Source organism: Podarcis liolepis (genome assembly GCF_965112155.1).
Source record: "Podarcis liolepis genome assembly, chromosome: 5".
NCBI lineage: Eukaryota > Metazoa > Chordata > Lepidosauria > Squamata > Lacertidae > Podarcis > Podarcis liolepis.
This window is the reverse complement of record NC_139556.1, coordinates 18342911-18485170: the sequence shown is the minus strand read 5'-3', so window position 1 is coordinate 18485170 and position 142260 is coordinate 18342911. Positions and strand designations below refer to the sequence as shown.

Sequence of the window (142260 nt, the reverse complement as noted above, 5' to 3'; positions counted from 1 at the left end):
GAAGCTTGCTAATGCTCCCGAGAAAGCTTTGGCGATGGAAACAGAAGTCTTTTTATCACAGGACAAGAAATCAGCCCTCGAAAACTTAACCTGCGGAAAAGACTTTTTTGAAAAAATCCCTAAGCCCCGGGGTCACAATTTCAGCAAAAATCTGACTTTTGGCAATTCACTCAAAAATGGTGCCAGAAGCTTGCTAATGCTCCCGAGAAAGCTTTGGTGATGGAAACAGGTGTCTTTTTTATCAGAGGACAAGAAATCAGCCCTCAACAACTTAACCGGCGGAAAAGACTTTTTTGAAAAAATCCCTAAGCCCCGGGGTCACAATTTCAGCAAAAATTTGACTTTTGGCAATTCACTCAAAAATGGTGCCAGAAGCTTGATAATGCTCCCGAGAAAGCTTTGGCGATGGAAACAGAAGTCTTTTTCTCACAGGGCAAGAATTCAGTCCTCAACAACTTTACCGGCGGAAAAGACTTTTTTGAAAAAATCCCTAAGCCCCGGGGTCACAATTTCAGCAAAAATCTGACTTTTGGCAATTCACTCAAAAATGGTGCCAGAAGCTTGCAAATGCTCCCCTGAAAGCTTTGGCAATGGAAACAGAAGTCTTTTATATCAAAGGACAAGAAATCAGCCCAAGAAAACTTAACCTGCGGAAAAGACTTTTTTCAAAAAATCCCTAAGCCCCGGGGTCACAATTTCAGCAAAAATCTGACTTTTGGCAATTCACTCAAAAATGGTGCCAGAAGCTTGCAAATGCTCCCCTGAAAGCTTTGGCGATGGAAACAGAAGTCTTTTTATCACAGAACAAGAAATCAGCCCTAGAAAACTTAACCGGCGGAAAAGACTTTTTTGAAAAAATCCGTAAGCCCCGGGGTCACAATTTCAGCAAAAATCTGACTTTTGGCAATTCACTCAAAAATGGTGCCAGAAGCTTGCAAATGATCCCCTGAAAGCTTTGGTGATGGAAACAGGTGTCTTTTTTATCAGAGGACAAGAAATCAGCCCTCAACAACTTAACCGGCGGAAAAGACTTTTTTGAAAAAATCCCTAAGCCCCGGGGTCACAATTTCAGCAAAAATCTGACTTTTGGCAATTCACTCAAAAATGGTGCCCGAGGCTTGATAATGCTCCCGAGAAAGCTTTGGCGATGGAAACAGAAGTCTTTTTATCACAGGACAAGAAATCAGCCCTAGAAAACTTAACCGGCGGAAAAGACTTTTTTGAAAAAATCCCTAAGCCCCGGGGTCACAATTTCAGCAAAAATCTGACTTTTGGCAATTCACTCAAAAATGGTGCCCGAAGCTTGCTAATGCTCCCGAGAAAGCTTTGGCGATGGAAACAGAAGTCTTTTTATCACAGGACAAGAAATCAGCCCTCAACAACTTAACCGGCGGAAAAGACTTTTTTGAAAAAATCCGTAAGCCCCGGGGTCACAATTTCAGCAAAAATCTGACTTTTGGCAATTCACTCAAAAATGGTGCCAGAAGCTTGCAAATGATCCCCTGAAAGCTTTGGTGATGGAAACAGGTGTCTTTTTTATCAGAGGACAAGAAATCAGCCCTCAACAACTTAACCGGCGGAAAAGACTTTTTTGAAAATATCCCTAAGCCCCGGGGTCACAATTTCAGCAAAAATCTGACTTTTGGCAATTCACTCAAAAATGGTGCCAGAGGCTTGATAATGCTCCCGAGAAAGCTTTGGCGATGGAAACAGAAGTCTTTTTATCACAGGACAAGAAATCAGCCCTAGAAAACTTAACCTGCGGAAAAGACTTTTTTGAAAAAATCCGTAAGCCCCGGGGTCACAATTTCAGCAAAAATCTGACTTTTGGCAATTCACTCAAAAATGGTGCCAGAAGCTTGCAAATGATCCCCTGAAAGCTTTGGTGATGGAAACAGGTGTCTTTTTTATCAGAGGACAAGAAATCAGCCCTCAACAACTTAACCGGCGGAAAAGACTTTTTTGAAAAAATCCCTAAGCCCCGGGGTCACAATTTCAGCAAAAATTTGACTTTTGGCAATTCACTCAAAAATGGTGCCAGAAGCTTGATAATGCTCCCGAGAAAGCTTTGGCGATGGAAACAGAAGTCTTTTTCTCACAGGGCAAGAATTCAGTCCTCAACAACTTTACCGGCGGAAAAGACTTTTTTGAAAAAATCCCTAAGCCCCGGGGTCACAATTTCAGCAAAAATCTGACTTTTGGCAATTCACTCAAAAATGGTGCCAGAAGCTTGCAAATGCTCCCCTGAAAGCTTTGGCAATGGAAACAGAAGTCTTTTATATCAAAGGACAAGAAATCAGCCCAAGAAAACTTAACCTGCGGAAAAGACTTTTTTCAAAAAATCCCTAAGCCCCGGGGTCACAATTTCAGCAAAAATCTGACTTTTGGCAATTCACTCAAAAATGGTGCCAGAAGCTTGCAAATGCTCCCCTGAAAGCTTTGGCGATGGAAACAGAAGTCTTTTTATCACAGAACAAGAAATCAGCCCTAGAAAACTTAACCGGCGGAAAAGACTTTTTTGAAAAAATCCGTAAGCCCCGGGGTCACAATTTCAGCAAAAATCTGACTTTTGGCAATTCACTCAAAAATGGTGCCAGAAGCTTGCAAATGCTCCCGAGAAAGCTTTGGCGATGGAAACAGAAGTCTTTTTCTCACAGGGCAAGAATTCAGTCCTCAACAACTTTACCGGCGGAAAAGACTTTTTTGAAAAAATCCCTAAGCCCCGGGGTCACAATTTCAGCAAAAATCTGACTTTTGGCAATTCACTCAAAAATGGTGCCAGAAGCTTGCAAATGCTCCCCTGAAAGCTTTGGCAATGGAAACAGAAGTCTTTTTATCACAGGACAAGAAATCAGCCCTCAAAAAATTAACCTGCGGAAAAGACTTTTTTGAAAAAATCCCTAAGCCCCGGGGTCACAATTTCAGCAAAAATCTGACTTTTGGCAATTCACTCAAAAATGGTGCCAGAAGCTTGCAAATGCTCCCCTGAAAGCTTTGGCGATGGAAACAGGAGTCTTTTTATCACAGGACAAGAAATCAGCCCTCGAAAACTTAACCTGCGGAAAAGACTTTTTTGAAAAAATCCCTAAGCCCCGGGGTCACAATTAAAGCAAAAATCTGACTTTTGGCAATTTACCCAAAAATGGTGCCAGAAGATTGCTAATGCTCCCGAGAAAGCTTTGGCGATGGAAACAGAAGTCTTTTTATCACAGGACAAGAAATCAGCCCTCAAAAACTTAACCGGCGGAAAAGACTTTTTTGAAAAAATCCCTAAGCCCCGGGGTCACAATTTCAGCAAAAATCTGACTTTTGGCAATTCACTCAAAAATGGTGCCAGAAGCTTGCAAATGCTCCCCTGAAAGCTTTGGCGATGGAAACAGAAGTCTTTTTATCACAGGACAAGTAATCAGCCCTAGAAAACTTAACCTGCGGAAAAGACTTTTTTGAAAAAATCCCTAAGCCCCGGGGTCACAATTTCAGCAAAAATCTGACTTTTGGCAATTCACTCAAAAATGGTGCCAGAAGCTTGCAAATGCTCCCCTGAAAGCTTTGGCGATGGAAACAGAAGTCTTTTTATCACAGGACAAGAAATCAGCCCTAGAAAACTTAACCTGCAGAAAAGACTTTTTTGAAAAAATCCCTAAGCCCCGGGGTCACAATTTCAGCAAAAATCTGACTTTTGGCAATTCACTCAAAAATGGTGTCAGAAGCTTGCAAATGCTCCCCTGAAAGCTTTGGTGATGGAAACAGAAATCTTTTTTATCACAGGACAAGAAATCAGCCCTAGAAAACTTAACCGGCGGAAAAGACTTTTTTGAAAAAATCCCTAAGCCCCGGGGTCACAATTTCAGCAAAAATCTGACTTTTGGCAATTCACTCAAAAATGGTGCCAGAGGCTTGCAAATGATCCACTGAAAGCTTTGGTGATGGAAACAGAAGTCTTTTTCTCACAGGGCAAGAATTCAGTCCTCAACAACTTAACCGGCGGGAAAGACATTTTTGAAAAAAATCCCTAAGCCCCGGGGTCACAATTTCAGCAAAAATCTGACTTTTGGCAATTCACTCAAAAATGGTGCCCGAAGCTTGCTAATGCTCCCGAGAAAGCTTTGGCGATGGAAACAGAAGTCTTTTTATCACAGGACAAAAAATCAGCCCTCGAAAACTTAACCTGCGGAAAAGACTTTTTTGAAAAAATCCCTAAGCCCCGGGGTCACAATTTCAGCAAAAATCTGACTTTTGGCAATTCACTCAAAAATGGTGCCAGAAGCTTGCTAATGCTCCCGAGAAAGCTTTGGTGATGGAAACAGGTGTCTTTTTTATCAGAGGACAAGAAATCAGCCCTCAACAACTTAACCGGCGGAAAAGACTTTTTTGAAAAAATCCCTAAGCCCCGGGGTCACAATTTCAGCAAAAATTTGACTTTTGGCAATTCACTCAAAAATGGTGCCAGAAGCTTGATAATGCTCCCGAGAAAGCTTTGGCGATGGAAACAGAAGTCTTTTTCTCACAGGGCAAGAATTCAGTCCTCAACAACTTTACCGGCGGAAAAGACTTTTTTGAAAAAATCCCTAAGCCCCGGGGTCACAATTTCAGCAAAAATCTGACTTTTGGCAATTCACTCAAAAATGGTGCCAGAAGCTTGCAAATGCTCCCCTGAAAGCTTTGGCAATGGAAACAGAAGTCTTTTATATCAAAGGACAAGAAATCAGCCCAAGAAAACTTAACCTGCGGAAAAGACTTTTTTCAAAAAATCCCTAAGCCCCGGGGTCACAATTTCAGCAAAAATCTGACTTTTGGCAATTCACTCAAAAATGGTGCCAGAAGCTTGCAAATGCTCCCCTGAAAGCTTTGGCGATGGAAACAGAAGTCTTTTTATCACAGAACAAGAAATCAGCCCTAGAAAACTTAACCGGCGGAAAAGACTTTTTTGAAAAAATCCGTAAGCCCCGGGGTCACAATTTCAGCAAAAATCTGACTTTTGGCAATTCACTCAAAAATGGTGCCAGAAGCTTGCAAATGATCCCCTGAAAGCTTTGGTGATGGAAACAGGTGTCTTTTTTATCAGAGGACAAGAAATCAGCCCTCAACAACTTAACCGGCGGAAAAGACTTTTTTGAAAAAATCCCTAAGCCCCGGGGTCACAATTTCAGCAAAAATCTGACTTTTGGCAATTCACTCAAAAATGGTGCCAGAGGCTTGATAATGCTCCCGAGAAAGCTTTGGCGATGGAAACAGAAGTCTTTTTATCACAGGACAAGAAATCAGCCCTAGAAAACTTAACCGGCGGAAAAGACTTTTTTGAAAAAATCCCTAAGCCCCGGGGTCACAATTTCAGCAAAAATCTGACTTTTGGCAATTCACTCAAAAATGGTGCCCGAAGCTTGCTAATGCTCCCGAGAAAGCTTTGGCGATGGAAACAGAAGTCTTTTTATCACAGGACAAGAAATCAGCCCTCAACAACTTAACCGGCGGAAAAGACTTTTTTGAAAAAATCCGTAAGCCCCGGGGTCACAATTTCAGCAAAAATCTGACTTTTGGCAATTCACTCAAAAATGGTGCCAGAAGCTTGCAAATGATCCCCTGAAAGCTTTGGTGATGGAAACAGGTGTCTTTTTTATCAGAGGACAAGAAATCAGCCCTCAACAACTTAACCGGCGGAAAAGACTTTTTTGAAAATATCCCTAAGCCCCGGGGTCACAATTTCAGCAAAAATCTGACTTTTGGCAATTCACTCAAAAATGGTGCCAGAGGCTTGATAATGCTCCCGAGAAAGCTTTGGCGATGGAAACAGAAGTCTTTTTATCACAGGACAAGAAATCAGCCCTAGAAAACTTAACCTGCGGAAAAGACTTTTTTGAAAAAATCCGTAAGCCCCGGGGTCACAATTTCAGCAAAAATCTAACTTTTGGCAATTCACTCAAAAATGGTGCCAGAAGCTTGCAAATGATCCCCTGAAAGCTTTGGTGATGGAAACAGGTGTCTTTTTTATCACAGAACAAGAAATCAGCCCTCAACAACTTAACCGGCGGAAAAGACTTTTTTGAAAAAATCCCTAAGCCCCGGGGTCACAATTTCAGCAAAAATCTGACTTTTGGCAATTCACTCAAAAATGGTGCCAGAAGCTTGCAAATGCTCCCGAGAAAGCTTTGGCGATGGAAACAGAAGTCTTTTTCTCACAGGGCAAGAATTCAGTCCTCAACAACTTTACCGGCGGAAAAGACTTTTTTGAAAAAATCCCTAAGCCCCGGGGTCACAATTTCAGCAAAAATCTGACTTTTGGCAATTCACTCAAAAATGGTGCCAGAAGCTTGCAAATGCTCCCCTGAAAGCTTTGGCAATGGAAACAGAAGTCTTTTTATCACAGGACAAGAAATCAGCCCTCAAAAAATTAACCTGCGGAAAAGACTTTTTTGAAAAAATCCCTAAGCCCCGGGGTCACAATTTCAGCAAAAATCTGACTTTTGGCAATTCACTCAAAAATGGTGCCAGAAGCTTGCAAATGCTCCCCTGAAAGCTTTGGCGATGGAAACAGGAGTCTTTTTATCACAGGACAAGAAATCAGCCCTCGAAAACTTAACCTGCGGAAAAGACTTTTTTGAAAAAATCCCTAAGCCCCGGGGTCACAATTAAAGCAAAAATCTGACTTTTGGCAATTTACCCAAAAATGGTGCCAGAAGATTGCTAATGCTCCCGAGAAAGCTTTGGCGATGGAAACAGAAGTCTTTTTATCACAGGACAAGAAATCAGCCCTCAAAAACTTAACCGGCGGAAAAGACTTTTTTGAAAAAATCCCTAAGCCCCGGGGTCACAATTTCAGCAAAAATCTGACTTTTGGCAATTCACTCAAAAATGGTGCCAGAAGCTTGCAAATGCTCCCCTGAAAGCTTTGGCGATGGAAACAGAAGTCTTTTTATCACAGGACAAGTAATCAGCCCTAGAAAACTTAACCTGCGGAAAAGACTTTTTTGAAAAAATCCCTAAGCCCCGGGGTCACAATTTCAGCAAAAATCTGACTTTTGGCAATTCACTCAAAAATGGTGCCAGAAGCTTGCAAATGCTCCCCTGAAAGCTTTGGCGATGGAAACAGAAGTCTTTTTATCACAGGACAAGAAATCAGCCCTAGAAAACTTAACCTGCAGAAAAGACTTTTTTGAAAAAATCCCTAAGCCCCGGGGTCACAATTTCAGCAAAAATCTGACTTTTGGCAATTCACTCAAAAATGGTGTCAGAAGCTTGCAAATGCTCCCCTGAAAGCTTTGGTGATGGAAACAGAAATCTTTTTTATCACAGGACAAGAAATCAGCCCTAGAAAACTTAACCGGCGGAAAAGACTTTTTTGAAAAAATCCCTAAGCCCCGGGGTCACAATTTCAGCAAAAATCTGACTTTTGGCAATTCACTCAAAAATGGTGCCAGAGGCTTGCAAATGATCCACTGAAAGCTTTGGTGATGGAAACAGAAGTCTTTTTCTCACAGGGCAAGAATTCAGTCCTCAACAACTTAACCGGCGGGAAAGACATTTTTGAAAAAAATCCCTAAGCCCCGGGGTCACAATTTCAGCAAAAATCTGACTTTTGGCAATTCACTCAAAAATGGTGCCAGAAGCTTGCAAATGCTCCCCTGAAAGTTTTGGCGATGGAAACAGAAGTCTTTTTATCACAGGACAAGAAATCAGCCCTAGAAAACTTAACCGGCGGAAAAGACTTTTTTGAAAAAATCCCTAAGCCCCGGGGTCACAATTTCAGCAAAAATTTGACTTTTGGCAATTCACTCAAAAATGGTGCCAGAGGCTTGCAAATGATCCACTGAAAGCTTTGGCGATGGAAACAGAAGTCTTTTTCTCCCAGGGCAAGAATTCAGTCCTCAACAACTTAACCTGCGGAAAAGACTTTTTTGAAAAAATCCCTAAGCCCCGGGGTCACAATTTCAGCAAAAATCTGACTTTTGGCAATTCACTCAAAAATGGTGCCAGCAGCTTGCAAATGCTCCCCTGAAAGCTTTCGCGATGGAAACAGAAGTCTTTTTATCACAGGACAAGAAATCAGCCCTCAAAAACTTAACCTGCGGAAAAGACTTTTTTGAAAAAATCCCTAAGCCCCGGGGTCACAATTTCAGCAAAAATCTGACTTTTGGCAATTCACTCAAAAATGATTCCAGAAGCTTGCAAATGCTCCCCTGAAAGCTTTGGCAATGGAAACAGAAGTCTTTTTATCACAGGATAAGAAATCAGCCCTCAAAAACTTAACGTGCGGAAAAGACTTTTTTGAAAAAATCCCTAAGCCCCGGGGTCACAATTTCAGCAAAAATCTGACTTTTGGCAATTCACTCAAAAATGGTGCCAGAAGCTTGCAAATGCTCCCCTGAAAGCTTTGGCGATGGAAACAGAAGTCTTTTTATCACAGGACAAGAAATCAGCCCTCGAAAACTTAACCTGCGGAAAAGACTTTTTTGAAAAAATCCCTAAGCCCCGGGGTCACAATTTCAGCAAAAATTTGACTTTTGGAAATTCACTCAAAAATGGTGCCAGAGGCTTGCAAATGATCCACTGAAAGCTTTGGCGATGGAAACAGAAGTCTTTTTCTCACAGGACAAGAAATCAGCCCTCGAAAACTTAACCTGCCGAAAAGACTTTTTTGAAAAAATCCCTAAGCCCCGGGGTCACAATTTCAGCAAAAATCCTACTTTTGGCAATTCACTCAAAAATGGTGCCAGAAGCTTGCAAATGTTCCCCTTAAAGCTTTGGCGATGGAAACAGAAGTCTTTTTATCACAGGACAAGAAATCAGCCCTAGAAAACTTAACCTGCGGAAAAGACTTTTTTGAAAAAATCCCTAAGCCCCGGGGTCACAATTTCAGCAAAAATCTGACTTTTGGCAATTCACTCAAAAATGGTGCAAGAAGCTTGCAAATGCTCCCCTGAAAGCTTTGGCGATGGAAACAGAAGTCTTTTTATCACAGGACAAGAAATCAGCCCTAGAAAACTTAACCTGCAGAAAAGACTTTTTTGAAAAAATCCCTAAGCCCCGGGGTCACAATTTCAGCAAAAATCTGACTTTTGGCAATTGACTCAAAAATGGTGTCAGAAGCTTGCAAATGCTCCCTTGAAAGCTTTGGTGATGGAAACAGAAATCTTTTTTATCACAGGACAAGAAATCAGCCCTAGAAAACTTAACCGGCGGAAAAGACTTTTTTGAAAAAATCCCTAAGCCCCGGGGTCACAATTTCAGCAAAAATCTGACTTTTGGCAATTCACTCAAAAATGGTGCCAGAGGCTTGCAAATGATCCACTGAAAGCTTTGGCGATGGAAACAGAAGTCTTTTTCTCACAGGGCAAGAATTCAGTCCTCAACAACTTAACCGGCGGGAAAGACATTTTTGAAAAAAATCCCTAAGCCCCGGGGTCACAATTTCAGCAAAAATCTGACTTTTGGCAATTCACTCAAAAATGGTGCCAGAAGCTTGTAAATGCTCCCCTGAAAGCTTTGGCGATGGAAACAGAAGTCTTTTTATCACAGGACAAGAAATCAGCCCTAGAAAACTTAACCGGCGGAAAAGACTTTTTTGAAAAAATCCCTAAGCCCAGGGGTCACAATTTCAGCAAAAATTTGACTTTTGGCAATTCACTCAAAAATGGTGCCAGAGGCTTGCAAATGATCCACTGAAAGCTTTGGCGATGGAAACAGAAGTCTTTTTCTCACAGGGCAAGAATTCAGTCCTCAACAACTTAACCGGCGGGAAAGACATTTTTGAAATAATCCCTAAGCCCAGGGGTCACAATTTCAGCAAAAATTTGACTTTTGGCAATTCACTCAAAAATGGTGCCAGAAGCTTGCAAATGCTCCCCTGAAAGCTTTGGCGATGGAAACAGAAGTCTTTTTATCACAGGACAAGTAATCAGCCCTCAAAAAATTAACCTGCGGAAAAGACTTTTTTGAAAAAATCCCTAAGCCCCGGGGTCACAATTTCAGCAAAAATCTGACTTTTGGCAATTCACTCAAAAATGGTGCCAGAAGCTTGCAAATGCTCCCCTGAAAGCTTTGGCGATGGAAACAGGAGTCTTTTTATCACAGGACAAGAAATCAGCCCTCGAAAACTTAACCTGCGGAAAAGACTTTTTTGAAAAAATCCCTAAGCCCCGGGGTCACAATTAAAGCAAAAATCTGACTTTTGGCAATTTACCCAAAAATGGTGCCAGAAGATTGCTAATGCTCCCGAGAAAGCTTTGGCGATGGAAACAGAAGTCTTTTTATCACAGGACAAGAAATCAGCCCTCAAAAACTTAACCGGCGGAAAAGACTTTTTTGAAAAAATCCCTAAGCCCCGGGGTCACAATTTCAGCAAAAATCTGACTTTTGGCAATTCACTCAAAAATGGTGCCAGAAGCTTGCAAATGCTCCCCTGAAAGCTTTGGCGATGGAAACAGAAGTCTTTTTATCACAGGACAAGTAATCAGCCCTAGAAAACTTAACCTGCGGAAAAGACTTTTTTGAAAAAATCCCTAAGCCCCGGGGTCACAATTTCAGCAAAAATCTGACTTTTGGCAATTCACTCAAAAATGGTGCCAGAAGCTTGCAAATGCTCCCCTGAAAGCTTTGGCGATGGAAACAGAAGTCTTTTTATCACAGGACAAGAAATCAGCCCTAGAAAACTTAACCTGCAGAAAAGACTTTTTTGAAAAAATCCCTAAGCCCCGGGGTCACAATTTCAGCAAAAATCTGACTTTTGGCAATTCACTCAAAAATGGTGTCAGAAGCTTGCAAATGCTCCCCTGAAAGCTTTGGTGATGGAAACAGAAATCTTTTTTATCACAGGACAAGAAATCAGCCCTAGAAAACTTAACCGGCGGAAAAGACTTTTTTGAAAAAATCCCTAAGCCCCGGGGTCACAATTTCAGCAAAAATCTGACTTTTGGCAATTCACTCAAAAATGGTGCCAGAGGCTTGCAAATGATCCACTGAAAGCTTTGGTGATGGAAACAGAAGTCTTTTTCTCACAGGGCAAGAATTCAGTCCTCAACAACTTAACCGGCGGGAAAGACATTTTTGAAAAAAATCCCTAAGCCCCGGGGTCACAATTTCAGCAAAAATCTGACTTTTGGCAATTCACTCAAAAATGGTGCCAGAAGCTTGCAAATGCTCCCCTGAAAGTTTTGGCGATGGAAACAGAAGTCTTTTTATCACAGGACAAGAAATCAGCCCTAGAAAACTTAACCGGCGGAAAAGACTTTTTTGAAAAAATCCCTAAGCCCCGGGGTCACAATTTCAGCAAAAATTTGACTTTTGGCAATTCACTCAAAAATGGTGCCAGAGGCTTGCAAATGATCCACTGAAAGCTTTGGCGATGGAAACAGAAGTCTTTTTCTCACAGGGCAAGAATTCAGTCCTCAACAACTTAACCTGCGGAAAAGACTTTTTTGAAAAAATCCCTAAGCCCCGGGGTCACAATTTCAGCAAAAATCTGACTTTTGGCAATTCACTCAAAAATGGTGCCAGCAGCTTGCAAATGCTCCCCTGAAAGCTTTCGCGATGGAAACAGAAGTCTTTTTATCACAGGACAAGAAATCAGCCCTCAAAAACTTAACCTGCGGAAAAGACTTTTTTGAAAAAATCCCTAAGCCCCGGGGTCACAATTTCAGCAAAAATCTGACTTTTGGCAATTCACTCAAAAATGATTCCAGAAGCTTGCAAATGCTCCCCTGAAAGCTTTGGCAATGGAAACAGAAGTCTTTTTATCACAGGATAAGAAATCAGCCCTCAAAAACTTAACGTGCGGAAAAGACTTTTTTGAAAAAATCCCTAAGCCCCGGGGTCACAATTTCAGCAAAAATCTGACTTTTGGCAATTCACTCAAAAATGGTGCCAGAAGCTTGCAAATGCTCCCCTGAAAGCTTTGGCGATGGAAACAGAAGTCTTTTTATCACAGGACAAGAAATCAGCCCTCGAAAACTTAACCTACGGAAAAGACTTTTTTGAAAAAATCCCTAAGCCCCGGGGTCACAATTTCAGCAAAAATTTGACTTTTGGAAATTCACTCAAAAATGGTGCCAGAGGCTTGCAAATGATCCACTGAAAGCTTTGGCGATGGAAACAGAAGTCTTTTTCTCACAGGACAAGAAATCAGCCCTAGAAAACTTAACCGGCGGAAAAGACTTTTTTGAAAAAATCCCTAAGCCCCGGGGTCACAATTTCAGCAAAAATCTGACTTTTGGCAATTCACTCAAAAATGGTGCCAGAAGCTTGCAAATGTTCCCCTTAAAGCTTTGGCGATGGAAACAGAAGTCTTTTTATCACAGGACAAGAAATCAGCCCTAGAAAACTTAACCTGCGGAAAAGACTTTTTTGAAAAAATCCCTAAGCCCCGGGGTCACAATTTCAGCAAAAATCTGACTTTTGGCAATTCACTCAAAAATGGTGCCAGAAGCTTGCTAATGCTCCCGAGAAAGCTTTGGCGATGGAAACAGAAGTCTTTTTCTCACAGGGCAAGAATTCAGTCCTCAACAACTTAACCGGCGGGAAAGACATTTTTGAAAAAAATCCCTAAGCCCCGGGGTCACAATTTCAGCAAAAATCTGACTTTTGGCAATTCACTCAAAAATGGTGCCAGAAGCTTGCAAATGCTCCCCTGAAAGTTTTGGCGATGGAAACAGAAGTCTTTTTATCACAGGACAAGAAATCAGCCCTAGAAAACTTAACCGGCGGAAAAGACTTTTTTGAAAAAATCCCTAAGCCCCGGGGTCACAATTTCAGCAAAAATTTGACTTTTGGCAATTCACTCAAAAATGGTGCCAGAGGCTTGCAAATGATCCACTGAAAGCTTTGGCGATGGAAACAGAAGTCTTTTTCTCACAGGGCAAGAATTCAGTCCTCAACAACTTAACCTGCGGAAAAGACTTTTTTGAAAAAATCCCTAAGCCCCGGGGTCACAATTTCAGCAAAAATCTGACTTTTGGCAATTCACTCAAAAATGGTGCCAGAGGCTTGCAAATGATCCACTGAAAGCTTTGGCGATGGAAACAGAAGTCTTTTTCTCACAGGACAAGAAATCAGCCCTAGAAAACTTAACCGGCGGAAAAGACTTTTTTGAAAAAATCCCTAAGCCCCGGGGTCACAATTTCAGCAAAAATCTGACTTTTGGCAATTCACTCAAAAATGGTGCCAGAAGCTTGCAAATGTTCCCCTTAAAGCTTTGGCGATGGAAACAGAAGTCTTTTTCTCACAGGACAAGAAATCAGCCCTAGAAAACTTAACCGGCGGAAAAGACTTTTTTGAAAAAATCCCTAAGCCCCGGGGTCACAATTTCAGCAAAAATCTGACTTTTGGCAATTCACTCAAAAATGGTGCCAGAAGCTTGCAAATGTTCCCCTTAAAGCTTTGGCGATGGAAACAGAAGTCTTTTTATCACAGGACAAGAAATCAGCCCTAGAAAACTTAACCTGCGGAAAAGACTTTTTTGAAAAAATCCCTAAGCCCCGGGGTCACAATTTCAGCAAAAATCTGACTTTTGGCAATTCACTCAAAAATGGTGCCAGAAGCTTGCTAATGCTCCCGAGAAAGCTTTGGCGATGGAAACAGAAGTCTTTTTCTCACAGGGCAAGAATTCAGTCCTCAACAACTTAACCGGCGGGAAAGACATTTTTGAAAAAAATCCCTAAGCCCCGGGGTCACAATTTCAGCAAAAATCTGACTTTTGGCAATTCACTCAAAAATGGTGCCAGAAGCTTGCAAATGCTCCCCTGAAAGTTTTGGCGATGGAAACAGAAGTCTTTTTATCACAGGACAAGAAATCAGCCCTAGAAAACTTAACCGGCGGAAAAGACTTTTTTGAAAAAATCCCTAAGCCCCGGGGTCACAATTTCAGCAAAAATTTGACTTTTGGCAATTCACTCAAAAATGGTGCCAGAGGCTTGCAAATGATCCACTGAAAGCTTTGGCGATGGAAACAGAAGTCTTTTTCTCACAGGGCAAGAATTCAGTCCTCAACAACTTAACCTGCGGAAAAGACTTTTTTGAAAAAATCCCTAAGCCCCGGGGTCACAATTTCAGCAAAAATCTGACTTTTGGCAATTCACTCAAAAATGGTGCCAGCAGCTTGCAAATGCTCCCCTGAAAGCTTTCGCGATGGAAACAGAAGTCTTTTTATCACAGGACAAGAAATCAGCCCTCAAAAACTTAACCTGCGGAAAAGACTTTTTTGAAAAAATCCCTAAGCCCCGGGGTCACAATTTCAGCAAAAATCTGACTTTTGGCAATTCACTCAAAAATGATTCCAGAAGCTTGCAAATGCTCCCCTGAAAGCTTTGGCAATGGAAACAGAAGTCTTTTTATCACAGGATAAGAAATCAGCCCTCAAAAACTTAACGTGCGGAAAAGACTTTTTTGAAAAAATCCCTAAGCCCCGGGGTCACAATTTCAGCAAAAATCTGACTTTTGGCAATTCACTCAAAAATGGTGCCAGAAGCTTGCAAATGCTCCCCTGAAAGCTTTGGCGATGGAAACAGAAGTCTTTTTATCACAGGACAAGAAATCAGCCCTCGAAAACTTAACCTACGGAAAAGACTTTTTTGAAAAAATCCCTAAGCCCCGGGGTCACAATTTCAGCAAAAATTTGACTTTTGGAAATTCACTCAAAAATGGTGCCAGAGGCTTGCAAATGATCCACTGAAAGCTTTGGCGATGGAAACAGAAGTCTTTTTCTCACAGGACAAGAAATCAGCCCTAGAAAACTTAACCGGCGGAAAAGACTTTTTTGAAAAAATCCCTAAGCCCCGGGGTCACAATTTCAGCAAAAATCTGACTTTTGGCAATTCACTCAAAAATGGTGCCAGAAGCTTGCAAATGTTCCCCTTAAAGCTTTGGCGATGGAAACAGAAGTCTTTTTATCACAGGACAAGAAATCAGCCCTAGAAAACTTAACCTGCGGAAAAGACTTTTTTGAAAAAATCCCTAAGCCCCGGGGTCACAATTTCAGCAAAAATCTGACTTTTGGCAATTCACTCAAAAATGGTGCCAGAAGCTTGCTAATGCTCCCGAGAAAGCTTTGGCGATGGAAACAGAAGTCTTTTTATCACAGGACAAGAAATCAGCCCTAGAAAACTTAACCTGCAGAAAAGACTTTTTTGAAAAAATCCCTAAGCCCCGGGGTCACAATTTCAGCAAAAATCTGACTTTTGGCAATTGACTCAAAAATGGTGTCAGAAGCTTGCAAATGCTCCCTTGAAAGCTTTGGTGATGGAAACAGAAATCTTTTTTATCACAGGACAAGAAATCAGCCCTAGAAAACTTAACCGGCGGAAAAGACTTTTTTGAAAAAATCCCTAAGCCCCGGGGTCACAATTTCAGCAAAAATCTGACTTTTGGCAATTCACTCAAAAATGGTGCCAGAGGCTTGCAAATGATCCACTGAAAGCTTTGGCGATGGAAACAGAAGTCTTTTTCTCACAGGGCAAGAATTCAGTCCTCAACAACTTAACCGGCGGGAAAGACATTTTTGAAAAAAATCCCTAAGCCCCGGGGTCACAATTTCAGCAAAAATCTGACTTTTGGCAATTCACTCAAAAATGGTGCCAGAAGCTTGTAAATGCTCCCCTGAAAGCTTTGGCGATGGAAACAGAAGTCTTTTTATCACAGGACAAGAAATCAGCCCTAGAAAACTTAACCGGCGGAAAAGACTTTTTTGAAAAAATCCCTAAGCCCAGGGGTCACAATTTCAGAAAATTTGACTTTTGGCAATTCACTCAAAAATGGTGCCAGAGGCTTGCAAATGATCCACTGAAAGCTTTGGCGATGGAAACAGAAGTCTTTTTCTCACAGGGCAAGAATTCAGTCCTCAACAACTTAACCGGCGGGAAAGACATTTTTGAAATAATCCCTAGGCCCCGGGGTCACAATTTCAGCAAAAATCCTACTTTTGGCAATTCACTCAAAAATGGTGCCAGAAGCTTGCAAATGCTCCCCTGAAAGCTTTGGCGATGGAAACAGAAGTCTTTTTATCACAGGACAAGTAATCAGCCCTAGAAAACTTAACCTGCGGAAAAGACTTTTTTGAAAAAATCCCTAAGCCCCGGGGTCACAATTTCAGCAAAAATCTGACTTTTGGCAATTCACTCAAAAATGGTGCCAGAAGCTTGCAAATGCTCCCCTGAAAGCTTTGGCGATGGAAACAGAAGTCTTTTTATCACAGGACAAGAAATCAGCCCTAGAAAACTTAACCTGCAGAAAAGACTTTTTTGAAAAAATCCCTAAGCCCCGGGGTCACAATTTCAGCAAAAATCTGACTTTTGGCAATTCACTCAAAAATGGTGCCAGAGGCTTGCAAATGCTCCCCTGAAAGCTTTGGCGATGGAAACAGAAGTCTTTTTCTCACAGGGCAAGAATTCAGTCCTCAACAACTTAACCGGCGGGAAAGACATTTTTGAAAAAAATCCCTAAGCCCCGGGGTCACAATTTCAGCAAAAATCTGACTTTTGGCAATTCACTCAAAAATGGTGCCAGAAGCTTGCAAATGCTCCCCTGAAAGCTTTGGCGATGGAAACAGAAGTCTTTTTATCACAGGACAAGAAATCAGCCCTAGAAAACTTAACCGGCGGAAAAGACTTTTTTGAAAAAATCCCTAAGCCCCGGGGTCACAATTTCAGCAAAAATTTGACTTTTGGCAATTCACTCAAAAATGGTGCCAGAGGCTTGCAAATGATCCACTGAAAGCTTTGGCGATTTAAACAGAAGTCTTTTTATCACAGGACAAGAAATCAGCCCTCGAAAACTTAACCTGCGGAAAAGACTTTTTTGAAAAAATCCCTAAGCCCCGGGGTCACAATTTCAGCAAAAATCTGACTTTTGGCAATTCACTCAAAAATGGTGCCAGCAAATTGCAAATGCTCCCCTGAAAGCTTTCGCGATGGAAACAGAAGTCTTTTTATCACAGGACAAGAAATCAGCCCTCGAAAACTTAACCTGCGGAAAAGACTTTTTTGAAAAAATCCCAAAGCCCCGGGGTCACAATTTCAGCAAAAATCTGACTTTTGGCAATTCACTCAAAAATGATTCCAGAAGCTTGCAAATGCTCCCCTGAAAGCTTTGGCAATGGAAACAGAAGTCTTTTTATCACAGGATAAGAAATCAGCCCTCAAAAACTTAACCTGCGGAAAAGACTTTTTTGAAAAAATCCCTAAGCCCCGGGGTCACAATTTCAGCAAAAATCTGACTTTTGGCAATTCACTCAAAAATGGTGCCAGAAGCTTGCTAATGCTCCCGAGAAAGCTTTGGCGATGGAAACAGAAGTCTTTTTCTCACAGGGCAAGAATTCAGTCCTCAACAACTTAACCGGCGGGAAAGACATTTTTGAAAAAAATCCCTAAGCCCCGGGGTCACAATTTCAGCAAAAATCTGACTTTTGGCAATTCACTCAAAAATGGTGCCAGAAGCTTGCAAATGCTCCCCTGAAAGTTTTGGCGATGGAAACAGAAGTCTTTTTATCACAGGACAAGAAATCAGCCCTAGAAAACTTAACCGGCGGAAAAGACTTTTTTGAAAAAATCCCTAAGCCCCGGGGTCACAATTTCAGCAAAAATTTGACTTTTGGCAATTCACTCAAAAATGGTGCCAGAGGCTTGCAAATGATCCACTGAAAGCTTTGGCGATGGAAACAGAAGTCTTTTTCTCACAGGGCAAGAATTCAGTCCTCAACAACTTAACCTGCGGAAAAGACTTTTTTGAAAAAATCCCTAAGCCCCGGGGTCACAATTTCAGCAAAAATCTGACTTTTGGCAATTCACTCAAAAATGGTGCCAGAGGCTTGCAAATGATCCACTGAAAGCTTTGGCGATGGAAACAGAAGTCTTTTTCTCACAGGACAAGAAATCAGCCCTAGAAAACTTAACCGGCGGAAAAGACTTTTTTGAAAAAATCCCTAAGCCCCGGGGTCACAATTTCAGCAAAAATCTGACTTTTGGCAATTCACTCAAAAATGGTGCCAGAAGCTTGCAAATGTTCCCCTTAAAGCTTTGGCGATGGAAACAGAAGTCTTTTTCTCACAGGACAAGAAATCAGCCCTAGAAAACTTAACCGGCGGAAAAGACTTTTTTGAAAAAATCCCTAAGCCCCGGGGTCACAATTTCAGCAAAAATCTGACTTTTGGCAATTCACTCAAAAATGGTGCCAGAAGCTTGCAAATGTTCCCCTTAAAGCTTTGGCGATGGAAACAGAAGTCTTTTTATCACAGGACAAGAAATCAGCCCTAGAAAACTTAACCTGCGGAAAAGACTTTTTTGAAAAAATCCCTAAGCCCCGGGGTCACAATTTCAGCAAAAATCTGACTTTTGGCAATTCACTCAAAAATGGTGCCAGAAGCTTGCTAATGCTCCCGAGAAAGCTTTGGCGATGGAAACAGAAGTCTTTTTCTCACAGGGCAAGAATTCAGTCCTCAACAACTTAACCGGCGGGAAAGACATTTTTGAAAAAAATCCCTAAGCCCCGGGGTCACAATTTCAGCAAAAATCTGACTTTTGGCAATTCACTCAAAAATGGTGCCAGAAGCTTGCAAATGCTCCCCTGAAAGTTTTGGCGATGGAAACAGAAGTCTTTTTATCACAGGACAAGAAATCAGCCCTAGAAAACTTAACCGGCGGAAAAGACTTTTTTGAAAAAATCCCTAAGCCCCGGGGTCACAATTTCAGCAAAAATTTGACTTTTGGCAATTCACTCAAAAATGGTGCCAGAGGCTTGCAAATGATCCACTGAAAGCTTTGGCGATGGAAACAGAAGTCTTTTTCTCACAGGGCAAGAATTCAGTCCTCAACAACTTAACCTGCGGAAAAGACTTTTTTGAAAAAATCCCTAAGCCCCGGGGTCACAATTTCAGCAAAAATCTGACTTTTGGCAATTCACTCAAAAATGGTGCCAGCAGCTTGCAAATGCTCCCCTGAAAGCTTTCGCGATGGAAACAGAAGTCTTTTTATCACAGGACAAGAAATCAGCCCTCAAAAACTTAACCTGCGGAAAAGACTTTTTTGAAAAAATCCCTAAGCCCCGGGGTCACAATTTCAGCAAAAATCTGACTTTTGGCAATTCACTCAAAAATGATTCCAGAAGCTTGCAAATGCTCCCCTGAAAGCTTTGGCAATGGAAACAGAAGTCTTTTTATCACAGGATAAGAAATCAGCCCTCAAAAACTTAACGTGCGGAAAAGACTTTTTTGAAAAAATCCCTAAGCCCCGGGGTCACAATTTCAGCAAAAATCTGACTTTTGGCAATTCACTCAAAAATGGTGCCAGAAGCTTGCAAATGCTCCCCTGAAAGCTTTGGCGATGGAAACAGAAGTCTTTTTATCACAGGACAAGAAATCAGCCCTCGAAAACTTAACCTACGGAAAAGACTTTTTTGAAAAAATCCCTAAGCCCCGGGGTCACAATTTCAGCAAAAATTTGACTTTTGGAAATTCACTCAAAAATGGTGCCAGAGGCTTGCAAATGATCCACTGAAAGCTTTGGCGATGGAAACAGAAGTCTTTTTCTCACAGGACAAGAAATCAGCCCTAGAAAACTTAACCGGCGGAAAAGACTTTTTTGAAAAAATCCCTAAGCCCCGGGGTCACAATTTCAGCAAAAATCTGACTTTTGGCAATTCACTCAAAAATGGTGCCAGAAGCTTGCAAATGTTCCCCTTAAAGCTTTGGCGATGGAAACAGAAGTCTTTTTATCACAGGACAAGAAATCAGCCCTAGAAAACTTAACCTGCGGAAAAGACTTTTTTGAAAAAATCCCTAAGCCCCGGGGTCACAATTTCAGCAAAAATCTGACTTTTGGCAATTCACTCAAAAATGGTGCCAGAAGCTTGCTAATGCTCCCGAGAAAGCTTTGGCGATGGAAACAGAAGTCTTTTTATCACAGGACAAGAAATCAGCCCTAGAAAACTTAACCTGCAGAAAAGACTTTTTTGAAAAAATCCCTAAGCCCCGGGGTCACAATTTCAGCAAAAATCTGACTTTTGGCAATTGACTCAAAAATGGTGTCAGAAGCTTGCAAATGCTCCCTTGAAAGCTTTGGTGATGGAAACAGAAATCTTTTTTATCACAGGACAAGAAATCAGCCCTAGAAAACTTAACCGGCGGAAAAGACTTTTTTGAAAAAATCCCTAAGCCCCGGGGTCACAATTTCAGCAAAAATCTGACTTTTGGCAATTCACTCAAAAATGGTGCCAGAGGCTTGCAAATGATCCACTGAAAGCTTTGGCGATGGAAACAGAAGTCTTTTTCTCACAGGGCAAGAATTCAGTCCTCAACAACTTAACCGGCGGGAAAGACATTTTTGAAAAAAATCCCTAAGCCCCGGGGTCACAATTTCAGCAAAAATCTGACTTTTGGCAATTCACTCAAAAATGGTGCCAGAAGCTTGTAAATGCTCCCCTGAAAGCTTTGGCGATGGAAACAGAAGTCTTTTTATCACAGGACAAGAAATCAGCCCTAGAAAACTTAACCGGCGGAAAAGACTTTTTTGAAAAAATCCCTAAGCCCAGGGGTCACAATTTCAGAAAATTTGACTTTTGGCAATTCACTCAAAAATGGTGCCAGAGGCTTGCAAATGATCCACTGAAAGCTTTGGCGATGGAAACAGAAGTCTTTTTCTCACAGGGCAAGAATTCAGTCCTCAACAACTTAACCGGCGGGAAAGACATTTTTGAAATAATCCCTAGGCCCCGGGGTCACAATTTCAGCAAAAATCCTACTTTTGGCAATTCACTCAAAAATGGTGCCAGAAGCTTGCAAATGCTCCCCTGAAAGCTTTGGCGATGGAAACAGAAGTCTTTTTATCACAGGACAAGTAATCAGCCCTAGAAAACTTAACCTGCGGAAAAGACTTTTTTGAAAAAATCCCTAAGCCCCGGGGTCACAATTTCAGCAAAAATCTGACTTTTGGCAATTCACTCAAAAATGGTGCCAGAAGCTTGCAAATGCTCCCCTGAAAGCTTTGGCGATGGAAACAGAAGTCTTTTTATCACAGGACAAGAAATCAGCCCTAGAAAACTTAACCTGCAGAAAAGACTTTTTTGAAAAAATCCCTAAGCCCCGGGGTCACAATTTCAGCAAAAATCTGACTTTTGGCAATTCACTCAAAAATGGTGCCAGAGGCTTGCAAATGCTCCCCTGAAAGCTTTGGCGATGGAAACAGAAGTCTTTTTCTCACAGGGCAAGAATTCAGTCCTCAACAACTTAACCGGCGGGAAAGACATTTTTGAAAAAAATCCCTAAGCCCCGGGGTCACAATTTCAGCAAAAATCTGACTTTTGGCAATTCACTCAAAAATGGTGCCAGAAGCTTGCAAATGCTCCCCTGAAAGCTTTGGCGATGGAAACAGAAGTCTTTTTATCACAGGACAAGAAATCAGCCCTAGAAAACTTAACCGGCGGAAAAGACTTTTTTGAAAAAATCCCTAAGCCCCGGGGTCACAATTTCAGCAAAAATTTGACTTTTGGCAATTCACTCAAAAATGGTGCCAGAGGCTTGCAAATGATCCACTGAAAGCTTTGGCGATTTAAACAGAAGTCTTTTTATCACAGGACAAGAAATCAGCCCTCGAAAACTTAACCTGCGGAAAAGACTTTTTTGAAAAAATCCCTAAGCCCCGGGGTCACAATTTCAGCAAAAATCTGACTTTTGGCAATTCACTCAAAAATGGTGCCAGCAAATTGCAAATGCTCCCCTGAAAGCTTTCGCGATGGAAACAGAAGTCTTTTTATCACAGGACAAGAAATCAGCCCTCGAAAACTTAACCTGCGGAAAAGACTTTTTTGAAAAAATCCCAAAGCCCCGGGGTCACAATTTCAGCAAAAATCTGACTTTTGGCAATTCACTCAAAAATGATTCCAGAAGCTTGCAAATGCTCCCCTGAAAGCTTTGGCAATGGAAACAGAAGTCTTTTTATCACAGGATAAGAAATCAGCCCTCAAAAACTTAACCTGCGGAAAAGACTTTTTTGAAAAAATCCCTAAGCCCCGGGGTCACAATTTCAGCAAAAATTTGACTTTTGGCAATTCACTCAAAAATGGTGCCAGAGGCTTGCAAATGATCCACTGAAAGCTTTGGCGATGGAAACAGAAGTCTTTTTCTCACAGGACAAGAAATCAGCCCTCGAAAACTTAACCTGCGGAAAAGACTTTTTTGAAAAAATCCCTAGGCCCCGGGGTCACAATTTCAGCAAAAATCCTACTTTTGGCAATTCACTCAAAAATGGTGCCAGAAGCTTGCAAATGCTCCCCTGAAAGCTTTCGCGATGGAAACAGAAGTCTTTTTATCACAGGACAAGAAATCAGCCCTCGATAACTTAACCTGCGGAAAAGACTTTTTTGAAAAAATCCCAAAGATCCGGGGTCACAATTTCAGCAAAAATCTGACTTTTGGCAATTCACTCAAAAATGATTCCAGAAGCTTGCAAATGCTCCCCTGAAAGCTTTGGCGATGGAAACAGAAGTCTTTTTATCACAGGACAAGAAATCAGCCCTCGAAAACTTAACCTGCGGAAAAGACTTTTTTGAAAAAATCCCTAAGCCCCGGGGTCACAATTTCAGCAAAAATTTGACTTTTGGCAATTCACTCAAAAATGGTGCCAGAGGCTTGCAAATGATCCACTGAAAGCTTTGGCGATGGAAACAGAAGTCTTTTTCTCACAGGACAAGAAATCAGCCCTCGAAAACCTAACCTGCGGAAAAGACTTTTTTGAAAAAATCCCTAGGCCCCGGGGTCACAATTTCAGCAAAAATCCTACTTTTGGCAATTCACTCAAAAATGGTGCCAGAAGCTTGCAAATGCTCCCCTGAAAGCTTTGGCGATGGAAACAGAAGTCTGTTTATCACAGGACAAGAAATCAGCCCTCGAAAACTTAACCTGCGGAAAAGACTTTTTTGAAAAAATCCCTAAGTCCCGGGGTCACAATTTCAGCAAAAATCTGACTTTTGGCAATTCACTCAAAAATGGTGCCAGCAGCTTGCAAATGCTCCCCTGAAAGCTTTGGCGATGGAAACAGAAGTCTTTTTATCACAGGATAAGAAATCAGCCCTCAAAAACTTAACCTGCGGAAAAGACTTTTCTGAAAAAATCCCTAAGCCCCGGGGTCATAATTTCAGCAAAAATCCGACTTTTGGCAATTCACTCAAAAATGGTGCCAGAAGCTTGCAAATGATCCCCTGAAAGCTTTGGTGATGGAAACAGAAGTCTTTTTCTCACAGGACAAGAAATCAGCCCTCGAAAACTTAACCTGCGGAAAAGACTTTTTTGAAAAAATCCCTAGGCCCCGGGGTCACAATTTCAGCAAAAATCTGACTTTTGGCAATTCACTCAAAAATGGTGCCAGAAGCTTGCAAATGCTCCCCTGAAAGCTTTGGCGATGGAAACAGAAGTCTGTTTATCACAGGACAAGAAATCAGCCCTCGAAAACTTAACCTGCGGAAAAGACTTTTTTGAAAAAATCCCTAAGTCCCGGGGTCACAATTTCAGCAAAAATCTGACTTTTGGCAATTCACTCAAAAATGGTGCCAGAAGCTTGCAAATGCTCCCCTGAAAGCTTTGGCGATGGAAACAGAAGTCTTTTTATCACAGGATAAGAAATCAGCCCTCAAAAACTTAACCTGCGGAAAAGACTTTTCTGAAAAAATCCCTAAGCCCCGGGGTCATAATTTCAGCAAAAATCCGACTTTTGGCAATTCACTCAAAAATGGTGCCAGAAGCTTGCAAATGATCCCCTGAAAGCTTTGGTGATGGAAACAGAAGTCTTTTTTATCACAGGACAAGAAATCAGCCCTAAAAAACTTAACCTGCGGAAAAGACTTTTTTGAAAAAATCCCTAAGCCCCGGGGTCACAATTTCAGCAAAAATCTGACTTTTGGCAATTCACTCAAAAATGGTGCCAGAAGCTTGCAAATGCTCCCCTGAAAGCTTTGGCGATGGAAACAGAAGTCTTTTTATCACAGGACAAGAAATCAGCCCTCAAAAACTTAACCTGCGGAAAAGACTTTTTTGAAAAAATCCCTAAGCCCCGGGGTCACAATTTCAGCAACAATCTGACTTTTGGCAATTCACTCAAAAATGATTCCAGAAGCTTGCAAATGCTCCCCTGAAAGCTTTGGCGATGGAAACAGGAGTCTTTTTATCACAGGACAAGAAATCAGCCCTCGAAAACTTAACCTGCGGAAAAGACTTTTTTGAAAAAATCCCTAAGCCCCGGGGTCACAATTATAGCAAAAATCTGACTTTTGGCAATTTACCCAAAAATGGTGCCAGAAGATTGCTAATGCTCCCGAGAAAGCTTTGGCGATGGAAACAGAAGTCTTTTTATCACAGGACAAGAAATCGGCCCTCAAAAACTTAACCGGCGGAAAAGACTTTTTTGAAAAAATCCCTAAGCCCCGGGGTCACAATTTCAGCAAAAATCTGACTTTTGGCAATTCACTCAAAAATGGTGCCAGAAGCTTGCAAATGCTCCCCTGAAAGCTTTGGCGATGGAAACAGAAGTCTTTTTATCACAGGACAAGTAATCAGCCCTAGAAAACTTAACCTGCGGAAAAGACTTTTTTGAAAAAATCCCTAAGCCCCGGGGTCACAATTTCAGCAAAAATCTGACTTTTGGCAATTCACTCAAAAATGGTGCCAGAAGCTTGCAAATGCTCCCCTGAAAGCTTTGGCGATGGAAACAGAAGTCTTTTTATCACAGGACAAGAAATCAGCCCTAGAAAACTTAACCTGCAGAAAAGACTTTTTTGAAAAAATCCCTAAGCCCCGGGGTCACAATTTCAGCAAAAATCTGACTTTTGGCAATTCACTCAAAAATGGTGCCAGCAGCTTGCAAATGCTCCCCTGAAAGCTTTGGCGATGGAAACAGAAGTCTTTTTATCACAGGACAAGAAATCAGCCCTCGAAAACTTAACCTGCGGAAAAGACTTTTTTGAAAAAATCCCTAAGCCCCGGGGTCACAATTTCAGCAAAAATCTGACTTTTGGCAATTCACTCAAAAATGATTCCAGAAGCTTGCAAATGCTCCCCTGAAAGCTTTGGCGATGGAAACAGAAGTCTTTTTATCACAGGATAAGAAATCAGCCCTCAAAAACTTAACCTGCGGAAAAGACTTTTTTGAAAAAATCCCTAAGCCCCGGGGTCATAATTTCAGCAAAAATCCGACTTTTGGCAATGCACTCAAAAATGGTGCCAGAAGCTTGCAAATGATCCCCTGAAAGCTTTGGTGATGGAAACAGAAGTCTTTTTTATCACAGGACAAGAAATCAGCCCTAAAAAACTTAACCTGCGGAAAAGACTTTTTTGAAAAAATCCCTAAGCCCCGGGGTCACAATTTCAGCAAAAATCTGACTTTTGGCAATTCACTCAAAAATGATTCCAGAAGCTTGCAAATGCTCCCCTGAAAGCTTTGGCGATGGAAACAGGAGTCTTTTTATCACAGGACAAGAAATCAGCCCTCGAAAACTTAACCTGCGGAAAAGACTTTTTTGAAAAAATCCCTAAGCCCCGGGGTCACAATTACAGCAAAAATCTGACTTTTGGCAATTCACTCAAAAATGGTGCCAGAAGCTTGCTAATGCTCCCCTGATAGCTTTGGTGATGGAAACAGAAGTCTTTTTTATCACAGGACAAGAAATCAGCCCTAGAAAACTTAACCGGCGGAAAAGACTTTTTTGAAAAAATCCCTAAGCCCCGGGGTCACAATTTCAGCAAAAATTTGACTTTTGGCAATTCACTCAAAAATGGTGCCAGAGGCTTGCAAATGATCCACTGAAAGCTTTGGCGATGGAAACAGAAGTCTTTTTCTCACAGGGCAAGAATTCAGTCCTCAACAACTTAACCGGCGGGAAAGACATTTTTGAAATAATCCCTAAGCCCCGGGGTCACAATTACAGCAAAAATCTGACTTTTGGCAATTCAATCAAAAATGGTGCCAGAAGCTTGCAAATGCTCCCCTGAAAGCTTTGGCAATGGAAACAGAAGTCTTTTATATCACAGGACAAGAAATCAGCCCAAGAAAACTTAACCTGCGGAAAAGACTTTTTTCAAAAAATCCCTAAGCCCCGGGGTCACAATTTCAGCAAAAATCTGACTTTTGGCAATTCACTCAAAAATGGTGCCAGAAGCTTGCAAATGCTCCCCTGAAAGCTTTGGCGATGGAAACAGAAGTCTTTTTATCACAGAACCAGAAATCAGCCCTAGAAAACTTAACCGGCGGAAAAGACTTTTTTGAAAAAATCCGTAAGCCCCGGGGTCACAATTTCAGCAAAAATCTGACTTTTGGCAGTTCACTCAAAAATGGTGCCAGAGGCTTGATAATGCTCCCGAGAAAGCTTTGGCGATGGAAACAGAAGTCTTTTTATCACAGGACAAGAAATCAGCCCTCAACAACTTAACCGGCGGAAAAGACTTTTTTGAAAAAATCCCTAAGCCCCAGGGTCACAATTTCAGGAAAAATCTGACTTTTGGCAATTCACTCAAAAATGGTGCCAGAAGCTTGCAAATGCTCCCCTGAAAGCTTTGGCGATTGAAACAGAAGTCTTTTTATCACAGGACAAGAAATCAGCCCTAGAAAACTTAACCTGCGGAAAAGACTTTTTTGAAAAAATCCCTAAGCCCCGGGGTCACAATTAAAGCAAAAATCTGACTTTTGGCAATTCACTCAAAAATGGTGCCAGAAGCTTGCAAATGCTCCCCTGAAAGCTTTGGCAATGGAAACAGAAGTCTTTTTATCACAGGACAAGAAATCAGCCCTAGAAAACTTAACCGGCGGAAAAGACTTTTTTGAAAAAATCCCTAAGCCCCGGGGTCACAATTTCAGCAAAAATCTTACTTTTGGCAATTCACTCAAAAATGGTGCCAGAAGCTTGCTAATGCTCCCGAGAAAGCTTTGGCGATGGAAACAGAAGTCTTTTTATCACAGGACAAGAAATCAGCCCTCAACAACTTAACCGGCGGAAAAGACTTTTTTGAAAAAATCCGTAAGCCCCGGGGTCACAATTTCAGCAAAAATCTGACTTTTGGCAATTCACTCAAAAATGGTGCCAGAAGCTTGCAAATGATCCCCTGAAAGCTTTGGTGATGGAAACAGGTGTCTTTTTTATCAGAGGACAAGAAATCAGCCCTCAACAACTTAACCGGCGGAAAAGACTTTTTTGAAAAAATCCCTAAGCCCCGGGGTCACAATTTCAGCAAAAATCTGACTTTTGGCAATTCACTCAAAAATGGTGCCAGAGGCTTGATAATGCTCCCGAGAAAGCTTTGGCGATGGAAACAGAAGTCTTTTTATCACAGGACAAGAAATCAGCCCTAGAAAACTTAACCGGCGGAAAAGACTTTTTTGAAAAAATCCCTAAGCCCCGGGGTCACAATTTCAGCAAAAATCTGACTTTTGGCAATTCACTCAAAAATGGTGCCAGAGGCTTGCAAATGATCCACAGAAAGCTTTGGCGATGGAAACAGAAGTCTTTTTCTCACAGGGCAAGAATTCAGTCCTCAACAACTTAACCGGCGGGAAAGACATTTTTGAAATAATCCCTAAGCCCCGGGGTCACAATTACAGCAAAAATCTGACTTTTGGCAATTCAATCAAAAATGGTGCCAGAAGCTTGCAAATGCTCCCCTGAAAGCTTTGGCAATGGAAACAGAAGTCTTTTATATCACAGGACAAGAAATCAGCCCAAGAAAACTTAACCTGCGGAAAAGACTTTTTTCAAAAAATCCCTAAGCCCCGGGGTCACAATTTCAGCAAAAATCTGACTTTTGGCAATTCACTCAAAAATGGTGCCAGAAGCTTGCAAATGCTCCCCTGAAAGCTTTGGCGATGGAAACAGAAGTCTTTTTATCACAGAACCAGAAATCAGCCCTAGAAAACTTAACCGGCGGAAAAGACTTTTTTGAAAAAATCCGTAAGCCCCGGGGTCACAATTTCAGCAAAAATCTGACTTTTGGCAGTTCACTCAAAAATGGTGCCAGAGGCTTGATAATGCTCCCGAGAAAGCTTTGGCGATGGAAACAGAAGTCTTTTTATCACAGGACAAGAAATCAGCCCTCAACAACTTAACCGGCGGAAAAGACTTTTTTGAAAAAATCCCTAAGCCCCAGGGTCACAATTTCAGGAAAAATCTGACTTTTGGCAATTCACTCAAAAATGGTGCCAGAAGCTTGCAAATGCTCCCCTGAAAGCTTTGGCGATTGAAACAGAAGTCTTTTTATCACAGGACAAGAAATCAGCCCTAGAAAACTTAACCTGCGGAAAAGACTTTTTTGAAAAAATCCCTAAGCCCCGGGGTCACAATTAAAGCAAAAATCTGACTTTTGGCAATTCACTCAAAAATGGTGCCAGAAGCTTGCAAATGCTCCCCTGAAAGCTTTGGCAATGGAAACAGAAGTCTTTTTATCACAGGACAAGAAATCAGCCCTAGAAAACTTAACCGGCGGAAAAGACTTTTTTGAAAAAATCCCTAAGCCCCGGGGTCACAATTTCAGCAAAAATCTTACTTTTGGCAATTCACTCAAAAATGGTGCCAGAAGCTTGCTAATGCTCCCGAGAAAGCTTTGGCGATGGAAACAGAAGTCTTTTTATCACAGGACAAGAAATCAGCCCTCAACAACTTAACCGGCGGAAAAGACTTTTTTGAAAAAATCCGTAAGCCCCGGGGTCACAATTTCAGCAAAAATCTGACTTTTGGCAATTCACTCAAAAATGGTGCCAGAAGCTTGCAAATGATCCCCTGAAAGCTTTGGTGATGGAAACAGGTGTCTTTTTTATCAGAGGACAAGAAATCAGCCCTCAACAACTTAACCGGCGGAAAAGACTTTTTTGAAAAAATCCCTAAGCCCCGGGGTCACAATTTCAGCAAAAATCTGACTTTTGGCAATTCACTCAAAAATGGTGCCAGAGGCTTGATAATGCTCCCGAGAAAGCTTTGGCGATGGAAACAGAAGTCTTTTTATCACAGGACAAGAAATCAGCCCTCAACAACTTAACCGGCGGAAAAGACTTTTTTGAAAAAATCCCTAAGCCCCAGGGTCACAATTTCAGCAAAAATCTGACTTTTGGCAATTCACTCAAAAATGGTGCCAGAAGCTTGCAAATGCTCCCCTGAAAGCTTTGGCGATTGAAACAGAAGTCTTTTTATCACAGGACAAGAAATCAGCCCTAGAAAACTTAACCTGCGGAAAAGACTTTTTTGAAAAAATCCCTAAGCCCCGGGGTCACAATTAAAGCAAAAATCTGACTTTTGGCAATTCACTCAAAAATGGTGCCAGAAGCTTGCTAATGCTCCCCTGAAAGCTTTGGCGATGGAAACAGAAGTCTTTTTATCACAGGACAAGAAATCAGCCCTAGAAAACTTAACCGGCGGAAAAGACTTTTTTGAAAAAATCCCTAAGCCCCGGGGTCACAATTTCAGCAAAAATCTGACTTTTGGCAATTCACTCAAAAATGGTGCCAGAAGCTTGCTAATGCTCCCGAGAAAGCTTTGGCGATGGAAACAGAAGTCTTTTTATCACAGGAAAAGAAATCAGCCCTAGAAAACTTAACCGGCGGAAAAGACTTTTTTGAAAAAATCCCTAAGCCCCGGGGTCACAATTAAAGCAAAAATCTGACTTTTGGCAATTCACTCAAAAATGGTGCCAGAAGCTTGCAAATGCTCCCCTGAAAGCTTTGGCAATGGAAACAGAAGTCTTTTTATCACAGGACAAGAAATCAGCCCTAGAAAACTTAACCGGCGGAAAAGACTTTTTTGAAAAAATCCCTAAGCCCCGGGGTCACAATTTCAGCAAAAATCTGACTTTTGGCAATTCACTCAAAAATGGTGCCAGAAGCTTGCTAATGCTCCCGAGAAAGCTTTGGCGATGGAAACAGAAGTCTTTTTATCACAGGACAAGAAATCAGCCCTCAACAACTTAACCGGCGGAAAAGACTTTTTTGAAAAAATCCGTAAGCCCCGGGGTCACAATTTCAGCAAAAATCTGACTTTTGGCAATTCACTCAAAAATGGTGCCAGAAGCTTGCAAATGATCCCCTGAAAGCTTTGGTGATGGAAACAGGTGTCTTTTTTATCAGAGGACAAGAAATCAGCCCTCAACAACTTAACCGGCGGAAAAGACTTTTTTGAAAAAATCCCTAAGCCCCGGGGTCACAATTTCAGCAAAAATCTGACTTTTGGCAATTCACTCAAAAATGGTGCCAGAGGCTTGATAATGCTCCCGAGAAAGCTTTGGCGATGGAAACAGAAGTCTTTTTATCACAGGACAAGAAATCAGCCCTCAACAACTTAACCGGCGGAAAAGACTTTTTTGAAAAAATCCCTAAGCCCCAGGGTCACAATTTCAGCAAAAATCTGACTTTTGGCAATTCACTCAAAAATGGTGCCAGAAGCTTGCAAATGCTCCCCTGAAAGCTTTGGCGATTGAAACAGAAGTCTTTTTATCACAGGACAAGAAATCAGCCCTAGAAAACTTAACCTGCGGAAAAGACTTTTTTGAAAAAATCCCTAAGCCCCGGGGTCACAATTAAAGCAAAAATCTGACTTTTGGCAATTCACTCAAAAATGGTGCCAGAAGCTTGCTAATGCTCCCCTGAAAGCTTTGGCGATGGAAACAGAAGTCTTTTTATCACAGGACAAGAAATCAGCCCTAGAAAACTTAACCGGCGGAAAAGACTTTTTTGAAAAAATCCCTAAGCCCCGGGGTCACAATTTCAGCAAAAATCTGACTTTTGGCAATTCACTCAAAAATGGTGCCAGAAGCTTGCTAATGCTCCCGAGAAAGCTTTGGCGATGGAAACAGAAGTCTTTTTATCACAGGAAAAGAAATCAGCCCTCAACAACTTAACCGGCGGAAAAGACTTTTTTGAAAAAATCCCTAAGCCCCGGGGTCACAATTTCAGCAAAAATTTGACTTTTGGCAATTCACTCAAAAATGGTGCCAGAAGCTTGATAATGCTCCCGAGAAAGCTTTGGCGATGGAAACAGAAGTCTTTTTCTCACAAGGCAAGAATTCAGTCCTCAACAACTTTACCGGCGGAAAAGACTTTTTTGAAAAAATCCCTAAGCCCCGGGGTCACAATTTCAGCAAAAATTTGACTTTTGGCAATTCACTCAAAAATGGTGCCAGAAGCTTGATAATGCTCCCGAGAAAGCTTTGGCGATGGAAACAGAAGTCTTTTTCTCACAGGGCAAGAATTCAGTCCTCAACAACTTTACCGGCGGAAAAGACTTTTTTGAAAAAATCCCTAAGCCCCGGGGTCACAATTTCAGCAAAAATCTGACTTTTGGCAATTCACTCAAAAATGGTGCCAGAAGCTTGCAAATGCTCCCCTGAAAGCTTTGGCAATGGAAACAGAAGTCTTTTATATCACAGGACAAGAAATCAGCCCAAGAAAACTTGACCTGCGGAAAAGACTTTTTTCAAAAAATCCCTAAGCCCCGGGGTCACAATTTCAGCAAAAATCTGACTTTTGGCAATTCACTCAAAAATGGTGCCAGAAGCTTGCAAATGCTCCCCTGAAAGCTTTGGCGATGGAAACAGAAGTCTTTTTATCACAGAACAAGAAATCAGCCCTAGAAAACTTAACCGGCGGAAAAGACTTTTTTGAAAAAATCCGTAAGCCCCGGGGTCACAATTTCAGCAAAAATCTGACTTTTGGCAATTCACTCAAAAATGGTGCCAGAAGCTTGCAAATGATCCCCTGAAAGCTTTGGTGATGGAAACAGGTGTCTTTTTTATCAGAGGACAAGAAATCAGCCCTCAACAACTTAACCGGCGGAAAAGACTTTTTTGAAAAAATCCCTAAGCCCCGGGGTCACAATTTCAGCAAAAATCTGACTTTTGGCAATTCACTCAGAAATGGTGCCAGAAGCTTGCTAATGCTCCCGAGAAAGCTTTGGCGATGGAAACAGAAGTCTTTTTATCATAGGACAAGAAATCAGCCCTCAACAAGTTAACCTGCGGAAAAGACTTTTTTGAAATAATCCCTAAGCCCCGGGGTCACAATTAAAGCAAAAATCTGACTTTTGGTAATTTACCCAAAAATTGTGCCAGAAGCTTGCTAATGCTCCCGAGAAAGCTTTGGCGATGGAAACAGAAGTCTTTTTATCACAGGACAAGAAATCAGCCCTAGAAAACTTAACCGGCGGAAAAGACTTTTTTGAAAAAAATCCCTAAGCCCCGGGGTCACAATTTCAGCAAAAATCTGACTTTTGGCAATTCACTCAAAAATGGTGCCAGAAGCTTGCAAATGCTCCCCTGAAAGCTTTAGCGATGGAAACAGAAATCTTTTTATCACAGGACCAGTAATCAGCCGTAGAAAACTTAACCTGCGGAAAAGACTTTTTTGAAAAAATCCCTAAGCCCCGGGGTCACAATTTCAGCAAAAATCTGACTTTTGGCAATTCACTCAAAAATGGTGCCAGAGGCTTGATAATGCTCCCGAGAAAGCTTTGGCGATGGAAACAGAAGTCTTTTTATCACAGGACAAGAAATCAGCCCTGAACAACTTAACCGGCGGAAAAGACTTTTTTGAAAAAATCCCTAAGCCCCAGGGTCACAATTTCAGCAAAAATCTGACTTTTGGCAATTCACTCAAAAATGGTGCCAGAAGCTTGCAAATGCTCCCCTGAAAGCTTTGGCGATTGAAACAGAAGTCTTTTTATCACAGGACAAGAAATCAGCCCTAGAAAACTTAACCTGCGGAAAAGACTTTTTTGAAAAAATCCCTAAGCCCCGGGGTCACAATTAAAGCAAAAATCTGACTTTTGGCAATTCACTCAAAAATGGTGCCAGAAGCTTGCTAATGCTCCCCTGAAAGCTTTGGCGATGGAAACAGAAGTCTTTTTATCACAGGACAAGAAATCAGCCCTAGAAAACTTAACCGGCGGAAAAGACTTTTTTGAAAAAATCCCTAAGCCCCGGGGTCACAATTTCAGCAAAAATCTGACTTTTGGCAATTCACTCAAAAATGGTGCCAGAAGCTTGCTAATGCTCCCGAGAAAGCTTTGGCGATGGAAACAGAAGTCTTTTTATCACAGGAAAAGAAATCAGCCCTCAACAACTTAACCGGCGGAAAAGACTTTTTTGAAAAAATCCGTAAGCCCCGGGGTCACAATTTCAGCAAAAATTTGACTTTTGGCAATTCACTCAAAAATGGTGCCAGAAGCTTGATAATGCTCCCGAGAAAGCTTTGGCGATGGAAACAGAAGTCTTTTTCTCACAGGGCAAGAATTCAGTCCTCAACAACTTTACCGGCGGAAAAGACTTTTTTGAAAAAATCCGTAAGCCCCGGGGTCACAATTTCAGCAAAAATCTGACTTTTGGCAATTCACTCAAAAATGGTGCCAGAAGCTTGCAAATGATCCCCTGAAAGCTTTGGTGATGGAAACAGGTGTCTTTTTTATCAGAGGACAAGAAATCAGCCCTCAACAACTTAACCGGCGGAAAAGACTTTTTTGAAAAAATCCCTAAGCCCCGGGGTCACAATTTCAGCAAAAATCTGACTTTTGGCAATTCACTCAAAAATGGTGCCAGAGGCTTGATAATGCTCCCGAGAAAGCTTTGGCGATGGAAACAGAAGTCTTTTTATCACAGGACAAGAAATCAGCCCTCAACAACTTAACCGGCGGAAAAGACTTTTTTGAAAAAATCCCTAAGCCCCAGGGTCACAATTTCAGCAAAAATCTGACTTTTGGCAATTCACTCAAAAATGGTGCCAGAAGCTTGCAAATGCTCCCCTGAAAGCTTTGGCGATTGAAACAGAAGTCTTTTTATCACAGGACAAGAAATCAGCCCTAGAAAACTTAACCTGCGGAAAAGACTTTTTTGAAAAAATCCCTAAGCCCCGGGGTCACAATTAAAGCAAAAATCTGACTTTTGGCAATTCACTCAAAAATGGTGCCAGAAGCTTGCTAATGCTCCCCTGAAAGCTTTGGCGATGGAAACAGAAGTCTTTTTATCACAGGACAAGAAATCAGCCCTAGAAAACTTAACCGGCGGAAAAGACTTTTTTGAAAAAATCCCTAAGCCCCGGGGTCACAATTTCAGCAAAAATCTGACTTTTGGCAATTCACTCAAAAATGGTGCCAGAAGCTTGCTAATGCTCCCGAGAAAGCTTTGGCGATGGAAACAGAAGTCTTTTTATCACAGGACAAGAAATCAGCCCTCAACAACTTAACCGGCGGAAAAGACTTTTTTGAAAAAATCCGTAAGCCCCGGGGTCACAATTTCAGCAAAAATCTGACTTTTGGCAATTCACTCAAAAATGGTGCCAGAAGCTTGCAAATGATCCCCTGAAAGCTTTGGTGATGGAAACAGGTGTCTTTTTTATCAGAGGACAAGAAATCAGCCCTCAACAACTTAACCGGCGGAAAAGACTTTTTTGAAAAAATCCCTAAGCCCCGGGGTCACAATTTCAGCAAAAATCTGACTTTTGGCAATTCACTCAAAAATGGTGCCAGAGGCTTGATAATGCTCCCGAGAAAGCTTTGGCGATGGAAACAGAAGTCTTTTTATCACAGGACAAGAAATCAGCCCTCAACAACTTAACCGGCGGAAAAGACTTTTTTGAAAAAATCCCTAAGCCCCAGGGTCACAATTTCAGCAAAAATCTGACTTTTGGCAATTCACTCAAAAATGGTGCCAGAAGCTTGCAAATGCTCCCCTGAAAGCTTTGGCGATTGAAACAGAAGTCTTTTTATCACAGGACAAGAAATCAGCCCTAGAAAACTTAACCTGCGGAAAAGACTTTTTTGAAAAAATCCCTAAGCCCCGGGGTCACAATTAAAGCAAAAATCTGACTTTTGGCAATTCACTCAAAAATGGTGCCAGAAGCTTGCTAATGCTCCCCTGAAAGCTTTGGCGATGGAAACAGAAGTCTTTTTATCACAGGACAAGAAATCAGCCCTAGAAAACTTAACCGGCGGAAAAGACTTTTTTGAAAAAATCCCTAAGCCCCGGGGTCACAATTTCAGCAAAAATCTGACTTTTGGCAATTCACTCAAAAATGGTGCCAGAAGCTTGCTAATGCTCCCGAGAAAGCTTTGGCGATGGAAACAGAAGTCTTTTTATCACAGGAAAAGAAATCAGCCCTCAACAACTTAACCGGCGGAAAAGACTTTTTTGAAAAAATCCCTAAGCCCCGGGGTCACAATTTCAGCAAAAATTTGACTTTTGGCAATTCACTCAAAAATGGTGCCAGAAGCTTGATAATGCTCCCGAGAAAGCTTTGGCGATGGAAACAGAAGTCTTTTTCTCACAAGGCAAGAATTCAGTCCTCAACAACTTTACCGGCGGAAAAGACTTTTTTGAAAAAATCCCTAAGCCCCGGGGTCACAATTTCAGCAAAAATTTGACTTTTGGCAATTCACTCAAAAATGGTGCCAGAAGCTTGATAATGCTCCCGAGAAAGCTTTGGCGATGGAAACAGAAGTCTTTTTCTCACAGGGCAAGAATTCAGTCCTCAACAACTTTACCGGCGGAAAAGACTTTTTTGAAAAAATCCCTAAGCCCCGGGGTCACAATTTCAGCAAAAATCTGACTTTTGGCAATTCACTCAAAAATGGTGCCAGAAGCTTGCAAATGCTCCCCTGAAAGCTTTGGCAATGGAAACAGAAGTCTTTTATATCACAGGACAAGAAATCAGCCCAAGAAAACTTGACCTGCGGAAAAGACTTTTTTCAAAAAATCCCTAAGCCCCGGGGTCACAATTTCAGCAAAAATCTGACTTTTGGCAATTCACTCAAAAATGGTGCCAGAAGCTTGCAAATGCTCCCCTGAAAGCTTTGGCGATGGAAACAGAAGTCTTTTTATCACAGAACAAGAAATCAGCCCTAGAAAACTTAACCGGCGGAAAAGACTTTTTTGAAAAAATCCGTAAGCCCCGGGGTCACAATTTCAGCAAAAATCTGACTTTTGGCAATTCACTCAAAAATGGTGCCAGAAGCTTGCAAATGATCCCCTGAAAGCTTTGGTGATGGAAACAGGTGTCTTTTTTATCAGAGGACAAGAAATCAGCCCTCAACAACTTAACCGGCGGAAAAGACTTTTTTGAAAAAATCCCTAAGCCCCGGGGTCACAATTTCAGCAAAAATCTGACTTTTGGCAATTCACTCAGAAATGGTGCCAGAAGCTTGCTAATGCTCCCGAGAAAGCTTTGGCGATGGAAACAGAAGTCTTTTTATCATAGGACAAGAAATCAGCCCTCAACAAGTTAACCTGCGGAAAAGACTTTTTTGAAATAATCCCTAAGCCCCGGGGTCACAATTAAAGCAAAAATCTGACTTTTGGTAATTTACCCAAAAATTGTGCCAGAAGCTTGCTAATGCTCCCGAGAAAGCTTTGGCGATGGAAACAGAAGTCTTTTTATCACAGGACAAGAAATCAGCCCTAGAAAACTTAACCGGCGGAAAAGACTTTTTTGAAAAAAATCCCTAAGCCCCGGGGTCACAATTTCAGCAAAAATCTGACTTTTGGCAATTCACTCAAAAATGGTGCCAGAAGCTTGCAAATGCTCCCCTGAAAGCTTTAGCGATGGAAACAGAAATCTTTTTATCACAGGACCAGTAATCAGCCGTAGAAAACTTAACCTGCGGAAAAGACTTTTTTGAAAAAATCCCTAAGCCCCGGGGTCACAATTTCAGCAAAAATCTGACTTTTGGCAATTCACTCAAAAATGGTGCCAGAGGCTTGATAATGCTCCCGAGAAAGCTTTGGCGATGGAAACAGAAGTCTTTTTATCACAGGACAAGAAATCAGCCCTGAACAACTTAACCGGCGGAAAAGACTTTTTTGAAAAAATCCCTAAGCCCCAGGGTCACAATTTCAGCAAAAATCTGACTTTTGGCAATTCACTCAAAAATGGTGCCAGAAGCTTGCAAATGCTCCCCTGAAAGCTTTGGCGATTGAAACAGAAGTCTTTTTATCACAGGACAAGAAATCAGCCCTAGAAAACTTAACCTGCGGAAAAGACTTTTTTGAAAAAATCCCTAAGCCCCGGGGTCACAATTAAAGCAAAAATCTGACTTTTGGCAATTCACTCAAAAATGGTGCCAGAAGCTTGCTAATGCTCCCCTGAAAGCTTTGGCGATGGAAACAGAAGTCTTTTTATCACAGGACAAGAAATCAGCCCTAGAAAACTTAACCGGCGGAAAAGACTTTTTTGAAAAAATCCCTAAGCCCCGGGGTCACAATTTCAGCAAAAATCTGACTTTTGGCAATTCACTCAAAAATGGTGCCAGAAGCTTGCTAATGCTCCCGAGAAAGCTTTGGCGATGGAAACAGAAGTCTTTTTATCACAGGAAAAGAAATCAGCCCTCAACAACTTAACCGGCGGAAAAGACTTTTTTGAAAAAATCCGTAAGCCCCGGGGTCACAATTTCAGCAAAAATTTGACTTTTGGCAATTCACTCAAAAATGGTGCCAGAAGCTTGATAATGCTCCCGAGAAAGCTTTGGCGATGGAAACAGAAGTCTTTTTCTCACAGGGCAAGAATTCAGTCCTCAACAACTTTACCGGCGGAAAAGACTTTTTTGAAAAAATCCCTAAGCCCCGGGGTCACAATTTCAGCAAAAATTTGACTTTTGGCAATTCACTCAAAAATGGTGCCAGAAGCTTGATAATGCTCCCGAGAAAGCTTTGGCGATGGAAACAGAAGTCTTTTTCTCACAGGGCAAGAATTCAGTCCTCAACAACTTTACCGGCGGAAAAGACTTTTTTGAAAAAATCCCTAAGCCCCGGGGTCACAATTTCAGCAAAAATCTGACTTTTGGCAATTCACTCAAAAATGGTGCCAGAAGCTTGCAAATGCTCCCCTGAAAGCTTTGGCAATGGAAACAGAAGTCTTTTATATCACAGGACAAGAAATCAGCCCAAGAAAACTTGACCTGCGGAAAAGACTTTTTTCAAAAAATCCCTAAGCCCCGGGGTCACAATTTCAGCAAAAATCTGACTTTTGGCAATTCACTCAAAAATGGTGCCAGAAGCTTGCAAATGCTCCCCTGAAAGCTTTGGCGATGGAAACAGAAGTCTTTTTATCACAGAACCAGAAATCAGCCCTAGAAAACTTAACCGGCGGAAAAGACTTTTTTGAAAAAATCCGTAAGCCCCGGGGTCACAATTTCAGCAAAAATCTGACTTTTGGCAATTCACTCAAAAATGGTGCCAGAAGCTTGCAAATGATCCCCTGAAAGCTTTGGTGATGGAAACAGGTGTCTTTTTTATCAGAGGACAAGAAATCAGCCCTCAACAACTTAACCGGCGGAAAAGACTTTTTTGAAAAAATCCCTAAGCCCCGGGGTCACAATTTCAGCAAAAATCTGACTTTTGGCAATTCACTCAAAAATGGTGCCAGAGGCTTGATAATGCTCCCGAGAAAGCTTTGGCGATGGAAACAGAAGTCTTTTTATCACAGGACAAGAAATCAGCCCTCAACAACTTAACCGGCGGAAAAGACTTTTTTGAAAAAATCCCTAAGCCCCAGGGTCACAATTTCAGCAAAAATCTGACTTTTGGCAATTCACTCAAAAATGGTGCCAGAAGCTTGCAAATGCTCCCCTGAAAGCTTTGGCGATTGAAACAGAAGTCTTTTTATCACAGGACAAGAAATCAGCCCTAGAAAACTTAACCTGCGGAAAAGACTTTTTTGAAAAAATCCCTAAGCCCCGGGGTCACAATTAAAGCAAAAATCTGACTTTTGGCAATTCACTCAAAAATGGTGCCAGAAGCTTGCTAATGCTCCCCTGAAAGCTTTGGCGATGGAAACAGAAGTCTTTTTATCACAGGACAAGAAATCAGCCCTAGAAAACTTAACCGGCGGAAAAGACTTTTTTGAAAAAATCCCTAAGCCCCGGGGTCACAATTTCAGCAAAAATCTGACTTTTGGCAATTCACTCAAAAATGGTGCCAGAAGCTTGCTAATGCTCCCGAGAAAGCTTTGGCGATGGAAACAGAAGTCTTTTTATCACAGGACAAGAAATCAGCCCTCAACAACTTAACCGGCGGAAAAGACTTTTTTGAAAAAATCCGTAAGCCCCGGGGTCACAATTTCAGCAAAAATCTGACTTTTGGCAATTCACTCAAAAATGGTGCCAGAAGCTTGCAAATGATCCCCTGAAAGCTTTGGTGATGGAAACAGGTGTCTTTTTTATCAGAGGACAAGAAATCAGCCCTCAACAACTTAACCGGCGGAAAAGACTTTTTTGAAAAAATCCCTAAGCCCCGGGGTCACAATTTCAGCAAAAATCTGACTTTTGGCAATTCACTCAAAAATGGTGCCAGAAGCTTGATAATGCTCCCGAGAAAGCTTTGGCGATGGAAACAGAAGTCTTTTTATCACAGGACAAGAAATCAGCCCTCAACAACTTAACCGGCGGAAAAGACTTTTTTGAAAAAATCCCTAAGCCCCAGGGTCACAATTTCAGCAAAAATCTGACTTTTGGCAATTCACTCAAAAATGGTGCCAGAAGCTTGCAAATGCTCCCCTGAAAGCTTTGGCGATGGAAACAGAAGTCTTTTTATCACAGGACAAGAAATCAGCCCTAGAAAACTTAACCTGCGGAAAAGACTTTTTTGAAAAAATCCCTAAGCCCCGGGGTCACAATTAAAGCAAAAATCTGACTTTTGGCAATTTACACAAAAATGGTGCCAGAAGATTGCTAATGCTCCCGAGAAAGCTTTGGCGATGGAAACAGAAGTCTTTTTATCACAGGACAAGAAATCAGCCCTCAACAACTTAACCGGCGGAAAAGACTTTTTTGAAAAAATCCCTAAGCCCCGGGGTCACAATTTCAGCAAAAATCTGACTTTTGGCAATTCACTCAAAAATGGTGCCAGAAGCTTGCAAATGATCCCCTGAAAGCTTTGGTGATGGAAACCGGTGTCTTTTTTATCAGAGGACAAGAAATCAGCCCTCAACAACTTAACCGGCGGAAAAGACTTTTTTGAAAAAATCCGTAAGCCCCGGGGTCACAATTTCAGCAAAAATCTGACTTTTGGCAATTCACTCAAAAATGGTGCCAGAAGCTTGCAAATGATCCCCTGAAAGCTTTGGTGATGGAAACAGGTGTCTTTTTTATCAGAGGACAAGAAATCAGCCCTCAACAACTTAACCGGCGGAAAAGACTTTTTTGAAAAAATCCCTAAGCCCCGGGGTCACAATTTCAGCAAAAATCTGACTTTTGGCAATTCACTCAAAAATGGTGCCAGAAGCTTGATAATGCTCCCGAGAAAGCTTTGGCGATGGAAACAGAAGTCTTTTTATCACAGGACAAGAAATCAGCCCTCAACAACTTAACCGGCGGAAAAGACTTTTTTGAAAAAATCCCTAAGCCCCAGGGTCACAATTTCAGCAAAAATCTGACTTTTGGCAATTCACTCAAAAATGGTGCCAGAAGCTTGCAAATGCTCCCCTGAAAGCTTTGGCGATGGAAACAGAAGTCTTTTTATCACAGGACAAGAAATCAGCCCTCAAAAACTTAACCGGCGGAAAAGACTTTTTTGAAAAAATCCCTAAGCCCCGGGGTCACAATTTCAGCAAAAATCTGACTTTTGGCAATTCACTCAAAAATGGTGCCAGAAGCTTACAAATGCTCCCCTGAAAGCTTTGGCGATGGAAACAGAAGTCTTTTTATCACAGGACAAGAAATCAGCCCTCAACAACTTAACCGGCGGAAAAGACTTTTTTGAAAAAATCCCTAAGCCCCGGGGTCACAATTTCAGCAAAAATCTGACTTTTGGCAATTCACTCAAAAATGGTGCCAGAAGCTTGCAAATGATCCCCTGAAAGCTTTGGTGATGGAAACCGGTGTCTTTTTTATCAGAGGACAAGAAATCAGCCCTCAACAACTTAACCGGCGGAAAAGACTTTTTTGAAAAAATCCCTAAGCCCCGGGGTCACAATTTCAGCAAAAATCTGACTTTTGGCAATTCACTCAAAAATGGTGCCAGAAGCTTGCAAATGCTCCCCTGAAAGCTTTGGCGATGGAAACAGAAGTCTTTTTATCACAGGACAAGAAATCAGCCCTAGAAAACTTAACCTGCGGAAAAGACTTTTTTGAAAAAATCCCTAAGCCCCGGGGTCACAATTAAAGCAAAAATCTGACTTTTGGCAATTTACCCAAAAATGGTGCCAGAAGATTGCTAATGCTCCCGAGAAAGCTTTGGCGATGGAAACAGAAGTCTTTTTATCACAGGACAAGAAATCAGCCCTCAAAAACTTAACCGGCGGAAAAGACTTTTTTGAAAAAATCCCTAAGCCCCGGGGTCACAATTTCAGCAAAAATCTGACTTTTGGCAATTCACTCAAAAATGGTGCCAGAAGCTTACAAATGCTCCCTTGAAAGCTTTGGCGATGGAAACAGAAGTCTTTTTATCACAGGACAAGAAATCAGCCCTAGAAAACTTAACCTGCAGAAAAGACTTTTTTGAAAAAATCCCTAAGCCCCGGGGTCACAATTTCAGCAAAAATCTGACTTTTGGCAATTCACTCAAAAATGGTGTCAGAAGCTTGCAAATGCTCCCCTGAAAGCTTTGGTGATGGAAACAGAAATCTTTTTTATCACAGGACAAGAAATCAGCCCTAGAAAACTTAACCGGCGGAAAAGACTTTTTTGAAAAAATCCCTAAGCCCCGGGGTCACAATTTCAGCAAAAATCTGACTTTTGGCAATTCACTCAAAAATGGTGCCAGAGGCTTGCAAATGATCCACTGAAAGCTTTGGCGATGGAAACAGAAGTCTTTTTCTCACAGGGCAAGAATTCAGTCCTCAACAATTTAACCGGCGGGAAAGACATTTTTGAAAAAAATCCCTAAGCCCCGGGGTCACAATTTCAGCAAAAATCTGACTTTTGGCAATTCACTCAAAAAATGGTGCCAGACGCTTGCAAATGCTCCCCTGAAAGCTTTGGCGATGGAAACAGAAGTCTTTTTATCACAGGACAAGAAATCAGCCCTCGAAAACTTAACCGGCGGAAAAGACTTTTTTGAAAAAATCCCTAAGCCCCGGGGTCACAATTTCAGCAAAAATCTGACTTTTGGCAATTCACTCAAAAATGGTGCCAGAGGCTTGCAAATGATCCACAGAAAGCTTTGGCGATGGAAACAGAAGTCTTTTTCTCACAGGGCAAGAATTCAGTCCTCAACAACTTAACCGGCAGGAAAGACATTTTTGAAAAAAATCCCTAAGCCCCGGGGTCACAATTTCAGCAAAAATCTAACTTTTGGCAATTCACTCAAAAATGGTGCCAGAAGCTTGCAAATGCTCCCCTGAAAGCTTTGGCGATGGAAACAGAAGTCTTTTTATCACAGGACAAGAAATCAGCCCTCGAAAACTTAACCTGCGGAAAAGAGTTTTTTGAAAAAATCCCTAAGCCCCGGGGTCACAATTAAAGCAAAAATCTGACTTTTGGCAATTTACTCAAAAATGGTTCCAGAAGCTTGCTAATGCTCCCGAGAAAGCTTTGGCGATGGAAACAGAAGTCTTTTTATCACAGGACAAGAAATCAGCCCTCAACAACTTAACCGGCGGAAAAAACTTTTTGAAAAAATCTCTAAGCCCCGGGGTCACAATTTCAGCAAAAATCTGACTTTTGGCAATTCACTCAGAAATGGTGCCAGAAGCTTGCTAATGCTCCCGAGAAAGCTTTGGCGATGGAAACAGAAGTCTTTTTATCACAGGACAAGAAATCAGCCCTCAACAACTTAACCGGCGGAAAAGACTTTTTTGAAAAAATCCCTAAGCCCCGGGGTCACAATTTCAGCAAAAATCTGACTTTTGGCAATTCACTCAAAAATGGTGCCAGAAGCTTGCAAATGATCCCCTGAAAGCTTTGGTGATGGAAACAGATGTCTTTTTTATCAGAGGACAAGAAATCAGCCCTCAACAACTTAACCGGCGGAAAAGACTTTTTTGAAAAAATCCCTAAGCCCCGGGGTCACAATTTCAGCAAAAATCTGACTTTTGGCAATTCACTCAGAAATGGTGCCAGAAGCTTGCTAATGCTCCCGAGAAAGCTTTGGCGATGGAAACAGAAGTCTTTTTATCACAGGACAAGAAATCAGCCCTCAACAACTTAACCTGCGGAAAAGACTTTTTTGAAATAATCCCTAAGCCCCGGGGTCACAATTAAAGCAAAAATCTGACTTTTGGCAATTTACCCAAAAATGGTGCCAGAAGCTTGCTAATGCTCCCGAGAAAGCTTTGGCGATGGAAACAGAAGTCTTTTTATCACAGGACAAGAAATCAGCCCTAGAAAACTTAACCGGCGGAAAAGACTTTTTTGAAAAAATCCCTAAGCCCCGGGGTCACAATTTCACCAAAAATTTGACTTTTGGCAATTCACTCAAAAATGGTGCCAGAGGCTTGCAAATGATCCACTGAAAGCTTCGGCGATGGAAACAGAAGTCTTTTTCTCACAGGGCAAGAATTCAGCCCTCAAAAACTTAACCTGCGGAAAAGACTTTTTTGAAAAAATCCCTAAGCCCCGGGGTCACAATTAAAGCAAAAATCTGACTTTTGGCAATTCACTCAGAAATGGTGCCAGAAGCTTGCTAATGCTCCCGAGAAAGCTTTGGCGATGGAAACAGAAGTCTTTTTATCACAGGACAAGAAATCAGCCCTCAACAACTTAACCGGCGAAAAAGACTTTTTTGAAAAAATCTCGAAGCCCCGGGGTCACAATTTCAGCAAAAATCTGACTTTTGACAATTCACTCAAAAATGGTTCCAGAAGCTTGCTAATGCTCCCGAGAAAGCTTTGGCGATGGAAACAGAAGTCTTTTTATCACAGGACAAGAAATCAGCCCTCAACAACTTAACCGGCGACAAAGACTTCTTTGAAAAAATCTCGAAGCCCCGGGGTCACAATTTCAGCAAAAATCTGACTTTTGGCAATTCACTCAAAAATGGTGCCAGAAGCTTGCAAATGATCCCCTGAAAGCTTTGGCGATGGAAACAGAAGTCTTTTTATCACAGGACAAGAAATCAGCCCTCAACAACTTAACCGGCGGAAAAGACTTTTTTGAAAAAATCCCTAAGCCCCGGGGTCACAATTTCAGCAAAAATCTGACTTTTGGCAATTCACTCAAAAATGGTGCCAGAAGCTTGCAAATGCTCCCCTGAAAGCTTTGGTGATGGAAACAGAAGTCTTTTTATCACAGGGCAAAAATTCAGTCCTCAACAACTTAACCGGCGGGAAAGACATTTTTGAAAAAAATCCCTAAGCCCCGGGGTCACAATTTCAGCAAAAATCTGACTTTTGGCAATTCACTCAAAAATGGTGCCAGAAGCTTGCAAATGCTCCCCTGAAAGCTTTGGCGATGGAAACAGAAGTCTTTTTATCACAGGACAAGAAATCAGCCCTCGAAAACTTAACCTGCGGAAAAGACTTTTTTGAAAAAATCCCTAAGCCCCGGGGTCACAATTAAATCAAAAATCTGACTTTTGGCAATTTACTCAAAAATGGTGCCAGAAGCTTGCTAATGATCCCCTGAAAGCTTTGGTGATGGAAACAGATGTCTTTTTTATCAGAGGACAAGAAATCAGCCCTCAACAACTTAACCGGCGGAAAAGACTTTTTTGAAAAAATCCCTAAGCCCCGGGGTCACAATTACAGCAAAAATCTGACTTTTGGCAATTCACTCAGAAATGGTGCCAGAAGCTTGCTAATGCTCCCGAGAAAGCTTTGGCGATGGAAACAGAAGTCTTTTTCTCACAGGAAAAGAAATCAGCCCTCAAATACTTAACCGGTGGAAAAGACTTTTTTGAAAAAATCCCTAAGCCCCGGGGTCACAATTTCAGAAAAAACTGACTTTTGGCAATTCACTCAGAAATGGTGCCAGAAGCTTGCTAATGCTCCCGAGAAAGCTTTGGCGATGGAAACAGAAGTCTTCTTCTCACAGGAAAAGAAATCATCCCTCAAATACTAAACCGGTGGAAAAGACTTTTTTGAAAAAATCCCTAAGCCCCGGGGTCACAATTAAAGCAAAAATCTGACTTTTGGCAATTTACTCAAAAATGGTGCCAGAAGCTTGCTAATGCTCCCGAGAAAGCTTTGGCGATGGAACCAGAAGTCTTTTTATCACAGGACAAGAAATCAGCCCTCAACAACTTAACCGGCGGGAAAGACTTTTTTGAAAAAATCCCTAAGCCCCGGGGTCACAATTTCAGCAAAAATCTGACTTTTGGCAATTTACTCAAAAATGGTGCCAGAAGCTTGCTAATGCTCCCGAGAAAGCTTTGGCGATGGAAACAGAAGTCTTTTTACCACAGGACAAGAAATCAGCCCTCGAAAACTTAACCTGCGGAAAAGACTTTTTTGAAAAAATCCGTAAGCCCCGGGGTCACAATTTCAGCAAAAATCTGACTTTTGGCAATTCACTCAAAAATGGTGCCAGAAGCTTGATAATGATCCCCTGAAAGCTTTGGCGATGGAAACAGAAGTCTTTTTCTCACAGGACAAGAAATCAGCCCTCAAAAACTTAACCTGCGAAAAATATTTTTTTGAAAAAATCCCTAAGCCCCGGGGTCACAATTACAGCAAATATCTGACTTTTGGCAATTCACTCAAAAATGGTGCCAGAAGCTTGCAAATGATCCCCTGAAAGCTTTGGCGATGGAAACAGAAGGCCTTTTATCACAGGGCAAGAATTCAGCCCTCAACAACTTAACCGACGGAAAAGACTTTTTTGAAAAAATCCCTAAGCCCCGGGGGGTCACAATTTCAGCAAATATCTGACTTTTGGCAATTCACTCAAAAATGGTGCCAGAAGCTTGCAAATGATCCCCTGAAAGCTTTGGCGATGGAAACAGAAGTCTTTTTATCACAGGAAAATAAATCAGCCCTCAAAAACTTAACCGGCAGAAAATATTTTTTTGAAAAAATCCCTAAGCCCCGGGCTCACAATTTCAGCAAAAATCTGACTTTTGGCAATTCACTCAAAAATGGTGCCAACAGGTTGCAAATCCTCCCCTGAAAGCTTTGGCAATGGAAACAGAAGTCTTTTTATCACAGGACAAGAAATCAGCCCTCAAAAACTTAACAGGCAGAAAATATTTTTTTGAAAAAATCCCAAAGCCCCGGGATCACAATTTCAGCAAAAATCTGACTTTTGGCAATTCACTCAAAAATGGTGCCAACCGGTTCCAAATGATCCCATGAAAGCTTTGGCGATGGAAACAGAAGCCTTTTTATCACAGGACAAGAAATCAGCCCTCAAAAACTTAACCAGCAGAAAATATTTTTTTGAAAAAAAAACCCTAAGCCCCGGGGTCACAATTTCAGCAAAAATCTGACTTTTTACAATTAACAATGGTGCCAGAAGCTTGCAAATGATCCCCTGAAATCTTTTGTGATGGAAACAGAAGGCCTTTTATCACAGGACAAGAAATCAGCCCTCGAAAACTTAACCTGCGGAAAAGACTTTTTTAAAAAAATCCCTAAGCCCCGGGGTCACAATTTCAGCAAAAATCTGACTTTTGGCAATTCAGTCCAAAATGGTGCCAGAAGCTTGCAAATGATCCCCTGAAAGTTTTGGCCTTTTCCGCCACTTAAGTTTTCGAGGGCTGATTTCTTGTCCTGTGATAAAAAGACTTCTGTTTCGACTGCCAAACCTTTTAGGAGAGCATTTTTAAGCTTTTGGCACCATTTTTGAGTGAACTGCCAAAAGTCAGATTTTTGCAGAAATTGTGACCCCGGGGCTTAGGGATTTTTTCAAAAAAATATTCTTCTGCCGGTTAAGTTGTCGAGGGCTGATTTCTTTTCCTGTGATAAAAAGTCTTCTGTTTTGACCACCAAACCTTTCAGGGGAGCATTTGCAACCGTTTGGCACCATTTTTGAGTGAATTGCCGAACGTCAGATTTTAGATGAAATTGTGACCCCGGGGCTTAGGGATTTTTTCCAAAAAATCCCTTTCTGCCGGTGAAGTTGTCGAGGGCTGATTTCTTTTCTTGTGGTAAAAAGCCTTGTGTTTCGACCGCCAAACCTCTCAGGGGAGCATTTGTGACCGTTTTGCACCATTTTTGATTGAATGGCCAAAAGCCAGATTTTTAATGAAATTGTGACCCCGGGGCTTAGGGATTTTTTCAAAAAAATCTTTTTCTGCCGGTTAAGTTGTTGAGGGCTGATATCTTTTTCTGTGCTAAAAAGCCCTTTGTTTCGACTGCCAAACCTCTCAGGGGAGCATTTGCAACCGTTTGGCCCCATTTTTGAGTCAATTGCCAAAAGTCAGATTTTTGCAGAAATTGTGACCCCGTGGCTTAGGGATTTTTTCAAAAAAAATTTTCCTGCCAGTTAAGTTTTCGAGGACTGATTTCTTTTTTTTGTGATAAAAAGCCTTCTCTTTCAACCGCCAAACCTCTCAGGGGTGCATTTGCAACCATTTGGCACCATTTTTGAGTCAATTGCTGAAAGTTATTTTTTTATGAAATTATGACCCTGGGGCTTAGGGATTTTTTCAAAAAAATCTTTTTCTGCCGGTGAAATTGTCGAGGGCTGATTTCTTGTCCTGTGGTAAAAAGCCTTACAGGGTTTTTTCTTCTTTTTATTATTGTCCACTTATAAGATTGGCAATTTATAAAGAGTGACATATCCGTTAAGATCTAGATAGCCTGGCAAGTATATTAGCCAGTTAACAAGTTCAAAACAGCCACTAAAGGAATATGCAGAAATGTCGAAACTTAGCGGAAGAATAAGAAATCAAGATGGCAATTTTTGCTATAAAAGAATGGAAATGGTTTGCTGAATGTTTGCAGATCAACAGATGAAAACATTGGCAGGATTATTGTAATAACCTGTGGTTTTATATTTAAAGACGGGGAGTAATTGAGCAAATTAAGTTAATTTGGGTATGCAGAAGATATTAGAAACTAATTTAAGGAACCGCAGAAAGAGGAAGTCAAGTTCTGAAATGTCAAAATGATTGTAAAATTAGTGAAATGTATAAACTCGAGAGTTCCATGGACTGCAAGAAGATCAAACGTATCCATTCTTAAGGAAATCAGCCCTGAGTGCTCACTGGAAGGACAGATCGTGAAGCTGCAGCTCCAGTTCTTTCGCCACCTCATGAGAAGAGAAGACTCCCTGGAAAAGACCCTGATGTTGGGAAAGATGGAGGGCCTAAGGAGAAGGGGATGACAGAGGACGAGATGGTTGGACAGTGTTCTCAAGGCTACCAGCATGAGTTTGACCAAACTGCGGGAGGCAGTGGAAGACAGGAGTGCCTGGCATGCTCTGGTCCATGGGGTCACAAAGAGTTGGACACGACTAAACAACAACAACAAAAAATAAACTTGAAAAGTATAAATAAATAAATTCAAACAGCAAAAAAAGAAAAAAGCTCAAAACTGCCAGCCATAGGCAGTTCTGAAATCTGAGATTCTACCAGGGTTCAAGTGGAGGTAAGTGCAAGCGAAAAACAACTTTCAAAACAGAGGGCTTCTTTTCAGCAGAGACCTGTTTTTAATGTTACAAACCATGAAATGCAAATTCAGGGAGTCTCGGCAGTCCTGGTTCATCATCTTACTGTAAGATCCAGTCATTAGTAGCAACACAATTTTTTGGACATTCCTGCGTGTACCTTTGTCTCTTCATTAGAAATCACCAAATGACTCCTGTAGACATGCAGAATTAACCCAACCCCAGTGAAAAAGGAGGGACAGCCTGCTCTGTATTATGAGTACTGTTGGCTAACAGGAGCCTTGAGAAATTTAATACTGATCACTCAAGTCACTCCTTTGTGGCATGTAGTTTATGAATGACCATTCTGGATCCTGAAAATTTTAGTGTAAAAGCTGGACTCCAGGGCACTGGTCTGTAGCGAGCGTGGTCTGCAGTAGATGACTCTTCAATTAAAAGCTGTCTCTGGCGTACTGTGTTTAAAAGTAACTTTTATATTTAATGCTTAAATTGTCCTATTAAACCTACATATGAAGGGGGGGAGTTAAAATATGTGTAACACACAGGACCCAGTCATTTAAACGTTTTAACTCATCTTAGATTTTATTTAATGTTTCAATAGCTTAATACAACAAATACAAAATATAAATTAAATCAGGTTTCAAATTTGAGCAAAATCCACCTTTATTTACACATCTGTGCTTCAAACATTTCTGCAGTAGGAATATTCAAGCCTTCAAATAACACTATGTTTTCTTGGGGCAAGAAAGAGATCCAAAGGTATGAGTCTGTGCCAAGCATCAAGTCAAGAACGTTCAACCAGCCTTTGTTCTCCTCGTCCTCTGGTTACACTGAGCATTTACTGTACGACAGAAATAGGACTGTAGAACTAAACCCTTTTTAAATGGAATCTCGAGCCATGCCAGGTCTCTTGGAAGACAAGCAGAGGCCTCCACTACAATGGAAATGAATGCCTTGATATTAGGTCATCTTGGTATACCCAGAAAGGCTTAAAGACGTCTAGGGACGTCTCCAGACTGTGCTTGGCTCTGCAATCTACTCTGTATGAAGCTCAGATTTGCCAGTTTAGGACTTCACCAACAAAACAAAACCATGCAAAGATGTTCCCAGTCCCTAAACAAAAAAATGAATTTTTTTTACACACCCCAATTTCATCACAGTGCCTTTAGGCACGGCACTGTTATATGTCAACACTTAGAGGATTCCTTTGCATTAATACTTTGTGCTTTCCTTTCCTGTACATGGATTTATTCCCAGTAAGTAGTTGTGAGGATAGCTGGGTATATAAATATACTGATTTCTGCTAACAATTTAAAATTAGCACACTACGGATTGAGTAATGAATTCTATACTGGGGGTGGGAAAGTTTGAGTATAGTATTGGTTTATCCATATCACAGTTATGTATCAGGGAAATAAACCAAAATTTATTTTTGGGGGGGGAACCCTTCATAAAGTTAGAATTTATAGTGTTAAGGATACCTCTTATCAACCGTCTGTATCAAGTCACAGTATTTCAAGATGGGCATCATTTGGTACCAAAGGTAGGTAGACATATCTCACTTGGTATAGACCACAAAACTACAAACCAGAGTGGGCAAAGCAATTTGAAGTTGGTTGCTATGCACTGAACACTCGGTAAATAGATGAGATGTTCTGGTTATTGCTTGGAATCTTTCAGATGCCTTGCTCTGAATTTTGTCTCCTTTACCACCACCATTCCATATACTAATACACTAAACAAAAACAAAAAAAACCACCCCAGTGCCACTTGGTAGTCCGACATAAATGACAAGTGCAAAAATGCTTTTCTAGAGTGTTTTTTTTTTAAAAAAAAAAAGCACATTCAAAACAGAAATGATAAGAATTCCATACCTTATAACTCTCCATAATGGGAAGATTTTGGGAGGGTTGATGTGACGTATCTCCCCACGGAAAATACATGTGGAATTAAACCAAGGAAGATATACCAAGTATTATATCACTATTTTAAGTACAATAATCCCTAGGATGGCTAGTTTTGAAGTGCAAATGTAGTCCACAAAACTTATAGGAAGATTTATTTTGGGGGGAAGGAATGTATTTCATACCAAATACTATTCAAGTAACTGGGTTACTTGCTACATCAAGAGCCAAGGTGTTCTGGTTAATATTCTGCTCACCTCTTAACTGAATCATCCTGTGAAGTAAATCTATCTAATCTGGGTCACAACGGGCTGCAATTCTACGCATATTTCCAAGTAAGTCCCACTGAACCCAGGCCTTGCTGTAACGGAGGTTGTAAACTAGGTCAGGGAAAAGGGTTCTAATAGCCTCCCCTTCCTGATGTTCTGGTTGTCTGTGTGGGTTTAAAAATTTAAAAAAAACGGGCCAATCTTTCAATCAGCCTTAAGTGGCATGGTCCAAGCCGCACCACCTCTGTTAGAATGAAGAACACTGATCCAAGTAAACAGGCATAGAATGACGCTGCGTGTCAAATCTCAGGAAGCAGCAGCTCTTAACAATAACCGGATGGAAACCATTGTTTTCATTTGAACAGACAGTTTAATATTGTACAACCTGCAATGTAATGTAGACCTGAACTGTAAACTTTTCAAACACACTGTTGCGGATGCGCCCTTTTCCTTTCCAAAAGGAATCTGTAAACCTAGGGAGGGGCTGTCTCTGTCGTGAGTTCCCAGTTGCATTTCGAGAGCTGCTTTAAGCAACCGACCGTACGTGTTTTCAAAGGATGCTACAATTCCCCTTTCTCCATGCAGCAAAGACTGGGGGCGTGGTGGGAAGAACGGGACGGTTTGCCACTGCAGTTGGTAGAAGCACCTCAGAGTCTGCCTCTATATTGGTGACAAAAAGGTGACCATAGTGCATTTATTATGTATACTTCTGGACTACCTGCTGCCCAGATCTTCAGACACCAGTCAGTGCATACTAACAATTCTGAACATATCCTGTGCACCTTAAAAGCCAAAGCAAAAAGGAACGTTTCTGCAAAATGCATTCAGCTGGATCACTGACTCTGCAATAATGTGCAGTTTGTGAATAATAAGGCATGCTCCGAGATAACAATGTTTTTTCCCCCTTTTCAAGTGGCACGTAAAGATACTGGAGTGGTCATTTAAGTGTATAAATATTGTAATACTGTGGCGAGATCAAGTAAAGCCAGAAGCTGTACAACAGCAGTTCTAGAATTGCAGCTACTTCTAATTTGCAGATTTGCAAATTTAACTACGCTTATTTCTAATTCATCACATTGGCCCGTGCATTTCTGCATATAAGTATTAATCCATGTGCAGCAGTGTTTTACACAGAACCAGAAAGGAATGTTTACACCGTCTATTATCGCAGTCTTAAACAAAGGCAATAAACCTGACACCCTTTACTTCTCTCTTCAGAGCTAACCTAGTAGTAGCTCTCGGCTATAAGAGCAATATATACTTTGTAGGTCTGGTTCACTTGAGTTACCAGGAAGAGGCACTGGGGAAAGGGCATAACTGGCTGCCAGTGACAACACTGCATCATATAACTTCTACCTGAATTATTCAAAAGATTTTCAGCATACAAGATAGCTGCTGATCTTCTGTGTTGTAGACACTTAAGTGTATTGCATGGAAATGTTCCAATGAATTCCTGCGATAGTCTGGAAAAAGCTTACATGGCCATTTGAAAAAGCAATGTCAGCATCAACACAAACTACCTACTCTGAAATTATGTATTTCAAACTCATTCTTGAATCCATGTGCTAATCACAATTACCGTTTTAAACTAAGGTGGCCTTTTTTGAGCATTTACAAAGATGGCTTGGTTGATTAAATGCAAACCTGAGCAACTTATCAAAGTTATATTTCACAGAAAAATGTTGTGTGTTCATGACTGCCAAGTGCTACACTTTCAGGACTCCTAATACTTTAAGCTCCAGCTCTTTTCACGACCATAAGAACACTCTCTGAAGAAAGTGATATCTACCACAAAGGTTAAGCTGATTAAGGTAGTTTAACTTGCAAGAACAAAGAATACGAAGAAAACATTCAATGAATACACTATCCAACATTTCTCAGCTAACCAATGAAATTTCAACATCTGCCAACGCTACATGGAGCCTTATGACAACTGTGGTAATGGGCAAAGAAAAATGATTTGTATGTACTTTCTCAGAGCCACTGTTCAAAGCCTTGTCATTTGCCCAAACAAAATAAAAAGAACACCACACTTTTCAATTGTCTCATGGGACACCGCCTGCTACTACCCCAATTTTATGGTATTCTTCTTCTAAAAACAGTGTTTTAAAAGCATGCAGAGATTTTTGTTAGTGTTTAATACTGTGTTCAGAAGGAAGAGTTGTGGCACTAAAGCTAAGTCAACCTCATTTCAAAAAAGATAAGGTGTTTATTTCTCACCGATTTACTGAAATGTAAACAAGGAAAACCTTGGGATGGTACAATAGCATGAAGTCATGTGCTCCAAGTCAATGAAGCTCTGTTCACGGTTGTCGTTTGGGTACCAAGACAGCAACTTTGCCCCGCACGACCCAACTCCTTTTACTAAAGGCCTTGGGACCCTTTTTCGTCAGGGTGCGTTTCCCTCTCATGATTTCCCCTCCCAAAATGCTCCCTATTCTCATTAGGCAAACAATTATTTTAAAGGTATGACACGTGTTAGTTTTTGTTTGAGACAGCTAAATAGGTTGCACTTGATGTTCTATAGATCCAATGTCTTTCCTTCATCCAAAGACGGCTCGAAGTTCTCCAGACGTTAAAGAATGCCGAAGAACAAGTAGTGACTCAACTTTGCTGCTTTTCGACGGGTGCCTTGTAGCCTTGCTGCACGTGAATAACATACCCTTTTTGTGCAGCTGTTCCTGTGGAAAGTTAATCGCAAAGACTTCACACAGACGTGAATTCAAACCAGTCCTCTTTAGCCAATTAACCTTTTCAATATTGATGGCTTTGCGAAGGGCCAGCAATACTCATTTGGAACGGTGCCATTTACGTTGCATTCAAAAAAAGAGAACATAGGAAACCAGATCCTGGCCCTCCTACTCTGTTGATAGGCTCTTGTATTCGCCAGCGTGTGGTAGTACAAAAATAGTCTCGTGGTGATGTAGAAGGCAATGAAGACATCTATGGAGTAATGTTCATGGGCTGCCAAAATGAAGAAAATCCCAAAGAGGTTCAGCACCCAGGACAGCGTGTGCAAGAAATTCCAGCTTCTTGGCGTATCTAGGGAGAGAAGAGCATTCAGCCAATCACAGTTTACCAGGTTTTGTTATCAAATGACAAAGGGGTGCCCTGGATTGACCGCCAACTAGGAGCAATCAGGAAGGTTAGCTATCGTCTTCTGCTACTGTCAGCTTCCACATGGCTGCAGAGGGTAAGGGAAGAAGAATGCCAGTCACCAGCCAGAGGACCAAGGACTGTTTCGAGGTTCTTCCTATTTCCTTCCATAAAGGGAACGACAGCATGGCCCTCGCTAGGGCTGGGCATTATCTGGTTTTCAACATTGTGAAACATCACGATATACTGATGTATCACAATGTCTGAAATAAGGATGGAGCTATGCAGAGGCAGTGGCTTGCTTCCCGGTTTCCCCCACATTGGGATTTTTGCATAGCAAGCACAAACACACACACACACACACACACACACACGATTCACAATATATAGACAGGTCAAAAATTATGAAACCAATATCATAATATGGATTTCAAACCGGTTTTGGACAATTTATTGCCCAGCCCTAGCCTTCACTGAGCTGAAAAGGCCGTTTGATAACTTGCCTTCTTGTTACTTTGCATTCTTTAAAACATCTCCCCCGCAACACTTTCTTCCTCCACTCCTCTTTCCTGGTGTCTTGTAGATTCTAATATGGCCTTGTGTCTTTTCTTTGACTAGCTTACTTATTTGCTAGACACCAACTAAGCACTGAATGCAGTAAGTAAAAAATCCCCATCATCCTGTGTAACGATAAAACATTATTTTAATGTTACATCAGTACACCGATCATGAAGTCTGGGGAAACTGAAATTTGCTTTGCTTTCATTTTCTAAACAGGAATGACAGATCTCTCATTCATAGCCATAATAATCCAGTCAATCACAAAGCCCACTGCCAGTTAGGCAGCTTTTGCCCCCAACAAATGCCTGTCTTCCCTTCACTGAAGCCTTCACCTGCTATGTTGGAAAATATTTCACAACATCAAGATGCAAAAAAAGGAGTGACATACTAGATTCATGATGCCATTTCAACGCTGTACTTACATTCAGTGACAAAGAAGTTGAGCATGGTTAGGACAACCGTATGGCCGCTGAACATGTAGTCTCCACAGGTATGTACTCCTGTTAGCGTCATGCCAAACCCACTCCAGATTGCAAAGGCTCGCTGAAGTTTTGCCCACACGTTGCCATACAACTAGAAACAGAAGCGTGCAAAACAAATAAATGAATAAGGAACACATCAAGAATACTTGAAACGATCTACCAACTTTAGAACAGCACTGAATTTGCCCCTGGTTCACATAGCATGGCTTCCATAGGTAACTGAAACACAGTTCATTTTGTTTGTTTGTACATTTGGTCTATTTACATCTACATTTAAAAATACACACCAAGCATCAAGTCTCCAGGATTTTCCCTACTTCCCACAAGGAAAGCACCAAGCTTTGACCTCCTTAGAGATATTCAGCCTAAAAATACATGTTCACATTTTGCCCCTGAATGCATCATGCTCTAAACACACACGTATATAATGTATCTTCAGAGTAACATATACTCAGGTTAGAAAGGATGTACTTTCAAAGACCTTGCTCTTTCAAACACTCTGTTCTATTTTCAAAATGAATACAGCTTTATCAATATTGAACGACTTAGCATTAACATAGCATTTTAAAGTGTTCAAAGTGCTCCATATACATTCTCTCAGTATTCTGTGCAACACCCTGCAGGGTAGGTCAGTATTATCTCTCACCATCTCCTTAGCTTGCTAAGAGCACTGAGTGAGTTTGTGGTGAGAAGAGATTTATGATTGTGTGAGACCTTTGCAGAATACCACAAAACAGAATTGATTCAAGGCTGGAGTAGATAGCGTGGGATCAGTTCATTTCTCTACTTCCGTTAGTCCAGGAGGCAGGATGAGCTATCTAGCTTACTCTGTGTCTTTATGATGTAGTCATCCCACTCAACTTATGCCACACAGTATTTCAGACTTCCCAAACCTGGTGCCTTCGAGATACTCTGGACTGCAACTCCCATAAGCCCCTGCTAGGATGGCCCATCGACAAGAATGACAGGAGTTGCAGTCCAACAGGCCGAAGGTACCAGGCCGAGGCTGCACTAGAATTTGTTGCCTTAACATGTACCGTATTTTTCGCCCTATAGGACGCACTTTTTCTCCTCCAAAAATGAAGGGGAAATGCGTGTGCATCCTATGGTGCGAATGCAGGCTTTCACTGAAGCCTGTAGAGCAAGAGGGGTCAGTGCGAACCGACCCCTCTCGCTCTCCAAGTTTCAGGAAGCTATCCGCAAGCCTTGGGAGCCCGCGGGAGTTCCCGCCGGGCTCCCAAGGCTTGCGGACAGCAGCCTGCAGCCCGAAACCCAGGGAGCGCAGCAGAATGCGCCCCGGCCTTCGGGCAGATATCCACAAGCCTGGGGAGCTTGAAAGGCACATTCTTGAAAGGCACATTCTGGAACTTTATCAGGCTATTGCAGCAAGTTCGACAACCTGCTTTCAACATAGCAGGGCTGAATTTTGGGGAGGGACCCTCGTTTAGTGGTAGAGCACATCTTGCCTGCATGAGGCTCCACATTCAACCTATGCCAGCTCCAGTTAAAGGCGTCAAGTAGTAGGCAATGTGAAAGAGCTTTGCTCAAGACCTGTCCGAGTGGACAATATCAGGTTAGATGGACAAATAGCTACCATTTGGCATTTCTAATTTGTTTGTCCTAAGTTTACTTCTGTCTCAATGCTGTGGCCAATGCAGAAGTAAACCTCAGAATTTGGGATGGGCAAGTGGTTGCTTACCTTCCCAGAACACTGCAGATGTTGGCCTGGCACAGATAATGAGGTCACAAACATTGTAATGCAACGCAACAAGAAAACTGTCCCCATAAGACTGCATAACCGTCGCAGAAGGATCGACCTAGAAACAAGCAGAAAACGTCTGAGTTGTTTAATGGAGGGCTTGGATGCCAAGATGTTAACTTAAGGAAGTTCTGGGATGGAAAGTTTTCAGGTCCTTCCTGTCTCAGCAGCCCACCCAAACATGCTGAGGAATCCCCTCCTCTGCAATGACCCTCTAGAGAGATTTTTCAGAGATAAAACGGTAACCTTTACTTCGGGAAGCTTCCATAGCTTTTCTTAGGATTCAAGCTTTAGTTTTGACATGGCTCACATGTTACATTAAACCATGGCTTTAAAATATAAAATTTAATTGAAATGTGCTGGTTCATGCTACTGAAAAGCTCTCACTCCACTTAAAAACAAGTTGTGATTTAACGTGAGTGAGCAGGGTGCTAGCAAACACAGTAGGGGGGTGGTCTGCTATCTCTCTGCAGAGCAGTGCTAAGCACTACCAAAATACATTGGGAATAAGCAACGTGCTACAGTTTGCTTCACAAGTCTGGCACCATTTTCTCATGCCACCAAACCACTTGCTCAACAGTTTTATGGGAGTGATGGAACCACCATCCCCATTGTTGCACATCAACCTCTCAACATGTGGAGTAGCTGCCATGGATTCCACCTGCTACTTGTTTGCATGGTGTGGACTTTAGTATTCCCTCTTAATGAGGAATCAAGTCTCTTTTCTATTTTTCTCCGGAACTGCAGCACACGACAGATACACACAAGATCTTCAAACAAGGTTGTCTGCAATTTCCAAAATAAAGGCAACTGAACTATACCTGTGTCTGTGAAGTAGAAGAACGAGCAGCCAGATGTAGCAGAGAACCACACCACATACTTCAGTCATGGCAAAAGCCCACGGTATCCTAGGAACACTAAAAATGGAGGAAAGAAAAATCAAGATGCTATGTGCCACTTTGACATGTGCAATTTCTGGGCAAAATAAATGCAGATGATGGGTAAGTAGGACCTTACCAACAAAACAAAACAAACCCATTTGATTTAAAACTGAAACTATCGTTTATGTACCTAAACGCTCAGCATAATTTCTAGCATAGCTGACTGGTTACAAACCAACTTGGCATTTGCAAGAAAGATCACGTTTCTCTGCAGTTTAGTATCTTACCCTTCTTAAGCTTTGCTTTACTGCTCTAAAACTGGGGGAAGTGAAGCAGCAAAAAGCAAAACAGCAGAAACATTTGCTGAAACTTCTGCAGCCTTAAAATCAATGGGTTAAATTGGCTCTGTTGAAACAAACAGATTTTTGGAATTTGATCACTAGACAAAGCAGAGGCTTGTTCTAGTAATCTTAAAAGTGCAAAGGCACCCTTGTTCTATCCTACCCAAGAGGGGGCCCCGCCTTGGGAGACAGCCGGCCTCCGCAGCGCTGGGGAAGGAGAAGAAAGGGAGGGAGAAACCTCGCCTGACACCATCAATTCACACCATGTATCTACAAAAAGTCTGCAAGTAATATCTGACAGTTCCAATTTCCATGTCTGCATCCTAAGCATAATCACTCTCTTCAACAGGAGAGTAACAGTAAATGCCAGGTAATTCGATTCAATGCTCTTTTGCCAAATTACAAAATCAAAATTTCCATACATTTTAATGGAGCAGCTACCTAAGCTTGCCTGCTCCTCAAAGCTATGTTTTCCACAGTTATATCTGAATACTGTTTACTAGGGCTAAAGATGCTTTATCACACAATCAAATCAGCTGTCTTTTCTGAACTTCAGTGCTTTCCTGCAAGATCTCTTCTTCTCTAAGCTGAGTATACATTTTCCTTGTACTATTATGGCCCATTTCTTCTGCACATTTACTTCTCTACACGCTCCCTTCTTGTCCTTCACATTTGGTCCACCATTTAATGAATGTATTTCATGCCTGTTTCTTCATTTAACAGCAGCTCAACGCTGTACCACCCCCAGCTCATTCTACCACTCAATCATCCTCTTATTTTACAAATTGATAACCTTCCCTTTCAATGCACATACTTGCAGGGAGGCTAAGAATGCATACAACAAATAAGAAAATCAAGAGGACAAGTACCTAAAAAGAGCTGAATAGTAATGTGGATTTTCCAAGGAAGATGAATATTATGCTGATGTGAACAAGGTAATTTACATTGGAAAATGTTCCATTCGCACCAGAAATTTTTTGATGCCCTAGAAAGTGATCCAATCCAACATACAGTATTTTACTTCCATTCAGAAAAAAGCTAAGCTTTGAAACAGCTAAGCTTGTTCAATATTGTATTTGTCATTGACATTCATTCATTTTTATGAATATAATTACTAAACGGAACATCACTGGGTCTGAACTCTGAGAAGACAAGGAAGATAAATAGCACCAGGCAAAGCTCCCGGGGAGAACACTCCACAAGCGGGATGCCAAAACTGAGGAGGCTCTGCCCTCAGATACCACCTCCTTACCACCCACGGCTAGGGCATCCAGACAAGAGCAGCCAAACTTGACATCTGCGTGGGCAGACACACACAGAAACAAGTAATCCTTCAAATATCCGGATCCCAAGCCATGTCAAAGATAAGCATGAGCACTCTGAATTGTGTGCAGAAACAGAACAGGAGCCAGTGAAGCACCATTGTTCCACTTTAAGCAGCCAATTCCAATTAGCAGTTTCCAATCAGCCTTCAAAGGCAGCCCCGCATGTAATGTGTTATGGCAGCTTACTCTGGAGGTCACCAGAGCATGGATAACTTTGGCCAGGCTCTGGAGAAGTGTGCGTGACACAAATTGGGGAGGGGGCTCACTTAACACTTTCGGCAGTGGGGTGCTCCCCCCACTTCTCCCAGTTCCTTCCTCTCAAGCTTTCTGCCTTCTGCTAGCAGAATGAAATCAAATAAAGAGTGAAGCTTATTGTCCTTCAGCCACATAGGACTTAGGAAGAGCAGGTACAACTACTTACCTAGATAAAATCTACAGCCTTTCAATACTGGTAAATTGACAACAAAAAGGTTTTTTTAAGACAACACCCAGATAGGGACTGTGCATTCTAGAAAAGCTTTAAGATAAAACCCAAGCAATGTGGTGACTGTGGGCTGTAAAAGAACACTTAATTTTTCAAACACTGCCAGTAAACAGCCGTAAACATTTCAAAATGCTCTTAACTGTCCTTTCCGTAAAAATTGTTTTTTAAAAAAGTACAGAATGGAACAGATACCAATGTATCACTCAAAACATCCTCCGATCACAAAAAGGAACATTGCAAAGGAATGAGAGCCAAGAGATAAGTTTCACAGCTAAAATCTGAGCTACTGATGACCTAATCTGCAATAATAGCTCCTCTTCTATTCAGCCACTTGCCCTCTTGTTATCCCATCTACTATTCAGCAAATGGTAATCATGGGAAAGTTTAGGCTTTTTTGCTGGCCTATGAAGTCTATGTATTAACCTTTTAGCCTTGTTTTCAAGTGCTTTTGCAATCACTGCCCACAACCCATACTTCTTGGAGACAGAATATGTGCACTCTAACACCACAACAATATGCAATTGCTTCAGTCAAAGCTATTCTGCAGTCACATGCCTTTGCTGCTGAAAGGGTAATAACAAAGGCCAGTCACTAAGACGACTATTGTAATCTTCTGACCTTGTTTTCCTGATTACTGTCCCTACTCTGAATCCTTCCTTGGTGCCCTGATGACAGTAATTCTATTCTAAAACAATATCTAGCATTCAATAGTTTCTTTTTGCTCCCTGCAGGGATTTTTTTAAAAAGCAGTTCTTAAAACAAATAATGCCTTCATTTAGTATCAAATTTTGTAAATGTTACATTTCTTGACCGAAAGTCAATAATAATGCGCCGTGTCTACAGAAAGGACAATTTCACCCCAGCCACCAGTTAAGAGGACCAAGGGCTGTTGCTGACAGATTACATTATTCCCTCCCAGCAGGAAAATGCATAAGATTTCCCAGCAGCTCTTGAGATCACTGCTGTAGGGCAGCTCAGTGTTTTGGAGGCATTTATAAAATTGTTTTGGAAAACTCCACTTTCTTCTTCTTGTGGTGTACAGTGGTGCCTCGCAAGACGAAATTAATTCGTTCCACAAGTTTTTTCTTCTTGCGAGTTTTTCGTCTTGCGAAGCACGGTTTCCCATAGGAATGCATTGAAAATCAATCAATGCGTTCCTATGGAGACCGTCCGGGGACAGAGGGGACCTGTTTTAAAGCAAGGGAAGGGGCAGCGGGGAGAATCGCTTCTCCCCCGTTGCCACCCCTTGGTTCAAAAGGGGTCCGGGGAGAGAGGGGAAGGCGCGTGCGCGCCTTCCCCTCTGTCCCCAGAGATTGCGGGGCTGGCAACAGGGAGAAGCGATCTTCTCCCCGCCGCCCCTTGCTTCAAAAGAGGTCCGGGGTGCGGGGGGAAATTCGTCTTGCGAAGCAACTCGAAAACGAAAAAACCTTTCGTCTTGCGAGTTTTTCGTCTCGCGAGGCGTTCGTCTTGCGGGGCACCACTGTAATCTTAAAATGAACGGTGGTTTATTTGTTTCAGACAAGCCACGCATGGTAAGACAGAAATAAAGCAAGGGCAAACTTTGGTTTATTTGTTGCTTACCTTTCATGGCTTCTCTGAAACAAGCCAACAAACCATGCTATGGGTTCAGGTGAAACAATAAACCATAGTTCAGCTTCGGTGACTGGGTCTGAGTCTGGAGGGTGTTGTGGGTGCAAGGCTAATGCATGTTCTCATTTAATTAAACCATTCTTTTAAGACGAACTGTGGCTTATCATGATGTGCAAATCAGGCCACAGACAGTTACGTCATGCATCATGGCTAGCCACTGCATACTCAAAGAACTGGGGACAAGTCCACTATGAGCCTCTGAATCCAGGGAGAGGAAAAGCAGTGCAGATGTTGTGATCTAGCCATTTTCCATATTTCTTGGATTTGCGTAGACCTTGAGGTATTTTCACAAAACAGTGGGAAAGAGCTGGTCAATAAATTCCCCAAAGGTGGTGGGGGTTTCCATAAAGCTGCTGACAGCACATACCGTATTTTTCGCTCTATAACACGCACCTGACCATAACACGCAAATAGTTTTTAGAGGAGGAAAATCCGTAGGCATGCCACCCGTAGGCATTCCCTCCATAACACGCACAGACATTTCCCCTTACTTTCTAGGAGGAAAAAAGTGAGTGTTATGGTGCAAAAAATACGGTACTTTCATGAAAAAGGGGAAAAAAACCTAGGAGAATTAGTTTATAAATTCTTATTTTGCAAAATAAAAATATATTTTTTAAAAAATTTAGAATGGGAGAAGCAACAAAAAATTCTGCAAAACACCTAGTTTGGCCTCAACAGTTTAGCAATTCTGATTTTTAGCACTTTTTCCTAAGCAGGTTAAAGCACTTACCTGTCTAGGAATATGTCTGGTAGTGGTGGGTATGTCTGCATGTCAGGAACTCTCTCGTGCACGATAACCATGACAAATGATGTGAAGCCAAACACAATAAAAACATATATACAACTCAAAGCTGTCTTCCAATACTCTGGGTTCAGTCTTCGCGTAGGATGTTTGTTTTTTCCATTTGCATACTGATCAGCGTTCAAATCGGCAACAGGCTCACAGTCATCACAATCCCGTTGAACCTCGCCATTGCAAAACCAGTCTGTTCCTTGAAGGGAGCCAACCACAGGCGACAGGGAACCAATGGGACTATCACTGTTATAACCAAGCTCTTCCAAAACTTCAATGTGGTGCTTCTGTAACTTGCGAATTGACAACATGAGCCGCTTGATATCACCTAGAACCTTGATTTCCAGAGGAGGAGACCTCAAGTCGTATTCAGTCAGCGTCAGTAATGTAAGTCCATCTAATCTGTGCTTGTCACACAAAATGTCCACATACTCACAGAAGCCTTCTTCCTTCAGCCATTTGGCTACATGCCTGGTAGACCAACGCTGAATGCAAAGCTGGCCGTTGCCTTCCATCTTCTCTACCTGCCAAAAATCAGATGTTTTAAAGACCGAGAAGACAGTGCCCGCATCATTATAGCACCAAGTTCTCAATGTTCTGGGATATAACTTTAAAATGTACTTCAGACAGACTTTCCTACGAAGTAACAAAATTACATTGTATTCGGCTGCGCCTGAATACCCTTTTCAGATTTAATTTTTACAGCCCAGAGACCTAGTGCTTCCCAACTGGTGACTAGACTGTCTGCTTGGGAAGGACAAACTGTATTCCAAATCAATGTACTCGCCTACAAAAGCATTTTTTCTGGCCTGTCCAGCCACCCACACCTTTTTTAACAATGGGTGGCATACTGATGACGTGGAAGAACTGTGCTTCCCTGACCCCCACTTGAAAGGAACTTTCCCGGCCAATTAGTCACAGGACAATTATTACTCATCTTGAGCAAGTAGTTATTTCTGAAACAGATATATTACGTAAAAGTGTCAAACTCAACTCATTCTGATCCCTGGCTTCACTGAGGAAGTTGACCATGTGAGGCAATGCAGGCCATTAAAAAGAGATGTGCCCTTTCCTCACTATGGAGGAACGGCACGTCTCCAACTAGGAGGTCCTCTGCTGTGCCGTGCTTTGCCTTTCCAGACAGCATCTCCTTCTTTCTTTTCTACCCACCCCATCTCTAATAGTTCTGTAGTATTACTATTGCTATTATTATTAATTAGAAAATTAGAACACAAAATACATAAGAAAAAAGCAAAAACAAGAAAAAGCGTCAAAAGAATTGGAAAGCCATGGTGGTAGGATAGAAAACTAAGCGCAGCCATTTCTGAGATAGCGTAAGCCTGTGTATACCCTGATTCTGGCTTCAGTGTCTGTTAACTATTAGGAAAATACGTGCCATTTTTACAGTAACGTCTCCAAGTCAGTGTTAGAAATTTAGATACGAAAGCCAGGCACTAAATGGCACTTTGAACCTAGGTTATGGGAGCAACAACGGAATGTCCAGGCACATTTTTTTTTTAATAACAAGAATAAAATGAAAAAGCTGAAAATGAATCAATTGCAGTGAAAATATTATGTTCATTTTTCACGAGGTCTAGTCCTTCTCCTGCCCACCCCCCAATATTCTTAAGAGGGTCTCTTCTCCAGTCTTCAGAGAGTAGCTGGAAGTGGGGAGGCAGAAAAAAGGTCCTCCTTTCCTTCCACTCTGCAGTTTTAATCTGAAATCTTAGGTGAAGTACTGCGCCCAGAGCTCAGAAACTGCTCACGCTAATGAAATTCCCTGTTGCAAAATGCACCTAGAACAATGGGAGTTTTGAACACTGCTCTAAGTTCAAGAGAATGAACTTTCATGGGCCACACCAGCGTAAGGTCTGTTTCTTTTTTAGTGTGGATGATCTGCATGTGGAAACTTGTCCCTGCAGTGACAATAAACTGCCATGAAAACTTAGATGGTGCTAAGGGCAGGGCAGAAATCTGTATTCTTACTTAAGAAACTTACTTACTTACTTAAAAGAACAATTACAACAAAACAAAAACTCCACAATCTCAAGCCTTCAGAAGATCACTTGCACATTCATGTAAAGGTAAAAAGAGCCAAAGGACCACTAGACAGTTAAGTCCAGTCAAAGGCTACTATGGGGAGCAGCGCTCATCTTGCTTCAGGAAGAGGTGGCCGGCGTTTGTCCGCAGACAGCTTTCCGGGTCATGTGACCAGCATGAGTAAACTGCTTCTGGCGCAACAGGACACTGTGACGAGTGCACAGAAACACTGTTTACCTTCCCACCGCAGCTGTACCTGTTTATCTACTCACACTGGTATGCTTTCGAACTGCTAGGTTGACAGGAGCTGGGACACAGCAACAGGAGCTCACTCTATCGGGCGGATTCAATACATTCGTGTTTCACTTAATCAAGAATCTATTTGTCATTTTCTACTGACATTGCAAATTGAGTTTCAACATTTTCTTGCCTGAACACAGAGAAAACTGATTGTAAAAATACAGTGGTACCTCAGGTTACAAACACTTTGGGTTACAAACTCCACTAACCCAGAAGTAGTACCTCGGGTTGCGAACTTTGCCCCGGGATGAGAACGGAAATTGCGCGGCGGCGGCGGCAGCGGGAGGCCCCGTTAGTGAAAGAACACTTCAGGTTAAGAATGGTTTCAGGTTAAGAACAGACCTCCGGAACCAATTACGTTCATAACCGGAGGTACCACTGTATCCTAATCCTTACGTCAACCAAAGCAGACAAAAGGTTCAGAGAAAAATAAAATACAGACTCACCAGAAGATTATTCTCAAGATTTTTCAGAAAAAATCAGAAGACAGATACCTAAAGGGTTGACCAAAGAAATCCTCTTGATGCTCAAATGCTTCAAATTAGGACTCCTTTAGAAGAGATGTCAGACAACAGATTCTTTGCTTGGCACAGCAGGAAAAAGAGCACCATCCTTCAATTTTCGCACAGTATGAGTCACTCACAATGCTGATCAAGCATACATACGCTCATACATCAAAGGTCACATGTGATAAGTCTTGTACTTGGGAGTAAGTCCACAGTGAATTCCAAACATTGGAAAGGTGGGAGGGTCAAATGACAGAAGAAATCATGCTCTCTCAATGGACTTCCCAGATAATTTTTTATCAGTAGCTCTATACCAGGGCTTTGCTGTTTAATTTTTACCCTACATTTCTACAAGTACAGTGGTGCCCCGCAAGAGGAATGCCTCGCAAGACAAAAAACTCACTAGACGAAAGGGTTTTGCGTTTTTTGAGCTGCTTCACAAGACGAATTTCCCTATGGGCTTGCTTCGCAAGACAAAAAACGAAAATGTCTTGCAAGTTTGTTTCCTTTTTCTTAACACCGTTAATACAGTTGCGACTTGACTTCGAGGAGCAACTCATAGGACGCGGTGTGGTAGCCTTTTTTGAGTTTTTTGAAGACTTTGGTGATTTTTGAAGCTTTTCCAAAACTTCTTTTGCAGCCATTTGGTAAGTTAAACTTTTAAAACTTTTTGGGGGGTTTTTGGATTTTGGGTTGGGGTGTTTGGAATTCAAGGACTTGGTGTTGGGGAGGGGTTTGCAAGAATCTGGAAGCTTGTGTGTGTTTTTTCCTGCATTTTTATGATTTTCTGTGACCACTGGGCCACTCTGCTGTTTTTTTAAAAAAAATCTGGATTTGAATTTCTGTGTGGTGGGTGGCTGGGGGAACAGTTGAGGAGGGGGTTCTTCAGCAAGAAGCAAAGAGTGGAAGAGGAACCTTCTTCGAGTTGTCCCCCAGAGTCTTAGAAAATGTACTGTACACTTTGTTGATTTTTAAATGTTTTTCTGTCATGTTTAGAAACTTAATTTATTGTTCCTTCAATTTTTGAAATGCTCTTTACAGTATGTGTGACTTTAAAGAGCACTTAATAAACTCTTGTTGTACCAAATTTGGCTTTGTTTGGACTTTTTGTGACCATAGGAACGCATTAATTGAATTTCAGTGCATTCCTATGGGATTTCGTGCTTCGCAAGACGAAAAATTCGCTAGACGAGAAAACTCGCGGAACGAATTAATTTCGTCTTGCGAGGCACCACTGTACATGCACCCAAAGCATATTACAAATCTTGTTTAGGGAACGGTTAACAAATATTTCATCCTGTTCCAGAGGAAACAAACACAACAGTATGTAAACCAGAGACATTACAATAAACGAGGGAAACTCCTGCTCTTAGGCCCATGAGCAGTTGCAAACAGTGTTAGAAACCGAGATATGAAAGCTAGGAGCTAAATGGCACCTTAAGTCTAGGTTATGGGCACAGAAATAGAATGTCTAGGCACGCTTTTTTAATAAGAATACAAAGCTGAAAATGAATGAACGGCAGCTAAAATATTATGTTCGTTTTTCACATGGTCTAGTCCTTCTCCTGCCAACCCCCCAATATTCTTAAGAGGGTCTCTTCTCCAGTCTTCAGAGTGTAGCTGGAAGTGGGGAGGCAGAAAAAAGGTCCTCCTTTCCCTCCACTGCAGTTTTAATTAGAAATCATAGGCACAGTACTGCGCCCAGAGTTCAGAAACTGCTCGCGCTAGTGAAATTCCCCGTCGCAAAATGCGCCTAGAACAAGGGGAGCTTTGAACACTGGCTGCAAACCAGAGAAACATGGGAAATACATGTGACCAAGCCTACACTATAACCTGCTCTACTGACTGCAACAGAATGCTTCTTCTAAGCCTAATTTCAGTGAGGGAAAAGGACTCTGTGGATGCCAGGGAAGAACTCTGCAGGTAGGTGTGGACCTGCTGAAACCATGTTGGTGACACCTGCAAACAAGTTTTACCTGCTGGGTTCTACAAAGGGTTAAGCCAGTACCTCAAAGTAGAACCAACTACATCTAGACAGACATCAGAAGATACACTGTGGTATTCATGTTGGCTACTTAGGTAAATACCACGGCTTGCTCTTTCAAATAATTTTTCTGGGGAGTAGGCATCCTGCCCTGCTATTTCAAGCAATACATGGCCCACCTTTCCCAAGATGATCTTCATAACTACACCTGAAACAAAGCACAGGAGCAAAGAGACAAATCAAAAGAAAAAAAGCCAAAGGAAGACAGGAACAAATGTTTTCTACTTTTCGTGTATTGTGAGTTTTAGCTCCTGTAAAGGTATGTGATCCCCCAGCTCTCAGACAGAAGAAACTGCAAACAGTTCCAAAGAATTTCTATCGCGTTTTGGTTTCTAATAATTAAAACTGGATTACAGTATCAGAGACAGTATCTATCAAGCTTAGTCATCATTTGAGACTAATCACGTCTAGCAGTAAGGCTGCCAATTATAATCATTTCAAATATGCAGTAGACATGTAACAGCTACAACCTGGGAAAGGTTCCTTCCAAAATGCTTCTTGTTTCCAATTCATCCAGTACACTTCCTGAAATTCCAACCCCGTGCCTGACTAAAAATCAGTATGTAAATTGGTTCTACAACTAGAAAGTTTAGCCAACTACAGCAAAGTACAAAGACTCATTAATATATATACACTGCCAGAACATATAAAGAGCTGGACTAGAGTTATGGAAGGAATAAATACCTCTACTTTTACAAAATACAGAAGGGATGTGAGTACTGAGAGACCACCCAAGTTATTACACTGGGACTGGTTCTTAAATAACTGTCATAGCCACTTGCTATTCACATTCTAAGCAAGACGGAATAATTTATGCAACACCTACTGTATTAAGTTAACTGCACCTATATAAGAATTTCAACCAACTCTGTAACAACTGCACTGATATATGTCGGTGGCAACCTATGGCTTTTAACCTTATTCAGCATGGTCCAGGCCATTTGCAATGGGTACATGACTGCTGCTTTGGGTATTTTGCTTGTCTACTTATTTAAATTGCTTTTATTAACAGTGATGTTACAAGGCAAGCTATGTTTTAATAAGATAGATATAAATAACACAAATTATACCTGAATTTCCAGGTCAGTTAAAAAGTACATACTGTGCTATAAAACTGGATTGTGTGTCTTCACTGGCTGGTTACACCAATCATTCTTTTATATTTAGTTACCAAGATATCCAATCCGACATGGCTTTCAAGAGAAAGAAGATAATTGAGCCTCCTGCAGAGGGAGAGCTTGCCAATATACTGTAGAAAGAGAGCATGTTCACACCTGAAGCTATCTAAGTTTCAAAACTTTTCACATCCAGCTGATAAAAAAGTGGGAATGCTGCACAATACACAGAAATCCTTGGCAGGAAAACAAAGCTCGATTCCTCCAATATCTCAAAGTTAATGATACTATTTGATTTCTCACACCCGTTTGAAGCAGTAATATGCCAACTCTAGATAGCTGAATTACTCTCATGACCTTAAGCTGGTGGTGGAGCCTGCTCGCCGTTAAATCTCGGCATAACCCCTATCTACCGTGCTCCGTCCTACTTAACATCGCTTATGGCCGCATCTCACCGATATGCCTTCATTAGAGCTAGGTTCAATGTTTTTCCAACAAACGTGCTGAGACATAGATTCACTAAGGGCCAAGTCCCTTCAACGTGTGCTTGTGAAATGAAAACATCTGAATCTCTACATCATGTTATGTTTATCTGCCCTATGTACAGTTCAGTTCGTGCTAGTATATTAAACTCCATAATCCAGCCTATGGCTGACAAACCAGTAAACCTACAGCTTGCCTGGGTTCTTCAAGATGTGGATCCTTATATTACCCTACAGGTTGCTAAATTCCTAACAGCCGTCCTCTCGTACAAGAGATGGAATGGAATGTTAGCTGATTATTGATAGTTATAAGAATTTTCGATAATGACATCCGATATTGATTTTAGCGAAGTTTCTAAATTTTTAATCTTAATCTTAAATTTTTCTTTTGAATTGCCAATATTTGTCCTTGTGAGCTGTGAATTGTGTTATATTACTTGCGGCTTGTACGAGACCGCTGTTTTATTTGATTTGTTTTGTGTGTTGTGCTTTATGATGGGCGTAAAGCCGAATAAACATTTTGATCTTGATCCCATGACCTTATATTAACAGAGGACCACCATTTAACAAGCAAAATAACTGCAAGCAAGTTGAAGGATTAAGAAACATTAAGGGCCAGGTCAAACAAAAGACACGACAAGTTAATGTCCATAATAAATGTCTACTTGGGTATACAGTATATGAAAAGCCACTTGTCCAAATGTACATAAATGTTTGTGCGTTTCATAGAGTATGTCATTTTCATGCAGTTCACTAACCAATGCTACTCCAAGGGCTAAGTATGTAGAAGCTACCATACTTCTTTGCCTTCCTGGTCCTCACGACAAGTGCCAATGTGTTTACTTACTCCAGGAAGAAACATTAGCGCAGACACACATATTTCAATGAAAATTGATCTTAGAACTGCTGACTGTTGTAATGACAATCTAAGTTTACATTCTAAATGTTAAATGTTTTACGAGTGTGAATGAGTGGCATAATGCAATCTATACGTTACCAAAGAATGTGATATTGATAAGCAGCAACATCCTCAATACATTCCCCTACTCTACAAAGGGAAAAAACCAAAAACCAACTTTTAAGTAATAGCTGTGCTTTAATTATCAGCGTCCTACAGATCTACTGAATAATATATGGCAATGATCCACAGGCTGAATCAGCTCAACAGAAAGGCAGATATACACTAGACTAGAGCAAGCAGAACTGCATGATCTTTCCTCGTTTCACACAACAGGAAAAAGCTGGGAATGCCTCCTCGATTCTCTGCTAAGCAAGGTGCCAGAAGTTTTCCTTACATTGGCACCACCCTTGCAGGAAATATGAAGAGAGGAATAAAGGTTAACTCAGCAAACCTGAAGAACAAACTACAACAGTTCCAAGTAATGCAAAAGGCATCTAAAGGAAATTTATAGAAAGACCTACATTGGCTCCCAGTACGTTTCTGAGCACAATTCAAAGTGCTGGTGTTGACCTTTAAAGCCCTAAACAGCCTCGGCCCAGGATACCTGAAGGAGTGTCTCCACCGCCATCATTCTGCCCGGACGCTGAGGTCCAGCGCCGAAGGCCTTCTGGCGGTTCCCTCATTGCGAGAAGCAAAGCTACAGGGAACCAGGCAGAGGGCCTTCTCGGTGGTGGCACCTGCCCTGTGGAACGCCCTCCCATCAGATGTCAAAGCGATAAGTAACTACCTGACATTCAGAAGACATCTAAAGGCAGCCTTGTTCAGGGAAGTTTTTAACGTGTGATATTTTAGTGTATTTTTGGTTTCTATGGAAGCAGCCCAGAGTGGCTGGGGAAACCCAGCCAGATGGGTGGGGTACAAATAATAAATTATTATTGTTGTTGTTATAGTAACCCAAAGCTTCTGTCAGGGACGCGGGTGGCACTGTGGGTTAAACCACAGAGCCTAGGGCTTGCCGATCAGAAGGTCGGCAGTTCGAATCCCGCGACGGGTTGAGCTCCTGTTGCTTGGTCCCTGCTCCTGCCAACCTAGCAGTTCGAAAGCACATCAAAGTGCAAGTAGATAAATAGGTACCGCTCCGGCAGGAAGGTAAACGACGTTTCCGTGTGCTGCTCTGGTTCACCAGAAGCGGCTCAGTCATGCTGGCCACATGACCCGGAAGCTGTACGCCGGCTCCCTTGGCCAATAAAGCGAGATGAGCGCTGCAACCCCAGAGTCGGTCACGACTGGACCTAATGGTCAGGGGTCCCTTTACCTTTAAAGCTTCTGTCACCTGTTTGGTAGACACACAACAACATAACTTGGAAAAATACATGCTTACTTTTCAAGTAATTCTAGAGTGTTCCCCAGCACATAAAAGCATACAAACTCAGAATGCTAACAAAGTTATTGGAAAGGCATTTACTAGTATTGCTACTAAAAAATTACTAGGCATCCATAAAAACAAAAAACAGAGATGTGACACCAACTAAAGCAGTATGGATATGATCTTGCAATTTGATCTCTCCTGCAGGAATGAGATATGAAGAATGAGGGGGAAATGGTTCCCCCCCTTTTTTAATGGGGAAAAATTACATTGAGGAAAAGTGGAAACACTTTTACACAATACTTTATCTCTCCTAATGAAAAGTGGAATACTTGCAAGATCAACTTGTGCAGTGAAGTATAATGCACATATTGTTCCATAAACCCTCACATTAGTTAGGAGTTGTCCCAGGACACAGAAAGACTTCCTTACAGAGAAGATGGCAGGACTCACCTGCAGGCTGCAGCCGCGTTATTCTAATTATTTTAAAGCCCTTTCACCACCTCCCTTTACAGGAGCCTGAGAACACAGAACAAAAGCTTTTACAGCTTATGAAAATACTCCAATAAGCTACAATATTGATTGCTGGCACAGCTAGCAGCTCTCCTCCCATGCCAAATAGTAGCTGGAAGGCAATTTTCCTCTGGAGCCTGGTTTAAAGCAAAAGGGTAAAACCCCTTCACATTCTCTGCCACCCCAACTCTGATTGCCTCTGCAACTGCATACTGCAGTTTAAAAGATTCCTGCAACATGAAGTTTGTCCCAAACCTACTGAACTTCAAATGCCAGTACAGTACAGGCTGTTGTGGAGTACAAAATGCAACAGCCAGAGCACATGTTGTGAAACAGCATGTTGAACATTTAAGTTTGGGTAGAAGATCACATCATCCTGGCAGCCCTGGAAAGGCTGCTTCCCAGAGAGGACAGTGCTCTTCAGCGAGCATTTAAAGCTGCGCCTTCTGCAATTTTTTTTTTTATGAAAAACAACCCTGCTGGATTAGACTTTTAAAGCTTGGGGTGGGTTTTTTTTTGGGGGGGGGGTTGTGTTATTGGGTTATTGTTGTTGCTTTTCTTCCAATTATGCATTCTGTGGTTTTATATTCTGATTTTATTGTGTGAACCGCCCCGAGATCTCCGGGTATAGGGCGGTATATAAATTCAACAAATGAAACTAAGTAAATAAAAATAATAAATAAAGTGTCATCCAGCCTACCCGTCTTGTGTCCGGAATACCCCAGGAAGCTCACAAGCAAGGCAGAGATAACCACCCCCAGAAGTGCTGGAGCAGGGCTGTTTTGCACCCCTACACTAGCCTATTTTGCAGCAGGCCGTTTTGCACCCTTAAACAATGTTATTTTGATTGATTCTACTTCCATGCCACTTTTTATTCAAATCCCAAAGCGGCTTACGAATATAAGACAAAAATAACATAAAGGAACTTCACGAATACTGTACAGCATAAATGGTATAGAATACTTAACAAATCAGCGGTAAAACAACTCCAAACCCCAAATAAAACAACTACCATCTATGTTAACAATATTAACAAAACAACTAAAAAAATAAGCTAGCCGGCTAATTTGAACCCTTAGACCAGGCTACTTTGCACCCTTTGGCTATTTTGCACCCTTAGGCAAGTCTACCTATTTGTAACCCTCAATAATTAAATTTCTAACTTCGTTTTTCAAAATCATATATCTTGCAGAAACGATAGCACCCTTCAAAATATAAAATTCTTCGAAACGGGAAAGCCCGCGCCCCGATAGCTAGAACCCGCCACCCCCCTTTCTTCGGCTCCCTCGGGAGAAGCAGCAGCTGAGCCTGCGAAGGGTAGACTGCTCCCGGCTGTGGAAGCTCCCTTCGGCTCCACACAGCAGCCGTTGCTAAAGGCAGAGCCGGCCGGCCGGCCAGCCAACGAACGAAACCCGCCTCCGCCGCCTCCCCTTCTTCACACACACCCCTCAGAAGCCGAAACTCCCCTCGCAAGCGCCTTGGCGGCGAGGCCGAGCCAGCCGGAACCTACCCGCTCCCTCCTCACCGGGCGACGCGGCCCCGCTACGTGTCGGCAGGGAGAGGCCGAGGGCTTCGCTGCTGCTGCTTCTTCTGCCGCCGCCGGTGCGCCTTCGCCATCGCACGGAGGGGTCGCCGCTGGGACTGAGGCGGCTGGGAGGCTGCGGCGGCAGCGACGGCGGAGCTGCTCGACCCTGCCAGGCAACCGGCCCACCCACTCACCAACCGGGCGCGGCTACGTAGCGGAAAAGGCGGGGCCAGGCACTGACGCAGCTTCCGCAAGAAAAACAAACAAACAAGGGGACGAGACGGCAGGCGGAAGTGGGCGGGGCCGGCGGGGCCACGCCCACGTCACCCTCCCGCCTCGCCTGCGCGCGGAGGATTCGCGTGCAGCCTGTAAATAGTACATATGCTTGGCTTAAAGCAAATAATCAGCAGTCTGGTGTAATGCATCTATTTTGATATTTTCCTTATTGACAAAGTAATAATTATAAATACATAAGAATAAAAATGTGACCATTCCATTGTAACTATCCAAGCTCCCAAAATATCAAGACCTCTTGCGATGGTTTGACCCCCTTTCCGTTTTAACAGTACACATTCGACAAACACCCTCCGTATCTCCTGCATATCATTTCTCCTGTATATTCCCCCTCTTACCTTAATGGCACATGTCAGTTTATCATTAATGGCTATATCCCACACCTCTTTATAGAATTTTTCCATTTTATATTCCGCTTGCCCCTTTTAAAATTTGTTTTCTTTTTATTATTATTATTTTATTTTGACAAAGTAATAATCGCAAATAATTGAGAATAAAAATGTGTACCCCACCACGGAGACCATTCCGTTGTAACTATCCAGCCTCCCAAAATTTCAACATCTCTTGCGATGGTTTTACCCCCTTTCCGTTTTAACAGTACAAATTCTACAAACACCTTCCAGATCTCCTCAAAATCGTTTCTCCTGCATATTCCCCAGCTTACCTTAATGGCACGTGTTAATTTATCATTAATAGCTACTGTATATCCTGCACCTCTCCATCCCATTCTTCCATTTTATATTCTGCTTGCTCCTTCCACTTCCTAGCTGTCATAATTCATGTGACGCAATGCATATTTCTGAAGATCTTAGTAATAAATCTCAGCACGGGATACCCAAGGCATGAAGGAGAACAGCAACAACCAGAAAAAGGTAGAGATGACATTTCACAAGGACAGGAAGAAACACCTCGGACAGAATTAATTGCCCCACACAGGAAGAACGAGGATATAGTTTGAATGCCTCACATGTAGTTCTATAAATCATTTAATGTGACAACACAAATGGAAGTTATTACTATTGCAGTTGTTGTTTAAAGGTATTATGATGATGACCAGAATGTAATGGAAATTAGTAAGATTTTGGAACGCAGAAAATATAATCAGTCATCAATTCTCGCACGTGGGTGGCTACCTAAATGATATAATTTAGTATTTGAATGATTGGTTTTAGTAATGTGATTATAAGTTGGTATTGTTATAACGAGGCTATTATTGGAATATAACTGAAAACTAATAACAATTATTATCAAAAAAATAACATTCTCAGGACAGGGTGTTGGACTAGAAGGGCCCCTGGCTTATTCCAGCAAGCTCTTCTTAGGAGGTTCTGAATATTCCTTCCTCCTCCTCCTCCTCCTCCTCCTCCTCCTCCTCCTCCTCCTCTTCTTCTTCTTCTTCTTCTTCTTCTTCTTCTTCCTCCTCCTCCTCCTCCTCCTCCTCCTCCTCTTCTTCTTCTTCTTCTTCTTCTTCTTCTTCTTCTTCTGAATATTGCCCTTTGCAAAAAGAAAAAGCTCCATCTTATCCTCTGTAAAGCTCACCTAAGGCTTGCAACAGATGTTGCTCAACTTGGCAGCCAGGGGTCCAGAGAAAAAAAACAAAAATAAAAATGCCTGTCCAATCCATGGCAATAATGTATGAATGAAGAGTGCTTGATTGAGAGGGAATTAATATCTCCTGTGCAAGAAGAAGAAGAAGAGTTTGGATTTGATATCCCGCTTTATCACTACCCTAAGGAGTCTCAAAGCGGCTAACAATCTCCTTTCCCTTCCTCCCCCACAACAAACACTCTGTGAGGTGAGTGAGGCTGAGAGACTTCAGACAAGTGTGACTAGCCCAAGGTCACCCAGCAGCTGCATGTGGAGGAGCGGGGAAGCGAACCCGGTTCGCCAGATTACAAAACTACCACTCTTAACCACTACACCACACTGGCAAGAGAACGCATGAGACTGGAGAGATCATCTCTGCCAGAAATCATGCTCCTGTGTATTTCCTCTTCTGTTCAGCAGACTTTGCCTTTCAGCTACAATGACCATTGCTGAATGCCTGTTTGCCTTCAGGGTGTGCAAAAATGGCACCTCCTTTCCAAGCTTTGATTTAACACGTTGGGTGCTTTGCTGCGGCCCAGCACCTGTCCAATAAATTCAAAATGACAAGCACGCAGCCTGAGAAAGTGCATTAAACAAGCAAGCCTGGACCACTTTCTCAGGTTTCAGAGGGGACAGTTGCTACTTTAATAAGGATGGCTGAAGAGTGTGTGTCCCTCTCCAAAGACCCTGACTGTTCTGGAACATCCACAGCTGAGACCCCCACTCTTAAAGATCTAGAACAGCTCCTGAATACTGGGAGGCCTTCCTGTAACCATGTTGATGAAGTATGGCCTAACCTTTTCTTAGGAGACCAGTAAGTATATCTCTGTGGAACTCAGCATTTTTTTGGCAGTGCTTAAGAGCTCCGCCAACATAACTACTGCAGCCAAGTCAATGCCCCTTCCAAGGAATGTGTCGTTCTGTGATCTGGTTGGGTCCAGTACCTTGTTATGCATGACTATACCTCATTTAAACCAATGGGGCATTCTGACACATAACCGGTGGTAGGATTGCACATCATCCTGGCTTCTTTGAGAAGACAGTCTTGCAATTAATTGTTACGCAGCCGTAAGCAATTTATGTATTTTGTTTCATGTGCATTCAGAATGCCACACAGAATCTGGAACAAAATGTTGGATTCTTCAGTGCATCACCTTTCTTCCCACCACCAATTCCTTTTTTTAAAAAAAGCAATTTCTAGCCCTCACAGTTGCGGTGACACATGGCTGAAGGCCATGCAGTTGGTATATGAAAAAGGCGAAAGAGTTCAGTCAGTGTGGCTTCCGTCCCCTTCAGAGTGACCTAGTCCTCCCTTGTGACTTCTCATTACCTTTGCCTGACTGTTTCGGTTGCTTTAATTGTCTAGCTCTGATTCCAGTGTAAACACACATCTAGACTTGTTTATTCATTCCCAGTAACCAATTATCTGTCACATTTCTGGTGAGGCTACTGGAACCCTAAACCTGACACCACAGTTGCTTCCAAGTCCATGGATGTACCATGATTCAGTGCCTAACGTAGGATTGGAATTTCACTTGTAGTTTAATTTTGAACACAATGGAGAGGTAAAAAAATTTGGACTATCATAAAAGATGCAGGAGGAAATGATTAATAACAGGACCCACAAAGCAGAGGACGGAAGTCCAAGAGATTCCTTGGAATCTTGTTTTTATGTTGTATGTTGGACTGTAAAATTTTAATCTGAAAAAAAAAGATGCAGTTCCTAACACCACAACATGGGGATTTCCAACAAAGCTGAATGTTCAAATATTGAGGACAGGCAAAATAAAGCCCTTTGCCACACAGTACAAAGTTAAATTTTGGAATCTGCGCTAATAGAGGCAGTGACGGCATCCAACTTGAATGGCTTTAGAAGATGATCAGACAAATTCATGGAGGAGAAAGCTATCAATGGCTACTGTGTCGTGCCATCAATCTGAGACAGTATGATTCTGAATAACAATTGCTGGAAACCACAGGAGGGGGGAATGAAGTTGAGCTCAGATCCTGCTTCATGCTTCCCATAGACATCTAAGAGGCCATTGTGAGAACGGCATGTTGGACTAGATGGGCCACTGGCTTATTACAGCAGGCTCTTCTTATGTTCTGAATATTCATTCGTTAAATCTGTAGGCGCAGACCATCGCCCAACTCAAAATAGTCCGGCATGAAAATCCCCAAACTCGGTTCCATGGGTGACTCTGAGTCAACTCCCTGGGATAGTTTATTGCTGCACATTGTTTCTAAATTTATTTTTGTACATTGCTTTAATTGTCTGTTTTAACCATATTTGCACATCAGTTTCTAATGCTGTGTGTCCTCTATTTCAGAGGCTTCTACTCTGCAGCCTCTTATAGTTGTTTTAACCGCGAGTCTTTTAGTTTTATGCTCTTACAGTTGTTTTAACTGCATGTTTTAATTTGTTTTTATCTGTTTTAATTATCAGTTTTTATCCATCCATTATCCGTGTTTAATCTTGTATTTTATTCAGATGTTTTATCCTATGCTTGTTCCTTTGTCCTTATTTGCTCCAACATTTATCAGTTTAAAAAAAAATCCTAACTGCTATTTTATTTATATGTTTGTTTGTTTGTTTGTTTGTTTTTTGTTTGTTTGTTTGTTTTAAATCCTGGTCTGTGACCGTAATAAAGTTCATTCATTCATTAAATCTTACTGAAATCTTTGTTCCTTAATGTGGGCTATTTTCTTCATAGAATGTGAGAGGACCCAGACCACAAGTTAGAGGGGAAAGCCTGAAAGGAAAACAGGACTCTTCTTGAATCTGTCTGCCTCTCACTTTCTGTTTTGTCTTTTCTTCAGTGTTACGGCGCACAGCAGATTTGGTTTATGGAAAATGGGCATTAGCCATGTTTTAAATGCTGCACATGGCAAAATATTTTGCCACGAACCCCATGATTTTTACGGCACAACGATTGAATACTATGGTGTACCGGCCGATGACCTTCCTGATTTTGATATGACTCCATATTTTTACCCTGCGGCAGAATTTATACACAAAGCCTTGACCACACCAGGAGGTAGAGAAGCAACATTCGTCACAAATGTCAATATTATGTTGTGTTGTGTTGGCAATTTGGTACTTCACTGCTATTTCTTTCTGGAGAGCTGGAAGTTAGGGGAGGATTGGCAGCTCTGGTGTTGCTGTTGGGTTTGTACTTTATAGTCTCATGGACTTAAATAGCAGATATTTAAGGTCATGTTTAACTCTCCCAGAGCAATAAATAGAATACAACAACAACAACAACAACAACAACAACAACAATAACAACAATAATATTTATTCCCCCTCCCATCTGGTTGGGTTTCCCCAGCCACTTTGGGTGGCTTCCAACAAAATATTAAAAATACAATAAAACATCAGACATTAAAAACTTCCCTAAAGAGGGCTGCCTTCAGATGTCTTCCAAAAGTCAGATAGTTGTTTATTTCCTTGACATCTGATGGGAGGGCATTCCACAGGGCAGGCGCCCCTACCAAGAAGGCCCTCTGCCTGGTTCCCTGTAACCTCACTTCTCGCAGTGAGGGAACCGCCAGAAGGCCCTCGGCGCTGGACCTCAGTGTCCGGGTTGAACGATGGGGGTAAACTGGGCCGAGGCCATTTAGATCAGCACCAACACTTTGAATTGTGCTCGGAAACGTACTGGGAGCCAATGTAGGTCTTTCAGGACCAGTTTTACGTGGTCTCAGTGGCCACTCCCAGTCACCAGTCTAGCTGCTGCATTCTGGATTAATTGCAGTTTCTGGGTCACCTTCAAAGGTAGTCCCACTTAGAGCACATTGCAGTAGTCCAAGCGGGAAATAACCAGAGTATGCACCACTCTAGAGAGACAGTCTGCGGGCAGGTAGGGTCTCAGTTTGTGGCCAGATGGAGCTGGTAGACAGCTGCCCTGGACACAGAATTGACCTGCACCTCCATGGACAGCCGTGAGTCCAAAATGACTCCCAAGCTGTGCACCTGGTCCTTCAGGGACACAGTTACCCCATTCAAGACCAGGGAGTCCCCCACACCCACTCGCCCCGTCTCCCCAAAACAGTACTTCTGTCTTGTCAGGATTCAAACTCAATGTATTTGTGCCTGACTTTGGCAGTTCTTACTCAGCTACAACAGATAGCACTCCTCTCCTGTTTCGTCATTTCATCAATTGCAACAGTACTATCCAATTGATTCTCTCAGCTCATAGGACTCCCAAATGAGATTATGGCTACAGTGCTGGGAGGAGGCGGCCTGGGCTCCAATCCTAACCAATTTTACCCAGTAGTAAGTTAGTGAATTCAATGCTGGTTATGCCCAGGTAAGTGGGGTAACGATTGGAACCTTTACCCCATGCCAGTTTTGGGTTTTTTTAATTAAAAAAAAATGAACAAGAAAAACAAACAATACACACAGAGGAAACGAACAAACAGTCTAATAAAAATTCGACACAAGGAGCTTTTGATAATAAAGTCAAAAGAAACATAACAAATCAGGGAGCGAATGAAATGGGTACAATGATAAAATTATAAATGGGGTATAAAACACAGCTTACATTGTGCAATAAAAGAGAGAGAAAAGAAAGAGGTTTTGCCTGTTTATAGACACCACCAAACAAAACCATATTTTGAAGGAATTCACCTGTGTTTTACCTTGTGTGTTTGTTTTGCGAGTGTGGATTAAGCCCAAGAAGATCTCAATTAACCAAAACTTCACACAAGCTGTGTAGAGCCCCACAATTTAGGTATAAATGAGAATAAGCTCCCTGATTGGAGAATAAATTTATACAGTATTACCGTAGCTGCTGGGATTAGATGCAACAATTGTTAAAAGTACTTGTTTAGGAAACATTTGAATTCTCTTAAAGATGCTTTAAAAAACAACACTGTTTCTTCGTTTGCAGCTAAAATCTTCGTGCACTGCGCTGTGGGGATAAGCAGGTCGTCTTCGTTGGTGCTGGCATACCTCATGATTTACCATCGCTTCTCTTTGGTTAAAGCCATTCAGGCAGTGAAAGAACATCGGTGGATTTTCCCCAATCAAGGGTTCCTGAAGCAACTGAGAAATTTGGACATTCAGCTAAACAAAAAAAGCACTAAGCAAGAAAGCAAGGAAACAAATGCCTGATGATCAGGAAAGCAGGTCATTTTCAAGCCTCAATGTCACAGAATGTTTTCATAAAAGTGTGATCTTCGTTGTCTTTTTCTATCATCATCGAAATATCAGTCTGTGCTCTCTCCTTTCGGCTTCGTTCTTTCTTTCTTTTTAATTATCAGATTTTCTATGGTATGATGAAATAAAAATACGCAGAGACAGAGAGGGGGGGGTAAAGGACCTCTGGATGGTTATGTCCAGTCAAAGGTGACTATGGGGTTGCTGGGAGTCAATGTAGGTCTTTCAGGACTGGTATTAGATGGTCTCGGCATCCGCTCCCAGTTACCAGTCTACCTGCCGCATTCTGGATTAATTGTAGTTTCTGGGTCACCTTCAAAGATAGCCCCACGTAGAGTGCATTGCAGTAGTCCAATCAGCTGACTGGCACTGGGAGCTTACCTTCAAATGCACCTATCAGTGGTTCTAAGTCAGCATCCTGTTTTGAACAGTGGTCAGCCTAATGCTTCTGGGAAGTACAGAACTGGGCCCTGAAGGAAACAGCCTTCTCCCACTTGCGCTATCCAGCAACTAGTCTCCAGAAATAAACTTTATCTGTGGGGATTCCACTAAGCTATCGTGGCTTAGTTATTGATAGACCTGTCTCATATTTAGGCAGCATGGGAATGGGTTATTACCCCTTTTATTTCAGAGTATGTGACATTAAATCCTTGGTTCTACAACTTGATCAGCCATTGTGCTGAAGCCACAAAATCATCGGTTTAAAAATAAAGAAATGTACAGTGGTGCCTCGCAAGACAAAAATAATCCGTTCTGCGAGTCTCTTCGTCTAGCGGTTTTTTCGTCTTGCGAAGCAACCCTATTAGCGGCTTAGCGGATTAGCGCTATTGGTGGTTTAGCGGACTAGCGGCTATTAAAGGCTTAGCGGCTTAGAAAAAGGGGGGGAGCGGGGGGAAATCGGAACACTCGCAAGACGTTTTCGTCTTGCGAAGCAAGCCCATAGGGAAATTTGTCTTGCGAAGCAGCTCAAAAACGGAAAACGCTTTCGTCTAGCCGGTTTTCCGTCTTGCGAGGCATACGTCTTGCGGGGCACCACTGTACAGTATCTGAGGGAGACATTTGTATTGAAAGTGTTGGTGTACTATTTTGTTGTTTAAAAAAAAAAACACAGCAAATGCTGTTAAAACATTTTGCTTTTCTGCAATTTAACCTTGAATGTTTCCAAGTGTCAGCCACACATTCGGACCTTGTTGAAATCTTGCTCTCTTCTGAATTCAAATTCCCCCAACCTGCTCTAAAATATGAAATAGTGCATCAGCGTTTTAAATTGTCGGCTCAGGTGGATTCACTGATGAGAAATATAATATTGGCAAGCACAGCAGGAGTGTAGAACCCTTAATAAATAACAGTTTTGCTGCTTGTGTTGCTCAAAATCCGTAAGCCGGCTAGGAGAAGAAGTGATCTTCGGAAGCATCATAATCCACTTACTGTTCTGCCTCGCCATTACCATGTCTTTCAGAATCTCCTGGTCCATATGTCAAGACTTAGCTCTACAATCTGGAATCAGACTTTACTTTTTGTGATTAAGAGGTTTGTCTTTGTGCATAAGACATATAAAACTCATTGCACCTTGGGCATTCTTCCTAATCCATGATCCTTGTGTTGCTGAGCTTGGCAGCCAAGGGTCCAGAGGAAAAAAACCTCAAAGAAATGCCTGTCCAATCCATGGCAATAATGTCTGAATGAAGAGTGCTTGATTGAAAGGCAGTTAGAGTTCCTGTGCAAGAGAATGCATGAGACTGGAGATATCATCATATATATATAAATTTTCTGTTTTACAATTTAAAATGCTCATTTTACATCCTTAAGATATCAATGACTTCCCTTCTTCTCTTTCCATGGTTCATTTTACATATCACAAATCCCTGCATACAGTGGTACCTTGGGTTACAGACGCTTCAGGTTACAGACTCCACTAACCCAGAAATACTACCTTGAGTTAAGAACTTTGCTTCAGGATGAGAACAGAAATCGCGTGGCGGCAGCGGGAGGCCCCATTAGCTAAAGTGGTACCTTAGGGCAAGAACAGTTTCAGGTTAAGAACGAACCCCCAGAATGAATTAAGTTCTTAACCCGAGGTACCACTGTATTTTACAAAAAAATATACCAATCAGTATTCCATTATTGCATCCATCAAAACTTATTTACACTGTTGAATTTATCTCAGTGCTGCCAGCGTTTTCAGCTTAATGCAATTATTCCCCATATATTCAATGAACGTTTTCCAATCTTCTTTAAATGTATGTTCTTCTTGTTCTCTTATTCTATATGTTAAGTCTGCAAGTTGCGCATATTCTGTCAACTTAAGTTGCCATTCTTCTTTGGTTGGGACCTCGCTCATTTTCCATTTTGGGGCTAACAAAACACGGGCCGTAGTATCGGCATACATAAATAACCTTTTTTGACAACTGGGAATTTCAGTCTGAATTATCCCCAACAAAATGGACTCTGGTTTTTTGAGAAGGTACTTCTGAACATTTCCCCCCAATTCATTATGGATCATTTCCCAATATTCTTTTACCCTTTTGTAAGTCCACCACATATGAAAGAACGTTCCCTCCACTTCTTTGCATCTCCAGCACTTATCTGATTCAGTCTTACACATCTAAGCAAACCTACTCGGAGGCAAGGACCATCTGTAAATCATTTTCAAATAGTTCTCCTCCAAAGAATAACATGCTGTAAACTTAAAAGTTGCTTTCCCAGAATTTTCCCCAGAGGTTAAAATCTATAGTGTGTCCTATATCTATTGCCCATTGTGTCATTAAGGCTTCAACCAGCTCGTCTTTTGTTTCCCAAGACTGGAGATATCATCTCTGGCAGAAATCATGCTCCTGTGTGTGTGACAGTGGCCGTTGCTGAATGACTGTTTCCCTTCAGGGTGTGCAAAAATGGCACCTCCTTTCCAAGCTTTGATTTAACAGGTTGCATGCTTTGCTACTGCCCAGCACCTGTCCAATAAATTCAAAATGACAAGCACACAGGCTAAAAGAGCGCATTAAACCAGCAAGCCTGGACCACTTTCTCAGGTTTCAGAGGGAACAGTTGCTACTTTAATAAGGATGGCTGAAGAGTGTGTCTCCCTCTCCAAAGACCCTGAGTGTTCTGGAACATCCACAGCTGAGACCCCCACTCTTAAAGATCTAGAACAGCTCCTGAATACTGGGAGGCCTTCCTGTAACCATGCTGATGAAGTATGGCCTAACCTTTTCTTGGGAGATCTGTAAGTATACGTCCGTGGAACAGCTCAGCATTTTTGGGGCAGTGCTTAAGAGCTCCGCCAACGCAACTACTGCAGCCAAGTCAATGCTCCTTCCAAGGAATGCGTCATTCTGTGATCTGGTTGAGTCCAGTACCTTGTTATGCATGACTGTACCTCATTTAAAGCAATGGGGCTTTCTGACACATGATTGGAGGAAATTGCACCTTAACATGTTATCTGATTTTTGCAATACAGACTTGCAATTAATTGTTAACGAGCCTGAAGCAGTTTATCTTTTTTATTTTGTGCATTCAGGATGCCACACAGAATCTGGAACAAAATGTTGGATTCTTGAATATATCATCTTACTTTTTCTTCCAAAAAGCCATTTCTAGCCCCCCACAAGTTGCGAAGAGACATGGCTGAAGGCTAAAGAGGCAAAAGAGTTCAGTCAGTATGGCTTCTGTACCCTTTAGAGCAGTGCTTTTTCTGGGGGGAATGCAGGGGGACGCATACCCCTAAATATTTTGTGAATCTAAGTTTGGCCTCATCGAGGGGCAGTATTTCAATATGAGTAGGAAAATGAGAGTACCCCTAAACATTTTTTTTTTTTTTAGAAAAAAAAGCACTGCTTCAGAGACCTAGTCCTCCCTTGTAGCTTCTCATTGCCTTTTCCTGGCTCTTTGGGCCATTTCAATTGCCTCGCTCTGGTGGCGCTGTGGGTTAAACCACAGAGCCTAGGACTTGCCGATCAGAAGGTTGGCGGTTCGAATCCCTGCAATGGGTGAGCTCCTGCCAACCTAGCAGTTCAAAAGCACGTCAAAGTGCAAGTAGATAAATAGGTACCGCTCCGGCGGGAAGGTAAACGGCATTTCCGTGCGCTGCTCTGGTTCGCCAGAAGCGGCTTAGTCATGCTGGCCACATGACCCAGAAGCTGTACGCCGGCTCCCTCGGCCAATAAAGCGAGATGAGTTGGTCACAACTGGACCTAATGGTCAGGGGTCCCTTTACTTTTACCTTTAACTCCAGCGTAAAGCCATGTCTTTATAGATCTGTCCAGTTCTGGTGAGGCTGAGCTCACGGACGTTTTGGGAGTAAGCAAGCCCAGCGAGCATTCTCAAGCTGATGGTATCCAGGCCGGGATAACAGTGTTTCTGTCAAAGGTCAGGAACCATGAACTGGCAAACAAGGGCAAAAGACATGGAGAGATCACTGGGAGCAAACCAGGTATTCCAACAGATTCCTTGGTCTTTTTTTTAGTAGGCATGGACCTGCCTACCTCCTCCTGGCTCTACTTGCTTCTCAAGGACCATAGCAATTTAAAGGGACTGTCCTGCAGCCTGGAATCTAGCATGCCGCCATCTCGCTTCTATTTTCTGTTGGGTCCATTGTCCGTTGTTATGATCGGGTTTTGAGGAATAGGAGGCCCTTGGTGGCGAGGGCAGTGGTACCCTGAAGGTTATTTGGGCTACCGTCTCAAGGGAAAGTGGCTCAGGGGATTCTGTACTAGGGTCTTATTTAAATATCACATTTATACCCTGCTTCTCTTTCCAACAGGCTCAAGACGGCTTACATGATTCTTCCCACTCCCCATTTTATCCTCCCAATAACCCATTGGGGCAGGTTAAGGTTGAGAATTGGTAAATGGCCAAAGTCACCCAGTGGGCTACATGGCTAAGTGGGGATTTGAACCCCCAAGTCCTAGCATGACCCCCTAACCGCTAGACCACACTGGCTCCCAAGTCCTTTGATGCGCTTAACAGATTTAGTGCCTAACCCTAAAATTCAGGGACATCCAATGATGGAAGATTCAGGACAAAGTACTTCTTCACATAATAAGACATTATTATGGGATCTGCTCCCACAAATAGAGTGATAGCCACACCCTTGGATGGCTTTAAAAGAGAATTGGGCAAAGGACAAGGCTATCAATGGCTGCTAACCCTAATGGCTCTGTTCTGCCATCCCTGTCTGAGGCAGTATAATTCTGAATACCAGTTGCTGGAAACCACAGAGGGGAGAATGAAGTTGAGCTCAGATCCTGCTTCGTGCTTCCCAGAGACATCTAAGTGGCCAATCTGAGTGTTATGTACTGAAGTTCTCACCCTGGGCCAGCAGGGGGATACTGTAGATAGTTATGCAAATGAAGGATTGAAAGTGACGTTCAGTGATTGGATAGTTTTAGAAAGTTGCTACAGTAACGTTGTACTGGAGCTCTATATAAGCAGGCTGACTGAGCTCTTCAGTTCAGTTCTGTTCTGGCCTCTGAATAAACAAGAGCTGTTTGAAGAATCGCTGTGTCGTCTGATATGTTCACCCACAACTTAACAGTGAGAACAGCATGTTGGACCAGATGGACCATTGGCTTATTCCAGAATGTTCATTCATTACATCATAATTGAATTTTCTGTTCCTTAACGTGGGAGATTTTCTCCATACCATAAGTGGATCTGAGCCACAAATCAGAGGGAGAAGCCTGAAAGCAAAATAGGATTCTTCTCCTACCTGTTAAGTCTGCCCCTCACTTTCTGTTTCATTTTTCTCTCTCCAGTGTTATGGCCCACAACAGATTTGGTTTGTGGAAAATGGGCATCAGCCATGTTTTAAATGCTGCACACGGCAAAATATTTTGCCAAGGATCCCACGAGTTTTATGGCACAATGATCGAATACTATGGTGTACCAGCCTTTGACCTTCCTGATTTTGATATGACTCCATATTTTTACCCCGCGGCAGAATTCATACACAAAGCCTTGAACACACCAGGAGGTAGGGAAGCAACATGCGCCACAAATGTTTGTATTATGTTGTGCTGTGCTGGCAGTTTGGCACTTCACTGCCATTTCTTTTGGAGAGCTGGAGATTGGGGAAAGATTTTCAGCTCTCTCATTGATTTGGGGTTTACTTGATGGCCGCCCTGTGGGGATCACTGAGCAGCTTTTGCCCTGTGCCTCTTCCCCGACCTTCTCTTTGTTTCCAGGCAGAGATTATTGGCTTCTTAAATTCTCTGCCTACCTCCTGCTTCCATTTCTCTACTCATATGTACAGTGGTACCTCGGGTTACATACGCTTCAGGTTACATACGCTTCAGGTTACAGACTCCGTCAACCCAGAAATAGTGCTTCAGGTTAAGAACTTTGCTTCAGAATAAGAACAGAAATTGTGCTCTGGCGGCGCGGCAGCAGCAGGAGGCCCCATTAGCTAAAGTGGTGCTTCAGGTTAAGAACAGTTTCAGGTTAAGTACGGACCTCTGGAACGAATTAAGTACTTAATCCGAGGTACCACTGTATGCTCATCTGGTTCCCATTTCCTTATTATTTGTACATAGCTATAACATATTGAGGTTCCAGGTGTCTCCAATGCCTGTGTGTCATTATCTACCCTCCTCTCACATTATATATCAACACTGGAGTTCCTTATCACCTTGACATCACTTTGCCATGACACATTGGAAACCATGTTTAAATCTTCTGTCCTTTGTCACTATTCTTTTTCTAGACATGGGTGGCACTGTGGTCTAAACCACAGAGCCTCCTGGACACGCCAATCAGAAGGTCAGCAGTTCTAATCTGCGCAACAGGGTGAGCTCCCATTGCTCTTTCCCAGCTCCTGCCAATCTAGCAGTTCGAAAGCACACCAGTGCAAGTAGATAAATAGGTACCACTGCAGCAGGAAGGTAAACGGCGTTTCTGTGTGCTCTGGTTTCCATCATGGTGTCCTGTTGTGCCAGAAGCGGTTTAGTCATGCCGGCCACATGACCTGGAAATCTGTCTGTGGACAAACGCTAGCTTCCTCGGCCTGAAAGCAAGATGAGTGCCGCAACCCCATAGTCGCCTTTGACTGGACTTAACCGTCCAGGGGTCATTTAACTTTACCGTTTACTGTTCTTTTATGCCCAGGTGGCAAAAGAGCTGTGAGTTTTTATCACTGCTTGAGAAAAAACAATATAAGAACCCCTGTTGCCAAAAACAACTAGATTCACTGTTCTTTCGGTCTTGTCCTAAGTACATTTTGAAACTGCAGTTTATCCCAGCACTGAAAATTCATCAGAATCCAACAAAGAAAACTGTTAAACGTGCGCGCGTACAAATACATACATACAGTGCTTTTTCTGCCAAACATTGATTTTAGCTAAACTGTGAAGTAAGCCCAAGAAGATTTCCATTAACTTGACACAAACAATGTAAAGTAGGGCCCCACATTTAGGCATAAATGAAGATAATATCAGAATTGGGGACTAAATTTATCCAGTATTAATGTAACTGCAGAAAGTTAAATGTACCTGTTTCAGAAATGGTTGAATTCTGTCTTCTCTGTACTTTAAAAATGCCATCTTTTAAGATGATAAAAAATGTGGTTTACTTCATTTTCAGGCAAAATCTTAGTGCACTGCGCAGTGGGGATAAGCCGGTCGTCTTCGTTGGTGCTGGCATATCTCATGATCTACCATCGCTTCTCTTTGCTTAAAGCCATTCAGGCAGTGAAAGAACGTCGGTGGATTTTCCCCAATCAAGGGTTCCTGAAGCAACTGAGAAATTTGGACCTTCAGCTCAGCAAATAAAGCACTAAGCAAGCACCCCTGGTGATCAGGAACACAAGTTATTTTCAAGCCTCCCTGTCCTGGAATGTTTTCATTAAAATGTGTTCATTGTAGTATTTTTCTAACAGTAGCCACGCTACTAGAAATAATGGCTATTTCGAGGGGTGTTAGCATGGTCCACCCAAGAGGCAAGGCGAGCCCCCAACACCCACCAAAAGCAACCTCAACAGCGAACTCTCGGCAAACCAATGAACCCCTCTCCTCCATTAGGAAGGACTTTCTTACAAATAAGCAGTTCAATAGTGGGGAAGCTTGTCTTGGAAAGAAATGGACTCCCCTTCTTTAGAGGTTTTTAAGCAGAGGCTGGATTGCCACTTATCAGGAATGCTGCAGCAATGGGTTTCCTACATTAGCATGGGACTGAACTACAGTGGTACCTTGGTTCTCAAACACCTTGGTACTCAAACGCCTTGGTTCTCAAACGCCGAAAATCTGGAAGGAAGAGTTCTGGTTTTCAAACGCTTTTTGGAAGCCAAACGTCCGATGCGACTGTCATCTATTGTTTCCGGGGCACCTGCACCAATCAGAAGCTGCACCATGTTTTTTGAACATTTTGGAAGTCAAACGGACTTCCGGAACGGATTAAGTTTGGGCTTTTGTTTTTGCTATTTATTTTGCTTTGTTTTTGAGGCTTTTTTTTTTGTTGATTTGTTTTTGCGACTGTGTGGAACCCAGTTCAGCTACTGACTGATTGTGTGACTGCGGAAATGAATAAAAAAAAACCCATCCAAACAATGACTATCATCAGTGCAGGTAAGGGGGAAAATGTAATTTTAATTTTTATCATCTACAATACTGTCATATTTATTTTATAGTACAGTACATTGATTATTGCTTTCATTTTATGTATGGATCAATGATCTCGCTAGGTAGTGAAATCCATGTTAAGTTGCTGTTTTAGGAGTTGTTTTTAAAAGTCTGGAACAGATAAATCCATTTTGCATTACTTTCTATGGAAAAGCACGCCTTGGTTTTGGAACGCTTTGGTTTTGGAACGGACTTCTGTAACTGAGTAAGTTTGAGAACCAAGGTACCACTTTCAATCACTTTCCAGGAACCTTTGAAATCTATGATTCTATGATCTTCCATAACGATCTTCAGAGGAGTACATAATAATATAATTCAACTCAAAATAACTACAGTATTTTTCGCTCTATAACACGCACCAGACCATAACACGCACATAGTTTTTAGAGGAGAAAAACAAGGAAAAAAATATTCTAAACGAAATAGTGGATATATGATATTTGTGGTTCATGCTGTGGCCACAGACATGTGATCTGACAGTGTGTTTGGAGTAGCCCAAAGCAAAAATCCTGAGGATCCATGTGGATCCATGCTTTGTAACCACGGAGGAGGGAAGGAAGGGGAACCATGGATCCTCTGCTCACGACTGCAGCAGATCCCCCCGCCACCCACAGGCATTCGCTCCATAACACGCACAGACATTTCCCCTTACTTTCTAGGAGGAAAAAATTGAGTGTTATGGTGCAAAAATACGGTATTTTTCCCTTTTAGAGGAAAAATAGGATGTTGATCTCCACTCGTGCTTATTGCATTTTGTGCTGCCGTGTCAGCAAAGGTTGTTCCCACATTAGGCATGGGGGTGGGCAGGGGGCGAAAAGGGGACATATCTCAAGAGGCACACCTGCTTCCCCCTGTCAAACGTCGAAAGGTAACTGGAGCTCATTGGGGCTCTGCAACGACCATGTATCATCGCATGACAGCGGATGACCCCTTTCCAAAGACGACCGCCTCCTTTTGCAAAATGAACAGCCGCAGATCCGCCTCACCCTCCGTCCAAGAGTTGGAGCATGTGATGGACAGCTGCAGGATGGAATTAAATGAGATAGATGAAGTGTGGCCCAATCTTTATATAGGCAACATGTAAGTGTGACCCGGAACGAAGCCGCGGCTTGAGCGTGGGGTAAAAGGAAGGTACTGTACAGCAGTGTAATGTTATGACCAATGAATTCACATTGCTAACGGAGGACAGATCTGTGCACGCTGAAGTTAAAGTCTGAAAAGAGTTTCCCTTCTTTTTCTCTGTCGTTCAACATGGGACAGCCTTCATAATAGAAAGCACATTACAAAAATCTGTATATTACTGGGGCAGGAACAGCACAGATAGTCCTATCACAGAGACACAAGGTAATATATTTAATTATGCGCTAAAACTAAAAATCTAAATTCTAGCAAAGGAACCCACTTTCTTTTCCCAGAATACCTGTCCTATCTACACCCAAATGACACAAACCACCCTCTGCATTTGGGGTGCCCAGTATGTCCTGTGTAAGATACAGATTTTTAAAAAAAAAGAATTTACAGTTGGATGAGAACAAGGTGTGATATCCTGATAGGTGGAGAAAGATGCAAGGAATGTAGACAAGGTATTCAAACTGAGAAATCTGCGGCCGAGTGAGGTAGCCTAGCAGAGTACAGAAATTCCAGTGGCTACTGAAACCTTATACTGGCGAATTTAAAATGCACGTCTTCAAGAAACATGAGCGGTGATGGACTTTCTAAATTGAAGGTTGAGTTTCTCAGGAACCCTAGCTGTGGGCCTGGTTACAGATTGTATGTCTGAATATTCTATTGATTAGTTATGTGTTTATGCACCAAGAATTTGCTCCTCTATCCATATGCAATTTACAAAGACAACTCATATTGTTTTATCCTGCTCTGTATTTTGAAAGTATAATCCTCTGGAGTGATCATCTGCATTTTATATTGGCAAATATACGGTGGATTAATTATACAGTTAGCATGCGCTTGTCAACCTTTGATGCATAAAAAAATCAGATCTGAACCCTGAGGTAGGAAATGGCATAGAGTATAATGTGCTCAATTGATCCCAACCTCTGCTCTTGAAAGGGATACGCTACCACTAGACTGAGCCTCTGTTTTCAAGGAAAGATGCTAGAGAGTTAAATGATTTAGATATCTGCAAGAAGTCACATGGCTGAAGGCAGAAGTTCTGTGAAGCAAACACACTAGAGTCCAGTCCCGTCATGGCAACTGGCACATGTCATAATGTATCATTCTAAATTCCGGTGCAGATGGATTTCTTACTAATATTTCAGTAGATCTGAAGCCTACAGAAATTAAAGGGTAACTAAAGCCGTCCGCTAAAAAATAACATTCCGTGTTCTTGCAAATTGGATACGGCGTCATGTGACCGTAAGTTCTCCAAGTTACATTATCCCCTACCAAATTGTCTGGGTTGAGCAATCCTATACGCGCCGTTATCACAGAAATGCCACTGCTGCGTGCCTGTCTTTTCTGACGCCCACTCAATCCAGGATGGGAAGGCAGAGTCACCCACATGGTGAGCCAAAATGCAAGCAGCAAATGACTTTGGGATGATCAGAGCACTTCCCCAACAGCCCTGTCCAACACTGCAAAATATACCGTATTTTTCGCTGTATAGGACGCACCCGACCATAGGACTCACCTTGTTTTAGAGGGGGAGAACAAGGAAAAAAAATTCTCCCCTTCTCTGCTCAGCGCCCCTTCAGCGAAGCGGCAGGAGAAACGGAGCCCCTTCCACTTCTCCTCCCGCTTGGCTGAAGGGGCGCTGCACAGCTTTCCCTCTCTGCTGAAGTCAGGAGAGTCTTGCTTTCCTGGCTTCAGCAAAAGGAACCTGAAGCCTCCAGAGCGCAGCGGGAACTCGCGCTGTGCTCCGGAGGCTTCAGGCGGCTATCCCTGAAGCCTGGAGAGCGAGAGGGGTCAGTGCGCACCGACCCCTCTCGCTCTCCAGGCTTCAGCGAAAGCAACACGAAGCCTCCAGAGCGCGGAGGGAGCTCTCCCTCTGCTCTTCAGAGGCTTCGCGTTGCTATCGCTGAAGCCAAGGAGCCTGCATTCGCTCCATAGGACGCACACACATTTCCCCTTCACTTTTGGAGGGGGGAAAGTGTGTCCTATAGAGCAAAAAATACGGTACTCAATGATACTACCAGGCCCCCACTCCATCACCTAGTATAGTACTCGACGGGATACGGAGCTGGGAAGCTGGAGACAATATTTCAAGCTCCAACAGTGGAAGGGAGAGCTGTTAGGGCCCAAAAAGTTGGAGCACCTGGCACTCAAACCTCTGCTGCAGACGCCACAGAGGAGCTCCCTTATCACTCAAGCGCAGCAACAAACACATATGGCCATGGCGCATTAGTTCCCTATGCCACAGTCCCATAGAATCGCAAACGTTGGAAGTTGGAAGGCACCCGAGGGTCATCCAGCCCCCGGGCAATGCAGGAATCCCACATCATTTAGCTCCATTGTTGGTCACTTCCTGTTGCTAGCTATTAACAGCATATTTTGTATAAAGCTGTGCTATTTAAGATGTCCATGCAGCGCCTGCTATTGGTAAAAACGTCTCATGAGTGAGCAACAATAATTCATTAGGACCACATGTTCCAAGCTTGCTAAATAAATCATCCCGGTTCCTCCGATATTTGCCGCCTCAGCCTCTTAACGGAAAGAAGAGTTATACCCTGTCACCGGACCTTTCCCTTTGCAAGCTCCTAGACTATTTAATTCATCTGACCATTTAAAAGCTAGTATTGGCCAGCATTCAGACAAATCCAGTGGTAATAGAATTAAGTAGATCTGACCACACTGAAGTCTACCCTATGGAATAGAAAATATTAGAAGAAGAAGAGTTTGGATTTGATATCCCGCCTTTCACTCCCTTTAAGGAGTCTCAAAGCGGCTAACATTCTCCTTTCCCTTCCTCCCCCACAACAAACACTCTGTGAGGTGAGTGAGGCTGAGAGACTTCAGAGAAGTGTGGCTGGACCAAGGTCACCCAGCAGCTGCATGTGGAAAAGCGGAGACGCGAACCCGGTTCCCCAGATTACGAGACTACCGCTCTTAACCACTACACCACACTGGCTTTTTTTTTTTTAAAAAAAAGAAGTTTCCAGCAAGAAGCTACTGAGCTGGACTCCATTAGTTTAGCAACTAAAGGAACTCAGACTAGGTAGAGATCTGGAGTAATTGTCCCATTTTAAGGAGCTTATACTATTTTTGCTATACTCATTTGCAATCAGGTGCAGCCAGTTGCAGAAGAATCACACCCATTCTCTTTGAATCTCGTATTCATATGTATTTTGCATCTGCTACTATCCGTATCTTTCCTTGGCCTTTTGTCATTGTAAAGGGTTTTTCTTGCTGTATTTTCTTGCTGTATATCTTAATCTAATTTGTGTAGCTTCCATTTGCCTCACTGCTTCCCTGTAGTTTACAACCGACCGAATTGGACCAATCCCTGCAGTTTACAACCAAATTGGACCAAACACAAGTGCCCCTATTTTCCAGGGACAGTTGCGGATTTACAGAATCTGTCCCAGTTTCTGATTTATAGAAATATAGAATATAGAAATACTTTATTGTCACTGTACCGCTTGTTTACAGTGAGATTAAATGAGCCCCCCCCCCCAATCTCTCAGTCCTTGTTACACTCTGTGTGCTGTCATACGACCACCAACCCCAAACGTCAGCTGCAATGTTGCTGTCTTCCATTCAGCAGCCTCACGGCCCACAGGTAGAAACTGTTCTTTAACCTGTTGGTGCAGCTTATCATGCTTCTATATCTCCTGCCCGAGGGCAGGAGATTAAAAAGGTGCTGGCCAGGGTGTGAGTCATCCCTGAGAATGTTCCTTGCTCTTCTGAGGCAACAGTCTCCTGCGATAACATCTAGCGGACTCAGGGCACAGCCCATGATATCGTGTGCTGTCTTCACCACCCTCTGTAGGGACTTTCTGTCAAACCAGCGTACCACACCGTAATACAGTATGAGAGAACACTTTCTATTGTGGACCGATAGAAGGAAATCATCAGTTGATTTGATCCCGGAATGTCCTGCTTTTCCTTAGGACATCCCTATTTTCATCAGAGAAATGTTGGAGGGTATGTAAACAGCAATTGTGTTTTCCATGAATTGCCGTTCGTTCCAATTCAGCGGTAAAAAGTGTGTTTTCCAGGGAAAATCAGCGGAACAATTGCAAAACTGCTCGGCCCACGTCTAGAAAGGATGGGACAAAGGGGAAACTGCTATCTAAGACCAACCGTTTCGGCATCTGAAAAAAGAACCTCTAACTTCAAATCCTTCTGTCTCAATAAAACTTATTAGTGTTTATGAAGCTGCAGGACTCTCATAAGTTGCAACAAAACTGCCTCACTGGAATACGTCAGTATTAATTTATGAAATATAGATTTCTGATTCGGTGATTCGTACTACTCTAGGCAGATCTGCCTTATTGGAATTTGATCATACCCTACACTCTATTTAAACTTTCCCTGACACTATCAATAGGACGGAAAGAGATGCTGAAAGCACAACCCTTTCGGATCAGTGGCAATCATTTTGAAATAAGTATCGGATGAGATCCTGCCAGGGGAAGCTTACACAATCCACTGGATTGTCGTAACATCGGGAACATACCCTGTCCATATGTTCAAGGAGCCACAAATGAAAGAAAGCTTTCCCCGTTATGGAAATAAAACAACAAATCCAAACAGCGATTCTGTTAGTGCAGCCTGTCTTCATTCTGAAGACGTAAACCTAGTATAAAATCGGCACATTTCACATGCAACATCTGTTTCAAAAGGAAGGATGGCGACTCTCTGTGTGTGTGCCCTTCCTGTCCAGATGAAATCATGATTACATCTATATGAAAACATTATCCACAGCCCTCGGCTCAGAAAACCGTTCATCTGTGCCAAGTGCAGCTCGGCAGCAGTTCACGGCAGGACACAGAGAATGCCCTGCGCTAATGAAACCACATGGTGATATCTGTGCCCTTCGAATGTGATTGTCCATATTGGAGGAGGTTTATCCACATAATCGGTTCAAAGTGTGCCCTCTATTGCATCAGCCTTTACAGGAAAATCCTGCAAATCTCGATTAAGAGACCATTGTGCTATATACAAAAGATCAGTCACAGGCTTCCGAAGAAGTTGAAGCCCAGATATCTTAACATGGCTCTCTTGCCCTTTATGATTTCAGAGGGGGAAAGTCCAGTCACAGTTTCTCATCCTAACCTACCTCACAGGGTTGTTGTGAAGAGTCAAAGGTGACTATGGGGTGCAGTGCTCATCTCGCTTCAGGCTGAGGGAGCTGGAGTTTGTCCAAAGACAGCTTTCCGGCTCATGTGGCCAGCATGACTAAACCGCTTCTGGTGCAACGGGACACTATGACGGAAACCAGAGTGCACGGAAACACCGTTTACCTTCCTGCCACAGTGGTACCTATTTATCCACTCGCACTAGCGCGCTTTCAAACTGCTAGGTTGGCAGGAGCTGGGAGAGAGCAACAGGAGCTCACCCCATCGCAGGTATTCGAACCACTGACCTTCCTGATCGGCAAGCCCAAGAGGCTCAGTGGTTTAGACCACAGCGCCACCCACGTCCCATGTGAGGATAACATGCATGGAAGAACCACATACGCCACACTTAGAACATGGGACCAAAACATCAGGAGAAGCACTTAAAAAAAAATGTTTGTTGGGGGCAAGGAATTCATGTTTCAGAGGCATATCTAAATAGCAGTTTTCTAAACAGGTATCTGAAAGTAGGCAGGGATGATTCCTACCAAGCCTCTGCTGGCAGGCAGTTCCACAGGACAGGGCCTGCCACAGGAAAGACTTGGCCCACCAGGCCTCAGAAAAAATGAAGATGCAGCTTTGGGTCTGGGAGCTGTGGCAATAATGATAATGATATTTCTCTAGGAATTTGAAGTGGGATTAGCAGTTGCGTTGCCTCCTGAAAGGAATGCATATGCACTCACTATGCTCTTCTTACATATTTGTTTAAATCAATAAATCAACAATCAATACCCAACACTTTCTCATTCATCGGAAACTAAGCCCTGTATCACTGTTTCCACCATGAAAAGATGAGCCAGTGTGGCATAATGGAGAGAGTGTTTTTGGTTTTGTTTTTCTAATTTTTGTTAAATTTCTCTTTTACATTTTAGGATATTCACTTAAACAACCTTAAAATATCGATGACTACCCTTCCTTTCTTTCCGTGGTTCATTTTGCACAACATAAATCCCTGCATATTTTACATAAAATAAACCATTCAGTATTCCATTATCACATCCATCAAAACTTATTTACACTGTTGAATTTATCTTAATGCTGCCAGCGTTTTCAAATAGACACAATTTCCCCCCATATATTCAAGAAACATTTCCCAATCTTCTCTAAACGTATGTTCTTCTTGTTCTCTTATTCTATATGTTAGAACTGCAAGCTGCGCATATTCCATCAGTTTAAGTTGCCATTCTTCTTGTAATGGTGAGAGTGTTAGAACTGAGAGATCAGGGTTCAAATCCCCACTCACCCCTGGGCGACCTTGGGCCAGTCACCATCTCTTAGCTTAAGCTACCTCACAAGGAGAACCCTGTAAGTCACCTGGCGATGCTTGGAAGATAAAGATGGTATAAAGGGAAACGGACCACTGACCAGTGACACTGAGCCAGTGTGGTGTAGTGGTTAAGAGCGGTAGTCTCGTAATCTGGGGAATCGGGTTCGCGTATCCGCTCCTCCACATGCAGCTGCTGGGTGACCTTGGGCCAGTCACACTTCTCTGAAGTCTCTCAGCCCCACTCACCTCACAGAGTGTTTGTTATGGGGGAGGAAGGGAAAGGAGAATGTTAGCCGCTTTGAGACTCCTGAAGGGGAGTGAAAGGCGGGATATCAAATCCAAACTCTTCCAGTCCATTCGGTCCAGTCATGACCGACTCTGGGGTTGCGGCGCTCATCTCGCTTTATTGGCCGAGGGAGCCGTCGTACAGCTTCCGGGTCATGTGGCCAGCATGACTAAGCCACTTCTGGCGAACCAGAGCAGCACACGGAAACGCCATTTACCTTCCCACCAGAGTGGTACCTATTTATCTACTTGCACTTTGACATGCTTTCGAACTGCTAGGTTGGCAGGAGCAGGGACCGAACAACGGGAGCTCACCCCGTCGCGGGGATTCGAACCGCTGACCTTCTGATCGGCAAGTCCTAGGCTCTGTGGTTTAACCCACAGCGCCACCCACGTCCCAAAGATGGTATATAAACGTAATAAATAAATAAGGACATGGGATTCATTTCTGCTAAACTGTCCACTTTCATATCTGTTTCCCGGCAGCACGGCGGCACACAACAAGGAAGAGCTAAGGAAACGGGGTATCACTCACATTCTGAATGCCGCACACGCTGCCTGGGGAAGCAAAGGAAACCAAATGTTCTATGGACCAGAGTTCCATTACTATGGAATAGCAGCAGAAGACTCCCCAGACTTTGACCTCAGCATACACTTCCGCCCTGCCTCCGAATTCATCACCAAAGCCCTAAGTGTACCAAATGGTGAGTGCCTTGGGATGGAGCAATGGGGAAGTTTCTGAAACAACAATGGGATATTAGCTCCGCCCAAGGCATGATGGAGAACAGCAACAACCGGGAAAAGGTTGACAGAACATTTTACAAGGACAGGAAGAAACACCATGGTCAGAATAATTGCCACACACAGGAAGAACAAGGATATAGTTTGAGTGCCTCACTTGTAGTTTTATAAATCATTTAATGTGTCAACACGAATAGAAGTTATTAATATCGCTGTTGTTGTATAAGGGATTAGTATTTTGACCAGAATGTAATTGAAATTAATAAGACTTTGGAACGCAGAAGTAATCATCAAACCATCCATTCTAGCATCTAAATTATATAATTTGGTATTTGAACGATTGGTATTCGTAATTGTATTATAATTTGGCATTGTTATAATTAAGCTGTTATTGGACTGTAATTGAAAACTAATAAAAAAATTTTTATCAAACGGTGAGTTGCCTGCCCTGGTGGAACTGCTGCACTGATGTTTTAGGTATTAGCAGCAGCATAGCATGGGTTGCTGGTGTCCGGGGCAGACAAGCAACCATTTTGAGATAGGTCAGACTGAGAGACAGAGTGAATGAGTGGCCCAAGGTCACCCAGTGAGCTTCAGAGCCACTTGACAATTTGGATTGCTTTAATACAAACTAGGAACCCCCAAAATCCCCTACTGGAGGAGCTCAAAGGAGTTCCCAGTTGCTCTCTTCTTAAATCATTTCATCTCCGTTCCAGGAAAGATCTTGGTCCACTGCATTCTAGGCAGAAGCAGATCAGCAGCCCTGGTTCTGGCTTACCTCATGATCTGTCAGAATTTCTCCCTGGCTGACGCCGTCGGAAAGATCCTGCAGAATCGAGCCATCTCCCCGAACCGAGGGTTCCTGAAACAGCTGCAAGACTTAGATCTGGAGCTACGGTACAAGATCAGGCTGTGTCGGCTTCTGTAACGTGAAGAAGAAAGCAAAACGGCAAAGTGACAACATCTGACAGAGAACTTGGTTTCCGCTGCCAATCTCAGCAATTAAGCTTGAGGCTGTGTTATTTATCTTGACAGGAATTTTGAATGCTTAGTTTGGGAGCGGACCTTGACATCTAGAACATCTAACATTCAAGTTAGGCGCTTGAATGTTCTGGATCTCTTTAAGGGAGATTGAATTTGAAGCTTATAAGACTGAGAAGGGGCCACAGTGCCCCCATAGAGAATCTCACATGCAGCTTTCAAAGTGCTTTCAGATTTTTCAGAGCGCTCACATATAGCATCTCACTAATCCTGGCTTACCACAACTTTGCAAAGATAAGTCATTATATTTAGATAGAAATGTATAAGATTCAGGTGGTGGTCGTGTTGGTCTGATGCAGTCAAAATATATACAGTGGTACCTTGGGTTAAGTACTTAATTCGTTCTGGAGGTCCGTTCTTAAGCTGAAACTGTTCTTAACCTGAAGTACTACTTTAGCTAATGGGGCCTCCTGCTGCCGCTGCGCCACCAGAGCACGATTTCTGTTCTCATCCTGAGCAAAGTTCTTAACCCAAGGTACTATTTCTGGGTTAGCGGAGTCTGTAACCTGAAGCGTATGTAACCTGAAGCGTATGTAACCCGAGGTACCACTGTATACAAATAAAAAATTGTCCAGTAGCACCTTAGAGACCAACTAAGTTTGTTCTTGGTATAAGCTTTCATGGTTCTACAATATTTTTTTTTATGTATAAGATTGTACAAGTAAGGAGCTTTGTGAACCCTAACTGCTGGAAAGTCCTTTGCGCTGAATTAATAGTTATCTAAAGAATGGGAATGCATTTAGATCTCAAATTGTAATGTGTTACTGGGGATGGATTTTTTTTTAATGGACAAAATTTTAATCATAAATAAATAAGAGTAAAAATGTGTACCCCACCACCGAGACCATCCCCTTGTAACTAACCAACCTCCCAAAATTTCAACACCTCTTCCGGTGGTTTTACCCCCTTTCCGTTTTAACAGTACAAATTCTACAAACACCTTCCATACCTCCTCAAAATCATTTTTCCTGCGTATTCCCCATCTTACTTAATGGCACATGTTAATTTATCATTAATAGTAATATCCCACACCTCTTTATAACATTCTTCCATTTTATATTCTCCTTGCCCCTTCCACTTCCTAGCTATAGCAATTCGTGCAGCGGTCAATAAATTTGTGAGCAAGTTCTTCACAGCCTGTGAACCTTCCACCCCATCGTAAATTGATAATAATGCTACCTCTGGACTTTCGCCCAGCTTTCATCCACTGATTTCTGTTATCCCCTTAAACACTTTTTGCAAAAAAATATTAAAAAATGTACATATTTACACCCCCACCACATGTGAACATAATTCCCGGTTTCCTGGCATCCCTTCCAACATAACACTGAATATTCCTTGTTTATTTGATTTAATCTGACTGGTGTTAAATACCGGGTGTGGATGGATTTCTGTGGAAATACAGGGCTGGTCCTTCCATGAGGTAGTGAGGTGGCCACCTCAGGTGTCATCACTAAAATGACAGAGCTGCGAGTGTCATGCAGCCTGTGTTGTGCCACCAAAGGCTAGGCACACATTCGTGGCTTAAAAGAAGAAGAAGAGGAGGAGTTTGGATTTGATATCCCGCTTTATCACTACCCTAAGGAGTCTCAAAGCGGCTAACATTCTCCTTTCCCTTCCTCCCCCACAACAAGCACTCTGTGAGGTGAGTGGGGCTGAGAGACTTCAGAGAAGTGTGACTGGCCCAAGGTCACCCAGCAGCTGCATGTGGAGGAGCAGGGAAGCGAACCTGGTTCACCAGATTACGAGTCTACCGCTTTTAACCACTACACCACACTGGCTCTCAAGGTGAAGAATGAAGATGAGTTCATTTCCCCCTGCTGCATTTCAAGTTTCATTTGCCCTTGCTGCAAACACACACAAGAATGGACAGGAAAGTCTTCATCCAAGGCACATTACCTGCCTGGTTTTGCTGTGCCTGGCACTGTCCCCTGTCCCAGTTGCTCCAGGAACATATCTCCTGGGAAGAAATGGCTGCTTTGGATGCCTTCCTTTTCTGGCGCATCAAAAGGGAAATCCTTCTGGATCAAGATAAAGGAATGTCAGGGACCGTGCTGAAGAGGGCTGCACTGAGGAGGAATGGTGGGAACCTCCCCCTGCTCCTAATCCTGGATCTTCCCAGGAGCAAGAGGACAGTATAGCTTTGGAACAGTGGTTTGCAGAGGGGCATAGTTCAGAAGGCAGAAGCTGGGAAATACTGGATGGGGAACAGCTAGGTGAAGAAATACGGGGAGAGAGAGGGTTAACAGATTCACTGTCTCTGGAAAGCATTCCTCCACTCTCCCCAAGGTCAAGAAGAGCTGAGAAAGTGGCAGAACAGAAAGCACACAAAGCACAGAGGGTACAAGCTCAGATTTCCACATGTAGAAGTGATGTGGATTAATAGGGACATAAGGGGGATGTGATCCTTAACTGGGAGCACCGCCACACTAGGAGATGGGTTCTTTGTTCTCTCGCTGTGATTATTAAAGTTTCTAACTGGTAAGAAGACTCCTTTTCCTTTGTTCTGCTTATCTACTGCCAAGGGAGGGAGGAAGCTGATTCCCTGAAGCCTGAAAGGGAATGTGTGATGGCGAATTTTGGATAGGGACTTCTGGTTTGCAGGAGAAAGGAGCCTAAAGCGCAGTGGCAGAAAGTTCTTTGCCCTATTGATCAAACACAGCTCCAGTTCATTCTTGTAGTTCTCCAGAGAACTTCCCACTGGGTTTGGCCATAAGTCTTTGGATTTTTTAAAATATTGGCAGGCATATAGGTGCCCGACATCTGTTGCAGTGCAGTCAGTTGCACACAACAACTGATGGTTGGCATTATAAATATCTTCTCTGTATCACTGTGGCCCAGAGCAGCTGGAATACTTCAAAACCACTACAGAATTAGTAGTACCCCGGCATCCTCCTTTTACTACTGGCGCGAATAGCCATTGCCTAGGGAGAAGTTGTCCTCTTTACTTTCAAGGCTAAAGGATTGTTTAACATTCGTCAAAACCCCAGACGCTATCATGAGATGCTCGTCTTGTCTGCCAGAGACTTTTCCCTGCCTGGATTTTTTCAGGCTGGGAAACTTTATTAACAACTTTAATATTTAGTAAGCAGCGTTTATATGGCACCCAGAAACAGTGTTCTCCGGCTCGCTAACACCGATGAAACGTTAAGATACTGTATAATAATAATCGCAGAACAATAAAAGCAATACAGTGGTACCTCGGGTTACATACGCTTCAGGTTACAGACTCCGCTAACCCAGAAATAGTGCTTCAGGTTAAGAACTTTGCTTCAGGATGAGAACAGAAATCGTGCTCTGGCGGCGCGGCAGCAACAGGAGGCCCCATTAGCTAAAGGGGTGCTTCAGGTTAAGAACAGTTTCAGGTTAAGTACGGACCTCCGGAACGAATGAAATACTTAACCCAAGGTACCACTGTAAACAAGTCCCATCATGAGCAAAACAGCAAATAGACATATACCGTATTTTCCGTCTATAAGACACACTCATGTATATTTTGGGGGATTTTGGGGGACTCAGATTTAAGAAAATGGCCTCGGCACTACCTGTGTATAAGACACCCCCTAATTTTACATAAATTATTTGGGGGGAAACCTAGTCTTATACACAGAAAAATACGGTATATTTGAGTCTATTGTTGTTCTTATGAATTGAACTTTTCCAGTTTTGGGAGACTTTATAATCCAAAAAGGATTTTGACAATGTCTGCCAGATCACCCCTGCCCTACAACCTAGCTGGCACTACTCAAAGAACTCCTTAAAAAGCAAATAGGAATGCCCTGTTTATTGTTCATTTACAAGCACTAGAGAACTCTTAAAAGATTTGCAAGAAGATAAGGGCAAATGACTTTGCTGCAGTGACATCTCTTGCCTGCTCTTTTGGAAATACTTGTATTTTTAAAACCCACAACGTTAAAGACCTGCTTTCTTGATAAGGTTTGTACGGAGGCCCCGGTCATCTCACGGACTATTGACCCATACACCACTAATCCAGAGAGAGAGCCAGTGTGGTGTAGTGGTTAAGAGTCTCATAATCTGGGGAACCGGGTTCGCGTCTCCGCTCCGCCACATGCAGCTGCTGGGTGACCTTTGGCTAGTCACGCTTCTCTGAAGTCTCTCAGCCCCACTCACCTCACAGAGTGTTTGTTATGGGGGAAGAAGGGAAAGGAGAATGTTAGCAGCTTTGAGACTCCTGAAGGGAGACTGATAAAACGGGATATCAAATCCAAACTCTTCTCTTCTTCTAATCCGCTGCCACCAACCAGGTCTTCCCCAGTAAATCACTTAGTCTCAGTCAGGTTCTCACGTTAACAAAGAAGAGTGTAGTTTATTTTAGACACAAACAAACTTTAACTGCATTCCAAACATTGTTACTCTTTACCTTCTTAGTCTTATTTTATCCTGTCTCTGTCTCTTCTACCTCCCCTCACACAAGAACCCACTGCCCTAACTGTCTCTTTATTTCCAACTGCCTGCCAACTGCTTTTCCAACTGCCTTTCCCAACCAACCAACCCACTAAAACCAACCAACTAACCACACCCAAACCTCGGGCGAAGCCCTTTTATAAACAGGTAGGCTCCGCCTCCAGCTTTCCTATTGGTCTACATTTTAACCCTTTCTCTCTCCCCTGTACAGACATTTTCAAATGAATGGGCAAACGCCACAGCCTTCTCGCTGATTAAAAAGTTTTAAAATCAAGCCATTTGCTCAAAATAGTATTGCACTAAAAAAAAGAGAAAAGCGAATGAACAATGAGTATGATGAGAACCCATGGCTTTTAAAGCTGCCTGCCAATTCTGTGTCTGAGTCATGCTTTCTCTGCGCATGAACTGTTCACAATTTCCCTGCCACACCACCCAAGCCCTGCTCTCCCTCCACCACACCCATGTATTTGCCAGCTCTGTGGTGGCCTCCAAGCAAACACGATACGCCAGTTCCCAGTGTGTTTGGCCATCTGAGTCATTTGCAGTGCCTGCCGTTAGTCACCTTTAGATAGGCATGGGTGGGGATGTGGTCATTCAGCACACATAGGGTGCAGCAAAGGAAAGAGTAAAGTCTAGGAAATAGAAGGGAGATTAGGCTGGATCTGGCACCCATCTTAACACCCTAAATCCATGACATTATATAGTGTTAAGGATAGGAAACACACAGAGAGAGATACAGAAAAATAAACTGAAGTCATATTTCATTTAGTCCATACAGTTAAACAGTAAATGCAGAAGTTTTATAGTGGTCCAATTAAATCTACGAATCCACAGAATGGGTTTCACAGCAAATGAAAGTTCAAGAATCTACGATTATGACCAGGACCCACAGAATTCTATCTTTAGTCGGGTACCGTAATTCTAATTTTCAGAACTCTGTTGATCTTACCTACATATTAACAATGAACAGGGACACTGAACAAGGAAGGCCATGCTATCAGTGTTGAAATTGGGGGATTATCGTCCTATGAGAGAGCAGCCATTTCGGTTATTGCTTCCTCTCATTTCTTATGCGGTTGCAGAGCAACATCTAGTGGCCAAAATACAATCTCTAGCATCTGTTCTTCACGGCTGCCTTATAAAATGAAATATTTTTAGGCAATGACAAGGCACTGGCAAAGCCTTATGGGATGGGGGGAGGGGCAGAGAGAAGAGGCCGTCAAATTTGAGATGGTCTTGAACAGCTCAGCGCATGACGCAGTAAGTCTGTCTCCTTTAAGAGTGTGGACTGGGGGACCTGGTTTAAATCTCTAGTCAATTAGGCAATATTTAGGCAAGCCACTCTCTCCCTGCCTCAGCCCCTCTTCGGCAGCATGGGGATATTTGTATTGGCCTAATTTACCATTCTGATAAGTACCCTTACCATATGCTTTCGATCAGTCCAGGCGAAGTAGTTCGACTTCACTGTGCTCGACCATAAGTGACTTGCCAGGAGAACATGGGTCGAGATTGCTGCATGCAGGAGGAAAAATTTATCACTGAAGACCAGGGGTTGGCTTGTTAAGGATTCACACTCATCAGACATTGGGTGATGCTTAGGAAGACTAGACTGGCAAGCTGCTTCCTTGAAGCTCACTCGAGTGACAACTTTCCTCAAGGGACGCGGGTGGCGCTGTGGGTTAAACCACAGAGCCTAGGACTTGCTGATCAGAAGGTTGGCAGTTCAAATCCCCGCGACAGGGTGAGCTCCCGTTGCTCGGTCCCTGCTCCTGCCAACCTAGCAGTTCAAAAGCACGTCAAAGTGCAAGTAGATAAATAGGTATCGCTCCGGCAGGAAGGTAAACGGCATTTCCGTGCGCTGCTCTGGTTTGCCGGAAGCGGCTTAGTCATGCTGGCCACATGACCCGGAAGCTGTACACCGGGTCCCTCGGCGAATAAAGCGAGATGAGCACTGTAACCCCAGAGTCAGTCACGACTGTACCTAATGGTCAGGGGTCCCTTTACCTTTACTTTTACTAGTTAAGTTTTTTTTATAAAAAAGGTAAAGGACCCCTGGATGGTTAAGTCCAGTCCAAGGCGACTATGGGATGCGGCGTTCATCTCGCTTTCAGGCCAAGGGAGCCGGTGTTTGTCCACAGACAGCTTTCCGGGTCATGTGGCCAGCAGGACTAAACCGCTTCTGACACAATGGGACACTGTGACGGACACCAGAGTGCACTCAAATGCTGTTTACCTTCCTGCCGCAGCGGTACCTATTTATCTACTTGCACTGGCGTGCTTTCAAACTGCTAGGTTGGCAGGAGCAGGGAAAGAGCGACGGGAGCTCACCCCGTCGCAGGAATTCAAACTGCCAACCTTCTGATCAGCAAGCCCAAGAGGCTCAGTGGTTTAGACCACAGCGCCACCAGCATCCTACATGTTATGGGTGGATCACAACATTTGGTAGGTACGCACACTTGAGACAAGACGCACAAACGCATGCACACAAATCATACTGCAAAAGGTAATCTGGCGTCAGCGATCCACTTTTTCTGCTCACCAGTGCTGTTAATAGCCTTTGTATTTTAGCAGCAGTGCAGAAGGCCATTTTGCAAGGAGCTCTCTTTTAACCTTCTGCAATGCCACGAAATACTTGCTGAAATTATTTTGCTAACTCAAGAATAGGATGCTGAGAGGCTGGCCCAATCCTGCTCTGTCTACGGATAGGAAGCCCTGGGGAGCACCTCTGCCACAAGCCTCATCCCGGCTTGAATTTTCATAATCTTCAATCGCCCGCAGCTGGTGTAATCTCACCCTGAAACTCCTGCAGTTACCCAGAAGGTATTCTTTCCCTCTTTCTCCTCCAATTACAGGATGCAAAGCGGCCCACGCTGCTTGAAGCGAGGCTTAAAACCGCAAGCACTTAAAATAACAGAGTATCAGCAACTTAATCCACAAGCTCACAGAGGAGGCGCGCTGTTTATCCCCGTGTTGGATGTCGGTGACTAAGAAAAGAAACAGAGCGAGGAGGAAGAGGAAGGCCGGGAACACATCACTCGCAGTGAACACAAGGAAGCCCAGAAGAGAGTCCGAGGAACTTGCAGAAAGAAGACAGAATATTAAGTCACAAAAAGGTACAACGGTAACAAGAAGGGAGCTACGCCCACCACCTTGAAAGAGGCAGTGGTACACTCCCTCTCAAAGAGGTCCTCTCTGGATCCAGAGGTTTTGGGAAACTACCGTCCAGTCTCTAATATTGCTTTCATGGTTGTAGAAAGTCAGCTGCAGGTATGCTTGGAGAAGATCCAGGTCTCTTCCAGCCTGGTATCAGGCCCAGTAATGGCCTTGGTCTCCCTGACTGATGATCTCTATCAGGAGAGAGACGGGTGTGTGTGTGATCTTGTTGATTCTTCTTGCCCTCTCAAGAAGACACACCATTGACAATGGCGTTCCTCTGGAGAGACTGGAGGAACTGGTAGTCAATGGTGCTTATTAAAACAGTTCTGCTCCTACCTGCATTGTCACTCCCAGGGGGTCATTGCTCGGCTCATGGCTTTTGGGCTGTGGGATCCCACAAAGGTCCACTCTGTTTCCTATGCTATTTAATGTCTGTTTCCAAGTGTTGAGAGCTGCCATGTGGGGATTTGAAGCATGGTGTCATCAGCATACTGTTGATACACAGGTCTCTCTCTCCATTCCACTGGAAACAGAGGAGGCCGTGAAGGTGTTGAACAGATGCCTTGGGGCAGTGATGGAATGAACCGAGGGCTCAATAAACAGAGGCTGAACCCAGATAGGGCAGAAGTGCTGTGAGTGGGTGGTTCATGTGTCTGAGAATTTAGGTGCACGTCCTACTCTGAGAGAGGTTATGCTCCCCTCGAAGAATCCAGTTCATAATTTGGGAGCACACCTGGATTCAAACTTTTCACTTTTCTGTTGCTAGGAGTGCTTCATGGCCAACTTACGCCAGTTGGGTTCCTATTGAGGATATTCAGCGAGCCAACAGTGAAATGGGATTGAGGATTGGAGTGATCATTCTGTGATAATTATGGCAGTGGACAAAGCTATATTGTAACTTTTGAATATTGTTGTTGTTTAGTCGTTTAGTCATGTCCGACTCTTCGTGACCCCATGGACCAGAGCACACCAGGCACTCCTGTCTTCCACTGCCTCCCACAGTTTGGTCAAACCCATGTTCGTAGCTTCGAGAACACTGTCCAACCATCTCGTCCTCTGTCGTCCCCTTCTCCTTGTGATCTCCATCTTTCCCAACAAATTTTTAACCCCCTGCCTCTCTCTCATTTCCCAAAGGCCATTTTGGTTACATCTGAAGCTCATGAAAGCACAAAAGCAGGTATGAGCCATGCTGGAAACGGCTCCTCCAAGAATCAAAACTCGGAAAGTCGAAGCCGTTATGAGACACCAGCACTTTCTGAATTGCAGAGGCTAGTTTGGAGCAGAGGAGCATCCGACAACCATGTGGATCAAGTCTGGCCAAACCTCTACCTTGGAGACGCGTAAGGAAATGGAAGGATTGCATCTTGTTACTTACCAGTCAGAAGGAGAGCAGAAGGTTAAAAATCCTATAAAATAGCAGCAAACAAATTGGGATCTCAACATCCAAATTCCACAAAATAGACTAGTATAAACCGGTTCTGTAATCCAACTTTCTATCAGAAATATGGACAAATTAAAACCGACATAACCTTTAAATGCTCATTTGAAAAGGGAAAAACACAGATCAACTAAAATATAATATTACAATTAAATACAATTAAAACATACAGCGGTACCTCTGGTTATGAACTTAATCCGTTCTAGAGGTCCGTTCTTAACCTGAAACGGTTCTTAACCTGAGGTACCACTTTAGCTAATGGGGCCTCCCGCTGCCGCTGCACAATTTCTGTTCTCATCCTGAGGTAAAGTTCTTAACCCAAAGTCCTACTTCCAGGTTAGGGGAGTCTGTAACCCAAAGTGTGTGTAACCCAAGGTGTTTGTAACCTGAGGTACCACTGTAAAATTGCTTTACATAAAACTATTATTTTGTGAAATTTAAATGTTCAGATCCCAACTTGTTTGCACACACATACATAGTCCCTCCACTGCCAAGGAAAACCTCTTTTGCTCTCTGTCGCAGACACATACATGACCTTTGGGAAGCAGGTGAGAGGACTCTAGGACCCTGTCTGAACCCTCATGCCTCCTTCCCCAAATCCAGCAAACTCAGTGCCTGAGCACCCTTTGTGCGCCCCTAAATCTGCCCCCGTTGGCCTCAACATTGGGGACCCACCTGCCCCAAATATTTTACTGTATTAGGGAGGCTGTAGGGACCTGGGCGCCTCAGAGTTGGCGCCTATGCCTTGCCTCATGGGTGGGGCGGCCCTGGGTGAAAAGGGAAAGTAGCCCCTCTAAATGTCCCTATTTTCCAGGGACAGTCCCGGATTTACAGAAGCCAACCCGGTTTCTGATTTGATCCTGGAACGTCTCACTTTTCCTTAGGACATCCCTATTTTCATTGGATAAATGTTGGAGGGCATGAGGCGATGAGGCGAGCAAGAGCAATGTAATAGTAATAGTGATAGTGATAGTGATAGTGATAGTGATAGTGATAGTGATAGTGATAGTGATAGTGATAGTGATAATAATAATAATAATAATAATAATAATAATAATAATAATAATACATTTATACCCCACCCATCTGGCTGGGTTTCCCCAGTCACTCAGAGATTTTACTAGTTGGGCCAAGGGCTACATTGTATAGAAACCATCAATTTCAGATGTGCAAAGACTTTATTAAATACTTGGGTATAATGATTTCATTAGATATAGACCAAATTGTAAAATTAAATTTGAATCAAATTATAAATGAGATTTCTTTTGATATTGAAAGGTGGGGACCTCTAAACCTTTCCCTTTGAGGAAAGGTTAATGTCCTCAAAATGAATCTTGCTCCAAAGCTTTTATACATTCTTAGAGGATTACCAATACATATTCCCAAATTTTACTTCCAAAAAATAAATCAACTACAGTGGTGCCCCGCAAGACGAATGCCTCGCAAGACAAAAAACTCGCTAGACGAAAGGTTTTTCCGTTCGCGATTTGCCTCGCAAGACGAATTTCCCCTATGGGCTTGCTTCGCAAGACGAAAACGTCTCGCGACTTTTTTTCTTTGACTAAAAACAAAGACATGTTTTGTTTATAAAGTTAATTTATTTTCCCTTAAATTTTTGAACTGCTCTTTACAGTATGTGTGACTTTAAAGAGCAGTTAATAAACTGTTGTTGTACCAAATTTGGCTTTGTTTGGACTTTTTTTGACCATAGGAACGCATTAATTGATTTTCAATGCATTCCTATGGGATTTCGTGCTTCGCAAGACGAAAAATTCGTTAGACGACAAAAATTGCGGAACGAATTAATTTCGTCTTGCGGGGCACCACTGTATTTAGATTGTGCCTATGGGGTACAAAGCCACCAAAAACATCACTACATAAAATGCAACTTCCAACTAAGGAAAGTGGCTTTGGTCTCCCAAATCTGGAACTATATCACCAGGCCTACCTGCTGAGTAAGACTAATGATTGGAGAGTTAGCTGGAATCCCATTTGGGCTACTCTTGAATATACAGTGGTACCTCGGGTTAAGTACTTAATTTAATTCTAAATTATATTCCGGAAACGTGGGAGAATAAAAGGTGTCCAAAAAAATGGAAGTACCGTGCCATATTAGAAGCAAAAAAACTTGTTTTGATGAAATGGAAGAGCCACAAAAAGATTCCATTGACCACATGGATTGATAATATGGACAGACTAGCTACATACGAACGAATTATATGTCAACACAAATTAAGAATGGATAAATATGAAGAAATCTGGAAGGTATATTTAAGTGATAAGGTGGACAGTAGTGGGAAGTAGGGGAAGAGAGGTGGGGAAATATTGTTAAAAAGGTGTAGCCATAGGTGTATCAGTATTCAAATCTGAATTGTCAAATTGTGTTAGTAGTGTTATTATGGTTTTTGTTGTATGTGTCTTTTGCGGTTGATGTTTGTATTGAAAAAATGATTAAATAATTTTTTTAAAAAAAACTCTGGGCGGCTCCCAACAGAATATTAATAATAAAAATAAAAAAGCGATAAAACATCAAACATTAAAAACTTCCCTAAAGAGGGCTGCCTTCAGATGTCTTCTCAAAGTCAGATGGTTGTTTATTTCCTTGACATCTGATGGGAGGGCATTCCACAGGGCGGGCGCCACTACCAAGAAGGCCCTCTGCCTAGTTCCCTGCAACTTCACTTCTTGCAGTGAGGGAACCGCCAGAAGACCCTCGGCGCTGGACCTCAGCGTCCGGGCTGAACGATAGGGGTGGAGACGCTCCTTCGGTATACTGAGCCAAGGTCATTTAGGGCTTTAAAGGTCAGCACCAACACTTTGAATTGTGAATGTAACACAGAGAGACCTGTAGTCCAAAAGAAAGAGGGAGAACAGAAATTATTCCTCCAACTGCAAGGGAGGGAAGCCCTAAAACTGATTCTGCCTGACAGAGCAGGTTGTAGGGAGCCCTGGTAAACAGGGAATGTGCTATGAATTAGAGATGAGACGCAGGTGCTCATTGCTTCTTGCTTCCTTGAGCCTCAAGAGGCCTCTTAAATAAGCCCATGTCAACATGGAGCAGAAGCAGCCGCAGCAACCCTTTATCATCTTTTGACAGATGGGCAGCTCGAAGCAAAGCCATTCTGCAGAGCCTCGGCATCACCCACATCCTCAACGCAGCAGACGGGCCGTACAACATCAACACGGGCGCTCGATATTACAGAGACCTGCCAATCGAGTACTACGGGGTGCAGGCGTTTGACGACACCTCGTTTGATATCAGCGTCTTCTTCCAGGAGGCTGCGAATTTCATCCACAATGCCTTGAAGGCTACAGGAGGTAAGAGGGAGATAGCGGGAGGAGAAACGGCCTTCGAGATGTGAGAGGCACTCGGTTGCCAGCTGCGTGGGCCCAAAGCTGCTGCTGTTCCCTTTAATCTTGCCGCATTTAGCAAGGGGCTTAAAGCTACTTAAGGATGCTTTGCTTAATTGGTCTTTCTTGCTCAGGGATGGGCTTCCCCATACTAGATCTCCAGGAAAGGAGGAGGAGTGGCACATGTGGGGTTGTCACTCTTTGATGAACCTCTTCCTATGTGTTTGATGGCAGCTTAGCACTGGAGCAGGCGAAACTTTTCCTAGGGTAGTGATAGTGGCATGGAAAGCGTTGCTTGATTAATTTCTCCGTGTCTGGCTGAAGTTGAAACTGTAGAAGCAAGGCTAGTTTGGAAAAAAGCAGGAAGTTATTCCAGTCGCCCAAATCCTATATAAAAAGTTATTGGGCTATATCAATCAGTATGATAATTTTTAAAGTTGATTAACCACCTCTCTTCTCGTTGGCCAAAGCTGACTGTACATAAACATGAATAACTCAAGCATCTCGTTGTAGGGATGCGGGTGGCGCTGTGGTCTAAACCACTGAGCCTCTTGGGCTTGCTGATCCGAAGGTCAGTGGTTCAAATCCACAGGATGGGGTGAGCTCCCATTGCTCTGTCCCAGCTCCTGCCAACCTAGCAGTTCGAAAGCACGCCAGTGCAAGTAGATAAATACGTACTCCTGTGGTAAGAAGGTAAACAGCATTTCCATGCGCTCTGGTTTCCGTCACGGTGTTCCATTGTGCCAGAAGCAGTTTAATCATGCTGGCCACATGACCCAGAAAGATGTCTGCAGACAAACGCCAGCTCCCTCGGCCTGAAGCAAGATGAGCACCGCAACCCATAGTCGCCTTTGACTAGACTTAACCATCCAGGCGTCCCTTACCTTGATCTTTACCTTCTCGTTGGCCAATGCTGACTTTACATAAACATGTGTAACTCAAGCATCTCATTGTAGATGTCTTTTTATGATAACCCAATGCAGGGCTTCTAAAGTTCACCACCAGTACATAGAATTAGCAGAAGGAACTGCATCTCATCATTGGCCCTGGGTGTTGTATAGAGTCTCGTTCTGCCTCCGTCATGGACTCTTCAATGGTTTTCCAGGGTATCTTCAGACGGGTGTACCTTCAGGGAGAGAAATCCTCCCCACAGTTACTATTGTGTGTCAAGGCCCCAAGGCCTCCCCCTTTATGTTGAATAATTGCATATGGACGCCGTATACTGTATTAGGTTAATGGGCAAAATTTAGACCACAACTTTATTGGTTACAGAATGTGAGTGGTATTGGCTTAGGCATTGGAATTGAACCGATTATATCTGACTCCTGGCCGCCATGCAAGAAGTCTCACAAGGGTTAAACCACCAGTAGGGGGAGCCCTGTTGATGCACAACAACTCGGAGCTCCCCCAGGGTCACTGGAAGGTCATGCCATGGCCCTAGCCTCCACCCGGGCTTCGGACAGGAACCACGACCCCCGGATTCCTTTAACGGAATACCCTTTAAAATGGAGGGGGAGGTGATGGCCACACCTCCCCTCCCCCAAACCAGGCTTTACCAATGCCTAACCGCCAAACCCTACAAAAGTTGTGACGATTGCTACAAGGTAGGCGAAAACCAAATGACCAGTGCCAATTTGCCAAGTGGAAAAATTCCTACCAGGCCCCTCGGAAAACCAAGGCAACCAACCGAAGTCCATAGCAAGGCCAATACGATGAACGCATGAAAAGAGGGCGAACCAGAAGGGAGATCCCCTGTGTGGGAATAAGGCTCTGCCTGTGCTGAGGCACACCTCGCACCCAGCATGCCACAGCGTGCCAAGGAGCCTTGCACCCATACTCCACAAACTTGTGGCCTCTTGGCTAGCAAACAAGGTTTTTCCCCTGACCATTTGTCCTCTCACAGATTTGGTTACTAGACATAACGCTTGGCTGGAGCAAGACCAGGGACGCAGATGAAATCAAGTACCGGGGAAATTTTTAGGGAAACACCTGCTAACACGTGTATTTGATAACGCCGGAAATGTGCTTAGATGGAAATACGTCATGTTCAGAGTGGTTTCACTGCTGTTTCCAATTGTTGACTTCTGTTAATAAAAGGAGCCTCTGCACAGCTAGTCGGCAGCTTGCTTGGAGCATGCTTCCAACCTCCTGTCATCCTCCGTTATTCCTACACCCTGGCTGCGCAGCTGCTTAAAAGGGGTAAGCCACGCCCCCCCCAGCTGACTGGATTGGCCGGCCGGGGGTCGTGATGCGGCCGGGGTCTCCCTGATGAGGTGGGGGCCTGGCCCAACCTCCGCTGTGTGTGGAAGTGCTGGTCTTAACCTTCTATGTTCCACATCAGTTAAATGCTGTTCTTTTGTTATTTCTCTGCAGGCAAGGTATTTGTCCATTGTGCCATGGGGTTAAGCCGCTCAGCCACTTTAGTACTGGCCTATTTGATGATCCATGAAAACCTGACACTCGTGGAGGCCTTAAAATCGGTGGATTCAAACCGAGGGATCTGCCCAAACACAGGGTTCCTCATTCAGCTACGAGCCCTGGACATCAGATTAAATAATGAGAAGAGAGGTGCCTTGGCACTCTGAGGAAAACATAGTGATAAAGACAGGGAATGCTGCAGCACCAATGCCCAGTTTGGAATAATTACTTCAAAGCTGCTAAGCTTTTACTTCAGTCCCACACAACACGCTAGATGGCCAGTGTCCTCCACTTCTAGGTATGCGTGATAAATGATGGCTCCTCGATAGAGTACAACATTGGTTTGCTGGACTTGAATGGGATCACACTGGTTATTTAGGGATGCCATATTTTGAAGAGCAAAAAAGAGGACACATTTGCCGGCACCTGGGGCGAGGGGCAAGGAGTGAGGGAGCAGGTGCGTTCTACAATGTCCCTTCAAAAAATACAAAAACAAGGACAAGGTCCTTTCCCGCATCATGCAAAATTCACACAGTCTGTCTATGTTTTGCACTTGGCTGTCTATTACCGCATATGTAGCACAAAAAGTAGCCTGCTTCCACAACCCCGGACATTTTGGCAAATTCCAAATATCCATCCAGACAGAAATTTTACCCCTGAAAAAGAGGACATGTCCTGGAAAAAGAGGACATGTCCTGGAAAAAGAGGACATGCGGCAACTCTAATTTGTATACCACCCTTCATCCGAAGATCATCCGAAGTTCACAACAGAAACATACAAAATGAGAACACAAAATACATAATCCGAGCAAAAGCAAACCAATAACCGTCCCATCCCACACACCTTTAAAAGGCCATATCATCACTGTCTTTTTGAGAGAGGGAGAAGCAGAAAAAGAGGGAGAAAGGCAATAAAAACAGGTCATGTGTTGCAGTTAAATATAGGCTACAGAATGGAGAACTCCAGGATTTATTACATAAATATCTTAGCCTTCTTCAGGGGAGCACAAGGTGATTTTGCCATTCTGTTTTTGCAAGTACTCTGGGGGGTCGGTGATGCTGGGGGGTGATGACAGCCATAAGATGACCCACCGATCCTAGTGGCTGAAAAAGGAATTTTAACCTAGGTCTACCCAGACAGTTTCCAGCACATTTCCTCCCTGAATGAAGCTAATGCCTTAGCCTCCATCCAAACACATGGTCAAATATGCACGGGCATCGATGTGCTGCAGGTCCCGCCCACATTTTGTCTCCCACCTAATTTGCAAGTTGATGCTGCATCCTGCAAGCATGATACAACTGTGCCCACAATTGTGGTCACCTGTGCTGTGGCTTCATTGCCCTGGCATCTACCCGTGCCCAGCTTGGTGCCAATATTCTGCACGACCTGCAGCTAAGGATCTCAGCTATGTGCTGTGTGAAGCACTCCTGCCCATCTGTCCTGACTCTCCTGGCATTCGGCATCATTGGATAAGCACTGACCCCAGTATTATCACAGATAAATCCAGCGTCGCCTGGGCTCTGTGAGTGCAGCTTTCTCCCGACTGAAGTGCAGAGGACATTCGCAGGGAAACCAAAATGCTTGTTTACAAAGCTATTGTACTACCAACCTTACTGTATGCTTGTGAAATGTGGACCACTTATAAACGCCATCTCCTACTCCTCAAAAGATTCAATCAATAGTGTCTCCGAAAAAATTTACACATCACTTAGGAAGACAGGCGAACTAACGCCAGTGTACTGGAAGAAGCAAAAATCACCAGTGTCAAAGCAATGATTACTCAACGTCAACTTCGTTGGACTGGTCATGTTGTGCGGATGCCTGATTATCGTTTTCCAAAGCAACTTCTCTATTCCAAATGGAAAGCGTAATGCTGGTGGTCAACAAAGGAGGTTTAAAGACTCTCTCAAGGCAAATCTTTAAAAATGTAGTATAAACACCGACAACTGGGAAACACTGGCCTGTGAGCGCTCCAATGGGAGAACAGCCTTTACCAAAGGTGTCGTGGACTTTGAAGACGCTTGAACTCAGGACAAAAGGGAGAAACGTGCTAAGAGGAAGGCACATTTGGCAAACCCTCACCGTGATCAACTCCCACCCGGAAACCTATGTCCCCACTGTGGAAGGACGTGTGGATCCAGAACTGGCCTCGACAGTCGCTTACGGACTCACTGTTAAAACCGAGTTCATGGAAGACAAATTTACTTGGCTACTTGTGATCGTCAAAGAAGATTATCAGAGAGGGAGAATAACTTTTTCTACAGAAGCACACAAGGAGCATCTCCCAAGGCCCAAACTCCAGCTTGACAAGCCCTGGAGCTCCCCGGCTCTGCTTTCCTCCTCCTCCTCGCTGTTTACTGCTTGTTCACCTGCTCTCTCCAAGCAAAAGCAGCAGTTGTTGCAGACAAAGAGCTTCTTCTCTTCCCCAGATCTTATCACCCTGGACAAGAATTCAGATGAAGGGGCTCCGATTGTGTTTTGCAAACTGCACTGGTTAAGCAAAGGTGCAGATTCAACGCATTCAACAGATTCACATGCTAGATATCTGGTTTTCATGCATGCTCATTTTGTTTGAAAAATGTTCAAGTCGGGGGGGGGTACTTTAGCTTCAATAAAAATAGAAAGCTGGAACGAAAGGAAATTTTCTGTTTGTTTTTTATTGCCGATATACAATTCGCAAACTATTCAATCCTCTAAAGAAGTTTCCTGTAATGGAGAAGTGGCCATTAAGAAAACACACCATTTAAACATTAAAACAAAATCAAATGAGCCAAAGCCAGGCAAGTGAAGGTATATTATGGATGAGATGAGAATGGAATTTGCTTTTAAAGGGTTTTTGTACATGCTTTTGTATAAAACAATGTTTGTGTAGCGCTTCATGAACACTGTATAGTAATTTCTACAACCACTTAGAGGTCTTAAGTTTGAGCAAGCAGTATTTAAAATACAAAATAATATATAAACAAATAAATGTAAATAATAGACAAGTCCTTTCCTGCAAACTCATCTTTTAATGCTGAAGTTGCAAATGTTGCTAGACTACAGATTCCATCATCCCTGATCATTGGCCATGCAAGCTGAGACTGATGGGTATTGGAGTCCAACAACATTTGGACAGCTACACATACCCCATTCTTGATCTAATAACTTAATCCAGGCTTCCTCAAACTCGGCCTTCCAGATGTTTTTGAGACTACAATTCCCATCATCCTTGAGCACTGGTCCTGCTAGCTAGGGATTGTGGGAGTTGTAGGAGGGCAGAGTTTGAGGAAGCCTGTCTTAATCTGTTTTACAGTGTCCTGTTTTTAGATAGTTATTCCCACCCTGAACCTATGACAGAGTGGATTGGCAATATGAAATATATATAATAAAGTGAGAGTTTAGTTTAGTGAAATTTGAAATTAATCCACAATCCTAAATGAGATTTTGGCATACACTTAGATTCCCACACAAGAAATAAGGTAGCTTTAAAAGTATAGATATGTTCTCTTGATCCTGAATCACTTGTTTAGAGTGCCACTTTGTTAGGCTGGAAATCATCCAGCTAAAATCCATTAGGGAAAAACAATCATTTGGTGGATAGGGTGGGAAAACAGAGGTGTTACGATTCTCTGCACCAGCAGATGTCAGTATAAATCCAGCGATTTATAGGAATGAAAGCCCATAGATGACCTATAAAAGATCTGATTAATTATATTAACAGTTGTAAGCATTATTTACTTATTTCAAGGTGATCCCTCACTGGTTGGGCTGGCAACAGTTATGATTTTCACTGTGACATGAGCGAGCTACTCCAAATGACCCCCTTACCCCCAAAAATTATTTAATGGCCATTTCAGCTTTGATGGTCACTGCACCGGTGCCCTTCTCTGACATAGTATGACACACATTTGCCATCTGCATCTGACTTCATAAAGGATTTGTGAGGTCATATCCTTGGCATAAAATGTGGCGTAGCAAGGAGCCCACAGCAATCTCAGAGTTACGGAGCTGTTTCCTCTTTCGAAGCATTTGTGGCTTTGTTCTTAATCAAATATATGACAGCAGACAGAGCATCTCGCATTACCATCCCAGTTTCTGCTGGCATAAAAAATATGCAAGCCTTGCTATCTGTTCAGTTGCTTTCCCCACATCCTCTCACCTGGGTAGCAGGAGCGGGACCCTCAAATTGCCTAGGATGTCCTGATGATGCTAATTGATAGCTGAGAATCTGTTCAGATCTGGGCTGCTCTCCATCGCTGCCCCAGCTGCCTGACACTCCGAAATGTTTGGGAGTCCGCTGGAGGAACACAGATCATGGTTTATAATTAACACAATTAAAAATAGCATTTGAATAAACTGAATGCAGCAGGACAAGGAGAGCTGTTGTGTAACCAGCAGCCTGGGAGGAAACGCCAGAAGAGTTGTCATCATCTAAAACAGTCAAGTGCAGTCAGCAGACCTGAACTCCCCCCCACCCCAAAAGGCAAGTACTTTTAAGCTTGTTGACAAACAGCTACTCGCAAATTCAGTGCATGCATTGCGGGGTAACACAATGCTTTCGGCACGGGAGCAGTCGGACAACTGCAGCTGTGTGCCATGCCGTGTTGTTTGTTGTGAAGGGCATTCAGATAGAGAGTTGGTTGTGGAGTTGCCACTTCTTCACAATTTGGACCGCACAATTTGGATCAGTGCAAATATGTGGCAACCTGTCTGTGCAGAAGGGGAAACCCAGTGCAGGCTGTTTCAAGGGTATCTTTTAAATACATATATGAAGACAGAAAAGCTTTAGCCAGGCTGATTTTTGCCCCCCAAAGGCATGACCTTCTAGATACGTATCTGGAATCAGTGTTAGAAACCGAGATATGAGAGCTAGGATCTAAATGGCACCTTAAAACCTAGGCTATGGGTGCAACAAGAGAATGTCTAGATGCACTTTTTTATATATAACAAGAATACAAAGCTGAAAATGAATGAACTGCAGCTAAAATATTATGTTCATTTTTCACATGGTCTAGTTCTGCCCACCCCCACCCCCCTAATATTATTAAGAGGGTCTCTTCTCCACTCTAGAGAGTAGCTGGAAGGGGGGGAGGCAGAAAAAAGGTCCTCCTTTCTTTCCACTCTGCAGTTTTAATCTGAAATCGTAGCAGCAGTACTGCGCCCAGAGCTTAGAAACTGCTCACGCTAATGAAATTCCCCGTCGCAAAATCCGCCTGGAATAATGGGAGTTTTGAACGCCCATTATTCCGCGTGAAAAATCTGAGTGAAAAATGTGCATCTTTCCAAACTTCAAATCCCTGATTTCAGCAGTGAGGGCACCTGGCAAATTGCTGCATACCTTGTTTATAGTTTCGTAACAGGAAGAGGGTTTCAAAACACTGTGCGAGTGCAGAGCGGGAACAGATTTTGTGGGACTTCTAATGGCGCCTTTGGCAGTGACTGGCTGAGCTGCTCTAATGTCAAAGAGGGGAAGGGCAGGCAGTCATTGGCTGAGCAGCTCAGATCCTAAAGATGGGCGGAGAAGGAATAAAAGTCTATGGAAAGGGGGGCATAGGAGGCTAGGAAAAGTGGGGGCAGGGGGATATATAACCAGCAGGATGTGATAAGTTGGGCGGTTACTGAGAAAAGAAAGTTGCAGTAGGTGATGGTCCGGAAGAATAAGGACAGAGGTGAAAGCTTGAGCGAAGAGTTTGAGAGAGGAAGGAAATCTGGGGTAGGGTGGTGGTTAAGAAACAAGAGAAATCCATATTGCTGCAGGGAGCTGAAGTTCACATGTTGATCTGAAACAAGTCCCATATTGGGCTTGTATTCCTTGAGCAGGATGAAAATTTCAGACGCAACCGTTTTGTCTTTTAAATGCACTGTTTGTGTTTGAGCATATTCCTAAATCTGGCAATTCACTTGGAATTTAAAATATCACATGTTGACACCCTGTTTTTCCATCTCAACTCTGAGATGTTTAGCAACAGATTGCTTGCCTGAAAAGCTGACATTTAAGAGCCGGAAAGATCCTTCCCCAACAAATTTGCTTTAGCTTTCGGGGATTTTGTGTATGTGTGTGTTTGAGAGGGTGAGAATATCTGATGGGCAGTGTCATGTAGTGAATGTTCTCAAGCAAAATGGGATTTGCAGCGTTCAGTGATTTGCAACTTTGAAGGAAGCCCCACTTATGAATTCAATTAGACTTACTCGCAGGTGTTATTTGATTGCATTTGCTTGCATCTTTACAAACGTTCTCCTAGTGAGGAAATGGGCTATCCGTAAGTCTATTTAAACAGGAAAGATGTTGAGATGTGGTATGTAAACTAAGCAAGATCATGAAACTCAAACTAATTTCTAGTAATTGTCAGCATGATGTTCGCGCTTATGCAAGCATTTCACATTCTTTGCTCAAGCTATCAAAGGGTTTATTTTTAGCAAGACATATTGTGGGGTTGCAGGCTCACTCTGTACTTGACGTTCCCTGTCTCCTCAAAAGACGGCTTGGCACTTCCCACTTCTTCAAATTGCTGAAAGTTTTAAGGGCCAGCTTTTACAGGATTCTGTGGATGACTCATGTTGCCATTTCTAATACAGTGGTATTACAGTGGTTACATATGCTTCAGGTTACATACGCTTCAGGTTACAGACTCCGCTCACCCAGAAACAGTACCTCGGGTTAAGAACTTTGCTTCAGAATGAGAACAGAAATTGTGCTCCGGCGGTGCGGCAGCAGCAGGAGGCCCCATTAGCTAAAATGGTGCTTCAGGTGAAGAACAGTTTCAAGGTTAAGAACGGACCTCCGGAACAAATTAAGTACTTAACCTGAGGTACCACTGTATTATTAGGTTGGCAGGAGCTGGGACACAGCAATGGGAGCTCACCCCACCCTGTGGATTTGAACCGCTGACCTTCTGACTGGCAAGCCAGTCAGTGGTTTAGACCACAGCGCCATCTGCATTCTATATCTGCACAACTGTGTGTCCCAATCACACAGAGCTTGTGCACTGGAGTTTTTCTTCAGATAACTGCAGGCAACTTGTTGTTCTTTGAAACAGGAGATCTAACATCATGGTGGGTCTAAAAGTGCACTCCACTCCAAGCAAACACAGTAATGCCCAACGTGTGAGAACTGGGCTTGTGTATCTCAAACTGCAGCAGCTAGACATTACCCAGCATACAAAGGCTACTAAATTAGCATGGTTATATAGGAAACTTGTTTTAAAAACAGCAGCAGCAGCAACTCTTAGGCAAAGGTAATTTGAATAGCAAATATGCAGACCCTCCAAGTGTCCCTGTTATCCAGGGACAGTCTTGAATTTACAGAAGCTGTCCTGGTTTCTGATTTGATCCCAGAATGTTCTGCTTTTCCTTAGGAGTTCCCTATTTTCATCAGAGAAATGTTGGAGGGTATGGAGTTATGTCACTCCCCAAGCCAAGGAGATAAGTAACTATACAACCTTTAGAAGACATCTGAAGGCAGACCTGTATAGGGAAGTTTTTTAATGTTTAATGTTTTGTTATGTTTTTATATATTTTGGAAGCTGCCCAGAGTTGTTGGGGCAACCCAAGCAGATAGGTGGGGTTCTTCTTCTTCTTCTTCTTCTTCTTCTTCTTCTTCTTCTTCTTCTTCTTCTTCTTCTTCTTCTTATTATTATTATTATTATTATTATTATATAGGACATCCCTATTTTCAGCCAAGAAATGTTGGAGGGTATGAAATAAGGCTGAGCCAAAAAGGCACGGTTCTTTTTGCAACCCATATTTGGTAGCTTCAAAAAGCACTGCCCAGTCAGTGTCATTTGGGAACTTGGCATAAAAGGGTGGGCAGAAGCATTTGCCCATTTGGTGATTTCAGAGTGAGGGCGGTTAGCTGCTGTGGCCCAAACCTCAAGCTTGGAGGTGGAGGAGGCGCTGGCCGAGTCTGGGGCTGCTGTACCACTGGCTGATGAGCCAGACTGGGTTCCTGATACTGAGCCTGGTGGTCAGGAACCTGCAGAACCCAAGCCAGGGCCCCCAAGGGATCCTGAGCCCAAACTCTGAGGAGCAAAGTACTTTCCACTCCACCTTGCTTGCCCACAGGAAAGAGAAGTGCTTTCCTTCTGGTTAGATAGGGGCTAGCCCTTTAAGGATGTACACTCTTCAGGCAAAGGGGTGGAGCTTAGGAGAGGGACTAGTGAGACATCAATTCACCTCTGGACTTTCTTGGAGTTAGTTGCTCCCTTGGAGCTCTCCGTGGTGCTGCGACCATCAGCTTGCCTTTCAGAGAGAGACCTGCTGTAGGCAGAGAGAACATCTGTGCCTTATTTGGCTAGGATCGCCCATGTTGCCGCATAAGCCAGATGTGATTGACTACATAGTATCATTATGTCATCACATTCACTATAGGATCCCCGAGTGATCGGGATCACATAGCAAAGGAGAAAGAAGGCTGGCTAAGAGGAGGAAAGCTTGTCAAAGTAGCAGGAGCCTGAAAGCAGATACTAAATCAGTGTTTCCCAAACTTAGGTCTCCGGCTGTTTTGGACTACAATTCCCATCATCCCCAACCACTGCTAGCTGGGGATGATGGGAGTTGTAGTCCAAAAGCAGCTGGAGACCTAAGTTTAGGAAACCCTGTCCTAAACGAAGGTAAACTTTTACATTATTCGAGATACATTGGGTTGCAAAATGTAGGCACTGCACACTCCGTAGAAATTAACCTTAAATAATAACAATGCCCAGTATTCATGTAGCATATTTAAAATGCTGACAGCACTTCACATTTTCTCAGTACTCCTTACAAGAACCCCAAAAGGGAGGGTAGTGTTATTATCCCGCCCCCATTGCAGATGGGAAGTTGGGCCACTTAGCTAAGATCACCTAGCGAGTTCAAGTGAGATTCCAGGGACTTCTGCGCTCCCACCCATAGCCACTACACCTGCCAGAGTCCTGAATTGCACATTGACAAATCACCCTGAGCATTTATCACAGCTCTAGCCAAGACAAAAGGTAAAGCTCTTCTTTATGATGGGTTTGCAGGGTTTTATGTGGTCCCTTCAGCTAGCTGCAGAAGCCTCCTCCCTCTATCCTTAGCAATCCTCTGTTGCCTTTTGATATCCTCCCGTCAGCTCTGCCACTTGCCTTTCAGTACTTACCACCAACGCTGCCTTGCTTCTGCTTTTTCTTACATCTTTACCCTGCTGTTTCACTGTCTGTGTGATGCAGGAAGCAGAAGTCACAAGTCTCAGAGCTGCCTTCTGAGATGCAGGTAATTATTATGTGCATCTGTTATTATGATCTTGGCTTCGCTAGGTGGAAGGCATGTTGCTGCCGCTGTGATAAATTTGCAGCCCTGCTTTCCTGAATTCCCTTTCCCTTGGTATCGAGCGCAGACTGCTTCTAATTCCATCTAATTTTTTTAAAAATCACACAGTCTTAATCGCTGCCACACAAGGCCTCCTACTAAATATATTTCACAGGATTGAAATATAAAGGATTGGAGCGATTATTCAGAGAAAGCAAATTGCAAGTGGGGAGGAAGAAATCAAATGACACGTCTGTTTCCCCCCACATTCCCTGTGAGTCTAAAGAGACAGACTGCTGAGGTTTTTTAGATTTACAGCAGAGAATTGCTTAACCACAACGATGGAAACCAAACCAAGAATATTTATAATCTAGCACAGTCTCTCTGTACTACTCCCACAATTCAAGCATTCACAAGTCCAGGAGGTATTACACACCCTCCATCATTTATCCAATGAAAATAGGGACGTCCTATTCCATAATCATCATCATCATCATCATCCTCCTCCTCCACCCATCTGACTGGATTACCCCAGCCACTCTGGGCAGCTTCCAACATATATAAAAACATAATAAAACTATACAGGGCTGCCTTCAGATGTCTTCTAAAGGTTATATACTCACTCATGTGACACACACCCCAGAGCCAAAGAGATAAAGAGATAACATATTTCCTTCCAAAAATTCTCATTTTCTAATTATATTGTTAAGTATCAAATATTCAGAGAATATTCCAGTACCAGTAATTTGGATAAATGTTGGCGAGTATGGAGTTATGTGAACCCGAGCCAAGGAGATAACTCCATACCCTCCAACGTTTCTCCAAATTACTGGTACTGGAATATTCTCTGAATATTTGATACTTAACAATATAATTAGAAAATGAGAATTTTTGGAAACAAATGCATCTTGGTTCTAGAATCTATTTGACCCCCTCCATGGTTTCCATCTCTAACATGCCTCTGCCCACATCCGTATACTTTTGCGGCGTTTCAGGATAACCAGGAACTTTCAATTTCTGCCATCCAAATTAGCCCCTTCAGCTCTTCCACCTTCCCTTGCAAGAGCCTCAGATATTCCTTTTCCCTGCCACATTGCTTGGAGTAAACTCTCTTGCGGCCACATTTTCTTCCTTGCATCTCAGGGCTTGGTAATGAATTATGTCTCTGGGAAGAGGCAGGTGGAGATTCCATCTATTTCACCGCATCGTTTAGCTTGCACTGCAAGGATGAACTAGCTGATCCCCGGTCCCTCAGGGCTGGCTTGACCTTTGTGCTAATTTGATTTATTATTTTTAGTGCATTATGCTACACTCAGCCTTCTCGACTGTAGCAGGGGCTGTATGCTAATGATTTATGGGAGACATCTGGGATTCCACAGGCTAGCATACAGATTGTGTCACTGCTATCCGAGAAGCCTCCATTGATCCATCCCAAAAACCCAGCAAAGCAACAGAGTGTCAAATTCCAATCAGCTTCAGTTCACAAACCCTAATTGAACAGGTGGCTACAACTGTTCTGGAGCTGACCGTATCCCATCTTTTAAGAATAAAATCAGAAACAGACAAAATGCTTTCGCCCTCATTTCCCACCAAAAGATGATCTCCATATTCTCTGCCTAACTAACAGCAGCAGGGAGGAAAGTAATCTTTGCCACCTGCTCCAAAGAGGTGGAGAAGTCTGAGTGCCTTGATTTGGAGATAAGATGTTTGGTCCTCCATTGCCATAAAATATTTGTCCAGGGGTGGGTCTAAACACAGGGGAAAACCGCTAGAAATAAGTCAGATATTAGATCATTTTAACAGAAGGGAAAAAATCTCTATGGAAAAATCACGCTTGGAAATTTCCTGCTCTCTAGTGCCATCTGGTGTTGCATGTATATAGCACATTCAAATCAATGTTTCTTTACTAATGTTAGCTGAGTCCCAGGCCCCATGTGGCTGACATAAGTTAGTCCTGCCACAGTCAATCAAAATTTTCATATTTGATTGCCTCCCCCCCCCCCCCCGCTTTGGCTAGGGTGGTCCTCCGAATGTGAGGACATCAAGATACTATGTAGCCAATCACATCTGGCTTATGTGGCAACATGAAACTCCAGCTGAGAGGGAGGGTGGATCTTTAGGAAGATCCACCCTCCCTCTCAGCTGGAGTTTCATGTTGCCACATAAGCCAGATGTGATTGGCTACATAGTATCTTGATGTCCTCACATTCGCTACAGGATCCCTGAGTGTTTGGGATCACACAGCAAAGGAGAAAGAAGGCTGGCTAAGGGGAGGAAAGCTTGCCAAAGTAGCAGGAGCACAGCCTGAAAGGAGATACTAAATCAGTGTTTCCCAAACTTGGGTCTCCGACAGTTTTGGGACTACAATTCCTATGATCCCTGACCACTGGTCCTGGTAGCTAGGATGATGGGAGTTGTAGTCCAACAACAGCTTGGGACCCAAGTTTGGGAAACACTTCGGAGTCTAGTCCTTATTGCTTCCTCCATCAACATATTGGAAAGACTGTTGCTCGCTGTCCGGACACAAGAAAAGGTTAAGGCTGAGAGAGATACTGGGTAGTCTTGCTTCAACCAGTGAGCTTCAAAACTGAGTGGGGATTTGAACCCAGGTTCCACTGGCTTGAGTCTAACACACTTCCACATTGCCACATTGTCCTCCCCAGACCTTTTTGATACACCCGATTGTGACCTTTGCAAAGAGACCATTGTTCTCCTGTCGAGGCTTGTTGTTGTTTAGTTGTTTAGTCGTGTCCGACTCTTCGTGACCCCATGGACCAGAGCACGCCAGGCACTCCTGTCTTCCACTGCCTCCTGCAGTTTGGTCAAACCTATGTTCGTAGCTTCGAGAACACTGTCCAGCCATCTCGTCCTCTGTCGTCCCCTTCTCCTTGTGCCCTCCATCTTTCCCAACATCAGGGTCTTTTCCAGGGAGTCTTCTCTTCTCATGAGGTGGCGAAACTATTGGAGTCTCAGCTTCCAGATCTGTCCTTCCAGTGAGCACTCAGGGCTGCTTTCCTTCAGAATGGATAGGTTTGATCTTCTTGCAGTCCATGGGACTCTCCAGAGGCTTAGCCTTTTTCAATTGCATCCAAAGGAACGGCGGCAGCTCAGCTCAATCTGCCCCGGGCTGCCCTCCAAAGGCACATGAACCGAGAAAGGCATTTATACATTGTTCTCACTGTTAGCCTCTGTAATTTCGTTTGACCTGAACTTGCTGCCAGATCAGCTAACAGGCACTGTGGTAAGTTGGGCAATAAAATAAATAAATAGCATGCTGGGGGATAGGGCAGTAAAAAGATTACTCAGTGTAGGGACAAATGAGGTCAACAGAAATAGGGTTGCCGTGGATATATATGCAACAGGAGTTGGCTTTAACCTTGATAGAATAGTCAGAAAGTCTCTTAAAAGACCATATATCCTAGGGCAGCAGTAGAGAATCATTGGGACTCCAAATCCCATCAGTCCCAGCCAGCATAGCCAATAGTCAAGGATGATGGGAATGGTAGCTCAACAACACTGAGAGTGGCTGCAAGTTCCCCACTGCTGCCCTGGGGACACATAAACAACTACAGTGGTACCTTGCTTCTCAAACTTAATCCATTCCAAAAGTCCATTCCAAAACCAAAGCATTCCAAAACCAAGGCGGCTTTCCCATAGAAAGTAATGCAAAATGGATTAATCCCCTCCAGACTTTTAAAAACAACCCCTAAAACAGCAATTTAACATGAATTTTACCATCTAATGAGACCATTGATCCATAAAATGAAAGCAATAAACAATGTACTGCAGTCACACAATCAGTGAGTCAGTCAATCAATCAGTAGCTGAACTGGGTTCCACACAGTCACAAAAACAAAACAAAAAAGCCGCAGAAACAAAAACGGCAAAATAAATAGCAAAAACAGACAGACTTCAGCTTAACACTCCAAACAGAAGTGTGGCACTCAAAATGGAGCATGTTTGGCTTCCAAAAAAAGTTCACAAACTGGAACGCTAACTTCTGGGTTTGCCGTGTTTGGGTTCCAAGCTGTTTGAGTACCAAGGCGTTTGAGAACCAAGGTACCGCTGTAGACCTCAAGACTGATGCCTCGTTTAAGAGGGTGGTTTTGCTGGAAGATCTATTTCATTGTCCCAAGTACAGACAGAAAGAACCCCCCAGTGTCTTGCAAGGAACACAAATTGTTGACACGGTATTTTACAAGCATATTCAGAATCCTCGTGGGGAACAGAGTAGCCATAAGACCTTGCTCCACACTAGAGGGGATGGGACAGGATGGAGAGAGAAAAATTACTCGTTGCTAATAATATGCAATGGATAATTTAAAGCTGCGGTGCAGATAGATATGGCCTCAGAACGGCCAACTCTAGTTGGAAATGTGACCTTAAAGCAAACAGATGTAATTTCTTGAACGTTCCTGCTTACTTTGGCCCTCGGGTTCACTATAAAACTTGGATCCAAATTATGTCTGAGCATACTGCAGCAGGCATCTAGCCAAAAATATCTTGTTTGACTGGGAGTCAGTTAGAAACAGAGGCATTTTCACAAATTGTATTGAAGCTAGTCCAAATACTTTTGCAAGCCTTTGCCCAACTTTCCTGGAACCCTGCTTCAACTAGTTTTGAACCACAATGGTTGTGGGAGCATAAGTCTGAGAGATCAAGAGACAAAAAGTAAGTTAAAAGTTGGCCTAAAATATCAGGCATATTAGAAGAAGTGTGCGTATACATTTTTGGGCAGACGTCATTAACAAACTGGTACAGCAGACCGATTTAAAAGACGAGAATAAGAAGAAACTAAGAGAACCCAAAATTGGCAGATCATCCAGAGAATTTATGATCAGCTCATATTTGGAAGAATCGCCTCAATCCATGGACCATTTCTTCAAGAGAAAACCTCCAGCTCCCTCTTCAAGTGCTTCGATAAGGAAAATAAAAAGTCCTAGTGAGATATTTACCACTTTCTGCACCCAACCAATCACACCCCACTCAGCTAGTTATAACAGCGGTCAAAAGTCAACTTCATACTCCAGGTGGCTGGATGTACTGTTCCAAGCACACTGCCAACATCCTCTTACTGCAATAAACTCATCTAGGCTGAAGCAACCAGAAGGGTCTAAGATATTGTATAATTGTACTCCATTCAATATAGCAATAATAATAATAATAATAATAATAATAATAATAATAATAATAAATAAATAAATAAATAAATAAATAAATAAATAAATAAATAAATAATTTATTTATAGCCCACGCATCTGGCTGGGTTTCCCCAGTCACTCTGAGCGGCTCCCAACAGAATATTAAAAACAGGATAAAACATCAAACATTAAAAACTTCCCTAAATAGGACTGCCTTCAGATGTCTTCTAAAAGTCAGATGTTTATTTCCTTGACATCGAATGGGAGGGTGCTCCACAGGGTGGGTGCCACTACTGAGAAGGCCCTCTGACTGGTTTCCTGTAACCTCATTTCTTGCAGTGAGGGAACCGCCGAAAGGCCCTCGGAGCTGGACCTTAGTGTCCAGGCTGAACAATGGGGGTGGAAACACTGGGCGGAGGCCATTTAGGGCTTTAAAGGTCAGCAGCACCAACACTTTGAATTGTGCTCAGAAACGTACTGGGATCCAAGTCAGAACGGACGCATGGAAGTGATTTTCTCCTCAAAGTGCTCTGCAAATATGTCTCAGCATGGTACTGAGAGTTCAGGTAAATTACCTGGCAGGAGGCCATAAGGAGGAGACAACTTGAAAGAGTTCTGCTGGTTGCCACTCTGAAGATGCAGTGGTGGCAGAGAAGAAACCTGAATTTGCTGCCATCCCTAATGCAGTTTGCCACAGTCAGGAAGCACAGGCAAGCTGAGGAGGTGAAATCCAGATGGGAATGACATAATTGCCATCAGCGTGTCTTGCTGTATGTGGAAATAGATTTCTTCCCTCTACTTTCCATGGCAGTAGTGTAACTAGGGTGGGAAAATAGGGACATCCATCCTGGAAGCTACCTGGGCAGGAATTCAACCTGGGCAACAACCTATTCTGATAGTTCATATAATGCACTGAAAGTTATTAAAATAAGTTTACATCATGTTTCCATTTCAATATAGAATAATCAGACATGTTTTTCACAAAGGCAGGTGATGGCTTAGTCAGAGGCTTAGGGAGTGTTGATAAAATAAAACAAACCCGCCCACTGAATATTGCTGGCAACGAAGGAACTAACTTGGAATTTCTTGATCATCATCATCATCATTTTATTTGTATACCACCTTTCCATAGTTAAAAACAATGCTCAAGGTGGCTTCCAGCATGACCAGATTTACATAATTACCAACATAACAGAAGTCATAAACAATAAATAAAACACATCAGAAAGTACACAACCAAATGGAAAACAGTTTCCACATAACTCATAAAATCTAAAACTAAGAATACAGCATTAATATGAATCACAATTTAAAATGACATAGATAAAAAATAAAAACAATTTTTAAAACAAAACAAAAACAAAAACAGCACTCCTGTATGGAGCCTTTTCCTTTTCCTTTTCGACTGCCTGCACTCTCGTATCCATTTACCCGAGGGCAAATTCCGTTTAACTCAATGAAACTCATTTCCGAGCAAACTTGCATAAGATTGCACAGTCTACATCTTTTCACCTATTACATATAATCCTTTGAAATTGTGTTGTGCCTTGTTGGGGGGCAGAGAAGCACATGCAGTCGGGAACTTGCCCAAAGTGTAGGAATGACAAGCTTTTGGGACTATTCGATGCCCACTCTAATCCTCTAATTCCAGGGTGCCTCGGGAATAGCTCCTGTTCCTAGAGGCTTATGTTACAGGGGAGCACCGCCATGGCTGCAATCATTTCCCTTCCATTTAGACTGAGTGACAGGGAGTGTCATTCCTACCTTTGTGTTGCTGAGACAGGATTATGGCCGCGTGCCCTGCTCAGAGCTGCTACCCACAGGGACAATTTGGAAGCTCAAGTTGATACGCAGCATCAGCTGCCTCCTCTGATTCAGGCTGGGTTGCTAAGGGCACATCTCACCAGTATCAGACACTGGTTCAAAGCTCTCCTTTCATCGGCCCCAACCAATGACTTTTGTGTGTGTGTTGTGATCTCACAAACCATGTCCTATGTAGTGACATCACAATGAAGGCGGCGTGCTGAGTGATGTGATAGTAACTCACCATGACAGCAGCCTTTCCAGAGAAAGGAAATGAGCAGTAAAAAACAAACACACACACAAACGTCCACACCAAAATACACATAAAACAAGCAGCAAAAATAGCCATTTGGTTTCCAGATTGCCAGGGATGTGTGAAGGCTCCCTGAGAACTTTCACATCTTATCCGAGTTGTGTATTGTTGCTGTTTTTAAGCTCCCTTGAAAGCTCCCAGATGCTTCACTTGGAAAATGAATCTTGCAATGTGGGTTGAGTTTCATTTTAACATGCACTTGAGACACTTGCTCCTTGTTTTACATGAGGCTGCCCTTTTCAGATCTGAGTTCAATGGACACAGGGACTATCGCATTTAGTTTGTCTCACAATCTCAGTTCTCGAGACTCCAGATGATGTTCACTGTTTTGTGCATTTATGCCCCACCTTTTCCCAGGGAGATCAAGGTGGGGCACATGCCTCCCCCCCCAAAAAAACCCCCATACTATCCTCACAGCAACCCTGTAAGGTAGGGCTAGGGCTAAGAGACAATGCCTGGCCCAAGGTTGCCCAATGAACTTCACAGCTGAGCAGGGCTTTGAATCTTAGTCTCGTGGGTCCAGGTTTGACTGGCTAACGACGACACTACAGTGGTGCCTCGCAAGACGAAAAGAATCCGTTCTGTGATTCTCTTCGTCTAGCGGTTTTTTCTGCTTGCGAAGCAAGCCCATTGACGGATTAGCGGATTAGCGCTATTAGCGGCTTTTAGCGGCTTATCGGCTTATCAGATCAGCTGATAAACGGCTTAGCAGCTTAGAAAAGGGGGGAGGGGGGAAACGCAGGAACTCGCAAGACATTTTCGTCTTGCGAAGCAAGCCCATGGGAGATTCGTTTTGCGAAGCACCTCCAAAACGGAAAACTCTTTCGTCTAGCGAGTTTTCCGTCTTGCAAGGCATTCGTCTTGCGGGGCACCACTGTACACTGGCTCTTAGCTGTAGCTGGAAAGTGATTCCATAGAAGTTTTTATTTAAATATAACAACCCCCGAAACTTTCCTAAAATTAGGGCTTACCTAAACTTTCAGCAGTAATTCAACAGCACTTTCTAAATGGATGGAAGCCAAAATAACGTTCAGCAGACAGTTTTGCAGCCGCTTTAGTTACGGGGTCCCATCTTGCAGTCGTTGCCCTGCCAAATATTTCACCCTCTTCAAAGGAAATAGGGGCTGGAGGAGGAGAATGGATTGCAATGCCTGGCCGCCAGTCGTTTCTTTGCCTCTCCTGCCAAAAAACCAAAAGCAGGCTGTGGGGATCTCTCTTTCTCCAGATGATGACTTCAGCAACACCTAGAGCTAGGCAAGGACACAATTCCCAGAGCAGGTTTGAAATGTTTGTGTTTCCTCGCAAATGCCGGTGACATCATCGGCACCAGAGGACTTGAACTTCGCTTTTGGCACACGAAAGCCCTCCGGGTGATTTTTACACCAGGCATTCCTGCTCTTGATGGATATTGATGTAACGACGCCTGTAATTAAAGGATTGTATATATAAAGGATTGTAGATATAACACATGCAGATGTAGTTAAATGCATCTGTGTTAAAAGAGCACAGAACATTGTTAACTGGGCAAGGAAATATGCAACCAGCGACAAAATGTTTCAGAGCTTTCAGCAACACAAAAGCAAGGGAAATTAGGTGCTTGTCCCTGGATTTGTCAGAGTGCAAGCTCAAAACAACATTAGCATGGGATTTGCTGGGGTACTCTATGACGTCACTTGGGCATTGCATCTTTATATCTCCTTCTTCTTTGGCGATCACTTATAGCCTAGTAAGATTGTCTTCCATGAACATGGTCTTAACAGTGAGTCCATAAGTGACTGTGGAGGCCAATTCTGGATCCACACATCCTTCCACAGTGGGGACATAGGTTTCCGGGTGGGAGTTGATCACAGCGAGGGTATGCCAAGCATGCCTTCCTCTTAGCACGTTTCTCCCTTTCGTCCTGAGTTTGAGCGTCTTCAAAGTTCATGACACCATTGGTAAAGGCTGTTCTCCAACTGGAGCGCTCACAGGCTAGTGTTTCCCAGTTGTCAGTGTTTATACTACATTTTAAAAGATTTGCCTTGAGAGTGTCTTTAAACCTCTTTTGTTGACCACCAGCATTACGCTTTCCATTTTAAAGTTCAGAATAGAGTGGTTGCTTTGGAAGACGATAATCAGGCATCCGCACAACACAACCAGTCCGACGAAGTTGATGTTGAAGAATTGTTGCTTCGACACTGGTGATCTTTGCTTCTTCCAGTACACTGGCATTAGTTCGCCTGTCTTCCCAAGTGATGTGTAAAAATTTTCAGAGACACCATTGATGGAATCTTTCGAGGAGCTGGAGATGGCATTTATAAGTGGTCCATGTTTCCATTGCTTCTTTATACACAGCACTCTGGCTCAGTGAGGCAAAGTACGGAGAGTGAATTGAACTACCCTGAGTATTCTTTGGGTGGCAAAGCTGCATGGAAACGGAGAAAGGGTGGGGGGATATTTATTTTTTCTTCCTTTAAAAAGAGCAACAGAACTCTGGCAGCAGCCACCTACATTTCATTGCAATAGGTTCAGGGGTGACAAAAGCAAATATTTATTCCCACTATGCAATTAACCTACGGAATTGGCTACTACAGATAGCTGGGTTTGGTTTTTTTTAAGGGGAGACAAATTTCTGGAGGATAGGCCTGCTCATGTGTGTACAAAGAGGATGGAGACAAAGAGCAGGGTGCAGCCATCAACGATGTGTTTCCATAGGGATCTTCTGGCTAAGCTAAAGTTGGGAGCAGAATGCCAGACATCACCGTCTGAATCAGCAAGACCACTTTAATGTAGGCGCAAGTACTGGCTAAATGGAGCAAAGTGTGAGCAGTGGTATGGAGACTAGCAATGAGAAGTTGGAGTTTTATAGACCATTCCACAACACGATCAATAAAATTAGCTTGATGTGCAGCTGATGGCCAGCTTTCTCAACACACTGGGAGACCTCACAGGTAGCTCTGTCCACTGTGGGAAATTCATCGGACTTGGGTTTCCCTTGTGCAGAATTTTAACCCTGTTAGCCGATGGGCTTTGAAATGGCAGGCGTAAGCCCAATGGTCTCGCAAGGTCACCCTGAGAAAAAGTGGGAACAAGGAACCTCTCCGTGGAGAGTGTTCAGGACCCTCAACAAATTACAGTCCCCCAAGGTTCTTTGCAGGAAGCTGTGAGAGTTCAGCTCTCATAAAACCAGTATGTTTGAAAGATCAGACATGCTCCGCAGGGAATATTTCCCTGCACTGACACTACAGACACATAGCCACCGAATACCAGGGGACCCAAATTAATTCTGGCTCTGCACCCCATTGCATCTGGTCACCTTATACCAATCGTGTAAGTGGAATGAAAGCTGCTTTTCGAAGAGCCCTCTCCTAAATCGGGAGACGCTATTTGGATTCCAGCTGCTGGGGAGATTCTCTTACAAACAGTTGGCTGCTCAAATACTTCTGCATCCCAAGAAACCACCGGTGGCTCGGCTTTCAAAGCCAGCCAGCCCTACTCCAGTCATCGCTGTGGGCTGAGTCATTTTGCTTACATCCCCGCAGCACTCCCAGCAAGCAATAAATTATGGCTGCAGGGAGGCAGTCGGGTTAAGCAGTCAGTGACTAGCCCCAATAATGGCCACAAGATGTGATGTTTGTGGAAAGGAGCCATAATGGAAAGAGAGAGCTTTTTTTGGAATGGATGGTGTCAGTCTGGGCCGCGGGGGCAGGGGGGGGAATCTCCCTGAAGCCTGTTTCCTGCAAAAGGCCTAGTTCTTCTGAGGCAGTAAACTTTAGGATGTGCCCCTTAATAGGGGCTCCCACAACTGACTATTCCTCCATACCAAAGTTTCCACTGTACAAAGAAACTAAATACTACGGCAAATATCCTGGCTTTTAAACCATAACCTCTCATTTTCCTATGTGTAGGGAATTGTTTTATAATTAAATTCCTACCCTGTGGAAAAATGGGGTTTAAATGTTTTAAAGAACAATAAACTCGGAAACATTGGTAATCAGTGAGGCTAGCATGGAGCTGGAATGTGGCTTGCTTTGCTGGTTCCAGATAGTAATCCAAATTTCTGGACCATTTACAGGTCAGGCTCAAACAAGAGCGCATTGCAGTAATCTAACCTGGAGCTGACCACAGTGGAAGCAGAAATGGAATCAGCAGCAACCCCAAACTGCAAGCCTATTGGTCCAGTGATTGAGAAGAAAGTTAAATATTTAGGAGTATGGATAACAGTTAAGAATACAGTATAAATATTTTTAAGGACACCTATACAAGAACTTGGAGAGAAAGAAAGAAAAACTTAGAGGTGTTGGGAAGGAGGAATTCATTGCTATTGGGAAGGATACCAGTAATTAAAATGAATGCATTGCCAAAATTTTAATTTTTATTTCAATCAATACCTTTGATCAGCAATGTGGGATACTTCAAAGAATGACAAAAACATATTACTAGATTTATCTGGCAGGGGAAGAAGCCAAGAATAAAATATAAATTGTTGGCAGATTCTAAAGACAGAGGTGGATTCTCTCTACCAGGTTCAAGATTATATTATGAGGCATCCTGTCTATGCTGGCTAAGGGAATGGATATTATTTTTAAAAATCGATGTTTTAGAGCTTGAAGGTCATGATAACAGGTATGGTTGGCATGCATATTTGTGGTATGAGAAGATTAAAGTACATAGAGCTTTCTCAAATCATGCCGTAACAAATTTGGTGTACAAGGTATGCGAAAAAATATAAAAATTTACCTGAATCCATTTCTAAAAGACCTCCAAACAGTGGGGTCAAAACTGCTACCGCCTCCCCAACAGTAGATGGCAGAAATGAGATTCTGCCTAATTAGAATCCCCAAATATGGCCTGGATTCAAATGCTCCCCCTATCCCCAATTCATAGAATTGGAAGGGACACCAAGGGTCATCTAGTCCAACCCCCTGCAATGCAGGAATCTCAGCTAAAGCATCCATGACAGATGGCCATCGAGCTTCTGCTTAAAAACCTCCAAGGCAGGAGATGTTTGTAGCAACTCCTACTCTTACAGTGCAATCTTTAATTTGTATGTAACTGCTCTGAAGCACTGGTTAAAAGTGGGAACAACAAGAACAGTAAGACATAGAAGATACCCAACAGTATACCATGATTTCTTTGACTGTAGGAACTTCAGGGTGGTGGACATGATTGGGCTGACAGAGAAAGACTGGTCCATGGTTATTCCATGAGATTTACGGCTAAGTAAGGATTTGATCCAAGGTCTGCCCAGTCTAACTCTCAGACCACTGGCTACCATGAGGTCAAATGAGGAAAGTCTCTCTTCCTTGTCTTTCAGAATGTCTTGGAATTCACTAAATGGGGACGACTTGCGACGCCCCAATATACGAAGAACTTCGAGCCTCACTTCCAGTAGCCAGGGGAGCTATGAAACACCAGAAATGGGGGAACTCCAACGTATGTTGTGGACGCCCATTCCCTGCCGCGGCAACGTCAACGAAGTCTGGCCTAACCTCTACATTGGAGATTTGTAAGTAAACGGGCTTAAAGGGATGACAGAGAACAACAGAAATTGTGCTCCGGCGGCCCGGCGGCAGTGGGAGGCCCCATTAGCTAAAGTGGTGCTTCAGGTTATGAACAGTTTCAGGTTAAGTACGAACCTCCGGAACAAATTAAGCACTTAACCCGAGGTACCACTGTAACCAAATCCATCCATTTCAATAGGTCTGCTCCAAAGATGGATTCGCTGGCTATCGCCCAATTTTTTTTTTAATGCTTTTGTGCTTCTGGTGTCTTCACAACTTCATTGTATTCCAATGCGCGAACATTTGGTTGAGAAGCAAATTGAAGCCTTCCAATAAATAAATTAAATGCCAGCATCAGTGTTGGGGGAATCCCAGACATCCAGGCACCATGCTGAGTGGTTGCTTAAAAGCTTGGTTCCTGCTACTAGGATGGGGGTTTGTTTTGTTTTTTTGCAATTAAAAATGGGACAATGGCATCTCAGCTATTTGAAAGCATTTCCCCACACTGAAGAGTAACATCTCTCCTCCCAACTCTGCTTTTCCACTCCAGTACATAAAACCATGCAGCAAAAACCATATGAATAAGTTAAAAACAGACATCAATTAACCATTATGGAAAGATGTATTCTTAATTGCCTGCACAGGCCCAGAGGAACAAAAAAGTTTTCAGGGGGCATTTAAAAGCTGAAACAGAAGGTTAACTTGTTGTTATGAAGTGAGCCCCACCAGCTTGAGGAAGACCAACAATGCTCCCATAGATGATTAAGGTGGGATATAAGGGTTCGAGAGATCCCCTGGACCTAAGTTGTTCAGGGCTTTGTAAATTAATGCAAGGAACTTGAACCTGGCTTGACCTTGCACAAGACATGTGGTTTAGTCCGACAAAAGGCCTCATTGCACACCAGACTTCTGGTCTAAGAGGTTTAGTAGATTCTAAATCTAAAAGCGCAACTTTGAAACCTGTCAAACTTGGCGGGTTGTTGCGCATGCTCAGCATGGGAAACAAGACTGCTGATGCTTCACATTCGACAATCTTCCAAAAAAAAACTCCAAATACATACAAAGGCTGCATGGACTTGGTATGTTCATGCTTCCCTTAATGGTTAATTTCCATATTGTATTTGAGCTTTCACACCGTGTAAAAGCCACTTCCAGAACTATCATGAATACAGTGCAACTATAGTGGAAATTAAAGAACCTTTTAAGGAGGGTGAAAGAGGAGAGCGCAAAATATGGTCTGAAGCTCAACATCAAAAAAACGAAGATCATGGCTACTGGTCCCACCATCTCCTGGCAAATAGAAAGGGAAGAAATGGAGGCAGTGAGAGATTTTACTTTCTTGGGCTCCATGATCACTGCAGATGGTGACAGCAGCCACGAAATTAAAAAATGCCTGCTTCTTGGGAGAAAAGTGATGATAAGCCTAGACAGCATCTTAAAAAGCAGAGACATCACCTTGCCAAGAAAGGTCCGTATAGTTAAAGCTATGGTTTTCCCTGTAGTGATGTATGAAAGTGAGAGCTGGACCATAAAGAAGGCTGATCACCCAAGAATTGATGCTTTTGAATTATGGTGCTGGAGGAGACTCTTGAGTGTCCCATGGACTGCAAGAAGATCAAACCTATCCATTCTGAAGGAAATCAGCCCTGAGTGCTCACTGGAAGGACAGATCCTGAAGCAGAGGCTCCAATACTTTGGCCACCTCATGAGAAGAGAAAAGACCCTGATGTTGGGAAAGATGGAGGGCACAAGGAGAAGGGGACGGCAGAGGACGAGATGATTGGATAGTGTTCTTGAAGCTACCAGCATGATTTTGACCAAACTGCGGGAGGCAGTGGAAGACAGGAGTGCCTGGCATGCTCTGGTCCATGGGGTCACGAAGAGTCGGACACGACTAAACGACTAAACAAACAAACAAACAAACAAACAAACAGCACTCCTCCCCATATTATTTGCAAAGGGATTTTTTCCCCCTGGAAGCAAGAAACATGGAAATCAGCACTAAAGCTTTACCGTGTTCTGCTATACTTGTAGAAGAGGCGTCTGCGTGGTGCAAAAGCTCAATATAATGTGGAAGTTAACAGTTAGGGGGAAGTCATGACAATGGAATAAAGCATCATATGGATGCAGCCTGCCTGGTTTTCTACAGTGGTGTTTCCTAAACTTGGGTCTCCAGCTGCTTGTGGACTACAATTCCCATCATCCCTGACCACTGGTCTTGCTAGCTAGGGATGATGGGAGTTGTAGTCCACAAGCAGCTGGAGACCCGAGTTTGGGAGCTATGAGTCCCCAAACCAGCAAGGATATTAAATCTAGCATGGTCTAGAAAGTTAGCAGTTAATACACTAGTTCATGGACACCATATTAGCGCTGGATGTGGGGAACCTGCCTGGCTAGAGATTCGTTGTGTGGTCTTTAAGGGCAAGGATGGATGGATGCAACTAGCACAAATCTAAGCCAAAAACCCTTTCCCCCACAGATATATAGCCCGTGACATAGAACAGCTTCGCCGAATGGGTATCACCCACATAGTAAATGCCGCTGCTGGAAGGTTCCATATTGACACGGGGGCCAAATTCTACAAAGACCTGCCGGTGGATTACTACGGAGTTGAAGCAGACGATGATCCAAAGTTTGATCTCAGCATTTACTTCCACCCAGCCGCTAAGTATATAAGAGCAGCGCTGAACTCTCCCAGAGGTAAATATAACAGGCAGGGCAATCTATGTCATCTCTGGGGTCCTGGCAGCCTTACTGCATCCAACACACAGGTATGATGTGAGTGGCTAAAGGACTGGCCCCGGTCCAGGAAGACCTGGGTTCAAATCACTGCTTAGCCATGGAGTTCGCTGGGATGCCTTGGGCAAATCCTTATCCCACAGCATCCCTAGTGAGGTGAGATGATAAAAGGTCTGGAAGCCAAGCCTTATGAGGAATAGCTGAGGGAATTGGGTATGTTTTAGCCTGGTAAAGAGGAGACTGAGATGACATATAATAGCCATCTTCAAATATCTAAAGGGCTGTCCCATGGAGGGTGGAGCAAACTTGTTTTCTCCTGCTCCGGATTCAAGCTACAAGGAAGGAGGTTCCAAGTAAACTTCAGGAAGAACGTTCTGACAGCAAGAGCATCCCCACAAGAGGTGGGGAACTCTACTTCCTTGGAGGGCTTTAAGCAGAGGTTCGATGGCCACCTGTCATGTATGATCTAGTGGAGATTCCTGCATCGCTGGGGGTTGGACTTGTCGATCCTCAGAGTTCTTTCCAGCTCTACAATTCTATACTCAAATGGTCCAAGTGTCCATGAGAGATGCAACAATCATTTCCCCATTTAATCCTGATTTACCTCTTTCAATAGAAAATCCATTCAAAATAACAACTCCTCCCCTGTGAAAATGGTAAATCTGAATGAATTTGGGTGAGGAATTTGGGACAGAATTCTGATGAGGACAATATTGTGCGGACACTATCTTTGCTATGCTCTATTCCCATATAGTGGCATTCAAACGAAAACCGAAGGTTTCCAATCGATACTTTTTGTGCTTTCCTTGTTTGAAGCTCACATTGCAACAGAGAAGCACACAAACTTAGATTCTTCAACATGCCAAGTCAACGTTTGACATTTCAAAATCACAGAGATACACCAAATCGTTTTGAAATCTAAAACACCAAATTCAGATAATTGAACCCTCAGAAGGAATACCCAGCTAGACGTCTCTCTTTGTCCCTTCTTATACAGCTATATTAGGGATGGGACTCTGGTTTCTTCTCATGTCACTGAAGGGCAATGGCCCCAGGAGAATTAGTCCTCCTTTGACATGGCTAACTAGGAACTCTCCCTTTAATCGGTGTGGCAGGAAATAGTAGCTGCATTGCAAAAGAGATAGGACAGAATTGGGGGTGAGCTCCTCTGCATTTTACCATCTGCACAATAAGACCCACTTTTCGTGAGGCAGCTGGATGAACTGGTAGGTCTTAAGATTTTAACAGGACAAGGGGAAATGACAGAAAGTTCTGATATTTACTGGTAAGAGCCAGAAAAGGCTTTCAATCAACATCCATATATCCTAATTTGCTGGTGAAGAAGGCACACCAGGATTATGACACGAAGATTTCTGACATTCCCCACTAGGTTTCGCAGTCTTGACCTACTGGCAAGTCTCAACATATACCATACCAAGAAACCTGGGGTTTTTGTACCCTGACATATATGCGATGCTCTTGTCTTCTCTTCTCTTGCAGGCAAAGTACTAGTTCACTGTGCCATGGGCATAAGCCGCTCTGCCACCCTTGTGCTTGCCTTTTTGATGATCTGCGAAAACAAGACCCTCGTGGATGCCCTAAAGTCTGTGCGAGAACACAGAGGAGTCTGTCCAAACTCTGGCTTCCTCAGCCAGCTCCGAGATCTTGACATCCGGTTAAACAGTGAAAGGGGAAGGTCAAGAGGTGATGCCTTGAAACTTTAGCTGAAGGGTGCCCTGCGCTGTGGCTCAAGACGAAGCGGAAAGTCAGAGAGACAAAAGGAGGCAAGCCTCAGAAATACCTGAACTCGGAGTCTGTGCTAGAAGAGGTGTCTGGGTAGTGAAATGAAAATAGTGAAGTATTTCTTTGATGTTAGAAACTAAGTCGAGATTAAAGGCACGCCAGACATTTGGCATACATGTTTTTGATTGATGCATGGACAGGTGAGGACACTGGTGAAAGGGGCCATAACTGCAACAGAAGAATTAAATATACAAAGGGAAAGAAGGCAAGGCTAGGTTGGGGCAGAGTCAAAACAGGAGAGGTTTCTAGAGGAGAGCAAAGTGATCATAAATCAACAGCATTATTCGGTGAAACAAAAGGCTTGAACAAAGTTATTCTGTTGTTTCCAAGTCCGGCAAGAACATTGCCAGTTGAGCATTTCACATTTCAGTAAGGTGGACGCAGCCAGCGGGAGAAATTCAAAGGAATCCATGCACAGAAAAGCATGAAATAAGTACATTTATTTAATCTGGAGCACACTGGCCTTCGCACTGGTGGGCTGGGACCCACAACTGAGAGCTGCCCCAACCTAAGGTAGGGTTGAATTACTGGCACCACTGAATTTGTCTTACTCTAAGAATTGCTCTACAGCAAGGGTAGCCATTGTTGGACTACAGCTCCCATCATCCCTAGAGGACATGGCCAATGGTCAGGGATGATGGGAGTTAATTTTGTTTCGTTTTCTTTATTAAATTTCTATACTGCCCTTCATCTGAGCATTACAGGGCAGCTGATGATAAGAGACACACTAAAATATGTACCATAGTAACCAACAAAAACACCTCCTCCATACACTGCTTAAAAGACCATTGATAGTCTAATTAGCCAAAGGCCTGGGAGGAATATTTTTGCCTGGCACCTAAAGGTAGGTAGCGAAGGTGCCAGGCAAGACTCCATAGGGAGAGCATTCCACAAGTGAGGAAACACCGCAGAAAAAGTCTGCTCTCAAGTTGCCACCCGCCGGACCTAACAACATGTGGAGGGCTCCACATTGACAGCAGTGACAGCTGTCTTTTTAAATCTCCCATGGAGCTAAAAGCAGCAAGGAGGTGGCACTATTCATTCTTGCCCTTTCCGCAAGGAGCCCATGTTCTCCCTTGCTATTTTCAGATTAATCTTGTAAAGATCAGGCTGGGTGTGGGTGGGTGTTGTGACAATCTCAGTGGCAAGAGGGAATTGAAACATACGCCTAGAATATCAACATCCAAACAGGAATGGAACATTAAGAAAGAGATGGTAAAAGTAAAGCACCCCTGGATGGTTAAGTCCAGTCAAAGGCGACTATGGGGTTTTGGCACTCATCTCGCTTTCAGGCCAAGGCAGCTGGCCTTTATCCACAGACAGCTTTCCGGGTCATGTGGCCAACAGGACTAAACCGCTTCTGGTGCAACGGAACACCGGGATGGAAGTCAGAGCACACGGAAATGCTGTTTACCTTCCCGCCACAGTGGTACCTATTTATATATCTGCACTGGTGTGCTTTCAGACTGCTAGGTTTGCAGGAGCTGGGACAGAGCAATGGGAGCTCACCCCATCACGGGGATTCGAACTGCCGACCAGCAAGGCCAAGAGCAGGGGTCCCCAAACTAAGGCCCATGGGCCGGATAAGGCCTGAGGGACTCGTTTATCCAGCCCGCGGCGACCCCCGCTGCCGCCACCTGCTCTTACTGGCGCTGCACTGCTGCCCACTTCCGCGGCGGAGGAGCACTGGAAATAGCTTGTGCGCCTGCACATTATTTGAGCATGTGCAAGTGTTATTTCCAGTGCACATTGGGGTCGGAGGAGGCCCGTGCACATGCGCACAAGCTATTTCTGGTGCTCCTCCGACCTGGAAGTGCGCCGGAAATAGCATGTGCGCACGTGTATGGACATGCGCTCCCCCGCCCTCTGGCCCGCCACACGATCGGCGCTGGAGACACCGGCCAGAGGCACGGTAAGTTGGCTGACCCCTGCCCAAGAGGCTCAGCAGTTTAGACCACAGCACCGCCTGCTGACCCTCTTCCAGGGTGTGACCTATCTCACTCAGGGGGCTGCTATTCACTAAAACAAAGATCATGGAAGAGAACCCCCCCTTCTGTTTGGCCCTTGGACAACTGGGCCTTTCAGACCAACCACAGGAGCAATCGGAGAACACTTTGGCTATTAGTTCTACCCACCCGCAAACCCCCACTACTGAAAGCCCTAACCCTGCCCCAGAACCAGCATTTCCAAATCAAAAGTTGGCAGCTACCGCGAGTGCCTTGCTCCTTCCTGCTCCCTCCTTCCTTCCTGGCTCGACTCTTTCCTCTCCATCTGGGTTTAGTGAGTTAAGTAACTTATTTGGCTCTGCTTTCTCCCTCCTTGGCTCTTCAGTTGACTGATTTATTACCTCACTTTCCTTCTGCAAATAAAGCCCCGTGTGCAAAAGCCAGGAGGATAAATAATACAGCACAGACCTTTAAAACACCACAGATTCTAAACAAAAAACAGGAGACCTGCTTCATCTTAAGGTCATAAACTCCCATTGCAATTTTCATCTTACGGGAACCCTTCTCCCAACGCGCACACACACGCAGAAGAGGAAAAAGCAATGAAAGTCTTTCCCCTTCCAGAGAGCTCAGCCTTATTTTAGCTCACGGGTTGCAAATTCTTATTTTGATTTGATCCCTAGATTCTGGCAAGGAAGGTTATTGCAAAGTGACTGCCTGGAAGGACAATCTAAACAATTCTCATCTGCACAATGTTAGTTAATTTAAATGTTTGCAGTTTTTTTAAAAAAAATGCCAATTGCCCAAACACTGGTGCCACCCTGTATAGAAAACACAACCCAAGACTTGGCAAAAAGAAAGAAAAGTCATTAGTTTCATACTGACCTGAAGGTGATTTTGTTGACTGACAGGCTATCACTCTCCCTTAGTTCCGCCCTCTCACAACAGGCAACTTTTAACACCTGGACAGCACTAGT

The 142260-nt window shown here is 43.0% G+C and overlaps 5 protein-coding genes across 20 annotated transcripts; 4 read left to right on the top strand and 1 right to left on the bottom strand.

Annotated features, from left to right (window-relative positions):
- Positions 1-48954: 48954 nt before the first annotated feature.
- SAMD8 (sterile alpha motif domain containing 8) lies at positions 48955-97836 on the bottom strand. 5 transcript variants are annotated; one of them, XM_083502755.1, is made up of 7 exons: positions 87266-87406; positions 84001-84161; positions 61882-62468; positions 57292-57387; positions 56411-56528; positions 54652-54802; positions 48955-53614 (listed from the first exon to the last, which is right to left on the bottom strand). In XM_083502755.1, the coding sequence occupies exons 3-7, from the start codon at positions 62457-62459 to the stop codon at positions 53310-53312; spliced, it is 1248 nt and encodes a 415-aa protein (XP_083358881.1). In that variant the 5' UTR covers positions 62460-62468; positions 84001-84161; positions 87266-87406; the 3' UTR covers positions 48955-53309. The 5 variants fall into 5 exon arrangements, with proteins under 5 accessions (XP_083358881.1, XP_083358882.1, XP_083358879.1 ...); XM_083502756.1 differs by lacking the exons at positions 84001-84161; positions 87266-87406 and adding an exon at positions 97758-97836; XM_083502753.1 differs by lacking the exons at positions 84001-84161; positions 87266-87406 and adding an exon at positions 73695-73905.
- LOC310706603 (dual specificity protein phosphatase 13A-like) lies at positions 75016-80600 on the top strand. The gene is made up of 3 exons (XM_083502917.1): positions 75016-75431; positions 77438-77655; positions 79513-80600. Exons 1-3 carry the CDS (start codon positions 75271-75273, stop codon positions 79734-79736), a joined length of 603 nt encoding a protein of 200 aa, XP_083359043.1. The 5' UTR covers positions 75016-75270; the 3' UTR covers positions 79737-80600.
- LOC310706602 (dual specificity protein phosphatase 13A-like) lies at positions 81508-98331 on the top strand (the record flags this gene model as incomplete). Of its 3 annotated transcripts, XR_014525935.1 has the most annotated exons (5): positions 81508-83004; positions 85535-85752; positions 87357-88336; positions 96725-96942; positions 97696-98331. XR_014525935.1 is itself a non-coding variant. In XM_083502916.1 (3 exons), the coding sequence occupies 3 exons, from the start codon at positions 82844-82846 to the stop codon at positions 97905-97907; spliced, it is 591 nt and encodes a 196-aa protein (XP_083359042.1). In that variant the 3' UTR covers positions 97908-98331. The 3 variants fall into 3 exon arrangements, 2 of the variants coding, with proteins under 2 accessions (XP_083359042.1, XP_083359041.1); XM_083502916.1 differs by lacking the exons at positions 85535-85752; positions 87357-88336; XM_083502915.1 differs by lacking the exons at positions 81508-83004; positions 85535-85752; positions 87357-88336 and adding an exon at positions 89292-89470.
- Positions 98332-103247: 4916 nt separating this feature from the next.
- LOC310706604 (dual specificity protein phosphatase 13B-like) lies at positions 103248-115450 on the top strand. Of its 3 annotated transcripts, none has more exons than XM_083502920.1 (5): positions 103248-103705; positions 105110-105265; positions 106736-106941; positions 110137-110357; positions 112764-115450. In XM_083502920.1, exons 3-5 carry the CDS (start codon positions 106781-106783, stop codon positions 112973-112975), a joined length of 594 nt encoding a protein of 197 aa, XP_083359046.1. In that variant the 5' UTR covers positions 103248-103705; positions 105110-105265; positions 106736-106780; the 3' UTR covers positions 112976-115450. The 3 variants fall into 3 exon arrangements, with proteins under 3 accessions (XP_083359046.1, XP_083359044.1, XP_083359045.1); XM_083502918.1 differs by lacking the exon at positions 105110-105265 and adding an exon at positions 105298-105558 and having other exon boundaries at positions 103250-103705; XM_083502919.1 differs by having other exon boundaries at positions 103672-104111; positions 104465-105558.
- Positions 115451-117149: 1699 nt separating this feature from the next.
- On the top strand, positions 117150-139451 carry DUSP13B (dual specificity phosphatase 13B). Of its 8 annotated transcripts, none has more exons than XM_083502862.1 (4): positions 117150-117274; positions 134609-134800; positions 137275-137495; positions 139035-139451. In XM_083502862.1, exons 2-4 carry the CDS (start codon positions 134610-134612, stop codon positions 139256-139258), a joined length of 636 nt encoding a protein of 211 aa, XP_083358988.1. In that variant the 5' UTR covers positions 117150-117274; position 134609; the 3' UTR covers positions 139259-139451. The 8 variants fall into 8 exon arrangements, with proteins under 8 accessions (XP_083358988.1, XP_083358982.1, XP_083358989.1 ...); XM_083502856.1 differs by lacking the exon at positions 117150-117274 and adding an exon at positions 117329-117540; XM_083502863.1 differs by lacking the exon at positions 117150-117274 and adding an exon at positions 121660-121760.
- The last annotated feature ends 2809 nt before the right edge of the window (positions 139452-142260 follow it).

Excerpts from the sequence above, each read along its gene's own strand:
- LOC310706604 (XM_083502920.1), top strand. The coding sequence starts at position 106,781 with ATGAGCCATGCTGGAAACGGCTCCTCCAAGAATCAAAACTCGGAAAGT. Across the intron at positions 106,942-110,136 it reads AACCTCTACCTTGGAGACGC|ATGGGCAGCTCGAAGCAAAG; the intron begins GTAAGGAAATGG and ends ATCTTTTGACAG. Across the intron at positions 110,358-112,763 it reads TGCCTTGAAGGCTACAGGAG|GCAAGGTATTTGTCCATTGT; the intron begins GTAAGAGGGAGA and ends ATTTCTCTGCAG.
- SAMD8 (XM_083502753.1), bottom strand. The coding sequence starts at position 73,757 with ATGGGATGGAGAGGTGCAGGATATACAGTAGCTATTAATGATAAATTA. Across the intron at positions 62,469-73,694 it reads AATTAACACGTGCCATTAAG|GTAGAGAAGATGGAAGGCAA; the intron begins GTAAGCTGGGGA and ends GATTTTTGGCAG. Across the intron at positions 56,529-57,291 it reads CTTCTACTTCACAGACACAG|GTCGATCCTTCTGCGACGGT; the intron begins GTATAGTTCAGT and ends GCTTGTTTCTAG.
- DUSP13B (XM_083502856.1), top strand. The coding sequence starts at position 117,344 with ATGCTTTCGGCACGGGAGCAGTCGGACAACTGCAGCTGTGTGCCATGC. Across the intron at positions 117,541-134,608 it reads CAGTGCAGGCTGTTTCAAGG|AATGTCTTGGAATTCACTAA; the intron begins GTATCTTTTAAA and ends CTTGTCTTTCAG. Across the intron at positions 137,496-139,034 it reads AGCGCTGAACTCTCCCAGAG|GCAAAGTACTAGTTCACTGT; the intron begins GTAAATATAACA and ends CTTCTCTTGCAG.
- LOC310706603 (XM_083502917.1), top strand. The coding sequence starts at position 75,271 with ATGGCTGAAGAGTGTGTGTCCCTCTCCAAAGACCCTGACTGTTCTGGA. Across the intron at positions 75,432-77,437 it reads AACCTTTTCTTAGGAGACCA|TGTTACGGCGCACAGCAGAT; the intron begins GTAAGTATATCT and ends TCTTTTCTTCAG. Across the intron at positions 77,656-79,512 it reads AGCCTTGACCACACCAGGAG|CTAAAATCTTCGTGCACTGC; the intron begins GTAGAGAAGCAA and ends CTTCGTTTGCAG.